Source organism: Lissotriton vulgaris, chromosome 10 (assembly GCF_964263255.1).
Source record: "Lissotriton vulgaris chromosome 10, aLisVul1.2, whole genome shotgun sequence".
In the NCBI taxonomy this organism is placed as follows: Eukaryota; Metazoa; Chordata; class Amphibia; order Caudata; family Salamandridae; genus Lissotriton; species Lissotriton vulgaris.
The window spans coordinates 1,049,840,676-1,049,984,854 of NC_141698.1; positions in this window are offsets into that span (position 1 = coordinate 1,049,840,676).

Sequence of the window (144,179 nt, forward strand, 5' to 3'; positions counted from 1 at the left end):
ATGATACGGACGTTCTGGCGCCTGGCCCGTCCTTCGAAGTCATCGAGCCTGCGGGCAAACAACATGTTCGAGGCTTTCAGGTCCCGAATCTCCGACTGTAGGTCAGTCACGTCAGAAGTTAGACTCAACGCCTTTATGTCGAGCGACTTGACCCTGTCATTAGTTTTACCGAGATCGGCTCTGATGAGATTGACCTCAATCGCCAGCGTGTCGACTTTGTGCGTTAACACTTCATGCTGTTTATGCATTTCGGCCTTGATGCCAGCAATGGCTCCCATGACATCTCGGAGGGTGGGTTCCGAATCATCTGGAGACACATCTCGCTGCGTGTCTTTAGTGCGGCCTGAGGCACCAGGCGATCCCTTCGGGAGGGTGAAGCGCTCGGAGATAGTGGGCTGCGAAAGTGAGGGTTTCTTGCTGACCCTAGGCTTCCCTTTGTCCGGATCTCCCCTGCCCGCCATGTTGGGTGAAGGGGGTCGCTCGGTAAGGAGAGGGACCCGGTCGGCCCTGCAGCCCCTCATCGATAGAGGTCAACACTCGCCTTCACCGCTCCTTCAGCACTTCAATCCGCTCAGTGGTCTGGTCCGGCCGCTGTTGTAGAACGGGGCAGTCTCCACCAAATCAAGCTACCAGCATGTAGCAGCACCGCCGTCGCCCACGTAATGCCAGACTATTATGGCGTCGCCATCCCCAATCCTCAACACGGTGTAACTCTGCGTAGGAAACTCGGATCTCCGATCAGAGAACGGGTCCCGCGTCAGCAACAGTTCAGCGACTGATTCCCACTAGTGTGGGACAGGAGAGATAGCAGGATTAATTCGGAGGATCGGAGGGTCTTCGGAGCTCCGAGCTCACGCGGCCATCTTGGTTGCCCGCGAAGCTCCTCCCAGACACTTCACTCTTAAGTCATTATAGAATTTATTTTTCCACAAAAGGCATCCTTTTTTCCCCCACATGTTGAGGATTCAAAAGGTATCTAGGGTTTGTGAAGTCCCCTAGTGGAAAAAGAGGAATCTATGAGAAAATATCGACTACAAAAATATCTACCTACCAAAATATTACAACAAAAATATCGATTACATTAATATCGAGATCCTATCTCTAATAAGGTAAGTACAAAAATATCGAAAAAATAATATTGATGTCAAAAATATCGTTTAAAAAAAATATTGTTTTTTTAATTAAAAAACATTGAATAGTAACAAAATAATACTCATAATTTAATAAACATAGTTAAATATATATTATAATATTTAAAATGAATAAATAATGTAATAAAAACTAATAATAAAGATATAATACATAGTATATACTTCATTAATAATACTTCTAATACATTATTTTAATAACTTATAAATAAATGAAAATATAATAAATTACAAATAAATTTATATACATCAAATAATAATATAAATAACAATTAATAAAAATGTAAAAAATGTAAAAAAAAATACATTTAGGATAGCGTACGGGTACAACTTACTATTCCCACTCCAGAGAGTGCAACAGTATGGAAAGTGTTGGATAGTGTAGGGGTAACAATTACTATTCCAACTCCAGAGAGTGGAACAGTAGGGAAAGTGTTGGATAGCGTAGGGGTAACAATTACTATTCCGACTCCAGAGAGTGCAACAGTAGGGAAAGTGTTGGATAGCGTAGGGGTAACAATTACTATTCCCACTCCAGAGAGTGCAACAGTAGGGAAAGTGTTGGAGAGCGTAGGGGTAGAAATTACTATTCCAACTCCAGTGAGTGCAACAGTAGGGAAAGTGTTGGATAGTGTAGGGGTAAAAATTACTATTCCAACTCCAGAGAGTGCAACAGTAGGGAAAGTGTTGGATAGCGTAGGGGTAACCATTACTATTCCAACTCCAGAGTGTGCACAGTAGGGAAAGTGTTGGATAGCGTAGTGGAAAAATTTACTATTCCAACTCCAGAGAGTGCAACAGTAGGGAAAGTGTTGGATAGCGTAGGGGTAACAATTACTATTCCCACTCCAGAGAGTGCAACAGTAGGGAAAGTGTTGGATAGCGTAGGGGTAACCATTACTATTCCAACTCCAGAGAGTGCAACAGTAGGGAAAGTGTTGGATAGCGTAAGAGTAACAATTATTATTCCCACTCCAGAGAGTGCAACAGTAGGGAAAGTGTTGGATAGCATAGGGGTAACAATTACTATCCCCACTCCAGGGAGTGCAACAGTAGGGAAAGTGTTGGATAGCATGGGGGTAAAAATTACTATTCCAACTCCAGAGAGTGCAACAGTAGGGAAAGTATTGGATAGCGTAGGGGTAAAAATAACATACTTATAAATAAATGTACTTTTTTAAATAATAAAAAACGTAACTATTAAATAAATATAAACCATTTACAAATACCAATACATAAATATTAAAAACATGATTAGCAAAATATATTTAAATAATAAAATATTAAAAATACCATTTTATAATATTTAATTACCAATTAATAATTCATTAACAATTATATAATTAACAGAACAATTAATTAAAAATTGTTTTTCCTTAATTACATTTAAATTACTTCCCACCCTATTCCCCTAAAAACCCACAACCCGCTACAGAACATAATTATCAATTAATCAATTAATTAAAATACATTACCAATTAATTAAAAATAATTATCAATTAGTTTAAATTAAGTTATAATTTCTACTAATTAATAATTAATTTAACATAATTAAAATACTTCCCACACTATTCACCTATAAACCCACAACCCACTACAGAACATAATTATCAATTAATCAATTAATTAAAATTAATTACCAATTAATTAAAAATAATTTCTAAATAATTAAAATTAATTTATAATTCCTACTAATTAATAATTAATTTAACATAATTAAATTACTTCCCACCCTATTCCCCTATAAACCCACAACCCGCTACAGAACATAATTATCAATTAATCAATTACTTAAAATGAATTACCAATTAATTAAAATTAATTTATAATTCCTACTAATTAATCATTATTTTGACATAATTAAATTACTTCCCACCCTATTCCCCTATAAACCCACAACCCGCTACAGTACTAAAATACAAAATTACATTAAAATAAATTAAAAACATTATAAATACATAATAATATACACAAAAATAATATAAAAATCGATATTAGTAACATCGAAATTATTAACATCAATAATACTTACATCGATATTTAACACTTCGCTATTACTAATATCGATATTAAATCTATCGATATTACTTACCTTCTATATTAAGTCCCTTCGATATTTAAACTTTGATATTATTGTATATCGATATTTAAATATCGATATTTTGTCTGCATACGGAAAAAGAGGAAGTAGCAAAATTATATTAAAATCATGTTTTTTTTTAAAAGAAAACCAGAGAAAAGGTGCTGTGCAATAAAGGGCCTCATTACGATGTCGGTCGGAAAGGCTCCAAATGGCATTCCGATTTTCCTAACCCATGTTGGAACTCATGTTTCCGACCGGCTCTGAAACATTTCCGACCGTCCGATTACGATAGAAGGAAACTGGTCGGTTATTCTGACTCGATTCCGACCAGCATTCGGAGAATCAAAGTCGGTCGGAGACGATTCGTACAGCTCTAAGGACAATGTTTCCGACCGACCGATTAAGATGTTGGATTCCGACAGCCTTTCCGACTCGATCTGTCTGATATGAAAAGGCTGTCGGACTCTGACTTTGGGGGCCCGTAGCAGGCCCTCTTTCACCCGAGGCCTCCGACTGGGACCCGTGGTTGTACCCATGGGGCTCCTCTATCAAACCATGCACAGTGTGACAGGCACCTTTAGGTGCCTGCCACAGGGTGCAGGGTTTTCCGCAACCACCCTTTTTTGCAATGGGAGCCTTTGTTGTTGGTCGGGACACAGGCTCCGTGCTTTCCGACCAACATCGTAATGAGGCCCAAAGTGTATATTTTCTTTTCTAAAAATAGCATTAACAAAAGGCTTGTGGGAAGCTGCCGTATTTTTACCCAGGCTTGGTGGCTACCCAGCGAAACCTAACAAACCCAGGCATTTTTGAAAACTAGACACCAATGGGAGTTCACAGGGGGTGTACCTTGCGTTGATCTGCAGCATGCCACCCAGTCTACTCCCTGGTTGGCAAAGACTGTTGAGCCCGTTAGAGGTAGTGGTAATGCCCAAAGGCTGGATGGGGTACTCCCACACCATTCTGGCACTATTGAACTTTTTTCCACACCCTCTTTTCCCTGCAGAGGGCAGATTGGAGTAAGGCCACCAGTCTGCAACCCAGAGAGGCTAAAAGACTGTAGGCCCTTTAAGTGGCGTGGCTAAGGCCGGAGGCCTGGATAGGCCACCTACAGGCCATTCATTATTTTTTTAAACAATCCCTGGTACTTGTTAGCTTACTGACACACCCAGCTTCCCCTGGGATGGGGCAGATTGTAGGTAAACCCACTAGTATGCCCAAAATAGGGCAGTGGTATAACGAAACTTGAGCCCCACCCTGCAAAGTACATGGGGGGACCCAGTCAGGTGCTCTTGAGCCACGGGCAACCACTTGTGCACAGTGCCGGTCTGGACCCCCTGGTGCTCGGGGGGTCCCAGCACTGCAGGAGCTATTGTTAATCAACGGAAATAGAGGTCAGAAATACTGTTAGGGGCCTGTACGGGGTAAGCCCTGAGACATGGGTGGACAAGCCAACCCATTCTTTTTTTTAAAACAATCTCTAATGCTGGTGGGGTTTGTGCGCCCCTGGGGTGGAGCATATTGGAGTTAAATCCCACAATCACCCTCTCCAGTGGGCTGAAAGGCAAACATTTATTTTGGGGTGGGGGAATACCCCCCCTGGTGTCCTGCAGATGAATTCCATGTGGCGGGGATCCACTGGGGAGTTGTACTGTTTGAAAGAGGACATTCTTCCCTTTGAATTTTACCACTCCCTCATTGGTCGGGGCTCGGTGGGCTGAGATATGCCCCTGAGGAATGATCAAATTGAAAGTATTCTGCGACAAAAGGTGCTGACTGCTTTCAGTTTTATTGTGTGACGTCAGCGGGGTGTGTGCAGTGATCCTCACTCAATTAAACACTAATAATAACCCGAGGACGCAAGGGCAGCTTTTCCCTCATACTCCAGTGTTATGTAACACAAAGAAAATTATTCTGGTGCAAGCAATAGAAGAATTGCTGCTCCTGTGTGGAGGATGAGAAGTTCAAGTCCTTTGCACTGTGCAAGTAAGGTGAAGTATGTGAATGTCTCATCCTTCATATGTAAAAGGTGAAAGTGTATGTATTTATTTATTTATTCATTTTGTATTGCGCACACTGCATAACTGAATTGCTTTTAGGTGATGGCGAGAGAATGACACCAAAAGTGGTCAGAGAATAAAAGATAAAGGGTTTCACTTGGTTGGTGGAGTTACATAGGCACTGAAAAATGTTGTGGTGTTTCGACAAAATATTGAAAAAAAATATTGTGTCAGGAATAAGCATGGGCGAATTTTGCGAATCTGGCGTTCGCGAATTTTGCGTATTTGCAAACTCGCAATCCGCAAAATCCGCGAATTCTCACGAATTTGCGGATTTTTTTTTTGTGTTCGCAAGGATTTCTGCCAGTTCGCGAGGGTTTTGTACCAGTTCGCAATTGCGAACTTACATGTCGGCTCGCAACGGTCGCGATTATGTTGTTTCTATGTCTGGTTCATCATCACAGGTTCCCAGCACCCTCTGTTTCACCCCTGCCACCCTCTGTTTCACCCATGCCACCCTCTGGTACATCAATGCCACCCTCTGGTTCATCATCACTGTAGATTATGGGGGGGAAAAGCAAGCACACCTGCCCTGCTTCAACTGACATGAATTAATTTGGGGTTGATTTATTAATGTGTCACTGTTTTAAAATTCCAGTCTGGCACCTGCTTCCTTATCTGTAATTTGCTCTCTGTTGCAGTGCAATTTTTTTTTCCAGGACCTTTGTGGCCTACTTGTAGCTATTCTATGAGCCTGCTGTGAGGGTCAGAGCAGGGTCATACAATTGTTGCAACTAGCAACTGAACTCTGGAGGGGCCCCAGTCAGGAAGCACTACAGTGAATTGTTACTTATGATGAGTTTGAACTCTTGCACCTGCCGAGTGCTTTCAGTTTTGCAAAACTCGTTTTTCTGCAATTTCGCGGGATTCGTGGGGCGCGAACACGCGCGAGATCGGATTCGGAAGCCGCGAATCTGTGCGAATATGCGATTCCTTTTTTTTGTGGCGTGTTAGTTCGCAAGGTTTTGTGCGTTTTCGCGAGCCGCTTGTAGCGCAAGGCGCGAAGTTACCCTCGCGGTCGTTCAAGGGCGCGGCCATCTTGTTTGCATGACGTATTTCCGTTTCCGGGCGCGAAGTGTAATCTCGCAAAGTGTGCGGCTCGCAAGTACAATTTCGCGAGTGTTCGCGAGGAACATCTCGCGCGCACTTACCCGCGCGGTCGTGAACGGGCGCGGCCATCTTGTTTCTCATTCATTGCTATGGCTCTGGGCATGCTTCTTGTATCCTCTCTAAATCTGTGCCATCCTTTGCTTGTTTGAAGTTTTTTTTTATCTATTTTACTTATTATCTATCCCTCTATTTTTCTATCCCTATATTTTTGTGTTTACTGCTACTTTTGGTTAATTTTAAAAACTACTTTTTTAAACTCTTTTCTTTTCTTCTCTTCCCTATTCTATTTTCTTTATTCCTTTCCGCCCAGACCATGGTGAAGGAGCCGGGAAGCATCCCGAGAAGGGGAAGGGTCCCGCACCCCGTGCCCGGCTCCCGTGCGGGCGTTTGAGGGGGGAGACAGTCGCACCCCGGGAGATTTTCAGCCCGGAGGAGGTGGGCGCACTAGTGTTCTATGTACAGCACCACCTCCCCAGGACCATAATGGCAGGCGGCAAGATCGGAGGCGGGTACGGGATGCGGGATCGCCGGAAGCGGTGGGATAAGGTGTGCCGGGCCATGTACCACCACTCTCGGGTCCGGCGCACCTACAACCAGGCCACCCACCGCTGGACGGATGTCCTGACCCGTGAACGAGATCTGCTCGACCTGCTTGGCCTCGAGATCCCCGGGCTTGGTGAGTAGTAGTAGTAGCTATTTCTTTACTACTCTGTTTTCTCCTGCTGTGTTATTATATTGCAATTTTTTTTTTTTACCAAGAGCAATAATGCTGCTCATTACATTGTAGGTATATTATATTTCAAAATCTTCTGTGCATTTCAGTTGCACTGCTCTCTTTCTCAGTAGTGTTGCTACTATGCTTATTTGTTTCCGATTTTGTGTTCATTTCATTGGCCTGTGAAATTATGTATGAGTGTAGTTTAAAGAACTGCGTAATGCTACACACTAAGGTTCAGATGTTTAATTACCGGCGCATCCCTGCAAAGTAGCAGGGATGCGCCAGTAATTGTGCGCCACTCCACTATCACCCGTGGTGCGCCGTATTTACAATGCGGCTTTCCATGGGCCCAAAACGTCACCAAAGCCTTACGCATCTGTGCCGTAAGGGCGGCACATTGCTGGAGTTGCGTCGCAACGATGGCGCAGCTCCATCAATGCTCTGGGGTGCCCTATCTCCCCAAAGCTGCGTCAAGCCGTACGTCTGCTTCAAGCAGGCGCAGGGTTTGAGTCACGCATCATTGTCGTTAAAGTGAGTGATTGAAATCTTGTAGATTTCCCTCAGCCACTTTTAGGATGCGTTCCTGGGCAGGAAAGCCCTCCCTTGCGCCGGAACGCCCCCTGATGGCGCAGGGCTTTACAACGTGATGCATCTCCCATATGCGTCACGTTGTTAATATACGCCGCATCATTGCGCCTCTTTTGTGCTGCCGCTGCGTCACAAAAGTCACGCAACAATGGAGCAAAAGAGCCACAAGGGGCTTCTAAATCAGCCCCTACAGACTCAAGTCCAGTCCTTCCTTTGTACACATGGCGATAAGAAGAAATAGTGGTGGTGGATTGATAGTTTGAGTATTTTAATGACTGGTTAATGTAGTAGGAAACTTTAGTGTTGTCGCTGATTTGCAATCACGGTGGACTTTGGCTGTCACTTCGCGTGCTGCGGACTGCTGCCTGCCAATCCTAGGCAAACCTTTTTAGTACTTTGTGTAGTGAGTTACATAAGAAGTTTACAATTCGACGGTCCGCAAATCAAGCAATACTAATAACGTAGTAGACCACATGAGATTGGTCAATAATATATCCCGTTGAATAGTTGTCTATTTGCTATTTCACCAAAATATTTTGTTAGTTCTTTTGAAATGTTTGATTTGGTTGACAAATATCATCCATGTTTTCTGTTTTTCTTTCTTTCATGTTGTACATCAGCTTCCCCCAGGGGCAAGAGGAGGACACAGGAGGAGGAGGAGGAGGAGGGTGCTGTTGAGGATGCAGGCCAGGATCGGGCAGGCGAGGGCTCCTTTGCTGGCCCCAGTAAGTTTTAATTTTAATATAGAGTACTTATTTTTTCCCAGCGTTCCTCATTCGATTTTTTCTAAATCGTCTTTGATATTCTTGTAGACTGGATCTAAATTCTTATCCTGCCTCGACTATGACTCCGTGTGGTATTACTAGATTCTTATTAGTCTGTCTGTGTAGCTAACTAAGATTGCACATTTGGCAATTCCATTGGACTCCCATTCTAGTCAGCAATAGCTCTATGCACAGAGTGCAGTCCTCTGGGATTGTCCTTAATGTCTTTTCAAGTCTTCTAAATGTTTATGCTTTGACAATTGCCAACAATAAAAAGGTGAATGACCACCAAGAAAGAATAAGATACTACTTTACTTTTGGTTTGGATAGGAGGACAATCCATTCTACTACTATTGCAGGGACAAATCTGCACAAACAGAACTATGGACACTAAATAATGCATTGCTTAGCTTATCAATTATAATAGGTGCTGTTAGACTTTCCATATACCTCAGTGATAACAGACTTTGTAGTTGAACCCCCAATCTCCTTACTGACTAGATAGTGTGGCAGAGTCATTTAGCTCCCAAAGTCACCGATGATTATGATTATTCCCCAATGATGTCAGAGGCACGGACTCATGCTTGCAAAAATTGCAAAACCTTTAGCTCATCCACTCTAGTCTGGAGGACCAAAAACCACAGAGTCTATTTAAGTTTAAAAGCTTTATTAAAAGTAAACACATTTATTAAAATCAAGTTTGTCATAAAAGTAAACGTTTAACTGAAAATGGAAAAGTGCTTAGTGCTGACGATTAATTGGACACATTTCTTGTGGTCGAGCCGAGCTTTCACCTGGTTTGAACTTGATCCTGCTCGTGTTCTTAGAAGTCAAGCTTCTGTCTGTAAGGAGAAAAAGTGGTTTGTGTTAAAAATAAAAAGCAAGCATTCATCAGTTGTGCCAAAAAGTGCAGCAAGACAACAGCCTTCCCTGGAAAAAGGGACATTTTTACTTTATAGTAGACAGTCACAAATTATTACATTGTATACTGTTTTTTTCACATTTCTTTCTTCCTCCTAGACCAAATATTATATAGTAGTGAGTGGTGTATTCTAACATTATTAAATGTACTATGTAGGTGGAACATCTGGAGGCGGGGCCAGCGCGGAGGTGACGGTGGCATTGGACGAGGACAACTCTGGGGAGGAGGCGGTGGAAGTGCCGGACAATTCTGTGGGGGATGACACGGTGGTGGCGGGCAGAGGTAAGCTATATATTCCTTACTTATTGAGATTGAAGACTGCAGAGTGTGCTTTCTGCACGGGTGTATTATAAATAAACCAGGTAGTAGCCTCCCTCCTCTAAATGTACTTCGACTTAGCTTCGAAGTTTTTGGCGAGAAGAATCCCAATCAGATCTGAGATGAACTTGATGGATGGGATGAACGAAAAGCGAAAGAAGGGTGTAAGTAAGTGTGGAAGGACGAGAAATGTAATGATGACTGGCAAAGAAGAATGATATGTGTTTGCTTGGTCCCCGAGGTGGCTGGGAAGGAAAGAATATGGTATGGTGCATGGCTGGGTGAATGATGAAGCAAGGATGGGTGGAAGGAGAACAGCCTGGGTGGGTGAAACAGAAACAGAAACTGTATGTGTGCATATACTTTGAATGGATGGATGCCTGGATCATTCATGGTACTATCTGACTCTTAGATAGCATATGCGTATCTAGAGAGAGTAGACGGTCACTGGATGAACTAAGTGTTACTTTGAAGAGCATGTAACACCGCACCCGCACGTCCGTTCCAGTGTAGGAAAGGCAAGGAAAAGAAGTTGTAATTTTGTCCAAATACTACCATGAATAGTAGCAGTAGTTTGTATTGCAACTGCAAGCACAGCATATATCCGGTTATTATGGTGGACACTCCCTACCTCTCTTAATAACTTTAGTTTAGTAGTAGTACATCATTCATGTGTGGGTGTATCACTGATCACTCAATAATAAGCAAAGCACCTAAAGTCATCCCATATGTCATCAAATACATCCCATGTGAAGTGATAGATAATCAGATTATTTAGCTTCTTCATTTTCCTTTTCTAATACTCATTTGCACTGTAGGGTGAAAGCTAAATTAATTAAGCAGTAGCCCTTTTAACAGAGTATTCTCAGTGCCACCCGTTATAGAAAAGTAAGAGCTTAACCACCTGCATGTACTGGACCGGTACAGTAACGCAAGTCTGTCTCACTCACCATGGTGTGCGTCTGTTTTTCTCGGGTGCAAGTTCACTGCGCTGGCATTATGCCGGCTTGCATAAGATAACGTACCAATTTTCCTAAACAAGAGAGAAGAAGAAGAAAAAGACTGGTGTACTGTCATAGTCGACTGTAATGGAAGTCCATAGTGCTCGTAGAATTTGTTCCTTAAACTCCCACTAATGTTAGAGCAAGGATGAAGAAGTCGGAGGTTACATAGATACTGTCCGAAATAGTTATGTACTGTGCTTTCAATTTGCTACTTGTACTGTGACAACTTTCTGCTCAATCATTTTGTGTTAATCTTAAGGAGCATTGGTTACAGACTATGTCTTTCTTTCTTCATGTAGTTGCTCCTTCCAAATCCAAGAGACCATCAAGGAGGAAGGAGCTGGCTCGAATGGCCCGGCAACGGAGGCTGGATGCCACTGTCGCTGAATATCGGCGGCTGGTGGCCCTGGAGGAGGAGGAGACGCAGTCTGGTAATACAACAACGTCCACTGGGACAGCTGCATCCTCCTCCGTGCGGGCTGCCAGCCAGCGCAGTGCTCCAGCGGTACGGAGCCGGGCTACCAAAGCCAAATGCCACCGCCGAGCAGCAAAGACAGTAGCTGACCCCCACAGTATTTGCAAGGCACGCCGGCGCCGCTTATCCCTCAGACTGTCCTACCTGGAGCAGGAGGTCCTGAACTATAAGAACTTGGTGGAGGGCCTCCGCTTCGAACATGCCACCCTCCGCAAGGAGCATGATGCCCTGGCTGCTAAAGTCAACAGCACCCTGCCATAGTGTCCCTTGCCCCTTTTTTAGAGACTTTTGGGGGGTGGGAATTGGGAGTTGGGTTTTTGGGGACTTTTGAAGGACAATCGTTGGGATTAGGGAAGGTCTTGCGGGAGATTATTTTGTTAGGGCTATAAAGATATACTTTTTGAAACTTTATCTGACCATACCTGTTTTTTACTGCTTTGGAGTCTGGTGGGTGGGGGTTTAACAGTAAGTTTGTTTTCCTGAATAGTCCTAGGACTTTAGTAGTACTACCGTCAATCTCTCGTCTCTCCTAATACTCCATTATACTACCTCCAACCAAACGCTTATCTTACCTGTAATTTCTGTTTGAAAGTAGGGCTAGGCCCAGGGCTGGCTCCAAGGGAAATGGCGATTAAGGTTGCAATCCAGGGCGGCTGAAATTTCCTCCTCCTTGTGGTGGTACTAGTGGTGTGGTGTGACACAATGGCAGTTGCATGGCTATGGAAAAAAAGAAAATGAAACCTGGTTTGTACTTACTGTAGCATTACAACGGTACGATAGAGAATATAGCAGGTGACAGTACACTAGACTACAACAGTGCCACAATGTAGCCTAACAAATGGTAAAGTATTTATAGTATAACTTGTACTTGCGTAGGATTTCTTTGACATTGGCTAATACTACAAGAAATAGTACTGAAGCTGAGTAAGTCTAGAATATATCCTCGGATTCCTTCACCAGCCTGCTGCTATGACCTTATCCTCCCCAGCAAGTGTGTGGAATTATTGATGTCAGTTAGTCACACATCAAGCAAAACCACACAACCCGGGGAAGAGGGTCAGGGTTCGTAAAATGGATTGGAATGGGGGTTTCTTTTTGGGTAGGTTTTGTTGAGAGAAAAAAAAAAAGCACAGCATGGACAAACAATAATTGAACATAAAGAAATTTTTGGGTACAAAGCTAACCATAAATCTTTTACGTGACATAAAGGAAGTGCATGCACTACTGAATGCATTGTTACAGAAAAGTAAGTAGTACTTTCGACAACCGTGAATGCCAGAATGCGACAGTACAGGGCTACATTAAATTAGGTTAAAAAATAGCCGAAGTAAAACCTATAGAATGGCTGTAGGGATCAATTTAGAAGCAGAGAGAGATCCAAGAAATGCAGTCACACACACTCATTGAATAAAATAATGGATACTGTATCTGTATTGTTGTAGTTGCCCTATTGAATTTGGTAAGTAAGTTGCATGCAGCAAACAATTCCTCTTATTAGCGGCACTCCTCCATTCCAGCTGACGCTTCGTCCATCAATGTTGGTGACCAGAAGACACCCTGTACACTGCCTGCCTGGCGGATGCTGAATTGCGGCTCGCTAATGTGAAGCCTGACTCCATCCTTTTTTCCCCATTGCAGACTGAAACCCGGCCTGTAATTATTGAACGAAAAACAGCACTGATAAATAAATATAAGGTATGTACGCTTTGTAGTGCAAAAAGTCACACTTTGATTTTCCTAATAGACAGTACAACATTTTTGAAAGTGCGTACTCTGTCTGAGTCACCTTTTCAAGGATAAATAAGTATGGGCGAATTAATTTAGCGGATCTTTCCCCTCAAGCTAGGTGTACTGTAAACTGTGTTTTAGAGCAAAATTAGACCTTCCCAGCAGTGCTTCCACCCAGACCCTTACTAAAGCCAGTTGCAAAAATGTAGAAGACCCCCAATCAGATCTCAAAAAACGAGGCCTAGCAGAAAACTGGTGACAAAACGTACTTCGAAAGTAAAAGTAGGCCCAAATACCCCCTTACCCACCGTGGATTGTATTCAAACCACTTGCAAGCAAGCAAAAGTATCCATAGCCAGCATCGCTCCAAGACTCGAAAACCCCCCCACCCAAACACATGCAATAGAAATACTGCTAACCCTAACGAGCCATAAGTTAAGAATAGTGGCAGAGGCTTTCTTTAACTATGCCAAATCCCCCCTTTCCCACCATGGATTTTCTTCAAATGACTTGCAACCAAAATTACACATTCTCACGAGCGCTCTAAGACCCCAGAACTCAGTTGCAAAAATCTAGAACACCCCAAAACACATGCAATCCTGCTGCTAGGGCTAACCCTAACGAACCCTAAGTTACAAAAAGTGCCAAAAGGCTTTTCCTTATGGATTTTGTCCCAACCACTTCTATCCGGTATTAGACCTTCCCAGGAATGCCCCAAGACCCGCCAAAAAGCACAACACCCCCAAACAGCCCAAAAGCAAAATCTCATACTTACAATATTTCTCGGCCTTCGGTCCAAACGCGCTGTGCAGCTAGGCCATAACTCCAGTTTACCACCACGGATTTCCTGAAAAGCAAATGCAATCAAGATTATAGTGTCCCAGCAGTGCTCCCAGACCCCGAAACCCACCCACAAACACCAGGAAGCCCCCCAAAGAGCACCTCAAAGGCAAGCAAGTCAGCAAAAACACAAAAAAAATTCTGCCTCCGATTTGGTCCAAACCACTTTTATCCGGTATTAGAGCTTCCCAGCAATGGCCCCAGAGCCGTCAACCCAGGAGAAAACGAGTAGAAGACCCCCAAACAGCCAAAGAGCAAAAGTACAAAAATGGGGACTTAGTCATTTTTTTGCCAATTTCCCAAATCACTCAGCGCGCGCTCTGCAGCTAGGCCCTAACTCCCCTCTGCCACCATGGATTTGCTTCAAACCTCTTGCAAAGTAAAGTATCCATAGCCAGCAGTGCTCCAGACCCCGAAACCCACCCACAAACACCAGGAAGCCGCCCAAACAGGCCCCCAAAAATGCTACATTGAGCAAAATGTCAGAAATAGCAACAAAAAAAATCAGCGTGGATTGTTATCCCAACCACTTCTATCCGGTATTAGACCTTCCCAGGAATGCCCCAAGACCCGCCAACCCACCCGCCAAAAAGCACAACACCCCCAAACAGCCCAAAAGCAAAATCTCATACTTACAATATTTCTCGGCCTTCGGTCCAAACGCGCTGTGTAGCTAGGCCATAACTCCAGTTTACCACCACGGATTTCCTGAAAAGCAAATGCAATCAAGATTAGAGTGTCCCAGCAGTGCTCCCAGACCCCGAAACCCACCCACAAACACCAGGAAGTCCCCCAAACAGGCCCCCGAAAACGCTACATTGAGCAAAATGTCAGAAATAGCAAAAAAAACAATCAGCGTGGATTTTGTCCCAACCACTTCTATCCGGTATTAGACCTTCCCAGGAATGCCCCAAGACCCGCCAACCCACCCGCCAAAAAGCACAACACCCCCAAACAGCCCAAAAGCAAAATCTCATATTACAATATTTCTCGGCCTTCGGTCCAAACGCGCTGTGTAGCTAGGCCATAACTCCAGTTTACCACCCCGGATTTCCTGAAAAGCAAATGCAATCAATATTAGATTGTCCCAGCAGTGCTCCCAGACCCCGAAACCCACCCACAAACACCAGGAAGCCCCCCAAACAGGCCCCCGAAAACGCTACATTGAGCAAAATGTCAGAAATAGCATAAAAAAAATCAGCGTGGATTTTGTCCCAACCACTTCTATCCGGTATTAGACCTTCCCAGGAATGCCCAAAGATCCGCCAACCCACCCGCCAAAAAGCACAACACCCCCAAACAGCCCAAAAGCAAAATCTCATACTTACAATATTTCTCGGCATTCGGTCCAAACGCGCTGTGTAGCTAGGCCATAACTCCGGTTTACCAACCACGGATTTCCTGAAAAGCAAATGCAATCAAGATTAGACTGTCCCAGCAGTGCTCCCAGACCCCGAAACTCACCCACAAACAGCCGGAACCCCCCCAAAGAGCTCCTCAAAGGCAAGCAAGTCAGCAAAAACACAAAAAAAATTCCGCCTCCGATTTGGTCCAAACCACTTTCATCCGTATTAGAGCTTCCCAGCAATGGCCCCAGAGCCGTCAACCCAGGAGAAAACGAGTAGAAGACCCCCAAACAGCCAAAGAGCAAAAGTACAAAAATGGGGACTTAGTCATTTTTTTGCCAATTTCCCAAATCACTCCGCGCGCGCTCTGCAGCTAGGCCCTAACTCCCCTCTGCTACCATGGATTTGCTTCAAACCTCTTGCAAAGTAAAGTATCCATAGCCAGCAGTGCTCCCAGACTCCGAAACCCACCCACAAACACCAGGAAGCCCCCCAAACAGGCCTCCGAAAACGCTACATTGAGCAAAATGTCAGAAAGAGCAAAAAAAAAATAATCAGTGTGAATTTTGTCCCAACCACTTCTATCCGGTATTAGACCTTCCCAGGAATGCCCCAAAGACCCGCCAACCCACCCGCCAAAAAGCACAACACCCCCAAACAGCCCAAAAGGAAAATCTCATACTTACACTATATCTCGGCCTTCGGTCCAAACGCGCTGTGTAGCTAGGCCATAACTCCAGTTTACCATCACGGATTTCCTGAAAAGCAAATGCAATCAAGATTAGAGTGTCCCAGCAGTGCTCCCAGACCCCGAAACCCACCCACAAACACCAGGAAGCCCCCCAAACAGGCCCCCGAAAACGCTACATTGAGCAAAATGTCAAAAATAGCAACAAAAAAATCAGTGTGGATTTTGTCCCAACCACTACTATCCGGTATTAGACCTTCCCAGGAATGCCCCAAGACCTGCCAAAAAGCACAACACCCCCAAACAGCCCAAAAGCAAAATCTCATACTTACAATATTTCTCGGCCTTAGGTCCAAAACGTGCTGTGTAGCTAAGCCATAACTCCGGTTTACCACAACGGATTTCATGAAAAGCAAATGCAATCAAGATTAGACTGTCCCAGCAGTACTCCCAGACCCCGAAACTCACCCACAAACAGCCGGAACCCCCCCAAAGAGCACCTCAAAGGCAAGCAAGTCAGCAAAAACACAACAAAAATTCCGCCTCCGATTAGGTCCAAACCACTTTTATCCGGTATTGGAGCTTCCCAGCAATGGCCCCAGAGCCGTCAACTCACCCGCAAAGAAGTAGAACACCCCCACAAGTGCTGAGTCTTTCTTCATTGGGCATAATCCAGCACTCTGAGGAGCATGTTCTTCTGAACTTGTGAACCTGAGGAATGCAGACTGCGGCACCTTCAAATCAATAAGCAAACAAGTGAAGACAGTTCTGCTGATGGGCTTGTTTTTGTGATTAGGTGATTAAAGTTTGAATTATATAAACTGTGCATAACAAAGAAAGACAGACACACAGAAATGAAAGTGAATAAGGACGAAAAAGAAAGTTATTGATTCATTGTCTCATTTTCAGGGCTCGGTGTTAAGGTCCAGGAATAAGAATAAGGCTTCGTCTTCATACTCTGCGAATTCAGGCAGGGTGAGCTCAGTGTCACCTGACAGAGTAGAAATTCCCTCATCTACGTTGCTGTCCACCTCGTCTTCATCCGGCGCGCTTTCTCGTACTCTGTAATCTGATGGTATGAGGTGCTGATTCATCTTGATCATTGTTAACCTCTCCACATTTTTGGGCGAGAGGCGGCTTCGTTTGGGAGTTACAATGGCACCAGCAGCACTGAAAACACGTTCAGAAGACACGCTTGCGAGTGGGCAAGACAAGTAGTTTAAAGCCAGGTTGGAGAGTTGTGGCCACAATTCTTTTTCCCATGCCAATACGCCAATGGGTCAGCATTAACATAGACCTATGTTGAGTCATTCAGATAGTCCTTCACCATCGACTCAAGGTCCTCATCCAAGGTTCCTCCACTTTGCTTAGCTGTTGCTGTGCCTGTGACCTTTTGAGAACCAAACCCAAGCCGAGCTAGCCAATCCTCTTCAGCCTCCAATGTTTCTGTTGTGTCTGGTGCAGATGATCCGGTTGCCGGTGTCTTTAACGGCTGAGAGGTCACTTGTGCCACAGCCACAGGTGCAGAAGTGGATTGTTTTGACTGGGGATGGCCTGCTGATGCTGATGTACTGCCTTTTCCTTCAAATTTCTGCCGTTCTCTTTCAAACCTCTTGGCTGACAAGGCTAGCCAACGTTTGTACTTTGGAACATGTTCATCATCAAAAGGAAAGAATGCTTGGCCTGCCAGCGCCTTTTTGTAGCGTGGATCCAGAATAGTAGCACAAATGTAATGCTGTTCTGAGTGGATCATTTTAAGACGTTCATCACCACGTAGGCGCTCTAATAATTTCTCCGCCAAAACAAAAGGGTCTTTGTTTTTTTCATCTTTTTGAAACACAGAACACACCTCCTTCAGTTGATGCTCCAGCATGTACAACAATGGGATAGCTTTTCCCAAATTACAGTCCTCCTTGCTGACTGCACGCGTGAAGACCTCAAAAGGACGAAGCATGCGCATCAGGCTTTTAACTATGTGCCATTGCTCCGCACCCATCCTCAGGTCCTTCTGAGCTGTACCCTGTGTTAAGAAATATTGATCGAGTACCGTATACTACTCATACAGACGCTCAAGCATGTAGAAGGTTGAGTTCCAACGTGTTGCCACCTCCAGGATGAGTGCTTTCACTGGCATTCGACGGTCATGTAGCAGGCTCCTCAGATGCTTCCGGGCCTTAAAAGAATGGCTGAAATGGTTGCACATTTTTCGGCAGGTCTTCACTACCTCGTACGCTGGACTCTCTTTATCACTCAAGAATTTTTTGACAACCAGGTTTATACAGTGTGCCAAACACGGCACTCTGAAATACTGACCCAGCTCCATGGCCTTAACTACATTGGCGCCATTATCCGTGGAAACATAACCAATCTGGCGTTTTTTTGGGGACAGCCAGTCAAGGACCTTTGTGTTAAACTCATCCAAAATGTTTTGTGCTGTGTGACGTTTCTCCAAACCAAACATGGCTAGTGTTGCATGTTTCCGAGCAGCTTTGAAAACTTGGTCCGGGTCAACACCTGCGTTTAGCTTTGCTTTAACCCCTGAAAAAGAGACCCAGTGTGCAGTGATGCACATGTAATCAGCACCAGCGCCACTGGTCCACATGTCTGTTGTCAGATGTATAGTGTGAACAGCACTCTTCTGCAAAGCTGCCCCAATCACTCCAGCACATCTTCATGCAGTGCTGGAACCGCAACTCTGGCAAAATAGAACCAGCTAGGAACCTTCCATTTAGGGCAGAGCGCTGCCACTAATTCTAGAAAACCAACCCCTTCTACAAAAGAAAAAGGGAGAAGGTCCAGAGCTAGCATTTTAGCCAGCTTAGTGTTATACAGACGTGTCAGTGGGTGGTTGCGTTCATATTGCGCTTCTGTAAACAACATCTTTTTAATGTTGCCCTAGACCAAGCATTTCTAGGATGATGATGATATCTTCGACCCAGTTACGCTCGCTGATGAACTTTTGCGCACTGGTGTCTCACTCTCTCCCACACTCTTAGTGTGGCTCACATGGGGTGTGCTGCTGACAGGGGTACTGGGTGTAAGTGAAGTGTTTGACACGTCTTCTTCCTCCTCGTCATCATCAGATGAAACATCATTACGTGCAATTCGGGCTTCCTTGATCGCCTGTAGGTGCGCAAACCATTGGACAGCGTGCTTTCTTTCAAGATGACCTCTCTGGCCTCCGGTACCATAGTTGGAACCAAACTTACCACGACTAACTGCCAATTTACAAATGCTACAAATGGCGAGGTTTTCCTTTTTTGTGGAAACACTAAAAAAGTCCCAAACTGCGGACTTGAAATGTCTTTGGGGGCCGGAGGAGGCGGCGATACTGGTGGTGGGGGTCCTGCTGCTAATGCAAGATGAAGTGGAGGATGTGGATTGCCGAACTGAAGTACGTTTTGCATTTTCACCACCACTAATTGAGGTCGAGGTGGATGGAGGTCCCTTCTGGCGAGTAAGAAATATGGAAGCGGTAGGTGTTGGTGTACTAGTTAACTCCAATGATTGTGGTGTTTCTTCCATTGCCTCCTCGTCGACAACATCATCACGCTCAGCAGCTTCTCGGGCTAGGGTCAAAATGTCTTTTTGCTGCATGCCCGCTGGAGCTGCAGTGACCTTTATGATGACTGCGTCGTCGTCGTGAAAGTCTTCATTAGCAGGAGTATCCGCCACTTCTTGTTGAGCCTCATCACACTCCATAAGTATGAGACTTGGGACGCGCTTCCTTTTACGCTTATGTACCTTTGTCAGATCATGGTGTGCCTCACTCTCAGACGGCCGTGATGGTTCCCAATCTTCATCCAGATCATCAGAAGGAGGTGGGCTTGAAGAAGATGTAGACACCAACCTTGATCTTTTCCTTGCTAGGGATGTGGAAGACAATGAATGATCATCAGGAGGAGTGGCTTCCAATGATACCTCGGCTTGATTGTCGATTTCCTGATGTGCCCCTACTTCGGGAGGAACAACTATTGTGGGCACTTGTTGTGACCCTCCATGCACCTCTGCTTGCGCATCTCCTTGCGCTGCCTCTCCTTCCACATGTACTTGGGCTTGTACTTGCACATGTGGTTGTTGTTGCGGCTGTGTTGATTCAGGGACATTGCTGCTACTTTCTTGCGATGAGCCAACATCACTGGTCGATGGTGATTGAAGAAGTACACTGACTGCCTCTGCAGCACTCAAGGGATTGGACTTAAGTTGGCGTGTGGTGGTGGTGGAGGCACTGAGCCCAATGGAGCGGGGGTGCTGCTCCCAGCTTGGTCCCCAGCAGATCCCGCTGCTGCTGCAGGCGTACTTTTTTTTTTACTCCCCAAAAACGCGGCGGCTGGCACACCAGCCTCCTTGGTAACTTGCTTCTTCTGCTCCATACTGGCAACTTTCTTGCTAGAGGAGCTACGGAGAACTTTTCTTGGGGCCATCTTCTTCAGAGCAGGTCAGAACAGCAGGCCGCAGTTGCACGAGTTGCAGAGTTGTCTGTGGCCAGACGTGACGTCGCGTGACGTTATGCTGCACACACACACACCGCTGCAGAACTTCTTCCTGGCACTGGTAGTTCTCTTGAGTCTTGTGCACCTAAAAGCAATGGAAGACAGAGGAACATCAGTTAAGTTATACACCCCAAAAAAATCGAAAAAAAACCAGAAAAATCAGCACAATCCCAAGCCATCCAGCCCCTTCATGATGTTTAAATTCAAGACAACCCACAGAAAGACTAGGCACATGCACCACTCACTACCCCTGGTTGAAAGGCCACAACAGGCCCAAAAAACGAAAATCACAGAAAAATCAGCACAATCCCAAGCCATCCAGCCCCTCCATGATGTTTAAATTCAAGACAACCCACAGAAAGACTAGGCACATGCACCACTCACTACCCCTGGTGAAAAGGCCACAACAGGCCAAAAAAACGAAAATCACAGAAAAATCAGCACAATCCCAAGCCATCCAGCCCCTCCATGATGTTTAAATTCAAGACAACCCACAGAAAGACTAGGCACATGCACCACTCACTACCCCTGGTGAAAAGGCCACAACAGGCCAAAAAAACGAAAATCACAGAAAAATCAGCACAATCCCAAGCCATCCAGCCCCTCCATGATGTTTAAATTCAAGACAACCCACAGAAAGACTAGGCACATGCACCACTCACTACCCCTAGTGAAAAGGCCACAACAGGCCAAAAAAACGAAAATCACAGAAAAATCAGCACAATTCCAAGCCATCCAGCCCCTCCATGATGTTTAAATTCAAGACAACCCACAGAAAGACTAGGCACATGCACTACTCACTACCCCTGGGCATAATGGATGAAAGCTAGGCAAAATGGGTGCAGGCCTGAGAACACTGCCTGCATTCAAAATGGCCCCTCCCTCCCAGCACATGGCCAGGGCCTGTAGCAGCACTCAAAATGGCCCCCACCCACATGGCCTGTCCCCATGAACACCCCAAAAAATCGGAAAAACACAGAAAAATCAGCACAATCCCAAGCCATCCAGCCCCTCCATAATGTTTAAATTCAAGACAACCCACAGAAAGACTAGGCACATGCACCACTCACTACCCCTGGTGAAAAGGCCACAACAGGCCAAAAAAACGAAAATCACAGAAAAATCAGCACAATCCCAAGCCATCCAGCCCCTCCATGATGTTTAAATTCAAGACAACCCACAGAAAGACTAGGCACATGCACTACTCACTACCCCTGGGCATAATGGATGAAAGCTAGACAAAATGGGTGCAGGCCTGAGAACACTGCCTGCATTCAAAATGGCCCCTCCCTCCCAGCACATGGCCAGGGCCTGTAGCAGCATTCAAAATGGCCCCCACCCACATGGCCCGTCCCCATGAACACCCCAAAAAATCGAAAAACACAGAAAAATCAGCACAATCCCAAGCCATCCAGCCCCTCCATGATGTTTAAATTCAAGACAACCCACAGAAAGACTGGGCACATGCACCACTCACTACCCCTGGGCATAATGGATGAAAGCTAGGCAAAATGGGTGCAGGCCTGAGAACATTGCCTGCATTCAAAATGGCCCCTCCGTCCCAGCACATGGCCAGGGCCTGTAGCAGCATTCAAAATGGCCCCCACCCACATGGCCTGTCCCCATGAACACCCCAAAAAATCGAAAAACACAGAAAAATCAGCACAATCCCAAGCCATCCAGCCCCTCCATGATGTTTAAATTCAAGAAAACCCATAGAAAGACTAGGCCCATGCAACACTCACTACCCCTGGTGAAAAGGCCACAACATGCCAAAAAAACGAAAATCACAGAAAAATCAGCACAATCCCAAGCCATCCAGCCCCTCCATGATGTTTAAATTCAAGACAACCCACAGAAAGACTAGGCCCATGCACCACTCACTACCCCTGGTGAAAAGGCCACAACAGGCCAAAAAAACGAAAATCACAGAAAAATCAGCACAATCCCAAGCCATCCAGCCCCTCCATGATGTTTAAATTCAAAACTCCCCACAGAAAGACTCAGTGCACCCACCACTGAGTACCCCTGGGCAAAAGGCCCCAAAACAGCCCAAAAATCGAAAATTCCAAAATTGTAGTTGCAGCAACTGTAATGCCCCAAACAAACTTACTTGTGAAATTTCTAATCCTAAAGTGATCCAAAGAAAGTCAAAAAGGCCTCAAATCCAAATATCCAGCAGCATCCACAAAAAGTAATCCTTCCAGCTCCAGATCCAAATGAAAAGTGACCAGGGGATGGACAAAGCACTGGGAGGAGCCTGCTGGACAGGAACAGGGAATTGAAGACTGTGGGGCACTTCCTTCCTCTCACCCCCCCCTCCCCAAAATGGACTCCTCGCAAAAAAAGTGCAGGCAAATGTCAACCTGAGGAGTTATTCAGATTAAAATCATCATTTCCAGAAGGTTTATGCTGCTTGCTGGTGGATTTCTTGTGCGGAATTGCAAATTTTGTATTTTCGCGAGTGCGAGATTGTTGCTGCTCGCCGCATCTACAAGCTCGCAATTGCGAAGTACCGCGATACGTGATCACGGCGTACTCGCGTTGACAAACTCTCGCTGTGCAAGTTGGCAAGACGCGATGACGTAATCGCGCTCGCCAAATTCCCGCGGGATCTCGCAGCAAGATCCAAAATGGCGCAGCACTCGCAAAATATCGAGAAAAACAACTTGGCAAACGCTGAATGACGGTAAGTAAACGCCGCGCGCCGCAAAATTGTATCACCAAGAAAAAAAAATCCGCTGCGTGCGAATTTGCGGATTTTCTGTAAATTCGCGAGCCTTCGCGGATTGCAAATTTACAGAAAATCCGCAAAATCCGCGAGCGTTACGGATTTTCCGCCCATGCTTAGTCAGGAATATCAAAGGCAAAAATATAGGGCCTTCTTATGACTACAGCGGTCGGAGGCTTTCCGACCGACATTGTATTTAGGCCCCATATTGTTTATGCCAAAATTATGTGATTTTTATGTGGAATTGTTTGGGTTATGTATTGTAGGTATTTTATGTGATGGATTGAGTTTGTTTTTAACTATCTTGATTGGTGATGGTTACATATTTTTGAAGATACTTTATGTGGAGTTTTGTTATATTAGACTTGGGATTTTAAGTAACTCTTTGACTGATCTTATAGAAATATTTCAAAAATAAGGTTTGGTACTTTGGTTTATAGTTTGTCATAGTTTTTGAGGCGTTTGGTAGGTTACAATTTTTTTTAAATCTGCTTTTGGCTATGATTTCTAAGTAATCTATTTCTTTGATATTTATGAACAGTTTGACTTTAAATTGTAGCATGTCAGACATTCTTTTGGTTTTTTTGCTAAGTTTTGGGGCAATTTGGCTAACAGATTGAGCCATTGGTATTTGTCGGTAACGTTGCTCTTTTGGGGGCTTTTCTATGCCCGCATCCATTCTGCCCATATCTCCTGCTGTTGGTGAGGCCCTGCTGGGGTGGTACTTGGGCCCCCAGCATTCCCCTGGGAGAAAGAGGGGCCTCTAACTGTCACCAACGGATGCGCTTGAAAGGCGCTGCTCAACTTCTTCAACGCGGGATTCAAACTTTGGCTGTTTCTCTGCCGGCATCCATTCGCCCGAATTTCCTGCAGCTGGTGAGGCCCTGCTGGGGTCAGGCTATGTCCCCCAGCATTACCCTGAGAGAAGGAGGAGCCTCTGACTGGCACCGACAGGTATGCTTGAAAAGCTTCCTCAGCTGGTTAGGGTCTGCTGGGCAGGAGTTTGTCCCCCAACATTTCCCTGAGAGAATGGGGGCCTCTACTGTCACTGGCGATCGTGTTTGAAAAGCAATGCGCAAGGGCGGGCCCGTCTGCACCGAACGAGGCCAGTTCAGGCTGCCCGTCTTGGCTTTGTGATATCTCCAAGGTGCATTGCGACCTTGTTTGGAGAGCCACCATCTCCAGTGAAAATTTCTATTCTCTCCTCAAGGTAAGGCAAATGGTGAAAAGGAAATCCATAACACCATCCACGAAAGAGTGCCCATTAACCACCACGATCACCAGTTTTCTTGCAATTGCTGTGGGGGGCGCTTAATAGCAAGATTGAGTGGGTTTACAAGAGGCTGGCGGTTACGAAGAAAGCTTTGCAAACGAGTCTCCCTGCTGGTGCTATTGCAGAGTCTCAAATACCATGTTTAGCAAGCAATGATAAGGGCAGTTTGGAAACTCCGATCTTGTGCTTGTTTAAAGGCGGTTTGGTGATTGACTCTAACATCACTCAGCGTGGTCGTAATGAAAACACAAGTTCCTCTCCTCCAAAAAAGGCCAAAAGTAGTAATAGATCCACTACCACGTGCTCAGAAAAGTCACCTGTCAGCAAAAAAGGAATCTTGTGGTCTCTCCTTTGGCTGACTGTGGGAAAGAGGTCTTGGGGGAGGAGCCCGCATATGCCACGCTTGCCAAAACTCTTGAGAAAACCCTGAGAAAAGTTTTTGAACCTTTGATGGCCACCCTCAACAGCATTGATTCCTTGCTGAAAATTCTGAACGCCCTGGGAATAATTAGCAGGACTGATTAGAGCATTGGGTTTAATTTGGGCACACAAACGCAAAATACTGGTCTCTCTCTCTCACGATAAGTCACATCTGGCACCTGTGAGTAGTCAGTGGGACAACGAACCGAACTCTAGTCCTCCCAACTTGGCTCAACCACATGAAGCAGTTGACAATTCAAACACCATTGGCTGGAGGCTCCTGAATGCAGACTGATCATCATTCAGGAAAGACAAAAACAAGCCCCATAACCCGAAAATAGAATCCTACAGCTACAGCCAGAAGCTACTCCACTGGTAATAATTTAGGAAAACGTCCCACCACTAAATCATGATCAGGGTGAGGACAATCACAAATTAAAAAATAAAGTAGTTCACTGGCTAGCAAAATCCACAGATTGGTACAATTGTGAAGTTTGGTTCAGGAATATAAACAACGTGCAGAGAGGGATATATGACGTTACCACGTGTACTTTTAGCACGCATACCATTAGCACGGATTTTTTACAACGCAGGTCATGTTACAACGGATACCCTTACAACGCAATACACTACAACGCACATACTATTACAACGCATACCATTACAACGTAAGCATAAGTAAGTATATATGTATTTTAAAAAAATATTTTTGTAATATTTAATTTAATTATTCATTAATTTATTTTAAATAATTATTTTTTAAATATTTAATTTAATTATGCATTATTTAATCATTAAATAATTAGATTAATGAAATAATTTTTAATTGTAATTTTTTTAAATATATATTAAAAATACCCCTGTACCCCAAAACCCAAACCCAGCCCTAAAACCTAAAAATACCCCTGTACCCCAAAACCCAAACCCTGCCCTAAAACCTAAAAATACCCCTGTACCCCAAAACCCATACCCAGCCCTAAAACCTAAAAATACCCCTGTACCCTAAAACCCATACCCAGCCCTAAAACCTAAAAATACCCCTGTACCCCAAAACCCAAACCCAGCCCTTAAACCTAAAAATACCCCTGTACCCCAAAACCCAAACCCAGCCCTAAAACCTAAAAATACCCCTGTACCCCAAAACCCAAACCCAGCCCTAAAACCTAAAAATACCCCTGTACCCCAAAACCCAAACTCAGCCCTAAAACCTAAAAATACCCCTGTACCCCAAAAACCAAACCCAGCCCTGAAACCTAAAAATACCCCTGTACCCCAAAACCCAAACCCAGCCCTGAAACCTAAAAATACCCCTGTACCCCAAAACCCAAACCCAGCCCTGAAACCTAAAAATACCCCTGTACCCCAAAACCCAAACACAGCCCTGAAACCTAAAAATACCCCTGTACTCCAAAACCCAAACCCAGCCCTAAAACCTAAAAATACCCCTGTACCCCAAAACCCAAACCCATCCCTAAAACCTAAAAATACCCCTGTAGCCCAAAACCCAAACCCAGCCCTAAAACCTAAAAATACCCCTGTACCCCAAACCCAGCCCTAAAACCTAAAAATACCCCTGTACCCCAAAACCCAAACTCAGCCCTAAAACCTAAAAATACCCCTGTACCCCAAAAACCAAACCCAGCCCTGAAACCTAAAAATACCCCTGTACCCCAAAACCCAAACCCAGCCCTAAAACCTAAAAATACCCTTGTACCCCAAAACCCAAACCCAGCCCTGAAACCTAAAAATACCCCTGTACCCCAAAACCCAAACCCAGCCCTAAAACCTAAAAATACCCCTGTACCCCAAAACCCAAACCCAGCCCTAAAACCTAAAAATACCCCTGTACCCCAAAACCCAAACCCAGCCCTAAAACCTAAAAATACCCCTGTACCCCAAAACCCATACTCAGCCCTAAAACCTAAAAATACCCCTGTACCCCAAAACCCATACCCAGCCCTAAAACCTAAAAATACCCCTGTACCCCAAAACCCATACCCAGCCCTAAAACCTAAAAATACCCCTGTACCCCAAAACCCAAACCCAGCCCTAAAACCCAATAACCCAATACTTACCTATAAACTTACCTAAACTTACGATGTAATGGTATGCGTTGTAATAGTACCTGCGTTGTAAAAAAATGCGTGGTAAAGGTATCCGTGGTAATGGATCCTGCGTTGTAATGGATCCGTGGTAACGGTACTGCGTGCTAAAATCTGTGGTAACAGTTACATACCTGCAGAGAGTATACTTGGTGGGGTCGCAACCAAAAGATGGTATCGGAGACTTTGTCGTCATCAACTTTAGGAATACTTTTATGGTTCGGTCCCTTTTGGAAAGTCTTTCCATGATTATCAGGCAAGAGGCATGGGAAAATTACATGATGCCAGTGCAAGGAAGAACTCTCATCTGTTTTGGGAAACCGTCAATGCCCCTTATTTTGGAGATAGCCAGAATACGTGCATTGATACCACAGTTCCACCAGATAAATGGGTTGAGCATTTCACAGGGGTATTTGGGAGGAATTCATAGACTAACAGCTATTCTGAAATAACAGAAAGTTACCCAGATGGGGCGGTTTGGAGCTAGCACTGCCCACTTACCAGGAGCTCAAACAAGCATTACAATAGACTGTTAAGAACAAAACCCCTAGCCCTGATGGGGTTCCTGCGGACCTCTTCCTGGAGAACCCCGATCTATGGGCACCATTACTCACAACCATCATGAGGTGTGTGCAGGGTCGGCTTTAGCACTGGTGGTGCCCTGTGCGACAATGTTTGTCGGCGCCTCCTCCCCAATGACCACCTCCACCATAGATTCCCTCACTACCACCATTTGACAGTGCCCCTCAAGTCTCCATAACCACTGTCTCTTAGATTCATTTCATTTTATAGTGCCACTCATACCAGTTTAAGATATCAGAAAATGTTACATCAGACACGCATTGCAGAGACAACCATCCCTGTGAAAATCTGTATATAGGAAATGTTACATAAGATAGAGGCCCACAAGGGGTAGGGGTCACATTTCATCCACACTGGCAGGCAGTGTAGTTTAAGAGTCCTTGGACTGGAAAAGCACAAATTCAGAGTTTAAAACGTAACACCATTGTTAGGGGTTTTCTTTAATAAAAAGAATTGATTTCAACCCAAATGAACCCCTTTTTCAATAGGACAATGAAAGTCTGGGCAAAAGATATATAGCTCTAATATTTTCCTTGCAGTTTGCATGCAACTCTTTGATGGCAGTTAATATTTCATTGCTCTACATTAAGATTTTAACTTATAAACTGCAAGTAAGAAAAGGATCTCTGACAAAATCAGTAACCTATTGACCTATTTATATTATATGCACTTTGTGATGTTAATGGGACACGTTCTTTACAGCATGCATGTTAACCCTCTGCCCTATGATTAGTCAAAACTTTCAGAAGACAAAGCTCCAGACTCTCTCCAGGAAGAACATTAATCACTGCAGCTGTCATTTTTATTGTGGGGATAAAGTACGCGGCATCAAGTGTTTTTAAAGTGATGAACATGGCCCCCCAGCTCAAGTCAGCGCCCGGTGCGGTGGCACCGATCGCACCGCCCTAGAGCCGGCCCTGGGTGTGCGGCTATCGCAGGCCCAAAAAATCGTGGTCTAACACAATCAAATTTCCCATCTTTAAAGAGGGTGACAGGGCAAATCCTAAATGCTACCCACGATGTCCTTAATTGATTCTACAAGTAAACTTATGGGGAGAATACTACTCGAATGATTGGAGGCAGGGGTAGCAGAAAGAGGGAATTTCTCTGATGTACAGTACGGCTTCAGAAGAGGTCTGGGTATTGTCGTACAATGTCTCAACCTCCACCTGGTAATAAGTAAATGTGGCGCGGTGGAGAATCAAGACAGAGACTGTATTTAGTAATTAGGTGGTTTATTTTAACAACACAAAGTAGGCTTCACCTTTTTCAGGGGGTCAGAGGGAAGTGACGGAGCAAGGGAAATACAATTTTTTTTTTACCCCCTTCGAAGTTAATGACCTCATAACTTTAATAATATTAACTGTGTGAAGCACGTAAACTAATCAACAAATGCACCTTTTATTTAGACACTACACGAGGGAACCTAACTGCTATTTGAAAAACAAAATGTATTAATAAAATGTGAATTAAATTAACATAGGTTTGAGAATGCGTAGAAAACAAGAGTAAATTGTATGTATTTTTTGTCTGTAGTAAATTTATGTTGTGGCATAGAATGCAGATGGTAAGTAAAATGGCTTTGAATGTTGCGTTTGTTAGGTAATATCCAACACTGGACATTATAATGGTGGGCGGTAAACAAAATGGCTTAAATTTCTGTATCTAATTTCTGTTATGTTTGCTCTCGTATTAGTTTTGATTCGGGTCTGCTAGGCCTTGTCTGAAAAATGGCTGCTGTGGAGTACGATGGCGCAAAAGAAAAATTAAGATGGCCCCCGCGCATGTGCAGAATGGAATGGAATGAGGATTTGTAGAGCGCGATGGCTACCCAGGGGCGTCCCAGCGCTGTAGGGAACTTGAGCTAATCCGGAGGGGTAGGAAGAGGGAGGCTAGGTTTTGGTTTTAAACAGAGGTTTTGCTGAATAACCAGGTTTTGAGAGTTTTTCGGAAGGTGAGGAGGTTGGGTTCGGATCTGAGATTGAGAGGGAGGGAGTTCCAGATCTTGGCCAGGTTGTAGGAGAGCGAACGACCACCACATCTGGCCTTCCTGATGCGTGGTACTGAGGCGAGGTAGGAGGTCGCAGATCTGGGAGAACGAGTGGGCTGGTAAATGTAAATGTGTTTCGATTTATGTAGCGCACTTTAACCCAGGGGTCCCAAGGCGCTTGCTTAGGGAGCCCGTCCTGTTATTCCCCTGTGAGATATCCCGGCCGGGTATCCACAAGGTGAAAGCCAGGCATCCCGCCGCGAGGGGCCGTAGTGGAGATTAAGCAAGCCATTGCCCAGAGTCGCAGAGTGTGACCCCGTGAGTCGAGTAGGCACCGGAGCGAGAATTGTCGACTCCGTGGAATTTTTGAGCCCGAGACCCGCCAAGGCGGGGAATCATACCCTGGTCCACGGCCGATCTCAGCTTCCGGGTCTGCCGCCTCTAACCACTGAGCCACGCTTCTCCACAAGGGGAGAGTTAATGGGGGGGCCTGTTCCCCAGTAAGAGCGGTGTGCAATGACTACTCACAGGCAACAGGAAATTCGACCACATCTTTCCACATATGAAAGCACTAAACTGGCTCCCTCTGGAGGCCAGAATACAGCTGGAGGAAGCAGGAACTCCCGTCCGCTAGAAACCTCCTGCTCCAACCTGCCTGTTTTCAGAAAAAAAAGAACCTACAATAGCGCGTTCTCCAGGGCAGCACCAAGAATGTGGAACTCTTTCCCACCTGACATCAAAAAAATCCCTTCTCTACCACGTTTCAAGAAGGAGGCCAAATCTCTCCTCATGGGTAAATTCCTGGTCTAAAGCCTGCCCTCATCCACCACAGTGTGCCTGACAAATCTAAACCTATTGCTTGTCCCTCAGATCAGCAACTCACCCAACAAGAAAATGTGGAGCTTCTATTTTTACTGATCCTAATTATAACCGTAACCATACATTTATGTCCCCTTTTGTTTCTATGCTCTCAGCAACCCCACCCCTCGCCAAACTTTGTATATTTCTGTACTTGAGACTGTTTGTTTGTTTACTGTGTAACCGTGTAAAGCGCTCTGATACCCTCACGGGTCAAGTTTGCGCCTTATAACACATTAAAATAAATAAAAATAAAGAGTGTATGGCCTATGCCTGGAGTGAGAGATGTCAAGGCCAGCCTGACCTGCAACAGGAGTTATGCCAAAGAGACTATTCTAAAGGCCTGGGAAACGATGGGACAACTGAGCTCCAGAGGATGTGCAAATTCATGACTGTTTCAAGAATGTTGCAAATAATTTATAAATGAAAATATTCTATGAAGTCATGTGAACCCGGAATGAATCAGGACTTTTGCGAACTAGTTTGAGCTAGGAGGACAATGAGGTGATCATCACCACCCCTCCAACAGACCAATCAAAAGTGGATGTAGCCCCTAAAAGTTTCAATTTTGGGTATAGAAAGTTAGTGAAACGGGTATAAAAGAAGCCTGTGCTTATGATGAGGTGTGGCTTATTTTTTGCACCTTTGCTCAGCACGACATGCTGTGAGTTGAGAGGATTTCTTCTTCTTTATGGTGCAAAGACTTTGAACATTTTGGACTTTGAAATTGGATGGGGTAAAGGAACGAGACCATCGCAGAAAATCTATCTCGGGAGGGATACATCCGAGGAGGTTAGAGTGACAGACAATCAGCTTGGGAACCTATCCTGTGATCTGCGGTTCATTTTCTGGTGAACCATTCTCATCATCGCCTTATGGCCAAGGGGTAATGAGTATTTTCTGTTCTCTATTTTCTTTGCTTAAATGTATTTAAATAACGTTTAAATGTATGTGCCTAATAACATTTACTTAATTTCAATTTCTCGTTAACTGAATTTAGATAAAATCTTATGAAAATATAAACTTGAGTCTGTGGTTTTTAAAATAAAAGTCATGACAAAAAAATATTGAAGGTTTTAAATTGTTATTGAGCTGGACTTAATCGCCACTGATTCCTACTAGTTGGTCCATCGACCAAATAGCAGAGTACCTTGATATTTTAGAACTGACAACTATTAAAATTAAATGTATATAATGTATATGGTTATTGTACAGGTTAATAATGTACCCCCCATGTCTTGCAGCCCGTCTACTTATCACTGATCTAGAGAAAATTGAATGAGTGAGTGTTTTCAGTGTTATGGGCCCCGCCGATCAGTAAATGATAAGAGTTGTTCCTGGGTTAGTGACAAAAGGTAAGGGTAATATGTTAGACTCGCTGCATCAGATTTCTTGGTAGCAGAGTTATGGTTTCTATAGGTCAGTTCGGAGATTATTGATTATTAATGTTCTATGTTTAACACTACATGTTGAGTTTGTATTACGTTATATGTAGTTGGAATTTTGAAGCTTCCGGGAAGTAGGAAGTGGATATATGTGACAAGAGAAGTCACATGGAATTGTGCATTGTCTGATTTCAATTTGGTGATAACACAGGACTGTGTTATGATAGGGAATTCATGTATGCATGGAGTTGAGTGAGATAGCAACAGGTATTCTTGTGAAACTCTGGCCTTAATTCTCAGGAGCAGTATAGTCTCCGCATGTGTTTTATCCCCAGAGAAACGGATTTACTTCTTGCTTAAAATAAGGGTAAGGTAGAGGGAAGTGCTACACTTATCGAACAAACGGTAAACTTGGATGTTTGGACAAACTATCTCTTTGATTTAGAGAAACAGACAATGGAAATATGTTTTGTGTTGTAACTAACCGATTTTGTCGAAGAAAAAGTTATAAAAACCAGTGCAGATAATTTTGTAAAGGAGGGCACAGCAGAGGCAGGAGTAGAGCTGATATCAACAAGAACCGCGCCGGGATTGGACAGTTGCGGAAGAACGTAAGGTGTTCTGATTGGTGCGTTAGTGTGATTCGCGCTGGGATAGGTCAGTGTGAGTGCAACGTAGGAGCATTTGATTGGTGCGTTAGCATGGTCCGCGCTGAGATAGGACAGAATACTCGAGCGGATTAGAGAAAAATGTACGACTTTGTTTCAGCAAATAATTGTGAAATATGGCTTATTACTATGGACAAGAAAAAGAGAAACCTTCATGGTTTACAAAAGTCAAGAACCTTTTTAAGAAAGACACAGATCTTGTAACAGGAGAGGGAAAAGTACTTCCTCCGCCGAAAACACCAGCATCTTATATGATAACGAAATATGGTTATCACACTTGTATTTGGTTGGAGAATTGGGTGAAATATACTAAAAATGGTGGAGTATTGACATTTCCAGAAACAGGTTAGTTTAGCACAGCTATATTACGGAATTTAAGAGATAAAATGATGCAACTTGCAACCAAGACCTAGACCGACACAATTTGAAGCTTCAAATGAATGGGAAGATGAGATGCATGAGAGAGAGAGAGAGAGGGTGAGAGAGAGAAAGAGAGAGACCCACAGAGATATAAAAGAGGACAGTTATACTCGAGGAAGAGAGTGGGTTTCAAATCATGAAAATAGGATGAGATGATGGAGATACGCTGATATGTGGGATGGCATGTTTCCTGTTAGAACGGTTGATGAAATGGTGGGAAGAAAGTGTACTGAGAAAAAGAAATATGTATAGCCAGAAAGGAGTGTATATGGAGTTAGTGATACAGAGGACGAAGTATTGGAAGACATATTAAATAAAAGATCTCCTCCGTATCAACAGGCTTCTGCAGTGGTGAGACCAAATGCACCGCCAATGGAGACTGAAATGAATGAAACCCCAAAAGGATTTTCTGAAATAAATAGTACTTCAACTAAACAGAAGATACCACAGACTATAGAACCTAATACTTCAGAATTAGCAAGATCAACTAAAGAATTAGCGGAAAAGATAAAAGAATTGACCAGGGATGTAGAAGCTGTAACTGTGCCAGTAACTATACGTCCGGTGAGACCAGTATTTGAAAATAAAAAAATAGATGAACATTCATTAACGATTCCTTTAAATTCCAGTAAGCAGAAAGTACGAGAAAAGATTTATTCTGAGCTTAGTGAGACAAAAGATTTGGTTAGATCAACTCCACCTACATATTTAACGATAAATCAGAGTCCAATAAATAGAATTCCTTTGGGAACAGAATCAGCAATAGAAACAACAGAGAAAAGTGTGGATAGGATAGATTTAACTAAGACCCCTGTAGGTCCAACGGCAGAAGAATTAAATGAGTGGGTTAGAACTTTGCAAAAGAAAGATAAAGAACCACAACTTTTGGATGTGGTTAGATTAAAAATAGATATGGAAGAACTGATTATTGGAACAATTGGTACAGATAGACTAAAAACATATCAGGATGACAAATTAATTTTTATGTGCAAAAGTATTATTTGGAAAGCCAAAGATTTGCATGACAAATTGGAAGAAACAGCAAATGAGTTAGGAGTAGATTTTGCAAAGCTTAGAGGATTACAGAAACCCTACAGAGTGGACTTCACCGAGAAAGATATAGAAAATCTGAACACATCAGGACAGTTAACTCAGATAAAAGAATTAATTGTATTTTTGAGAAAATGGGGAGACGTGGACCAATGGAGAAATAGGTGGATAAAGAAAAAAGACGAAACAACTGATAAAGCAACGTTAGCTTTCCCTGTAACAGAAAAAGAACCAGTGGTAGTAGAATGTCCGGAAGGAGGTTATGTACATGTCCCATGGTCCAGACAAAATATATTGTCATTTACAAATGATTTCCCAAGATTGCAAGAAAAACCTGTAGAATGGTACAGAAAAGTAGAAAAGTTTGTAAAGGTTTCAAAGGTTTTGTGGGACGATTTGGATGGATTGTTCGAGATTGTCGTACCTGCTGATTTATGACAGAATGTAAAATTACAATTGACTGGCCAAAGGAAGAATACCCTAGAGATGTAAAAACAGGAGCCCCAGGTCCGGAAGTAATGAGGAAATATGAGCAGGCCATAACATTTTTGAAAAATAAGATTCCTCCAAAAGAGACAGATTGGGTAAAGATCGATAGAACGACTCAGGAACCCAAAGAATCTGTGCACGCTTATTATGAAAGGCTACTTCTAGTTTCCAAACAGTATAGTGGATATGAGACCTTGAGTGAAAAGGATATGAGTTATTTTGTATATAGATTTGTGTATGGGCTGAGGCCCCAGATAAGTGAAATGATTAAGCAGCATATTTTGTGTTGGCAATCCAGTACGGTAGATGAGGTTTTGAGATATGCAAAATATTGCAGTGATGACATTGACACTAGGCAACTTAAGCTCAAAGAAAAAGCAATGTGGGCACAGGTGAAAGTTGCAGAACAGCAAGAAGCTCATATCATTAATCAGATTAATGAAGCAGGGCAGATAAAATTGAAACCTAATATTGGTAAAGGAAATGGGCAGATAAACATAGAGGAAGCTAAAAAGAAATGGCCATGTCATAATTGCGGAAAATTAGGGCATTGGAAGAACGAGCGAAATTACTTCCAAAAATTAATACCAAAAATAAATCATTGAATCCACAGGTGCAGAATGAGGTGAGTTACCAATCACCGCCACAGCACCAGGTAGTTACTCACAAGAGTCAGGTGCCACAGCCACCTCTCCCACAGAGTGTAAACTCTCAAAGGTACAGTGCAGAGACAGGATTCTATGGCGGAGAGCAGGTAAGAAAGTGCCACGCGCAACTGCTGTTTCGCAGTATTGGCTACGACCGGATGGAAATGAATCGGATGAAAGTTTATTACGGTGCCTAGGAGAGGAAGAGGAGTGCATGCTTGGCGCAACTCTAGAGGTAGATCGGTCAGGTCCCTTTGTGGATGGAAAAGTGAACGGTGTAAGTGTTACTTTCCTTGTGGACACTTATGCTACCCGTTCTACTGTTAGATCAGTGGAAAATTCAAACCTTCCTCTCTCAGGAGAATACCTCCAAGTTATAGGTGTGGCAAACACAAATTAAAGCCCCTCTCACACAACCAGTAGAGGTGGAAATCGGTCCCTTTAAAGAGATGCACCGTTTTGTGGTGTGTGATAGCAGTCCTGTAAATCTGCTTGGACACAATATATTATGAAAGATGAATTGTGCCATTTATTGTACCCCAGATGGCATTGCTTTCCAGACATCAGAGGATGATGTTTTGTATGAAAATAACCATGTCAGAAATTGAATCAGGAAAAAGTGACACGTTCCCTGTATTTGATAAAGAGAAAATTCCTATTGAATTGAAAGGAACAGTTAAGAATGAGGTGTGTGATTTTACAAGTGAAGATAGAGGTTTAATGAAAGGAGTAAATCCTGTAAAAATTACTATAAAAGAACAGGCAGTTTACCCGAATACCCCACAATACAAATTGACCCCAGAAATTATTGAAGGAATAACGCCAGTAATTGATAAAATTATTGAGCAAGGAATTCTAAAAGAAATAATGAGTAGCCCATGTAATTCACCTATAATGGGACTGAAAAAGCCTAATGGAACCTTTAGAATAGAGCAAGACTTGAGAAAGGTTAATAAAATTGTTGTCCCCTGTTGTCCAATTTGGCCAAATCCTGCTATAATTTTGTATCAAATTCCGCACGATGCAGAATGGTGCACAGTCATTGATTTGTGCAATGCATTCTTTTCAATTCCATAACACCCTGATAGCCAACCAATATTTGCTTTCAGGTTTGGCAAGCGTATTTTGGCATGGTGCCGAATTCCTCTGGGGTATACTGAAAGTCCTTCCATTTTCAATCAGATACCGAAGAAATCCCTAGAAAGCTTGAAAATGCCTGAGAACTCTGTATTGGTTCAATACATTGATGACCTATTAGTAGCATCAAGAACAAAAGAAGCTTGCATTTCTGACACAATTGCATTATTGAATAACCTGGCAAAAGGAGGACATAAGGTGTCCCCATCAAAACTACAGTTCTGTCAACAAGAAGTACAGTATCTAGGTCATAAGATTGAAAAAGGGATGAGAAAAGTCACAATAGAAAGAATCAGGATTATCAAAGGAATGAGACCCCCAACGACACAGAAGGAGGTGAGAAATAAATGTTCCATGGAATGGTTGGTTATTGCAAAAGCGGATCAGTGGATTCTCATTGATTGCAAAACATTTGCCGCGATTAACAAAAGGTGATGTAAAGGACCCAATATTGTTGAATGAGAAAGAGATGGAAGCTTTTGAGCAATTGAGAAATAGTGTGAGTGAAGCTCCAGCGTTAGGAATGCCTGATTATGAGAAAGAATTCGAACTGTATTGCAGTGAAAGAGATGGGTGTGCACTTTCAGTACTAGTACAAAGGCATGGAAGAATGAGACGACCTATAGCCTATTTTTTCAGCTGTTTTGGATCCAGTGGCAAAAGCATTGCCTGGATGTCTGAAAGCTGTAGCAGCTACTTGTATGAGTCTGGAACAGAGTGAAGGCATTGTGATGGGATACCCTATAAAGGCATATGTCCCACATTCAGTTGAAATCCTTCTAACTAGAACAAAGACCCAATTGATGACCCACAGTCGATTGACCAGATATGAGAAGGTGATTCTGGGTGCAGACAATGTAACGATTGAATGCAGAAGTCAAAGATGACGTTGATCACAATTGTTTGGATGTACTTCAATTTTGTATAAAGCCCCAACCTGACATTAGAGATGAACCTCTAGAAGAATCATATTATGTGATGTTTGTGGATGGATCCTGTTTGAGGACAAACAAAGGAGTTTTGAGTGCAGCTTATGCTGTATGTAGAGTGTCAGCTATAATGGAAGCATCTTGTTTGAGAGGAATACATTCAGCCCAAGTTGCTGAGCTGATTGCTCTGATTCGAACTTGCAAACTGGGAAGAAATTTCCGAATCACTGTGATCACAGATAGCCAGTATGGCTTTGGAGTGGTACATTATTTTGGCCAAATTTGGTCCCAATGGGGATTCATGACCTCTTCGGTATCTCAAATCAGGAATGGTGAGTTTGTGAGAAACTCACCATGTTGCTTGAGGCGATACAGCTGCCTAAAATGATTGCAGTTGTGAAGTGTACAGCCCACAAGAATGGAGATGATTACATCACAGAGGGAAATAAATTTGTGGATGCAATAGCTCAATATTGTGCTAGACATATGAGCTCAATGAATCGGAAAAGGGAAAAAGATCATGTTTCATGTCCTTTAATGCTTACTAAGTTAGTTGAAACTTGGGAAGAAGTGAAACAATTGCAAGAAGAAGCAAGTGATTAGGAAAAAGATAGGTGGATAAAATCAGGTTGCAGACAAAGAGAGGAGGATGACGTTTGGGTTTACAGGGATGAAAGACCAGTTATGCCTGATAGCATGATCTCTAACATGGCGCAGATGTACCATGGACAGGCACACATCGGTAGGGATGCAATGATCAGACTTTTCAAACCGACTTAGTATAACCCAAAGTTTAGAATCATAGCTGGAAGTCTTTGTCAAAGATGTATTGTATGTCAACAGTTGAATCCAGGAAGGAAGACAGTTCTGAGTCTAGGAACAATAGGACGAGAAGGAGGCCCTTTTACCAGAATGCAACTTGATTTCATTGAAATGCCACCGGGTAACAAATTGAGGTATGTTTTGGTGACTGTCTGTTTGTTCTCTCGTTGGGTGAAAGCATATCCGACAAGAAGGAATGATGGAGTTACAGTAGCCAAACTCCTGCTGAGAGAATTCATTCCTAGGTATGGTTTCCCAGTAACGATAGAAACAGATAGAGGAAGTCACTTCCAAAATAAAATTATTCAAATGATTTGTGAGGCATTGGCCATTCAACAGACGTTGCATTGTGCCTACAGACCAGAGGCTTCTGGGGTGGTTGAACAAGTGAATGTCACAATCAAAAACAGACTGGGAAAAATGTGTTTAGCCACAGGGCTCAAATGGCAGATGCCTTGCCACTGGTACTCATGAGCCTAAGGAGTGTACCTGACAGAAAAACAGGTTTGAGTCCTCACAAAATAATAATGGGACGAGTGATGAGACAAGCATTCGTACTGATGGAGCAAGGATTCGCACGAGAAGCGACTTGCTCGTATTCATGAACCTCGAATAACGCTAATTATGTATCCAACCTGTTTGTCTTACTAATTTTACACCTTTTACATTGACATCGGGTGTCCGAGTGAAGCTTGCTTATGTGTTTTACTAACCATAATACGCTTGCAATTAATATGGCTGCTGCTATGCGGGATTTTCTACTGCGCATGCGTCTGTCATACTCACGTGACATGGCGTACTCTCAGCTTTGGTGGGAAACTGTCGCTTCTGCGCACTAGTGCTAATATGGCTGCTCTGTGTTCTCACATGCGAGAAGCTTGCACTGCTGCTTTTGCTAAGCTGTTCGTTCTGCCTAATCCTAATGCTAAAGTTTATTATAAAGTAATGGGTATAGATTAGAAATTTATGGTATACAGTGTATTCATTTATTCTGTGTTCTAAAACTGTTTCTTTTCCATTTCATGTTACACTTTGAAACAACGCTCCGTCCATCACCACCTTTGGTTTTTCTTTGTTCGCCCTAAGTTGGCAGGATATGCTCAGACGTGAGTCCCTTGCTCACTTTGCCACTGGAGTCAAGCAAGCCCGGCTGAAGACAGCTGCAATGCCAGAAACCGGTCCTGGGAAGCTTGATTCCGGTCCAGGGAAGACATGGCTTGGCAGTTCGGGCTGGACTGTTCCCATGAGGCACAGGGTCAGACTGATTTGCATATGGCCATGTCTGAACTGGGGCGGCGGAGTGAGGTAAAGAACGTTGATGGATTAAACCCAGATCAGTTGACTGGGGGTGAGTGTTTGTATTGTCAACGCTCCGTCCATGTCAAGATTTGCAGGGCATCAAGAGCGGGGATCCAGCTACCGCGACACGGAACCATTAGGAAGGACATTGAACTACAAATCCCAGCAGGCTGAGGAAACGTCACGCAAGTGACGCATGGTGCGCGCGCATTCGCGGAAACAAAGAGCCTCCGATGGATCCAAGCGGTGCCGATAATTCCTCCTGTACGTTGGTGACGGTTGGTTTCTTCAGAAGTGCGGTAAGAAAGCGGATCTTATCCGCGGAGCCCTGATACTCGTTTAATTACTTTTGGAACCAATACGAGCCACGTAGTCAGCGTGGTTCTTCATTCGACTATTGTATTTTCCTCTCGGCTGAGGGGGAGCTTGGTAAGCCGCTATAGTAGCGGACAAGGAGGTTGAAGTGTTATTGACTTTGGAGACTCCCAGAGAACCTCCACGTTTGCTCTCTCCTTGTAGCAGACCTCGGTGATTATCCCGGGAGTCACATTGATGGTGTTGGAGGTCAGGGGTGTGTTGTTAACACCCATAAGAAGAGATCCGTTAATACTTTTGCCTGAACTAAGAGTCGTCAACTCTGTTTGTTGTGATACTCTTTGATTTCCCTTCCACAACATTATTTATCCTTTATCCTACACAGGAGACACAGGAGGGGCACCATTACCGAAGGATTGTTATTATCCATTGATGTGTGTTCATTGCTGGTTTTAGGTAGGTGTGTAGTCCTCCTTAAGCATAGTGTAGCCCTCATTAGGTTAGGGTTTTCATAAGTTGCATCTCTGTTTGTTTCCCTACAGCTGGGTAGCGTCGCTGGTACTGCCTCACTCCGTGTCTCCGAAAGAAACAGTCTTTTATGTATTTTCTTTTACAGGTATGCATGTAGCATTTAAGGAGGCTGTTTGATTTAAGGGGATACAGAGAAGAGGGTGGGTTAGAATTGCATACACGGGAGGGTTTTCTAAATCGCGTGTTCTTTGTCGTTACAGATCTCCCTCCCTGCTGTTCCCTTCCTTTCCCTCCCCAGTTGGACTCACTTAGTAGTCTGTGTTATAACTTCAGACTCTATGGTCGTTCATAGGGGAGGTTATAGGCATTTCAATGCAGCCCTGAAGAGGCCAGAAAGCAGAGCCTGACAGTCCATCACCACCTTTGGTTTTTCTTTGTTCACCCTAAGTTGGCAGGGTATGCTCAGACGTGAGTCCCTTGCTCACTTTGCCACTGGAGTCAAGCAAGCCCGGCTGAAGATGGCTGCAATGCTAGAAACCGGTCCTGGGAAGCTTGATTCCAGTCCAGGGAAGACATGGCTTGGCAGTTCGGGCAGGACTGTTCCCATGAGGCACAGGGTCAGACTGATTTGCATATGGCCATGTCTGAACTGGGGTGGCGGAGTGAGCTAAAGAACGGTGATGGATTAAACCCAGATCAGTTGACTGGGAGTGGGTGTTTGTATTGTCATAGCTCCGTCCACCACCACCTTTGGTTTTTCTTTGTTCGCCCAAAGTTGGCAGGGTATGCTCAGACGTGAGTCCCTTGCTCACTTTGTCACTGGAGTCAAGCAAGCCCGGCTGAAGACGGCTGCAATGCCAGAAACCGGTCCTGGGAAGCTTGATTCCGGTCCAGGGAAGACATGGCTTGGAAGTTCGGGCCAGCCATACGATCCAAGTTCCAGAACCTGAAGATCGACATGTGAGTCGACATCTGGGGATAACAGACACCAGTTCAGAATCGGATACAGAAAATGAAACAAACAGAATTCCAGATTCGAAAGCTCGACTAATAAGTCGACATCTGGAAATATCAGACACCAGTTCGGCATCTGAAGCAGAGACTGAAATAATCAGAGTTCCAGATCTTGAAGATCGACCTGTAAGTCGACATCTGGAAAAATCGAACACCAGTTTGGCATCTGGAAAAGAACAATTTGAAACTAGTGAAGGACAATTTGAGGACTTTGCAAACCAAACAGAGAATATTGAAAGACAAACTATTGATATTGAAACTGGTGAGACAGAACTAACTCACAGTGATGATGCGCAACCAAGTACAAGCTTTGGTGAAATTCCTCCAGAAAGAACTGAAATAACAAAAGAGGATCAAAATTCAGATGGAGAATCTGAGATCATAAGGTTTAAAGTAAAAGGAAGTGAAATAAGGTCTGAAACAGATTCAGAAGAGAGTGGAGGAGAAATAGAACAGCGGAGAAGTCCAAGAAAGAGAGCTTGGAAAGTGGACCCAGAGATAACAGAGACTGAAGTAAAAAGGCCAGCAAAATTAAAGGACTGAAATCTAAAATAATAAATGTGAATAAAAATAAGGAGGAACAAGTGAATGAAATAACAAGCCAAGATAGTCAGATAAAAGAGAATAAAGGACATTTGCAAAGACCGAAAAGAGTAAAAAGATCTAATCTGAAATACAAATCACCTGAATGGACTTATGTTGCACTGCCTGATATTGAGGAAGTGGAGAACAGTCAAGAGAACCAAATGAAAAACTGTGAGCAAAAGGACTAATTGTGAACTGTGCTCATACTGTAGAGACTGGAGAAACCAGAATAAAGATAATTTGATAAGATTAAAAGCTGGAAAAATTAAAGATATTTTGAAGGATAAATAGTAGGCTAAGAGCCGTTGACACAAAGAACATACTTTCAAGTGTGGAAATATACATATATATATATATATTTTTTAATATTTTTATTCAGCAATTTTTTTACAAGATTTATTCCCCCCTTCCTCCCCCCCCATAGGACATTTTAACATGTATACAAATATTTGGACATGATATATGGATACAATTACTGTGTATAACCACAACAAAAATGAGTTTCGACAAACCAACCCGAACTAACAAAACAACCAGAGCTACATGTGTTATATCTTGTAACATTATTTTTCATTTCCCCTTTTATTGTGTTGCCCTTTTTTAACTAGAATGATTCAGGTTCTCCATGAACTATTATAACTGAAGTATATTTCAATGAAAAGTATGGTAATGTCTTATCCTTGAGTGATTTGAATTCTCCGGATATTTTAGCGAAAAGTTTTAACGGAACTGAAATTGACTTTATAGGATATGTTGCTTCAGAGATTGAGTTTAAGGGAAGGACAGCCTTTATAAAATTATATGTTGCTAGGAAGGGTGTGAATGTGTTGGGATGGCGTGATCAGTGGAAACTAGGAATAAATTTACAAACTTATACACCGTATTACCTTCCACCATAATCTCTTCAGCAATCTTCCAAAATGGTTGCAGATCTTCCATAAGCTCATCCTTTTGTGGCCAACCCACCAAGGTAAATTTGGTGGGTTGGCCACAAAAGGATGAGTTTATGGAAGATCTGCAACCATTTTGGAAGATTGCTGAAGAGATTATGGTGGAAGGTAATATGGTGTATAAGGATGGAAAATGTATTCCTCCCAGCTCTTTACGTGAAACAATTTTATCTTTGTGTCATGAGACACATTTGGGTATGCCATCCATGAAAAAACTTATCAGATCCACATTTTGGTGGCCTGGCATGGATAGATTTGTGGATAGAATTGTGAGAGAATGTACAGAGTGTGTTAATAGTGAGAAATCTCATAAATGTCATCCTGCTCCTCTAGTTCCTATAAAGTGGCCCAGTTTCCTTTGGCAAAAATTAGGATTGGACATTGCTGGTCCATTCAATTTTTTGCCACAGGATTGTAGATTTGCTATGGTCATGGTGGATTACCATACTAAATGGCCTGAAGTTAAGTTGGTTCCACGTGTGGATACCAAAAGTGTCATTTTATTTTTAAAGGAGGTTTTTCCTCGTGAAGGAACACCAGAAGTCATTATTTCAGATCATCGTGCACAACTAAAGTCTTATGAGATGGAAGAATTCTTAAAATATCATAATATCAGTCATGTTACTACTCTCCTTTATGAACCTCAAGGAAATGGCCAGGTGGAGAGGTTTAACAGGGTCTTAAAGCAAGATATTATGTGGGCTAGAGGTTTTGGAGCTGATTGGAAAGATAAATTGAGGGAAAGTTTATGGATGTACCATATCACTCCTCATTCAACAACAGAAGTTTCGCCTTTCCGTTTACTAAAGGGGCGGGATCCAATTTCTAAACTATGCCCTTGGTGGCTAAAGAAAAATGTGAAGTGTTATTCTTCTGATGTTAATAATGAAATGTTAACCCGAAATATTGAAAAGAAACAACAGAAGAGTAAAGATTTGTATGATCTCCGCATGAAAGTTAAAGTTGCTGATTTTAGAGTTGGAGAATTGGTTAGAATTAAAAAACTGGGCATTATTCTTAAAGGGAATAGTAAATTTGGTAAACCGGTTAGAGTTGTCAAAGTAAATCGTAATAGTATTGTAACACAAGATGGACATGTTTGGAATGTTAGACGTGTTTCCAAATGCAGAAATGTGTTATCTTAATTTTTCTGAGGGAGGAAATGTGTTATCTTGTAACATTATTTTTCATTTCCCCTTTTATTGTGTTGCCCTTTTTAAACTAATATGTGTATTCTTTTGATCTGTGGCACTGACTCTGCAGTTTGTATGACATCACGGTCAGAATGTGCTGATGGTCATACAGAACTGCATTTCAGCCTGGACAGATGTACTGTGCTTTTCTTCAATAAACTGAATCCTGTTCTACAGATTTATCTGGATTTATTTGGACTTTTACAACACGCCAGAGGTAAAAAGGCTAAAAATAAAAGAGTGAACTTATGTCCTCTCGTTCCTATTTTTCCACTCTGCTATCGGTTTCCATACACGCAAACCTAAAGTTCTTCCCCTTTTTCCCTTTCTGGCACATATCGCTTTTTCCAAATTATGAATGTATAGCAACCTTGCCATCCATTGCTGCATAGTCGGTGTGAGTCTGTCCCGCCAAGCAGAGGCTATACATAAACGGAGCACAGCCATAGCCACAAAGACGAAGTATTCGAATTGCTGCTGTATTATGCCCTGCCCCAATCCTAATAGTATCACATCCGGCGTTAGTCTTAGTTTGCAGCCCAGGGATCTATCAAAGAAAACTTCAATATCTCCTACAAGGGGAGCAGGTTCGGGCACTCAGCAAAAATGTGTGATATATCTCCTTCTGTACTATCACACCTTGGGCAGTTAATCCCCTGTGTGCCACCCCACTGCGCAATTCTAGCTGGCGTATAATATAACTTATAGAGGGTTTTATAGTGTTGAGCTTGTAAAGCTGACAAACAAAGAACCTCCTGCCCTAGCTGTAAAGACTTAGTAAACACCCCGTGTGGTACCCCTAGTTTATCCATCCATTTTAATTAGAATTTTCCTAAATTATCCCCTCTATTCGCTATGAGCTCTGCATACAATCTTTTTACCGTACACCCGTGTCCCCCCTCAATAACTCAAAGTATTACATTATCCTCAAATCCTCGTGGTCCTTCTTTCTTACTAACTAGGAAGCTTCTCGTCTGCAGGTACTTGAAGAAGCTCCTTGTGCTAATACCAAATTCCTGTTGTATTTCCGAGAATTGCCGCACCCCTGTCGATTGTATCAAATCTCTCATTTTTTTCACTCCAAGACGACCCCATTCCTTAAATATCGAATCCGCAAAGATCTCATGCGGTATTGTAGGATTATTACCTAGTCTAGTGTATGCATTCCATCTTCCCAGGCCGAAGCTTTTTGTAAACGCCTTCCAGACCCGATACGCCGCCTCTATTGTTTTAAATCTGGTTCTCTTGAAGTAGCTTGGTTCCGTATATCTCAAAAATACATTCTCAGCTTCCACTCCTAGAACCAATCCGTATATCTCTGTTGAACCTGTATGCAATTCTGTTTCCATCTCTGCTCCACCCATGAGACCTGTCATTTGCTGTATTGCTGCTGCCAAATAATATAGTCTCAGATCAGGTAGCGCCCAACCCCCCCCTATCTCTTGGTAATGACATATATCTTATTGCTCTTCTTGTTTTACCTTGTGACCAAACAAAACGATTAATCATGTGCTCTATCGTGCTAAACCATGTGGAACTAAAAAACAGGGGAATCGTTCTAAACAGATACAGGAATTTTGGCAATAGATTCATTTTAACACAATATTTACCCTAACTACTATTGACATATGCAAGTTATGCACCCTATCCAAATCTTTCTTTACTTTCCTAATAATTGGGCTTATGTTTATTTCGACCAACTTATCTAGATCCGGCGTAATAACCACACCCAAATAAACCCCCTCCAGCACCACCCGTGAATCTGTGCATACTGCATGGGTATTCTTTATTGTTTGCGTCTTTGCTTTGTTCAATACGTAACCTGCCACCCGTACAAACTGCTCAGCCTCCTGTTCTATTGCTCTAATTGCTTCTGAGGGTGAAGGTGTAATGACTGCGATGTTATCGGCGTACGCAAGAACCTTTATGAAGCCCATTTTGGTGTCTATTGGCAGAATTTTATTATTTTGCTCTAGTTTATAAATCAGTGGGTCTATATACATCGCAAATAGTAGGGGGGAACAAGGACATCCTTGCCGTGTACCACGCGTGATTGCAAAGGCAACAGTACGCCCTGTATTCACCCTGACACAAGCGGTAGGACTTTTATATAATGTTTGAATCGCCTTCACAAATCCTGCCCCAAAGCCTCCTCTCTTTAGTACGGCCAAGAGAAACTCCCACGACACGCGATTGAAGGCCTTTTCGGCGTCCAGTAACATTGCTGCCATTGGCTTCCCCTCTACCCCTTGTGCGTCAAATAAAGTAATCATCTTCCTAACATGTAGTGTGGTACCTCTTTGTGGAATAAAACCATGTTGGTTTACACTCACCAACTTCCCTATTACCTTGGAGAATCTAGCGGCCAATGCTTTTGAGAACATTTTTAAGTCAGCATTTATAAGAGTTATCGGGCGATATTGTTGTTGTACTACTTTATTCAATATTTACATATCATAAAAGTACAAACAATACAAACATAAAAACATATATTAAAAATCTACTATAGGATACATTTCATACCATGATCTAAAAATATAAAATCAGAATATTTACATTTAAAACAAAAGGATTCAATAAAACATTAGCAGGGGACGATATATACATCAGTTATACAGCTCATCCTTTCTCTTGTCTTAAGCCAACAGTCTGGTGCGGATGAACCACGCACTGGCTAAATATTTAGCGACCCCGCATACAACTAGCATAGATGTGACGTCTGACACGAGCATACGCAAGGCCTTCCCGTGGTTTTGGAAGTTGAAAAGAGTGCGAGCCCGCGCATGAATAATAATAAAGTTGCATGCCTTTTATATGCTGATGATCTAGTGATCGTGGACCAAACTGAAATGGGCCTCCAAAAGAAATTAAATGCTTTTAAAATATATTGTGACAAAAAGTTTCTATCGGTGAATATGGAGAAAACAAAGATCCTATGTTTCGGGAAGAGGGTAAAAAATTTTAAATGGTTTTTAGGTTTAGACAAATTAGAGGTAGTAAATGAATACAAATATCTAGGCCTGTGGTTTGACAGTGCATTAAAGTGGAATACCCATGTGGCGGCACAAACTTCAAAGGCGTCCTCATCGGTCTGTGGATTGAAAAAATTTAATAAGGACTATGGTGACATGTCTCACAGACCGTTACTAAAGGCATTTGAAGCTATGATACCCCCACAAGTTCTCTACGGCGCTGAAGTGCTCTATCTGAGTGGTAAAAGAGGTTGGGACCGAGAGGAAGGGAAGATAATTAAAATGCTGTTGTCCCTACCTAACGGATCCATGTTGCAAGCTATTAGATTGGAGGTAGGCTTGACGGCATGGGAGGTAAAGGCACAAATGTCATTGCTAAGATTTTGGAACCGCCAGACGCCCGGTGGTGATCAGAAGGTGTCAATTTGGTGCAGAAAGGAAATACAAGCAAGCAGTTTACATTGGGCACGGGAAGTGAGGAAAACCCTTCAGCTAGTAACTGCGCAATTAAAGTTGACCCTCGAACAACCCTTATTGGACCTAGTTTTTACTAAGAAAATGCTTAGGGACCGAGGGCAAGAATATTCCAGATCACAAGATCTGGAGTACCTGAAGTTGAAAAAATCAGTAAACTGGGTAAGGAATGAATGGGAAAAGGATGTCCGGTTCCCTTATTTGGATGTGTTACCCAGTAAATGGTTAAGGTACGAAATCATGAAGGTTCGGGTAGGCTTAAATCCATGGAAGATCGACAGTAAATTAAAAGTAGCCCTGATCCAACCTGATGGTATTTGTAAATGTGGCCTAGGTGTGAAGAATGATATTTTACATATATTACTGGACTGTACATGGATTTTAACAGTGCGTAAAATGTTTTTGCGTCCAATATTTTTAAAGTATAAGGTAAACACACGATCAGAGGCTGTTGTTCTCCTTACTGAAATGTCGTTTTTAGATATCACAATTGCGTTGGGGAAATTTTTGAAAGCAATAAGAGAAGCTGTAAAGGAGACAACCAAGGAAGTTGGGAAATTTTAAGATATTAAGATTTAAAAAAATGGAAAATATCAATTTAGTGCTTTTATGGTTTTAAATGTGTGCTGAGTGTTAAAATGAACTATGATGAAAAATTTCTATTGCTAAGTGGATCCATGGTCTTGTGTATGGTTTATAGACTATTGTCTAAATAAACTTTGATTTTACTACTACACCACCCGTGAATCTGTGCATACTGCATGGGTATTCTTTATTGTTTGCGTCTTTGCTTTGTTCAATACGTAACCTGCCACCCGTCCAAACTGCTCAGCCTCCTGTTCTATTGCTCTAATTGCTTCTGAGGGTGAAGGTGTAATGACTGCGATGTTATCGGCGTACGCAAGAACCTTTATGAAGCCCATTTTGGTGTCTATTGGCAGAATTTTATTATTTTGCTCTAGTTTATAAATCAGTGGGTCTATATACATCGCAAATAGTAGGGGGGAACAAGGACATCCTTGCCGTGTACCACGCGTGATTGCAAAGGCAACAGTACGCCCTGTATTCACCCTGACACAAGCGGTAGGACTTTTATATAATGTTTGAATCGCCTTCACAAATCCTGCCCCAAAGCCTCCTCTCTTTAGTACGGCCAAGAGAAACTCCCACGACACGCGATTGAAGGCATTTTCGGCGTCCAGTAACATTGCTGCCATTGGCTTCCCCTCTACCCCTTGTGCGTCAAATAAAGTAATCATCTTCCTAACATGTAGTGTGGTACCTCTTTGTGGAATAAAACCATGTTGGTTTACACTCACCAACTTCCCTATTACCTTGGAGAATCTAGCGGCCAATGCTTTTGAGAACATTTTTAAGTCAGCATTTATAAGAGTTATCGGGCGATATTGTTGTTGTACTACTTTATTCAATATTTACATATCATAAAAGTACAAACAATACAAACATAAAAACATATATTAAAAATCTACTATAGGATACATTTCATACCATGATCTAAAAATATAAAATCAGAATATTTACATTTAAAACAAAAGGATTCAATAAAACATTAGCAGGGGACGATATATACATCAGTTATACAGCTCATCCTTTCTCTTGTCTTAAGCCAACAGTCTGGTGCGGATGAACCACGCACTGGCTAAATATTTAGCGACCCCGCATACAACTAGCATAGATGTGACGTCTGACACGAGCATACGCAAGGCAGTTCTGGTCTCTCTCACACCCAGCTCTCTGCATACCAGTTTTAACCATTTTGTTCTAGGTCTTTTATAGGCCCTACAAGCGAATAGAAAGTGTGGAAGAGTTTCGCTTGTACATGGGCAACCTGGGCAGCTGGGAGAATGGGCATGTGCCCCCCTTCCTTTCCATTCCTCAGTAAAGTTTTTCAGGGGTAGGGTCCCGTATCTCATTTTCAGGAAGAGAGACCTGTCCCTAGGGTTTTGGATCAAATTTAGGAAGGGATCAAGTTTTTTACTGGGTTTGAATTCCATGAAGGCAGTTGTTAATGCCCCCCGGTTAGCATATTTTATTTCCTCCTCCTGAACCCAATCCTAATATATTTTTTTGATGATATGCTTGTGGGGAGGGGACTGGGTGGTCCAGAATTCTTCCAAGCCTAGCTTCAAAACCAGCTGCTTAAGTTTGGTCAACCACGGTATCTTGCTCGCACTGTTCAGTGTGATCAGTTCATCCAAGATCAACGCATAATTTGCCAGTTCTGGCGTCCTTCGCAGGCGCACCCAGAACAGCAAAGGACGAAGGTGCAACACATCGGCAATGGAATGTTTCCCCATATCTAAATAGAGAGGTTTTAGGGGTGTGGAGAGGGGGAGAGCGACCAGATCCCTCACAAACTTGTTCTCTGCCCATACCAGGTCAGTGGTGTTCTCACCTCCCCACAGCTCTGAACCATAGACAGCAGAGGTAACAGCCTTGCCCTCATATGCTACCAGAGCTGGGGCTACAGGTCTGCTGGTGGATAGGCGCTGGTTTCTTAGGATCGCTCCTGAGGCTCTTTTGAGGTTTAGGGGCATCTTGGTCACATGGGAGTCCCATTTCATTTGGTTGTTGATCCTAACGCCCAAGTATTCAAACTCCTCCACCACCTCAAATGGGTGCCCATTTAGTGTTATGTGCACTTTCCTTGCCTTCTTTTGGGCTGACAACACCATCAATTTCGTTTTAGATGTGTTGACAGTGAGCCCCCTCTCATCGCAAAACAGGGTAAATCTATCCAGTAGCTTCTGCAATCCCGAGGGGGTTTGGACAAGAAGAGGGTGTCATCTGCAAACAGTAGGGTTGGTGTTTTCCCCCCCGCCAGGACTGCGGCATCCGCATGGTCCTCCCTCAAATGGTCCACCACCCCATTAATAAAGAGGGAGAACAGTGTCGGAGCCATCACACAACCCTGGCGGACCCCCTTCTGCACAGGCACCCTCCCTGTTAATTGCCCTTGGTCCCCCCATCTGATCCTGGAAAAATTTCCCTGGTGCATCCTTACAATCAGCTCCAAAAGGTAGGTGGGGAACCCCATGTCAACAAGCACCTTCCACAGCTTTTCACGTGGGACTAGGTCGAATGCCATTTTTAAATCGATGAAAGCCAGGTATAGGCTGCCCTTGGCAACAGACAACGTCTTCCAATATACAGCACAAAACCTAAAGACCTGGTTGATTGTTCCCATATTCTGTCTAAAACCGGCCTGAAAATGGGAGAGTATCCTACCTTCCTCAGCCCAGGCTCCTATTATGGTGACAATGACCCTGCCAACTACTTTCTGAATGACGTCGATTAGACTTATTGGTCTGTAGTTGGCAGGGTCCTCCCTGTTGCCTTTCTTGAATATGGTCACTACCTCAGCGCCCTTCCACCACTCTGGGATAGGGTATCCCTGGAGTAACAAATTCATTAGGAGGGCGATGAAGTCCGACCATAATTCGGGTGCATGCAGGAGTAGGTCGCCAGGTAGCCCATCCGGGCCAGCTGCTTTGCCCGGGAAATGTTTAAGATAGCCTCTTGTACTTCCCTAGCGAGAAAAGGTTCAGATATACCAGAGGGCTCTAATGTGAGGGAGTTTGTTGGCGCTGTGCCTTGCCCTAAGGGTTCTGCCTCACAATATAATTTTGCGAAGTGCAAGTACCATTGGTCTTCAGTGATGTGGATTGGCATAGGTCCTGTACCTCCTTTCTCATAACTATTTATTAGATTCCAAAACATGGTGGAATCTTTCAAGCATGCCGCTTTTTTAAGTTCTTGCCAGTAATCTTCCTCCCACTCCTTTTTTGCCAGTTTGATGATGTTCTGGTAGTCTTTTCAGCCTTCTCTTTCAGCTAGTGGGTCTTTCTTCCTAATTGCAAATGCAATCGCTTTTCTCTTAGCCCTGCAAACTGCAGTGTACCACGGGGTTCCCTTCTTACCAAAATTGCGCTTGGGGAGCCCTCTCTTCGCACCCGTCATAAAGAAGGCCCCGATCTTCTCTGTTAGATTTTTATAGGGGTCAACTGGTTTGCAACCTGGAACGGTTGTCATCATAGTTTCGGAGGCCGCTAGATCGATTGTTCCTGCTTGTACTAACTCCTTAATGCTTGAGAGTGTATATTCATTACACCGTACTTTATTCCATTTTAGCTTTCGATTACAGTGCGTGACGGTTACTTCTTTAGAGAGCATTGGTGGGACAATCGCCGATACCACTCTGCTTAGCCCTTTGATTTTCATACAAAGTGGATTGTGGTCACTATCCTGCGTTTCCAAAACCTCCATATCTATTAGGTTCCCCCAAGATCTAATGTCGAGCATGATATAATCAATGCGCGACGGGCAAGATAGTCTGTTATAAGTCATTGCCCCATTGGGGTCTGAGGGTGTCCTCCCATTTAGAGCACCTAATTTATGTTCTAACGTTAAGGCATTCAGTTGTATGGCTCTAGCAGACCATTTCTTAATGGGGGCCAGGTTTAGTGGAGTGATGGAATGCCTTATGTCCTCGTCGCTGGGCGATATGATCCTGGCTCCGTTGGGGGTTTTCCTTTTTTCAGAATTATTATAATGTCCGCCCCTGCCCAACTGGCTGGGATGGATGACCCTGTCTGTGCCTCCCTGATTGTTCTAACTAGGTCCAGATTAATAGATGTGAAGAAGACTTTATAAAATTCCCCCGGAATCAAATCTGGCCCCGCCGCTTTGCCCGATGGTAAACTTAGCATAGCCTCCTTGATCTCCTCTACCCCTAGATAGGCATCCAGTGAATCTCTATCCTCCTCCTCTAGTACTTTACTTTGAGTATCCTGTAAATACCTCTGTATTTCTTCTTGATCTCTATCCTGCTCCTCCTCATACAGCTTGCAATAAAACTCCCTGAAGACTTCCATAATTCCCTCCCTATCTGTAATCAAATTTCCGTTACTATCCTGTATTTCTTTAATTTCCCCTTTGGCTTCCTTCTGTCTTGATCGTACTGCTAACGTGCGACCCACCCTTTCATTATATTCATAGCATTTCTCCCTCTGAGCCGTAAAGATTTTTGCCGCTTTTGTTGCTATACTTTCCTCTGCATCTGCTTTGGCCACCATAAGCTCCAACAGTCGCTGTTCCACATCAACACCCCCTAGAGTGGCTAACCTCCTCTCCCCATCCAGCAGAGCGGTGCTTAGCTGATCAGTCCTACTCTTCTCTTTTTTCTGTTTGGCTAGGCTGTAAATAAGAGTCTCACAACGCACCCCGGCCTTAAAAGTGTCCCAATCATTCCCTGTGCTGGTGCTCCCCCTATTAATATCCCAGAAATCCTTTATTCGTGAGTGCATATGGGTAACATATTCCGCATCCGACAACAACTCCCTTTCAAACGTCCAAGACCTTGTCTGCCTTTTAAGCCCACTGCCCGTAATTGTTAAAATCAGAGGGTTGTGGTCTGACACAATTCTTGCAAGTCTTTCCACCTTAAGGTTAGCTAGCAGTGATCTAGATGTAAAAAAGTAATCTAACCAAACACATTTTTTATGTGGGGCTGAGTAATAGGTAAAACCAGCCTCATCTGGCTTCAGTTCCCCCCAAACATCCACCAGTGTATTGTTGCCAGCTATGCTCAGGATTGCTCTGCATACCCTCTTTTTCCTTCCCTGATATTGGCCCTTAGATTCCAAACCTAGGCCTGAAGCCCCATTGATATTAAAATCACCAGCTAAAATAACCCTTGGTGCCCATGTGACCAGTTTTATATCTAAAAAATCAAATAGCTCAGGGTCGTCCCCCGAAGAACCATAGACCGAGCCAAGTGTGATCCACTCTTCTCCAATCAGACATTCAATCAGGGCCCATTTCCCCCACTGGTCCACCAGCTTTTTCCTTGTACTAATGGTATACATTTTCGTTAGAATGGCCACCCCCCTAGTTTTTTCCCCTTGTTTTGAATATGCTAATAGACGCAACCCTAGTTGTTCTAACAAAAAGGGTTTATTGCCCTCTATGTGAGTCTCCTGGAGACATATAAAGTCTGCATGCGAGTTCTTCAATACTAGCGCTACCCTTTGTCTTTTCAGTATGTCATTGAGCCCGCAGACATTCATCGTCAATATCTTAATGTTCGTACTCATACTGGGGCTTTTTTATTTTCCTCAACTGGGCCCCCCGGGATCACCCCTACCTTTTCCTGGCTACCCTGCAGTTGTTTATCATTGTTCCTGTCCCCAATTTTTGTCTGACCCTGGTTAACTTCATTTCCTCTTTTACTTCCCTTATTTGCAACCTCCGACTTTTCCCGTTTTATCTCTCCGCCCTGTGTTATCTTTGTCCTTACTCCCAGTCCTGTGCTTCCCCCCCTCCCTCCCCCTGCAACCCCCCCAACCCCCTTCACAGGCAAATAGGTCAATTGTGACCTATGTGTGACTGTTTCCTAGCCCCTAGAGTGTCGCATCTGTCCCCCTCCCTCCTTATCTAAACCAAAAACCTACTAGCCTGTGCATTTTAATCTTACTGGTGCAGAATAAACAATATTTAGTAATACATTTAGAAATACTTTTAACACAATAAATGATAAATGATAAATATTAAGTCATTGGCTATGCAACAATACGTATATTGATTTAACGTGAGGTTGGTTGTGCATCAATGCGTATTCTGCATTTAGGATGGGCTTTGCACACCAAGCCTGGTTTTTCCCCGACTCCTTTTTTCTTTCAGGTCTTCCAGGAAGCCCTGCGCCTTAACCTCTGAAAAGAACATTTGTGTATGCCTGTTTAGTATTACTTTTAATCTAGCAGGAAACAAAAGATATGCCTCGCATCCTATCTTCTGGAAAGGGTCAATCAACTGTCTTAACCTCCACCTCCTCTCAACGGTGACGTGGCAGAAGTCCGGGCGTGCGAAAAATGATATTCCTTTAAAAGTCCGACGATCCTGAGGTTTCGCTTTGTCCATGATCTCCTGCCTAGCCAAATAATTTCCCACAAACTCCAACATTGCTCTGGGTCTAACATTTTGGGAGGCACCATAAGTTTTCTTTTGAGTCAGGGGGAACCTATGTGCCCGTTGGACCTCTATCTCCCAGTTCCATTTCACAACCTCCGGAAATGCCTCTTTCAAGAGCGTGACCACAAAAGATCTGGGGTCCTGCTCTTCAACCCCCTCTGGGATGCCCAATAGCCTGATGTTATTGCGCCTCTGCCTGTTCTCGAAATCCTCGAGTTTCCACTGTAGATCTTCAGTGGTCTTCTCCTGAGCTGTTCTGAACTCCTGCCAACGAGTCACCTCGTCTTCTAGTTTCCCTGTTCTCTCTTCGACTTCTGTTACTCGGCCTGCCATCTCAGCATACAGCTTGTTTATTTTACTTAGTGACCCTTGAATTTTCTTATTAGCTTCTTTGGTTCTTTTACTCTCTGTCCTGGCTTCCCTCTGCATTTGTTTCAGAGTGGTATAGAGTAGATCCATTGTGGGAGCTTGTGCCTGAGCGTGAACTTAAGGTTGTGCGGTATATGAGCAACCCTGCTGGTCTCTCATTGCCCCTTCTTCTTGATATCAATTAGATGTGGCTTAGTAATCCCATGTCAACTTTTTGGCCGTTTCTAATTATGTTGGGCTGACCGGGGTTTGCTGCTTATGTTGCTTATGTCTCTGGAGGCTTCTCTGCTGCTTACTCGTTTGATTTGAGGAGGGCCGTTGGATTGTATCCTCTGAGGTAGACTGAGCTGGATCTGTATCTGAGGTGTAGCTTTCTATTGAGCTCTCATCAGAAACCACATCTGACCCACCGCTCCCAGATGATAATCCTGTTTCATCATTCACAGAAAAAAAGTGCTCGTCATTGGGGGAGCCTGGCACTGGTTGCCCCTTTTCTGACATAGAAAAGGGGGTGGTGATGGACAGAGTATCTGAATTAAGCAGAACACTCGTACCCAGTCAACAGATAAGGGCTTGATCCATCACCGTTTTTTAGCTCACTGCACCATCCCAGCTCAGAACCTGGCTACATGCAAATTAGTCTGTCCCTGGCCCAGTGCATCATGGGAACAGGGCAGACCAAACTACCAAGTCAATTCTTTTACTGGGAAGGAAACAAGCTTCCGGGGACCGGTTTCTGGAATTACAGCCGTCTTCGGCCCGGCTTGCTTGAATCCTGATGGTGCAATGAGCAAGGGACTCATGTCTGAGCATACCCTTCCACGCTTATGGTGGACAAAACGATTCAGAAAAGGGGGTGGTGATGGACAGAGTATCTGAATTAAGCAGAACACTCGTACCCAGTCAACAGATCAGGGCTTGATCCATCACCGTTTTTTAGCTCACTGCACCATCCCAGCTCAGAACCTGGCTACATGAAAATTAGTCTGTCCCTGGCCCAGTGCATCATGGGAACAGGGCAGACCAAACTACCAAGCCAATTCTTTTACTGGGAAGGAAACAAGCTTCCGGGGACCGGTTTCTGGCATTACAGCCGTCTTCGGCCCGGCTTGCTTGAATCCTGATGGTGCAATGAGCAAGGGACTCATGTCTGAGCATACCCTTCCACGCTTATGGTGGACAAAACGATTCAGAAAAGGGGGTGGTGATGGACAGAGTATCTGAATTAAGCAGAACACTCGTACCCATTCAACAGATCAGGGCTTGATCCATCACCGTTTATTAGCTCACTGCACCATCCCAGCTCAGAACTTGGCTACATGCAAAACCATCAGGATTCAAGCAAGCCGGGCCGAAGACGGCTGTAATGCCAGAAACCGGTCCCCGGAAGCTTGTTTCCTTTCCAGTAAAAGAATTAGCTTGGTAGTTTGGTCTGCCCTGTTCCATGATGCACTGGGCCAGGGACAGACTAATTTGCATGTAGCCAGGTTCTGAGCTGGGATGGTGCTGTGAGCTAAAAAACGGTGATGGATCAAGCCCTGATCTGTTGACTGGGTAGGAGTGTTCTGCTTAATTCAGAGACTCTGTCCATCACCACCCCCTTTTCTGAATCGTTTTGTCCACCATAAGCGTGGAAGGGTATGCTCAGATGTGAGTCCCTTGCTCACTGCACCATCAGGATTCAAGCAAGCCGGGCCGAAGACGGCTGTAATGCCAGAAACCGGTCCCCGGAAGCCTATTTCCTTTCCAGTAAAAGAATTGGCTTGGTAGTTTGGTCTGCCCTGTTCCCATGATGCACTGGGCCAGGGACAGACTAATTTGCATGTAGCCAGGTTCTGAGCTGGGATGGTGCAGTGAGCTAAAAACGGTGATGGATCAAGCCTTGATCTGTTGACTGGGTAGGAGTGTTCTGCTTAATTCAGAGACTCTGTCCATCACCACCCCCTTTTCTGAATCGTTTTGTCCACCATAAGCATGGAAGGGTATGCTCAGATGTGAGTCCCTTGCTCACTGCACCATCAGGATTCAAGCAAGCCGGGCCGAAGACGGCTGTAATGCCAGAAACCGGTCCCCGGAAGCTTGTTTCCTTTCCAGTAAAAGAATTGGCTTGGTAGTTTGGTCTGCCCTGTTCCCATGATGTACTGGGCCAGGGACAGACTAATTTGCATGTAGCCAGGTTCTGAGCTGGGATGGTGCAGTGAGCTAAAAAACGGTGATGGATCAAGCCCTGGTCTGTTGACTGGGTAGGAGTGTTCTGCTTAATTCAGAGACTCTGTCCATCACCACCCCCTTTTCTGAATCCTTTTCTGACATAATCTGCGATTCCTGGGTGCTTAAAATCTCTTGTGGGCCTCTCCCTTCTCCATTCTCCTCCAGGGCCGGATCTCTCCTACATTCTTGGTTTGAATCAGTTCTTAGCATGATCTGAGGCCCTCAAGGTGTACTGGGCCGTGGGGAGAGTTGTCCACCTCCATGTTGCCTGTTATCGCTGCAATCAGAAAAGCCCGCCATGTCTTTAAGCATATCTTGCCCTTCTGCTAAATTTTCCGCTATGTAAGCGTCATGTTTAACCAGGCTTCTGGTTTCCTCTTCGCTTTCCGCCCGGCTTACCTTGCTGCGCGCATCTGTGTCCCCATTAGAAGCTGCCGCTGCTCTGCCTCTCCGGTATACTGCTGCACTATCGACTGCTCTTTCTCAGGTGCATCCCCTGGATCTGTCAAGTCTGCCGTCTGCCCATCGAGGATCGCCCTGTGCGCGCGCCTCCACCGCTGGTGGCAGTGCAGCTGCCGGAGATGAGAGTGCCAGTGTGTCAGAGGTGCGGCTATTCTGCTCCAGACTGTTTGAGCTACCGTTTTGGCTGACAAGACTTGCGGCACTGCCGGGCCCCCCTGAGAATACCTCTGTCAAGGTGGGTTGCCTCATATAGTTCCCCCTTGATGCCTTAGGGTTTGGATCTCTCGGTGTAAGTGCTGTGGTTTTTACGGTTCTCCTTTCCGCTGCTGCTGCCGCCATTGCCTTTTTTTCCACCCTTTGTTCAGCTTTCAGTTTGGCATCCCTTTCCTTTTCTTTTTTCTTTAGCTCTCTCCTTTTAGACACTGAATCAATGGCTGAATCAATGGCTATGTCTGTGCCTTTCGCTGTTGTCTGTTTTCTGGTCATGGCGTGTGTATCAAGTGATCTCAGGGGCTCATCTACCCCCTTTGAATCCTTTGCATCCTTCGTATCCTTCTGTCTCGCACCACGTGGAGGCATCTCGGGTCTGGTACCTCTGGCGTGTCTGTGCTTCCGAGCGCCTTTTGTGGAAGACCACGCAGTCTGTAGGGCCTTGCGAAGAGTCTTATGTTGCAGCAGTGCTAGGGCTTTAAAGAGTATATTTCTTATCCAAACGATTTTCTGCATTGTCCCTGCAGGCTGTAGTAATTTTCCTTCATGTCGGGAGAGGGAGCTTGTTGCGACTTACTCCTGCGACTGGTCCGCGGCCATCTTGCCTCCCCTGTAGAGACTGGAGAAACCAGAATAAAGATAATTTGATAAGATTAAAAGCTGGAAAAATCAAAGAAATGTTGAAGGATAAATAGTAAGCTAAGAGCCGTTGACACAAAGGACATACTTTCAAGTGCGGAAATATACATATTTTTCTATATATATTTCTAAATCAAATAGTTTACTATGGCGGAGAATGAAAATAGAAGATCTAGATGTAGGTTTTTGCGCAAATGGTGTAGAATGTTTTTTTATTGTACAGGTTTACTGATGCCTATTTGGTTCATTTTAGCAATAATTATTCCATTTAGACTAAATGCAGAGAATGTCTCTGGAATGAACAATAACACTAAAAGTAATAAGGCACATAACATGAAGAATATTGTAACACTAACAGATAATACTGAAATTCACAAGAATAGGTAAATTAACGATTTTTCGAAGAATGTTTTTACAAAGCTTTTGTATGAATATGTAGAAACAATGGATGTGAGAGATTGTTATGTATGTATGCAGTTACCTGCATCTGTGTCAGAAGGTGTAACATATCATCACCTTACCTTGACGTATGGAATAACTTGCAGTGTATTGGCTAGTTTATTTTATAAAACAAGCAAATTAGAATACTATTATTCAGATATAGATGATGTTTTTGCAAAAATCTCTATAGTTCCTGAACTAAACAAAGTGAAATCTGGTAAAGTTTTTGGAGAATTTTTCTTAGAAACAAAAGAACTAACTCTACAATATTATTATTATTATTAGGGAGATTTGTAAAGCGCCTGGTGTACGCCTACAGGCGTGTCCCCGCGCTATAAAAGTGGGGTAAGCAGTCAAACAGCTAGCACAACCGTCTACAGTCTGAATAAGTGGGTCTTAAGTTTTGTTCTAAACAAAAGTTCTGATGACTCCAAGCGGATCTCTGACGGAAGGTCATTCCATTGCTTCGGTACCAAATATCTGAACGACCTTCCCCCCATACGCGCTTTCCTAATTTTAGGAATTTTCAGAAGACCTGTACAGGAGGAGCGCAGAGTCCTTGTGGGCTCATACCTGGTCACCAGGCTCTGTAGCGGGGCAGGGGCTTTGCCACCCAGAATGCGGTGACACATGGCAAGGGCTATGAATTCCACCCTGCTCCTGACAGGCAGCCAGTGCAGAGCCTGAAGTGCTGCCCTAGAGGAAGATCTTCTGGGAAGCCTCAAGATAAGGCGAGCAGCAGCATTTTGCAGCACCTGTAGGCAATTGAGAGCCTTTCCCGTGGCCCCCAGATACAGCAAATTGCCGTAGTCCAGGCGTGAGGTGACTAAAGCATGCACCAGCGTCCGACGAGCAGAAGTGGGCAGGAAATCCAAGACCTTTCTCAGAGTTCTTAGGACTCCGAAGCATGTCCCCACCACACGGCCAATCTGGGGGAATATGCATTTAGATATAATCTTACTTGTAAATTAAGTGAAGAAGAAAAAGTATTTCTAGATATAGTGGAAGATAGAAGGGTTAAATTCCAAAGAAAAGCAAATGGAGAAAAGATAAAAACACCACCTTGCTCTTTTGAGGAAGGAAATTATGAGAAGAGTGATACTAATACAGCAATAGGATTAGACTTGCCACAGCAAGGAAAATTGTGTATTCATAGAGATAACACTATGTATGACAACTATTTTGTGGGTGCCAGTGAATGTAAAGACACATACAGAAATATAGGGGGATGTGGATTCAAAGGAGAAAAAGATCCAGTATTTCCAGGGGTCTATTTTATATGTGGGAACAAAGCTAATTACAGGTTTCCGAACCATTGGTATGGCACATGCTACCTAGGCTTGGTCTTTCCAAAGATATTTCATGTAGATAGAGGGACTAAAGGAACTCACAAGATAGGTAAACCACTAACAGGTAGAAGAAGAGAAAGTTTCTCAGAGATAATAGGTGACATTTTTGGAGCACTGATACCAGCAGTGGGTATATCATTAAATGCAAATAAGATTCAGAAACTGTTAACAATAGTAGATCGTTTATCAACAGATACTGCAGGAGGGTTTTTAATGATAAATACCGAGATGGTTGCCATGAGAGCTATGGTGATGCAAAATCGACTTGCACTTGCCATTCTTTTGGCAAAAGAAGGAGGAGTCTGTGGAGTGTTGAAGTGCATTTTTGTACTTACATTCCTGACAAAAGTCAAAATGTACAAAGATTTATTAAGAATATTACTGAATTGCATGCAGAAATTACTTTACTGGAGGTTGATAGTGTCCTGGAGAAACTTGGTAAGAGTTTTTTCGCGGTGAGGAAATGGTTTGCAGAAATAGATAGTTCATTAGTGGGAAAGATACTAATACCCGTAACAATGGTAATATTAATGACATTGATGCTGAGATTAGCCTGTATATGTATGAGGTAAAGAAAAACAGAAAACAAAACAAAAATGCAACTGGAGAGAAACAAACAAAGAGAACGAAAAACAGGAGAAATTGAACTAGAAGAGCTTAAAGAGAAAATGTACAACAAATCCAAGAGGCACAATGTTAAAGATACTATTGTTTGAGCTAAACAAAATGAAAAAAGACAAGAAACATGTTTCTGATAAATTGGTAGAGATGGTTTTGTGGTGATTTTAAAAAATCACCAAAGAGCGGAAATGATGGAGCAGGGGAAATACAAAAAATGTTTGTACCCCTTCGAAGTTAATGACCTCATAACTTTAATCATATTAACTGTGTGAAGCATGTAAACTAATCAACAAATGCACCTTTTATTTAGACACTAGCAGCCCGTCCCGACGTTGTCCGGGGATGAAATGTTATGTGTGTAATGTTTGTAATGGTAAATTGCAAATTATTGTAAAATTTGACGGTATACGGCGTGATCCCATGGTTGCGAGGGCTGTTTTGAGGCCCCGTGTGAGCCCCAGAGTAAAACTAAATTGTGAAGTCTGTTTGATCATCTTTTTGTCAGACTGCCTTTAGTTCCCGCTGGAGCTGTTGGAGCATGAATGTCGCGGTCAGTGAATGTTGCGCTTCTGCGCCCCTTTATTCTATTTCTTCATGCAGCCACTTGTCACAAATGTAACGTAAGTAAATAAGTGAATGTGAATTTAGTTATTCAAGAATTGGTGTTTGTATGTGAAGGATCAGTCAATGTGGCGCAGTTTCTTTGTAGAGGTACGTGTGAGAAGTGATCCCAACGGCGTCGGCGAAAGCCGCACCCCTTTTTTTTCGTAATTGTAGCGCATCCCCCTGTGAGTATGCCACAAAGTTATCGGCGCACAAAGTTATCGGCGCACTATATATAAGTAATGTGTCATCATGAGAAGGGCAAGGTGGAGTGTGAATGTGTGCGCACATTGCTTGCGTCAGCCGCGCCCCTTTTTATTGTAAATGTGTTTTATCCCCGGTTGAGATCGGTAACGCTTATGCCCACAAAGGTTGCTTCGCAACATATATTATTAACGCCGACTAAATGGCAATGTGCGTGAATGCGGCGTACCGTGTGGCTTCTATACGGACGTGTGAGAAGTGATTACAACTCGTGAATAGAAAGGCGCGCTACTGAATGATGCAGCCATTTTTTTGTTACGCCCCTCTGAGAACGCTGTTGTGGTAGGCCCCTCTGAGTGTGTACTTTGACACGCCCACGCCCCTCTGATAACGTTTACGCCCACAAAGTCTAATGTGTGTACTTTAAAACGCCAACGACCACGCCCCCGACACACCCACGGCCCTCTGAGTGTGTAGTTTGACACGCCCACGACCATGCCCCTGACACGCCCACACCAACGCCCACAAGGGACTACTTTACCCCTAAGGTTCTATGACGTTTCTAATGTATATGGTGGCCACCTGTATAGCCTATGCCCATCTGCTGCAACTCCCCTTTACAATGCTGTAGCGGGTGTTGTGTTTGGTGCTGTACTTCTTGAGTTTACCTGCCTCAAAGGTTTCAGCTCTCTCTTTATAATAGTAGTATAGATAGATATAGACTACACAGGGGAACCTAACTGCTACTTGAAAAAAATGTATTTATTAATAAAATGTGAATTAATTTAGCATAGGTTTGAGATTGCGTAGAAAATAAGAGTAAATTGCACGTATTTTTTTGTCTGTAGTAAATTTATATTATGGCATAGAATGCAGATGGTAAGTAAAATGGCTTTGAATGTCGGTTTTGCTAGGTAATATCTAACACAGGACATTAGAATGGTGGGCGGTAAACAGAAGGGCTTAAATTTCTATATCTAATTTCTGTTATGTTTGCTTTCGTATTTGTTCCGATTCAGGTCTGCTAGGCCTTGTCTGAAAAAATGGCTGCTGTGAAGTGCGACGGCGCAAAAGAAAAATTAAGATGGCCTCCGCACATGTGCAGAATGGAAGTTCAGTCACAAGTGTATGGCCTATGCCCGGAGTCAGAGATGTCAAGGCCAGCCTGACCTGCAACAGGAGTTATGCCAAAGAGACTGTTCTAAAAGCCTGGGAAACGATGGGAGAACTGAGCTCCAGAGGATGTGCAAATTCATGACTGTGGAAGAATGTTGCAAATAATTTAACAAAGTATAAATGAAAATATTCTATGAAGTCAAGTGAACCCGGAATGAATCAGGACTTTTGCAGACTAGTTTGAGCTAGGAGGACAAAGAGATGATCATCACCACCCCTCCAATAGACCAATCAAAAGTGGATGTAGGCCCTAAAAGGTCAAATTTTGGGTACAGAAAGTTAGTGCAACGGGTATAAAAGGAGCCTGTGCTTATGATGAGGTGTGGCTTATTTTTTGCACCTTTGCTCAGCACGACATGCTGTCAGTTGAGATTTCTTCTTCTTTATGGTGCAAAGAATTCTATCTCAGGAGGGATACGTCCGAGGAGGTTAGAGGGACAGACAGTCAGCTTGGGAACCTATCCTGTGATCCGCGGTTCATTTTCTGGTGAACAATTCTCATCATCGCCCTATGGCCAAGGGGTAATGAGTATTTTCCGTTCTCTATTTTCTTTGCTTAAATGTATTGAAATAATGTTTAAATGTATTTGCCTAATAAAATGTACTTAATTTCAATTTCTCGTTAACTGAATTTAGATAAAATCTTATGAAAATATAAACTCGAGTCTGTGGTTATTAAAATACAAGTCGAGACAAATAAATATTGAAGGTTTTAAATTGTGATTGAGCTTGACTTAATCGCCATCAACTGATTTCTACTAGTTGGTCCATCGACCAAATAGCGGAATACCTTGATGTTTTAGAACTGACAACTATTAAAATTAAATGTATATAATGTACATGGTTATTGTATAGGTTAATAAGGTACCCCGCATGTCTCGTAGCCCGTCTACTTATCACCGATCCAGAGAAAATTGAATGAGATAGTGTTTTCGGTGTTATGGGCCCCGCCGATGAGTAAATGATAAGAGTTGTTCCTGGGTTAGTGACAAAAGGCAAGGGTAATATGTTAGACCCTCTGCATCAGAAGTATCTTCTTTCTGTCTCTTCTATTCAGAGATCTGGTTAGCTTCTTCACTCTGTCCCATAGGTCACCGCAATGCTCCAGACGATTTCATATAAAAGGAAACAAAGGAACAAAAAATAACTATATAAGGACATTGTCCAAAGGTCCTTACTATAATAAGGGGAAGGGTGTGTAGGGAGACTGCACCCGAGATCCACCACCAATGTTGTCTTTGCTTTTACCACGATCTACATTACGCGCAGCCTACCACGCCACACACAGTGCGAGAACCTCACTTGCCTCCCTTTTCCTCCCAACCCGGCATTAAGGCTCGGGTTTCCTTTCCCCAGGCAGCTCTCAAACGCTGTCATACTTCCTATAGCCCCGTCCCTCCTGGAACGTGGCTGGCCTGCTCACAGCGCCGAATAAGTCCGGCTCCCTCTCTTCAGTGGTTCCGGTAATAGTCGTCCGTCTCTCCGTTTCCTCCTGGGTCTCTCCTTCTCGTAGCAGGTTTCCATCCTTCTTCTCTTCCGGCGGAAGGTTGTTAGGACTCTCGCTGCGACTCTGATCTCCGGCTGGAACTCTTCTGCGCCCCCTCGGAGGGGAGGTCTCCATTTCTCTTCTTCCGGATTGTCAGGCTCCGCGCTGATTGGGGCATGTGACCATGTCACGTGAGCGGGGGACGGGTCCCAGAGATCAAGGTCATTAAAGGCATAGTCTAGGTTTTGTAACATGGATGCTGACTCCAAATAGAGGAGAGGAGATGGAGATAAATACGGTGGAATGAAATCTACATCGGTCTCCTGCTCCATTACTTCTTGGTTTGGCACCTTGTGACAGTAAATACACAATGACAAAGAATGGTACGCTCCACTTAGGATTTATGGACCTAACACTGGCTTTTGACTGGGTGGACAGAGGGAAATTGTGGCAAAAAAAATGCTGGGAATGGGTATAGATACATATTTAGTCCCTTTTTAAACACAGATGCATGGGGATGTGACAGGGAGTATAAGGTATTGGGCAGACAGAGAAATCACTGCTCCAATTAAAATGAAGTGTGAAGTTAGGCAAGGGTGTGCATTGGCCCCTGTTTTTATTCTGCCTATATATTAAGGATCTTGAGGGCTACCTCAATCAGGGGGAGGAAGACACACCAAAGGTGGGTTCCAGAAACTTACCAGCTCTGCTTTATGCAGATGACAGGGTTTTGATATCAAGAACCACTGTCGGTCTCCAAAACCTCCTAAGCAGAGTTGCCTCATTTATGAGCGATTTGGATTTAAATACAAACACTCCCAAAGAGCACATCATGGTAGTGGGGAACTTCCCCCCCCCCCTCCCCGAAACCTTGTTACATCAATAGTGATGAGTTGCTCCATGTCCCAACCTTCACCTATCTAGGTGTACCATTTGATCAAAAAGGTACCTGGCTCCACCTCATTAAGGTTAGGAAGCTGCGAGTTGGTCTAACAATTGAGGCCCTCTTCAGATTTGCAAGGAATCTAGGCTATAACCACTAGATGCAATGATTAACATGTATGTTGGATGCTGTTGCTTTGTCATTATATACGGGGCAGGAGTCAGGAAATTTTGCGATGTCGCATCTTTACAAACAGATGAAATCTTATTTCTTTGAAGACTCCTGGCAGTACCAAACGGTCTCCCCATACTTTTATGCCAATCCAAATTAGGCTCGGTCACCATAAAAGATTGTATTAAAGTGCACCCTTAATGTTATGTTGTGCTATTTGGGCTGAGGACAAAATCGTACTTAACCCAGCAATAATACATGATTGTTTGTGCCTTGACCACGCACATAAAATCCCATGGTTCAGATATGTAAGGAAGCTGCTTGAATTTCTATGGAGCGCTGACTGCTTTCATGACCCACAACGTATTACCGCCATCCCTAAGCATCAGTAAAGCATGATCTTCTAACTGCATTTAAAGACCAAAGAAGGTGTAGAGGCGGGCAAGAAGAGAGTGGCAGAATACCTTTCCCTAGTAACAACTAAGTGCATGGAATTTTACCTTCTGTTCCCCTTATGCCACTCGCAAAAGGTACTACCTGACAAAGTACAGGCTTAGTATTGCCCACTTCCTGGTTTCCTATCCCAGTAATATACAACATGACTCCCTTCTTGAACCCTGCCCAGGGGACTCAGGGCCATATTATCAAGCAGGACGTTAAAATTATCGCCGTTTTAGCGGCAGAAAACTGCTGCTAAAGCGGCGATAATGGGCTTGATAATATGCCCTGAAGAATTCCAATAGAAGCCTATGTTCACACCAGAACATGGGTTTCTATTGGAATTCACAAGGCCATATTATCAAGCCCAATATTGCTGCTTTAGCTGCAGTTTTCTGCCTCTAAAACGGCGATAATTTTTAACGCCCTGCTTGATAATATGCCCCTGAATTTCCACCCATGCTGCACTTTTTCTTTTTCAATCGTTTATACTACGAACTATGGAAATAATTTATAATACCCTTATTAAAGACCTTAAACATCAGAACATGTAGGCCGGCATTGCACTATCTTCAGTTTTTACAATCAGAATACATTTGTTTAATGATTTATAAAGTTATCTCTGCAGCCCTATGCCTAAGGAATCAAGTAGAGAAATGAGTATTTCAGTCCACACAGTAGTGTTTTAACGTTAAATTGAATTGTTTACATTTATGAATGGAATTTTATGTTTTTAACTAAATCATTGGTTTAATTGCCAGATGTAACATGCACAGTCCGTGGTAATCTTTGAATTTTTAGGGACAGTGAAGTAAAAGATTGCCTAAATCACTTGCAAATGGCACTTTATAGCATTTCTCCATATGATTTTGATCACTTCATGCGCTTCAAACATGTTTTTCTTTGAGAGTATAATGTGGCTGAAAATTAAGTATTATTTGGCAATTGGAATTGCAAAAACCAGCACATGTCATCCTAGGATGTTATTTTATGATTATAAACTCAGGAAGTGGTCATCCAAAGGAACACTGTGAATGTCAGTCCATGTGTGTGATCACCCCGGGCCTAAATAATTCACCTTTTTAGGATGTAAATACGCACTTTATATTTTAATATGGAGGATTGGGGCATGTGGTTACTGTTAAGCTATCAAATAATGTGTACCGTTTGACAACATTATTTGATAATATAACATAACACAATGTGGTTTTTACTGTTTTTTAATTTTTATATTTTATGACTGTTTTTATAATGTGTAAATATCTTTTATGGTTGCATGAACTGAAGGAAGACAGATTTGATGATGCTTTTTTAAAATTTCTACAGTGTAGGTTGAGTTCTGCCTAGTGTGGATTGGAAGGCGTTGTGCCATCCTTCCACTGTGTTCTTTGTTTTGGCTTCCTGTGCCAAGATGGCATCATAGACATTCCACATTGGTATTTGGAATGTGGGTTGGCGTCTGTGTAAGGAGTGATGTTGTCTGCCAACCCAAGTGTCTTCGAAATAGTCCATTAGGTGACTAAGTGTGTCTTCATTTTGTTGGTAGAAAGGGCTTTCTATTAGTAAATTGTAATGGTTGATTACTTTTGTGACAGGGAGATAGACTAGTGCTACCATTTTTTATTTCCAAAGGAAAATCGGCCATTTGTAGCATATTCTACTCGTAGTGCAGATTGATTTTTAGAGGTGTCCCCATATACTTTGATTGAAATGATAGTAACAGCCTTGTGTGGCTGTGTCGGTACATTTTTAGAATGGTTTGTATCATGGCTTGCTCAAAGTCTATGATTATGTTTGGGGGGGTCGTAGTTATTTTTTTAATGTTTTATATGGTTTAAGAGGCCATAGTAAGTGCTGCTTTGTTTATTTGGTAGTAGGGCATACATAAAAGGGATATTTGTGTTTTGATATTCACCATTTTTGGTGTATATCTGAGTGAATGGTTTGGGATACATTTTGAAGGTTCCATCCTTCATCAAAGTTTGACAATTGGTTTATTAAGTTGTCTGCTGTTGAGAATATTGGAATCTGTTTCTAATTATTTATTTTGTCATGTAAAAGGAAATGTTCCTCATTATGTGTTTTGTTAAATTTTGAGGTATGTATATGTCTTGGTATCTTCTAAGGGCAGGTGTTATATCACTAATGCCTTTTTTTAGTTTGTGCTATTAAACGTTTTAAAGTGGGTATATGTGGTAGTTGCCCTGTTATATGTTTGGGGATTTTAAGTAGTATACCTTTAAAGATTTTGCTTGTGGTTTCCTGGGAGCTAGTGCTTGCTTCTCATATATCCTGCAATATTTCTCTTACTTCTATTTCCATCACATTTGGGGGGTGGTTGTGCTCTCTCACATGAATTACATCATCTTTTGTAGTTGCGCTCTCTTAGCATGCATTAGAATAATATTTAGTACATTTCCAGTTCATTGTTTCTGATGCATGTTCTTGGCTATAGGTGTAGCCTATGTGATTTAGTTAAAGCTTTCCTTTCTCTGAAGTGATACATTTGGCGGCTTCAATCATTGTATCTGAAAATAGTGTGATAGTATAAATATATATCATATTTTAATTTGAGCACATTTGTTATTAACATATAAAATAATGCAACTACTTCTATTTAGTATACGTATGCATACGTCCTGTTTAGATATTTTACACAGATTGCAGCTTTTTTGTTGATGGTGTTCTAATGTGGCGCAGGTGCATACTTTTCTGTTGGATGAAAAAGAAATGGAAGTTTAATTTTAAATGGAAATTTGTTGGTAGCTTGTAGAGGTTGTGGTTATTATATTTATTTTTTATTGTTATTTTGGTGAGTTTATACTTTTTAATCAATGTATGTATACTTACTGTTTTATATCTTTTTGCTGTTTTTTTATAGTTGTAATATTTTGGCAGTTTGTCATTTTTTTCATCATAGATTTTTCCTTTTTGGAAGTCTATGTAAAGAGATAGAAGTTGGAGAGTGTGCTAGTATATATTTGCAAATTTACATTTTTGAGATCAATAACAGTTACGTTTTCGTTTAAGTATAAGCTTTACTTACGTAGTTAGGTAGTTGTTGTGATGTATATATTTTTCTTTAATGGTCTGGTGAGAGAAACTTGTAGAGTTTCCTTGTCTTGCAGCGTTTGTCGTTTTTGAAGTATTTTGTTCTTTAAATTAGTGTGACTTTGATAATGTATATGTAATTGCTTGTTTAATTGCATTGGTTAAAGTTGTTAATAATTCTATTTTATTGTTTGGTTTAGTTTAGTTTAGTTTACATTTAGTTTTATAAGTTTAGTCCTTCTATAGTAAATGCTAATTTAGGTTTTATATATATATATATATATATTTTTTTTTTCTTTCATTTATTAATATTTAGGTTGCTGTTTAAATGTTTACAGTTAATGCTATTTTTGGGGGGTTGTATCGTTAATATTTTAGATATATAATTTTTTGGGGTGAAGGATAAGCATTTTGTTTGCAATTGTTGTATGTAAAAAGTGTTATTTTCTCAACTTATAAATGATTAATTATCTTGATGATAATATTGTAATCGATATTGTTTGAATCAATATGTTTTATATATCATATGTTTATTTAAAGGTAACAATATTTTTGTGTCTGATATTTTTGTTTTCAATATAGGTGAAAATCGATATTTTTGACAATGATACTTGTGTTCTCGATATTTGTGCCTTTGATAGTTAAGTATAGGAAGTCAATATTTTTGTAATCAATATTGAATTTCCAATATTTTTGTGTTTCCATATTATATGCATCAATATTATGTCATTGATCCGAATGCTATAATGCAAGTGGTGCCAAATACTAGGGAGACCTCTCTTTGCAAATATTGCAGTTCATTTTAGGGATCACAAGAAGGTTGCGGTTGTTAGAGTGGAGTTGTCTGGGCTGCGTGTATATCTTAATTTTGGTCTAAAGGCATGTAGGTGCTGAGCCAGTGTTTTTGAAGGTGTGTCCTGTACAGCCACTCATTGTAGGTTTCTATGATGCTAGGTGATGCTTTGTGATATGCACGGGCCATTGATAAAGCATACAGCAGTATTTTGAACCTTTGAATTCTGATAATTTGGTAGAAAGGCATTCTAGTGCCAATGAAGAGGGAGTGTCATGGTTCCCCTCGACCTCCAGATTAGGAAAGTCAGAGGTTGATAATTACGAGAAAACCCACCCCTGTCCCGTGCACCGGCACCTCATAGGTAATGTGTTGTGTTTATGTGATCACAGTTTCATATTGAATGTTGTTATAACAGTTAGCATGTTTTCTGGGACACGAAGGTTTTGCGTGTAAATTATCATGTAAGAGACATTGTTTAAATGAACCTTCCTTCTTTTGAGCCTTGTTTTACATAGAGCCACTTTCGGCTTGTAGCGGAGGAAGAAGGAAGCTTTGGTTTCCGAGAGCCGCGTTCGGCTCTCGGTGTTGCGGACGCATGAGTGCGCACAAGAGAAGAAGCTTGGTTTGCTGAGAGCCGCGTTCGGCTTTCAGCGCTGCAGATGCGTGCGTGCGCACGTAATTTTGGGTGCGGTTGACTATTTAAACCGCACCCAAGCTTTCCGAAGCGCTTTGCCTTCTGCTGGAGTAGCTGAAGGATCGCGCTGGCATTCTCCTCGCGCCTGAAGGAATTTCAACGCTCGCCACACCCTGCGCCATCGGACATCTGCAATCTGATCAAGGAGCAAAACCTGAAAGAAAAGAAAGACACAAGTTAAGTGCAACTTCAGATACTTCTATGTTAAGGCGCCCATCGCAAGAAAGATCGGTCAAGGACTTTGCTCACATGGTTTCTTGATACTTGTTTTTAAGACCGCTTTCTTTCAGACTTTCAGTCATTGTAAGAGACTAATCTTATTTTCTTTGAATGGCCTATTTAGTTCACTTAATACCGGATTAAGTCAGTAAGCATTGCAAGACATATTTATTGTAATGTGAGATGTAAAGACTATGTGGTATTGAAAAGTCATTTCATATTTTATGTACTCAAAATCTTTTGGGAAAGTTGTTTAGAAGAGAGTAGGTGTATCTTTTAATGTGTTGCAACAGGCTTGAACACAAGGGAGTAAGAGAACCACTTCTTCAACAACAGTCTTTCTACTACTCAAGTAAGTTCGAATGAAGAGAGGGAATTTAGGAGAGACTCAATAATAGAACACTAGTAAATTCCCCTCTTGTTTTCTCTAGTTCCCTGGAGCGTGACTTCAACGTATCTTCAAGGGACTTCTTCTACTTCACGTCACAACTCCACGACTTCCCCTCTCATCCACGACAAGAAATACTGGACGAAGGACTGTTTAAAACTGATCGCAGGTAGGATTCTAGAACTTGGGGGTTCAAGGGGTCTAAGCGCTTCAGGGCAAAGGGGGGGTAACAAGGGGCCTAGGTAGCTCATTAAGAAACCGTAGTAAAATATCACTTGCTTGTTGTTCTGCAGGTCGACAGCAAAACCCCTCCTTCATCTCATCACGTCCAGTACCGGCCCTCCTCCCAAAGGTCTAGTTCTATTCTTTGCTGTGTATTTAGTAGACGGCAAGTTTATAGTTAGATTTCTGGGAAGTTGGTCCCTTGCGTCTCTGCGAAAACTTCTACGTCGTCCAAGATCTTCAGTGTCTGCTCAAGGTAAGGGACGACGTAGTTTTGGCTTTTGACAGAAGGCAAAGCCCACGAATACATTTTCGCCCAGACGCAATGGACCAAATAACTTTGCAGGACATAGCAGCCATTTTGAAGGATCTGAGAGATGAGAATACTTCTTTACGTAGGGATATGTCAGCGTTACAGGATTCCATTCAGCGGAAGCCTGTTTTGTCACCTGCAACCTTTCTGAGCTCAACTTCTGAGTCCGGAGTTCCAACTCAAATTCAGGTGGTTACTCCTGTCCCCACTCCTTTAGCGCCACCAGAAAGGTTTTCTGGAGATTGTAATAAGTTTTCGATATTTTTGCAACAGTGTCATCTTCATTTCATGGCCAAGAAAACTGCCTTTCCTGATGATTCTTCCAAGATAGCCTTTATGTTATCGTATTTTGCAGGTGATGCAGCCCTTTGGTCTATTCCTTTTGTGGAGAGTGATGACCCGATTCTCTATAATTTGACTAACTTTGAACGTGCTTTGAAAAAGATTTTCGCGAAGCATGTTTTTGTTCAATCTGCTGATAACGAGTTGTTAGGTCTGAAACAAGGTACTTCTGATCTACTCCACTATATTTCACAGTTTAATCGCTTAGTTCTAGAGGCCAGATGGCCCTATGATAAGAGAATTTCCATCTTTTATAGAGGTTTGAGAGACGATTTAAAAGATATGGTGACTCAAATTCTGGAACCCCCTGATGATATCACTGACTTCATTGATTTAGTGGTAAAACTGAATAACCGATTAAACGAAAGAAAGGGAGAAAAAGGTAAGAGTGATAACAAATTGTTATTTGTAAAGGAAAGAGGTACTACGCCTCGTGAGGTCTCTTCTAGAGTAGAGGCGGTAGAACCTATGCAAATAGGAACAGTTCGGGGTCCTCTATCAAAAGAGGAAAAAGATAAGAGGCGAAAGATGAATCAATGCCTGTACTGCGGGAAGACAGGTCATTTTGTTAAGGATTGCCCTACTCGTCCTGTTAAAAATAAGACAAAAGCTTCTGATATTGCGACTGTTCAACAGCCATCGGAAAACTAGAAAGCTCGGCTAATGATGAGGTCAGTTTGTCGAGTGCTGTTTCTAATTTGGCCTCTATTGCTCCACCGTCTAGTTGCAAACACTTTTGTATCATAGTAGAGTTAAGGAGTTTGCTTTCCACCTCTCCAGTAAAAAGAGTTGAAGCAGTCATTGATTCGGGAGCTACAGGAAATTTTATTGACTCACATTTTTTCTCTCAATTAGGGTTTAAATCCATCCTAAAAGATCATCCGGAAATAGTGAGAGCAGTAGATGGGAAAGAGCTAACTTCCGGGCCCATCAGTAGACAATCTGAGAGTTTAGAAATGGACAGTTCGCCTATTCATAGGGAAAGAATTACTTTTGATTTAATCGATGCACCCCAATTCAGACTAATTTTGGGAATTCCTTGGTTGATTTCACACAACCCCCAGATAGATTGGGAGTCCAAGACTTTGACTTTCAAGTCCTCTCGTTGCATAGATCAATGCTTTCTTTTAAAAAGAAAAGAGGATGTTATTCAAGGACTTGACTTTAGTACTGCATCTACTAGTGTTTTGATGTTGGAAGGGGTTCCTTCTGTTTATTCTGACCTCTCCGACGTCTTTGATAAAAAGAAAGCTAACACACTATTGCAGGATAGACCTAGTTCCCGGAGCAACCTTGCCCTGTAGCAGAATTTACGCGTTAACAGAGAAAGAAAATCTACACCTTAGGGAGTACCTAGATGAATTCTTGGCTAACGGGTTCATCCGACATTCCAAGTCGCCTGTGTCATCAGCTCTCTTTTTTATTCCTAAAAAAGGGGGGGAATTGCGCACGTGCATCGATTACAGGGCTCTGAATAACGTGACCATTAAGAACAGGTACCCTTTACCTCTGATTCCAACATTACTAGATCAAGTTAAAAAGGCCACTATTTATACTAAATTGGACTTACGCGGGGCTTATCACCTTGTTAGAGTCAGAAAAGGCGACGAATGGAAAACTGCATTCAGAACCAAATTCGGCCTTTTCGAATACCAAGTGATGCCTTTCGGACTTTGTAATGCCCCTGCTGCCTTCCAATTTTTTATAAACGAAGTCTTACATGAGTTCTTAGATGTATGTTGTGTTGTCTACATAGATGACATCTTGATTTTTTCCAACTCAGAAGAAGAACATGTGCAGCAGGTTCCGGCTATTCTTCAAAAATTGCTTTCCAACTCTTTATTCGTAAAATTGGAGAAAAGTCTGTTTCACGTTTCTAGAGTGGATTTTTTAGGATATATCATCAGCCCTAACGGTATTGAAATGGACCCCAAGAAGGTGGAAGCAGTAAATTCTTGGCCTAGCCCTTCTTCAGTGAAACAGGTTCAGAGCTTTTTGGGCTTTGCAAATTTCTACCGCCGTTTCATCCAAGATTTCTCCCAGATCATTACACCCATCACCAAATTGTTGCGTAAAGGAGCAAGATTCGTCTGGACAGACCAGGCAGAATTGGCCTTCTTAGAATTAAAGAAAAGATTTACCACTGCTCCCATCTTAAGTCACCCAGACCCCAGTCAGCCTTTCATTGTTGAAGCTGATGCCTCGCAGTTGGCGCTTGGGGGGATCCTATCTCAAAGAAATACTGACACAGGCCAAATGCATCCCATAGCCTTCTACTCCAGGAAGCTCTCTGAAGCTGAATTGAACTATGCCATAGCCGATAAAGAACTTTTAGCAATAAAAGCAGTTTTTGAAGAATGGCGTCATTACCTGCTCGGTGCTCGACACCCAGTCACTATATACACGGATCATAGGAATCTTCAAGCATTAAGATCTGTAAAGGCTTTATCCGCTAGACAGTTGAGGTGGTCAATGTTCTTTAATGATTATGATTTCGTGATCACGTATCGTCCAGGAAAAGAAAATTTGAAGGCTGATGCCTTATCTAGAATTGGGTACAATTTAACTGAACAAACTGAATCTTCTCATGAAAGTCAACCAGTAATTCCAAACTCTCGCTTTCAAGCTAGTATATCCTGTTGTCCAGTGATTTCTGATATCAAAAGAGAACTAACTTCTAAAGGACTTGATGAGTGGAAAAAGAAGTACCCTCTTCTTCAGCAAAGAGATGATTTGATTTTTATGCAAGATCTCGTTTTTGTTCCCACTGTAAAGATCAGGGAAGAGATATTTCATTTTCATCATGATACTTCTTTGACTGCTCATCCTAGTGCGATGAAAACATACGAGTTGATCAAAAGAACCTTTTGGTGGCCTTCCATGTTTAAGGATGTACAAGATTTTGTGGAAACTTGTAGTGTTTGTATTCAAAACAAACCCTTACATCAAGCTCCTAGTGGTCTGTTAACTCCACTCCCAATTCCACCTCAACCTTGGCACACTATTTCTTTGGATTTTATTGTGGAACTTCCTATCACCAAAAAGGGTTTTTCTACTATCCTGACCATTGTTGACCAGTTTTCACGTATGGCTCATTTTGTTCCCTTAAAGAAATTACCTACTGCTTTGGAATTAGCTCATCTGGTAATGACAAATGTGATTCGATTACATGGTATTCCTTCGGTGGTCATTTCCGATAGAGGGTCTCAGTTTGTTTCCCGAGTTTGGCAGAATTTGAGTACTCTTTTAAACATGGAAGTCCGCCTATCTTCTAGTTACCATCCTCAAACGGATGGTTTAACCGAACGCACTAATCAGACCATAGAACAGTTTATTCGCTGTATGTTAACTAGTGCAGAGGAAGAATGGTCAGATCTAATCAGTCAGTTGGAGTTTGCTTACAATAACGTAGATCATACTTCTCTTGGGATGTCTCCATTCTTCTGTAATTACAGTTATCATCCAAAAAATTTCCCTGAGGAAATAAAAAAGCTAGATACTGTACCAGCTATTACAAGTTATGTTTCCAATCTATCGTCTATCCAGGAACAAGCTGCCTTCAAACTAGCACAAGCGAAGGAATCTCAGAAAACATCTGCAGACAAACATAGGACTTTGCAACCACCTTATTCTTCTGGAGATAAAGTTTGGCTAAGCACCAAACATCTGAGAATAAAGGGAAATCGCAAATTTAACCCAAGATTTATTGGCCCTTTTGTGATAGAAAAGGTTATAAATCCGGTATGTGTCAAATTAGCTCTTCCCTCTAAATACAGAATCCATCCTGTATTTCATGTGTCCTTGATCAAACCCTTCCTTCCAAACACTCGAATAATCCAGCCCCCGTCTTCTTTAACGATAGATGGAGACTCCGAATTCGAGGTAAAATCTATCTTAGATTCCAAGAGAAGTCGAGGGAAATTATTTTATCTGGTGGATTGGAGGGGATACGGTCCTGAGGAAAGATCGTGGGAACCTTTGGAGAACCTAAAGAATGCTCCTAAGTTAGTAAAATCGTTTCATGCTCGTCATCCAGATAAACCAAGACCCATCCTGCCCGTTTTGGGGGGGATCTTGAGGAGGGAGTACTGTCATGGTTCCCCTCGACCTCCAGATTAGGAAAGTCAGAGGTTGATAATTATGAGAAAACCCACCCCTGTCCCGTGCACCGGCACCTCATAGGTAATGTGTTGTGTTTATGTGATCACAGTTTCATATTGAATGTTGTTATAACAGTTAGCATGTTTTCTGGGACACGAAGGTTTTGCGTGTAAATTATCATGTAAGAGACATTGTTTAAATGAACCTTCCTTCTTTTGAGCCTTGTTTTACATAGAGCCACTTTCGGTTGTAGCGGAGGAAGAAGGAAGCTTTGGTTTCCGAGAGCCGCGTTCGGCTCTCGGTGTTGCGGACGCATGAGTGCGCACAAGAGAAGAAGCTTGGTTTGCTGAGAGCCGCGTTCGGCTTTCAGCGCTGCAGATGCGTGCGTGCGCACGTAATTTTGGGTGCGGTTGACTATTTAAACCGCACCCAAGCTTTCCGAAGCGCTTTGCCTTCTGCTGGAGTAGCTGAAGGATCGCGCTGGCATTCTCCTCGCGCCTGAAGGAATTTCAACGCTCGCCACACCCTGCGCCATCGGACATCTGCAATCTGATCAAGGAGCAAAACCTGAAAGAAAAGAAAGACACAAGTTAAGTGCAACTTCAGATACTTCTATGTTAAGGCGCCCATCGCAAGAAAGATCGGTCAAGGACTTTGCTCACATGGTTTCTTGATACTTGTTTTTAAGACCGCTTTCTTTCAGACTTTCAGTCATTGTAAGAGACTAATCTTATTTTCTTTGAACGGCCTATTTAGTTCACTTAATACCGGATTAAGTCAGTAAGCATTGCAAGACATATTTATTGTAATGTGAGATGTAAAGACTATGTGGTATTGAAAAGTCATTTCATATTTTATGTACTCAAAATCTTTTGGGAAAGTTGTTTAGAAGAGAGTAGGTGTATCTTTTAATGTGTTGCAACAGGCTTGAACACAAGGGAGTAAGAGAACCACTTCTTCAACAACAGTCTTTCTACTACTCAAGTAAGTTCGAATGAAGAGAGGGAATTTAGGAGAGACTCAATAATAGAACACTAGTAAATTCCCCTCTTGTTTTCTCTAGTTCCCTGGAGCGTGACTTCAACGTATCTTCAAGGGACTTCTTCTACTTCACGTCACAACTCCACGACTTCCCCTCTCATCCACGACAAGAAATACTGGACGAAGGACTGTTTAAAACTGATCGCAGGTAGGATTCTAGAACTTGGGGATTCAAGGGGTCTAAGCGCTTCAGGGCAAAGGGGGGGTAACAAGGGGCCTAGGTAGCTCATTAAGAAACCGTAGTAAAATATCACTTGCTTGTTGTTCTGCAGGTCGACAGCAAAACCCCTCCTTCATCTCATCACGTCCAGTACCGGCCCTCCTCCCAAAGGTCTAGTTCTATTCTTTGCTGTGTATTTAGTAGACGGCAAGTTTATAGTTAGATTTCTGGGAAGTTGGTCCCTTGCGTCTCTGCGAAAACTTCTACGTCGTCCAAGATCTTCAGTGTCTGCTCAAGGTAAGGGACGACGTAGTTTTGGCTTTTGACAGGGAGTTGCAGTAGTCTGAACATCAGTTTACTGGAGCTCCAACTATCAAGGTGTGGTGTTCTTTGTTAGTTGGTGAAATGAGGACTTGATCACTGCTCTGATTTGTGAGTTGAGATTTAGGTCAATGTCCAGTGTGATTCTTCGATTTTTTTTAGTGTTAGTTTTGAGAGGCACAATTTTTTATCAAGAGTTTTGGAGGCAGCAGATGAGGCAGCAGATGGTCTGTTATCTTTCTGAGGTGAGGAGAAACTAGTGCTAGGATTTTCACTATAGCCCAATTGAGCTTTAGGCTGTTTTGATTCATCCAGGTTCCAAGTGGCCAGCCCAGTTCGGACATCTCAGAACCTCCGACTGGGGTCAAAAGAGCTCCATTAGAGGCTTTACATAAATGTTGAAGAGCAAACGTGGCAGTGGGGAACTATGCGTACTCCGCAGATAACCGGTGTAAGAAACTGTCTCTGTATATACTATTCCAAAGTGAGGTATAGTGTGCACAGAGTCCAGTGGAACCCAAAAGGTAGGCAGAGGTAAAGTAGATAGCACCTCAGTCTCTATTTGCGGTAGTGTGGTCGAGCAGAAAGGCTTTTTCAGAGGACAGTGTTATGCATTTGTTGTACATACTCAGTTAGCAAATGAACTCACACACTCAAAGTCTGAACTTCAGACCAATTGTTTTGGTATAAACATATTCTTTTAGTTATTTCATTTCTTAGAACCAAGCAAACCTGGCAAAGGTAAGTGATATATACTTTGCAGTAAATCTACAGTTGTAACACAGTTTGGATTGCAAATGTACATGTACTTTGATTTGATTACAGTAGTGTTACTGATAATGCAATGCTTTTCAGAATTCAGCACACATACTTAGTATAGGATTTGTAGTAAAATTACAGGTAAGTTACTTTTGAGATTACTTTTCTTACACACTTTAGTATACCTGGATACTACACTGCGGCATTTCCTGTAAACAGGGACCTAGACACTGTAGGGGTACAGGGCTCAAGCACCTGTATCCTCATCACTGGTCTAATGCACCCAGCTAGAGGGGTGACTGATCCATGCCAGGGCAGTAGGTTTTAGGTATGGCACACAGGGATGTGTGCCATGTCGACTCTTCAATTTGTTCTGCACCAAAACATACAACCTGCAAATGCAGTGTTTGAGTGCAAAGGTACAGGACCTCTAAGGGCGGCACAATAAGTGCTGCAGCTTTTAGAGGCCTTCCCTGGTCACAGTGCCCTGGGTACCTGTGGCACCATTTACCAGGGGCAGGCCTGTGGCCAGAGTGCCAATTGGGTGTACAAGGAACAGTTTTGGGGAAATAACACAAGCCCTGGGAACCGGATGGACAGGGACCCAGGGCACTTCAAGTCAAAGTGCATCAGTAGTCAGGCAAAAAGTGGGGGGGTTACTGCTACAGAAACCCAGCTTCTCACAACCGGGAATGTAGGGGAGGTAAACTCCCCAAGCCTGATTTCATGTTTCCTGAATTTGAGGAAGAAACTGAACCATTAAAGTAATCTGTCACTAATAGTCACTAACTGACCTCTTTGCAGAACAGTATGTGGCTCAAAAGCAGTGGGCAGGCTATGGAGGATCAGTATGCAAAGTGATCTTTGGTCATTCACTTCTATTGTGTTGTCCGAGGCATTTAAAAGTCGAACTTGGGCCCCATTTTTTGGGTGAAAGCCAGATTGGATGGAGTCCAGTATGCTGTTAGTGTTGAGGTGAGACTAAAGCTGAGAGGTGACTGCTTACTCCATAGTTTTGAAAATCCATGGGAGGTATGCAATGGGGTAGTGTTTTTAGATCAGCAGGTATTTGACTGTCTTTTGAGAGTGGGGTGACAACAAACGTATATTGAAATAGGGGGAGTTCATGCCTTAGAGCAGAGGTATTCAAACTTTTCCATGTTGAGTCCCCCCAGCTGAATTCTCCCAGATGTTGGGCCCCCCACCACCCGACCGAAACCTCGGGAATCCGGCACACCACATGATTGACTGCAACGCGCACCCCACGGGCCATATCCGGCAAACAATGCTCAACACAACAAGAGTGCCTAGCAAACTGCAGGCCTGTGAGTGCGTGTGGCGAAACGTCAGAGGCGTACCACACAACTCAAAACACAATCCTCCAAGGCAAAGGAAGTCATCACAACCCTCCCCATCCATCATGTACACCTTGTCATCCACCAACTCCCCCACCATTCATTCCTTCCCTCCATCTGTGCCCCATCCACATCCAAACCCCTTCAACCACTTGCAAACCCATCCACCATCCATCCCTCCATCCATCATCTCACCCATCCATCCCTCCATCCACCCCCTCACCCATCCATCCATCATCCATCCATCCCTTCACCCAATCCATCCCCTCACCAATCAATCCACTCTTCCACCCATCCATCCACCCACTCATCCATCCAACCACTCACCTCTTCACCCAAGCTATCCTCCACTCATCCATCCACTCCTCCATTCATCCATCCACTCCTCCATTCATCCATCCACTCTTCCACCCATCCATCCACTCCTCCACCCATCCATCCACTCACTCATCCATCCAACCACCCACCCTCTCACCCATCCAGCCATCCCCCCACCCACTCATCCATCCACCCAGTCACTCATCCGTCCACCCACTCAACCCCCCACTCATCCATCCACCCACCCATCCATCCCTCCCGCTCTCCACCCTCCCCCCACTCATGCATGCACTCTCTGACCCATCCATCTCCATGCTCCTCTCCTCACCCATCTATGCACACACCTGCCCATCCACTCTGCCAATCATTCATCCATGTCCTCACTCATCCATCCATCCATCCATCCTCGCCCTCTCTCTCCATTCCCTCCTCACCCAGCCGCCCATCCCTCCATCCACCCTTCACCCATCCACCCACTCATCCACTCATGAATCCATCAATTGACCTCTCACCCACCCCTTCACTCCTCCATCCATCCACCCGTCCATCCACCCTCCTCAATCACCCATCCATCCCCACATCCACCCCTTCACTCATCCATCCATCCATTCATTCATTCACCCCTTCACCCATCAATACATCAATCCATCCATCCATCACCTCTCTCATCCATCCACCCATCGATCCATCCACATTTCACTGATCCATCCATCCCTCCACCCATCCATCTAGCCTTCCAACCATACACACATCCATCCACTCCCATCCATCCCTCCACTCATGCATCCATCCTCTCTCCCGCCATCCATCCACCCCTTCACCCATCCATCCATCCCCTCACTCATCCATCCACCCCCCACCCATACATCCACCATGTCACCCACACATCCACCATTCCACCCATCACTCCACCCATACATCCACCACTCCACCCATACATCTATTCACCCACATGGCAACATAACGGACGCCTGGTGGCCGGCTCCACCCGACATCCCTCACACATTTGATGATTCAAATTCGAATCTGCAGACCAACATCCCTGAACACAGACACTTCGGTGCCCCACACAAAGATCCTCATGAGTTGATGACCGCAGACCAGAGCCCACCGTCCCGATTCATGGCCCAAACCCGGATTGCAACCTCTCCCTCCCTTCCCAAAATAACTCAAGGACTCCCGCCCCACCCCCTCTCCCTCACTCCCACCCCCCTTGAAAGGCTGGGGCCCTGGGCCAGAGCCCACCCCGCCCGTGCCTCAAACCCTCTAGGGAAACCTTCTCTCCCTTCTGGGAAGAGCTAACTCTCCCAGGAGGGGGCCAATTCACGGAGTCAACAGCTTCAGCTGCAGTGGGAGGCAAGGGGTCTCCTCTGCTAAAGCTGAAAGCGTGTCTGTTTGTTTGCTTTCGTTTTTAGCATAGGATACTCTTTGCCTGCACTGCAGCAGCTGTTTGTGGTAAATAAAGTATTACCCTGTCATAATTTCTATACTTAAACAAAGGGTCATGCATATAATGAGAGGCAGAGTCCGTGGTGTCCGATTCAAAAGGGCTTTATTTCAGTAACTCGAGTTAAGGGAGAATCGGTTCCATCACCACTAAGGTTCAGGAAGGGTCTTCTGAACTTTATTCACAGAGTACAATATTTATACATTAAATTGCATAGAGAAGGAGGAGCGCTCCAGGCAGAGCAAGAGGAAGAAAGAGATAAGAGCTTGTGGGTGTGCATGAGGGCGTTCACTTGGGGAGTCATAGGTGAGTCATAGATGGGTGGATACATGGAGGGGGTCTGCATGGCCAGCTGGAACCTTTACCCTACTTGTGTGCGCAACTTGGTCATAATGTGCAATTGACGTGTAACTGGGGGAAGCTGGGAGGAGCTGACTTTCGATCTAGTAGAGAGGCCTTCAGTGTCAGGGCGACCTGCACGTCTGGTATTATCTGATATCTTAGGTTTGGAGGATGTATTATCTGAAGTAAAGGTCGCTCAAGCAAAGGTTGCTCATCACCAAGAGCCAGTGTGGGCATATATTTCTTCGTTCATTGCGTGGGGGCTTTGGGCTTTCTATGGATGCGAGCTCTGCAAATCACTTAAACGGAGACAGAAAGGCTAGGCCCTATCTCTGCAGACGGGTTCTGTTTACCTTCTTCACTAGGCAGGAATGTGATTCTGTGGAGCAAGCAGATAACTGTGTGCAAAATACTGTCTTGGCACCCCGGGCTGGGCCCCTCTCGGCTGAGCCAAAAGTATGCGAGGTCAGGGATACGTAGCTGCAGCTTTCAGAATGTCTGGAGGCATGAAAATTCAATTTCGGGTCCTGGCTCAGGCTGAGCCACAAAATGGGTTCATCTCGATATTTAAACGTGCACAATACAAAAACATGGGCAACATAGGCCTCAGTGCAATATTAACGTTTCTTTCATGGAAGGCTTGGTAACTGACATCCTAAAGTGGGACGGAAATGCAGAGGCATTATTATTCAGGCCACAGAGGGAAAATGCATGGGTGACATGCACATACACTAAACGTGGGGTACACGAAGGGGACACATTGGCCATGTAAAATTTCATTTTCCTCATTCCTTCCTTGTCCCCTACTGTACCCTTCAGGACATATCTATATACATGAGACCGTATATCTGATCATACAGCATCATTTGTTCATCTTTTATCTTTTGTATACGTGGATGTGGAACACAGGCAGTGGCACACAGGCCGCAAATCGCCGGGCCACACTGCAGACAGAGACAGCAGCTGAATATCATAAGCAGTATCATTCCTAGGAACGACAACACTTTCCATCCCCATGCTGATATTACACCCCAGAGCCAACCGGACCAAGTCCATGTGCCTGGGTCTTGATGTATATCATGAGCAATCTTGTGGAGCCTTGTTATTGCTGCGTACACAGATGGCGCGTTATTTGGAATAAACACGCAGCAACTGGAGCCGATCACTCTACAAGCCCCGCCCCTATCTGCCAGGATGACGTCAAGAACAAGGCGGTTCTGAAGAACAACAAGTCGCATGGCAGACTGCTCCTGGGTCAAGTTAGCCAGGGCAGATGCAGTCTCATTTACAACTGCTTCCAGAGTTCTTGTTAACCTGCGTATGAGTTTACTGTTTTGGACGGGACCTATGAAGAAAAAGAATCCTCTATTGAAATCTGTATATTGCTCCCAAGCTGTCTCAGTCTGATCAATGACTGGGGAATCGGTCTCCCTCCTGTGTCTAACATGCTCTAGTCGTGAATCTCGATGATAATGGGATGGGGCTAGAAAGACAGATGGCAGCAGGAACGCTATATAGCATGTTCCACCCCAGTCTAAGGGCAGATGTACATAGGCTGTCTGACCGCAAATGAAATAGGTATGTCGTGATGCTTTGAAAGAAGACTTTCCTTTATCATTAAACTCGACTACAGCATTACACTCGCTGTGTCCCATATGTACTGATCCTTTCTTTCTAACGCACAGATCACCTTTTGCTGGTAGGACTGTAATAGTCGGTGGACCTGTATTTTGCTTGGGATGAACATTCAGAATCATAAAACTAAAGGAAGCATTTCCTTGCGCGTACTCTTCATTTTCTAGATCGGTCCCCTTCCTTTGAGGGAGACCGTCATCGTCTGGAAAACATGCCTCATTCATTACTTTATTCAAGTTTCCCCATATCCAATCGCCCTGGTAAACTATGGACTTTCTGTCTAGTGATGACATTAAGGCAAACCATGCTCCGCACGAACCATTGTGGGAGAACGGAAAAAGAAAGAAGGGCAGGATTCCCTTCGTCTTTTGAAAAGGGGGGAGTTGGCCACATACCCAGCAATCTGTGGCATTGCTGGTCTGATGAGAACGGTGCAACATTCGAATAAAAGTATTGTTGCGCAGGGCTAGTCGATATGACAGTTCATGGGGTGGCAGATCACTAAATGTATGCTCTACGGTGTCATTAATGGAAATGTGTATATGAGAGGCAATAGGAGGAAAGAAAACATGTAGTGTCAAGCTGATACATATTATAGTGATGCACAGAAGAGACATAAAAATCAGAGTTACTATACATCTACTGCGTAATATCTTGCAGTATTTCTCTTTCATTTTGCTCTTTTTACTATTCTGGTCTACGATCTTATACATGTCAGGAACCTGTCTAACCGATTCACCACCTAGTGGACTTAAACAATTAAACGCTGTCTGACTTTCTAGATCGTAACTTGGACCTGTATTCTTGTTGCAGAGTCTTTTCTAGCAAAGGGGGCTCAAAGTCTGTACTGTCTTTTGTCTTTATCAAAGTTCCAGAGTCTCCAAAGTACTTTTTACAATGATGGGCATGAAGCCATCCTTTTCTTCCTTCGACTTTGATGGCTGTCCTCGTGGTCAGTAGCACTAATTTCGGTGTCTTCCAGCGCGGCTCAAGGGGGCTTGATCGATCAAAATTCCGCACGAAAACAAAATCTCCAGGGACTATGGCATGCTCCTTGACCTGGGTGTTGTCAGGGAAGGCGGCGGCAACCTGTGAACGACAAGAGAGTAGTGCAGACATCAAGGAAGCCAGGTAATCTGTCAGCATGTTACTGTCAACATCAGTTATTTTCTTAGGCATAGGCGTACCCCACAGATTCGGTGGTCTACCGAAAACCACTTCATACGGAGATAGGCCAGTTCTGGAATGAGCTACCATACGCATGTAAAAGAGGGCAACCGGCAAGGCTACCATCCAATCCACGCCTTTTTCTGCACAGATCTTTGCAAGTTTCGTCTTTATTGTCTGATTATGGCGCTCGACAAGTCCTGCTGCTTCACGGTGTCGTACACAATGAAACTTTCACTGATATCCTAACAGAAGGGACACTTGTTTCATTAATTCAGAAGAAAAAGGCTGACCATTATCTGAGTACACGACACGGGGCAATCCGTATCTCGGGAAGAACTCACGCACCAATTGCCTGGCGGTTGTTACAGCAGTATAATCTGGGACTGGATACGCTTCTGTCCATCTAGATAGTGCACACACAACTACCAAGACATACTTGTAACCTCTACATCTGTCCATTTGGATATAATCCATCTGGAGGACCTCAAAAGGATGGTCAGGAGGATGAAATCCGCCTTGTTCCACCGGAATGCCTTTACCTGGATTGAACTGGCAACAGATCATACATGTACGTACTTTCTGTTTCGCTGCTGCACGCAGGTGCTTGTTAAACCAGATATTCTGTAAGCTGTCTAGCATTGCCTTCTCTCCCAAGTGTGCTGGACTATGTGCTGTGTTTATGATCACTTGTACCATGGAGTCAGGGAGAAACCATGTGGCTTTGCCTTTAGTCATCCAACCTTGATCAGTCTGGACCCCTCCTTGTTCAGTCCATTTCTTTATTTCGTCTGAAGTGGCATGTGTCTGTATGTCGAGTACATCTTGTGAAGGATCCCTGACTGTCATACTTTTTGTCAGTAATGGTACTTCTGTCTTTGTCGTGTCTGTTGGTGTCTGGGCTGTCAGTTTAGCTGTTCGGTCTGCCAGGTCATTACCCTGGGAAATGGTGTCTGTAACTTTGGTGTGTGCTTTGCATTTCAGGATAGCTATGGTTGCAGGTAAATATATTGCTTCTAACAGAGCCTGAATAAGTGGACCATGCTGAATTTTAGCCCCATGAGAGGTCAAGAAACCTCTCTCCCTCCACAGGACTCAGAAATCATGAACTACGCCGAATGCATATTGTGAATCTGTATAAATGTTCACTTTCAAGTTCTTAGCTCTTATGCAGGCTTGTGTCAGAGCGATGAGCTCTGCTGCTTGTGCTGACAGTGTGTCTATCTTTTGTGTCTCTATGACTTCAGTAGCAGTGGTCACGGCATATGCTGCCACTAACTCTCCCGTGCTCGTTCTCATGCATGAACCATCTACATAGAGTGTCAGGTCAGGGTCTGGCAGTGCAATGTCTGTCAGGTCTTGTCTTGGTTTCGTCACTGTATTCATTACTTCCACACAGTCATGTGGTGCGGTGTCTACTGTACTTGAGGGCAAAAGTGTAGCAGGGTTAAGAATATTGCATCGTCTGATCTCTATGTGTGGCTGAAATAACGTCAGTTCATATCCTGTCAGTCTTGCTACAGTCAAGTGCTGTGTCTGTGTCCTGTTCAAGAGAACTTCCACTGCGTGCGGTACCTGTACTATCAGGGGGTGTCCCAACACTATCGAGTCACTTTGTCTTATGGCTAGGGCTGTTGCTGCAACTGATTTCAGTAGGCATGGGCGGATTTTGCGGATTGGCAATCCGCGAATTTGCGGATTTGCGAATTTGCGGATTGCGAAAATCCGCAAAATCTGCGAATTTCCGCGGATTTTTTTTTTTGTGTTCGCACGGGTTTCTGCAAGTTCGCGAGGGTTTTTTTTTTAAACCTTTATTCGCAACAAGTAGTGGAAGACAAGCTTGAGATCATCAATGACGTACATACAAAGCATACAAAAAGATTCAGGTGTAGTGTAGTGCAGCGGCATACATATAATGTCCAGGCGCCATATCCAGATGGGGAAGCACAGTGGGTAGAAATGAAGTTATGGCAACAGCAGAGGCTCGGGACGAAACACATCATTACAGAGCATATAAACACATCAATAATACGAATAACAAGTATATAGCTGTCCAAAGAGGAGAACAGCGGCGGGGCCGCCGGTACCTAGTCACAGTGCAGTAGTTCCTGAGGCAAGGCATCGTGAGTAGCACCACAGGAGAGAGGGCCGTAAACCCCCACTCCCCCGCCGGTGAACATAGCGTACTCCCTATATTGAAAGAAGCAGAAGTGCAAATAGAGGGGCACTCAGATCGTGTAGACTGGACCAGTGGCAGAGAAGCGTGTAATTCCAGCAAATGATGCCCCATTAACCCACCCCAACCCGGTCAGCACTGTCCGAGTCAGAATCCTGCACAGCCCTGGTAAGGAGGTACACCTGCAGTGGGCTCCAAAAGTCTCTGGGCCTACAGCGCATAGGCATCATCTCTGCGTAAACATTATATTGGTCCTGACAATAAACGACATCTTTCAACCAGTCCTCGAACTGCGGTATCCTGCCCCTTCCCCAGCAACAGGCCACGCGCCTTTTAGCCAGCAGCAGAGTGACATCCACAAACCTACGATACAACGCCGGCACGGCCTTGGTATAGCCCAACAACAGGACCATAGGGTCAAGTGACACTCCATTGTCGGTCATAACCTGGAGAGCATCATGGACTCGCACCCAGTACTCCGAAACTACCCCACACTCCCACGCCAAATGAAGAAAATCAGCACCTGGCATATGACAACGAGCACACCTATCATCCTCCGCTAGCCGGAACCTGAGCTTCCTAGCCGGGGTGTAGTAAAAACGCTGTAGGAACTTGTAGTGTATGATCTTTAGGCGGCAGCTAGAGGAGATGTTGGCGGTCACACCACAACAATATTTCCATTGGTCATCAGAAATGGAAATGCCAAGCTCAGCATCCCACTGGGCTCGCGCCCGTCCAGGCGAGACAGCACGTTGTTTCCTGATGGCACCATACAATCTAGACACCAAGTGACGTCCATCAGAAAGTAACAGCCCATGAAGCGGTAGGGTCACACCCGGCTCCTCAGGGAACTCAGGTAACAGCGATCTCAGGCCTTGTCGCAGCCGGACATAATAAAACATTTCTAGCGGGGAGTACGCACCATCCCCGAAGAACTGCTCCGGGGTACGGAAGGTGCCCTCACGAAACAGGTCACCCCAGGTATGTATCGCTAGGCGACTGCACAGGCGTTGGAACCCAGTTTCCTGCAGAAGAGACAGAGCAGGGTGATATATCAGAGGCAACGCAGGCGAGTAGAGAAAAACAACATCCAGCGCCTTTGTGATACGCTTCCATGCATCAACAGTGCAGGTGACCGTCGTTTGGTGTGTGTCAATGTCCCCAGCATTACCCAGGACCATGCCCTCCAATGGGAGAGGATGAGCAACCCACTGTTCAGCGGCCACCTGAGGCATAAACGGCGTAGGGCGCATCCAGTGGTAGGCGTAGTGCGCTGATATAATACAGTTCAAACTCTGGGACATCGAAGCCCCCGTCAACATAAGGCAGCGTCAGTGTAGTCCACGCTACTCGTGGCTGTTTGCCCCCCCAGAACAGCCGAAGCAACTCTGAGCGGAGACGTGAGAAAAAATAAGCCCGAGGGTAATACGGAATGTTTTGAAACAAATATAAGAAGCGGGGTAATACCACCATTTTAATGAGAGATGCTCTACCCGCCATAGACAATGGTAAAGACATCCACCTCGTGATGCTATCTGCCAACTTAGTTATAGCCACACCGTAATTAAGCCGTAGCGTCTCCTCCTTGAGCAATGACACCACAATACCCAGATACCGCAGTTCCGTGTCACACCACTCAAGGGGATAGTCTAGTGGGAAACGATGAACTGCTGCAGTGAGTGGAAAGAGTTGGGATTTTTGCCAATTGATATGAACACCAGATATACCGCCAAAGACTACAAACTCACGCAGCAACGCATTAAGATTCGACTGCGGGTCCTTCACATAAAGGGTAACATCATCAGCATACAGGGATATGCCAATCTGTCGCTGAAGACAATTAAATGCGCTCTGTTGATGCAATTGTCGAATTCTACATGCAAGAGGCTCTATAGCAATGGCGAACAAGAGGGGAGAGAGTGGACACCCCTGCCTGGTTCCTCTCGTGATCGGGAGGGGGGAAGACAACACACCATTTACAACCACTCGGGCCATAGGGTCCGTGTAGAGTAATTTAACCCAGGAGATAAATATTCTGGGAAAGCCCATTCTGCACAAAACGTCTATTAAATAACCCCATTCCACCGAGTCAAACGCTTTTGTCGCGTCTAGAAAAACAGCAGCCACTGGGAGCTCCGGGGATATGGTTGGAATCAAGGAGAATAAAGTGCGAAGATTATGGGACGTCGCCCGTCCAGGCACAAAACCTGACTGGTCAGGCAGCACTATGACGGGCATAAGTTCAGAGAGACGCATTGCCAACACCTTGGCCAGAATTTTAACATCGCAGTTGAGTAATGAAAGAGGCCTATAGGAACCCACGTCCAGGGGATCCTTTCCGGGTTTGAGCAAAGAGGTGATAGCAACTTCCCTCATAGACCCTGGCAGGCGCCCCACCTCAAGGGAGTCCTCCCGCAACACCGGAGCCATAATATCTATGTAACATTTATAAAATTCGGCAGGGAGACCATCAAGGCCTGTAGCCTTGCCATTATTAAGAGACATGATGGCGCTCCTGACCTCATCGACCTCCAGGGGCCTACCCAGAAAAGCCCTATGATCGTCAGAGAGCCAGCAAAGCGACAACTCATCCAAAAATCCCCCATATCTCACATCTCCTGAGTGCTGGGAAGTGTACAAGTGTGTGTAGTGTTGCAGAAACGTGTCCCTAATAGTCGTCGTGTCCGTACAGCGCGTACCATCAGCCAAGACCAGTTCCAAGACATCCGAGCTATGCCTCTGGTGCCTCGTGAGAGCAGCCAGTACCTTCCCCGGTCTCTCACCTTCACAATACCGTCTAGCCACCCAGTATTTTCCTCTATGCTTCGCTTCCCTGGCCGCTTCCTCCTCGTATTCCGAAAGTTTACCTCTAAACTGGTGCATGAGATCAGGGTCAGAGCCAGCAAGTAGTCCACACTCTAGGCGTCGTAGGTCGGCTTCTAAGTAAGCAAGTGTACGAACAATAGTCCTGAGTACCCCACAACTCTTGGAAATTGTGACCCCCCGGATCGTAACCTTGAATGCCTCCCATATCACCTCCACACTGTCCACAGACCCCCTATTCCTTGGAAAGAAAGCCTCTATTTCCTCGCCCAGCTCCGCCTTAAAGATGGGGTCCAGGAGGGCCGATGGGAAGAGCCTCCAGGGTGGGCGCGGTCGGTGCAATCCAGGCACCGATACCACAACCCGCACCGGACAGTGGTCAGAGTATGTCCTGGGGAGGTGTGTCACCCCATGCAATCCAGCCACTAGTCCTCTGGAAAGGAAGATATAATCCAGCCTCGCCCAGGTACGGGCCTGCGTCGTGAAATGAGTGCCCTCACGAGCAGTGGGGTGTACATATCGCCAGCTGTCTACCAACCCTGCCTCCTCCACAATGCCCCGCATGACATCCCTGGCATGCATGTTGTACTGATGGCTCCCCTCCGATCTGTCCTCAAGAGCCCCCATTGCCAGATTAAAATCCCCTCCCCACACAATATGGGAAGCATCCACAGCAAGAACATGACCCCACAGTGCAAGAAAAAAAGCAGGAGTATCAACATTCGGTGCATAACAGTTCACAAAGAGCACAGTGATCTGCCCAATCCTCCCCCACAACAGTACATATCTCCCATCAGAGTCTAAGTGTGATCCCAGCTCCTGGAAGGCAAGTGATTTTTTAATCAATATTGCAACCCCCCTTGCATAAGAGGAGTACGATGAGAATTTCCTCACAGTGGCCCACCTCCCTCCAAACGCATGTGCCGGCGACCGGCGCAGATGCGTTTCCTGTAGAAGCGCCACCTGTATGGCATGTCGGTCAAGATACTGCAACACATTACGACATTTCCTGGCATCATTGAGCCCACGCACATTCCAAGAGAGAATCGATATCTTATCCAACATTTCGACCGACATTACTCATAAGGAATAAGTGCCAAGGAACCCCGAAACCCCGTAACAGGCACACCACACGAGCCAAAACAGTAGGCCGTAACCGCCACACAGTCACTCCACCTAGTAACACGAAAAGCACAACCATCCATGTCGTCCTCCAAACCCAGAACCAACCCCCCGCTCCCAGAACCAAACAGAGCACAACCGTGCAACAGGCATGCAGCGCCACTCGAGAACATTCCGACCGCAGCACAACCAGCAAGAGAAAGTAAAAATACCAAAGTGTCCCCACCCCTCACCACCCACCTGACCAACCCCAACCAGTCAGGACCCCCTACCACCCCCCCTCCCCTCACCCCAGGCATCCATCCATTCGTCCAAAAAAGCAGTGGCACAACAAAGTAAAGTGTAAACATAGAAGGGGAATTCCCGTTGGGGGTGCCCACCAGAGGTGCACTTCACCACCCTCTCACACTCTGCCGCCCTTCCAGCCGAGTAGGCAAAGATACGAGGCAGGCACAGTGCTGGGGTGGGTGCCCGGAGCAAAGAATAGAAAAAACCAACCATCGCCATCCCAATAGACACACCATACAGCCTCTCGGAGAGGTCCGGAGGATCATCCATCCGCCCACAATAGCATATGTCTGTGGAAAGACAGCCGTCAGCGGCAGGTGTAGCAATATCAACATGAAGTGTTCAACATCGTCATCATGCCATCAAAAACCTGGTCAGGAGTCCTCCTCCTCTCCCGCCGATTGGCGATCATTCTGTCCCAGTCCATCCTGGCGGCCAGCAGCAGCTCGTTCCCTCTTCAGCCGCTTCACAAAGTCTTCCGCCTGCTGCGGATTCGTGAAAAAAGTCTGCTTCGCCTGATGAGTGATCCTTAGTTTTGCAGGGTAGAGCAAGGCGTAGTCCACCTGGAGGTCCCTAAGCTTCTTCTTAACTGCCAAAAATTTGCGCCGCTGTTCCTGCACCATCGGAGTGAAGTCTGGGTATACGGTGAAGTCCACCCCCTCGAAGGAGAGTGAGCGGGAAGTGCGAGCAGCACGCAGAGCAGCATCACGATCCCGATAGTTCAGGAGACGAGCAATGATAGGGCGCGGGGGCGCACCGGGGGCCGGTCGCGGTCCGAGCGAACGGTGTGCCCGTTCCACAATAAACTGGGTAGAAAAGGCCTCCGCTCCAACTGCCCCAACCAAGAGCCTTTCCACATACGTTTCCATCTTTCCAACATTCGTCGTCTCCGGCACGCCCACTACGCGAATGTTGTTGCGCCGACTTCTCGCCTCCAACTGCTCATTCTTGGCGGCTATCACTCGCAGGATATTGTCCATCCTCGCCAATTGAGTGGTATGAGTGGCCGCAGTGTCATCGTGATCCGAAATGCGCTGTTCCGCCGTGGTCAGGCGTTCCTCATGGACATCAAGTTTTTGCACCACTGCGTCCATGCGCGAGGATAGTTTGTCCACTTTGTCCACAATGGTAGCGAACCCTTGCCGCATCTCTAGCATCAGCTGTTGAAAATCCGGGGCAGTGGGCTGCGTATTGGCATCAGCAGTGGGTGGGGGGGGGGAGCGGGAGCTCCCAGCCTCCTGCGCTAAGCGAGCGCCTCTCCTAGAGGCCGCAGAGTCAAATGAGAGCTTAGGCTGCTTATTGTCCGGCTTGCCCATGGTCAACCACACACAGTCAATCGTGGTCACCTCAATAAGAACAGACGAGGGGACCCCTGGGTACAAGTCCCCGTATACAAATCAATGGGGCAGGTGGCAGCGCAAAAAATCAGGAGCGGAGCGCAGTAGTAGTGCGGGTATGCAGTCTCACCAGTAGATTCCAATGGTCACACCACGCAGCTGCATCCAGGAAGGCAGGGGGCAAATACAGTAATATCAAGCAAGGGGGGGGTTGAGAGGAGATGGTCGTGGTCTGTCACAGCACAGCAGAGACAAGTGAAGGCAGCGCTGCTTACCGGGTGCAACAGGATCAATGCGCAGGCCACAGCAGCTATGCCGGTCAACAAGGATCAGTGCTGTACAATCCGAGACTGGCCGGTCCAGATGAATCACCACAGGGGGTACTGGTGTGTAGAGCAGGTAGATGGGACCGGCCCCACAACGGCCAGCACAGCGCTCCGTCGCAGGCCCTCGCACAACAGGCTCTGCCACACAGCAGCCTCCGCGTCGGTTATGGCGCCAAATGAGGGAAAAAAGAGGGCCCTCCAGCAACGCGACCTCCTCCAGATCATACCTTCAGCCACGATCCGCCTCCGGTCGCAGCACGCAGTGCCCAAATGTCCAGGGATGTAATATCGACGGGGGCACGAGCAGGCAGATATGCCCCGCCACTCCCTTTCGTGCAGCAGCAATGTCCCAGCCCCGGGGGTGAGATCGGCGCCCCCGCCGCAGCTCCGCCACCGCTGCACAGGGTGGTCACAGTAACGACGCTGTGCTCTCTCCGCCAGCGAGCACGGGCCTCCGGCACAGCAGCCGAATAGGTCCGCAAAATCCCTGAGGGGGGAGGGGAACAGGCCTCCACCCACGTGTGAAGCAGCGGCCCACAGTGCTCAGAGTCGCCGGGTCGCGGAGCGCCTGTCCCCCAGAGCGCCTGCCGGTGAACACTCCGGACCTCCTATCTCCGGCCAGGAACCATCGATCGGGCCAGGAGTTGGACCGAGTGTAGCATGTAGCCCTCCAAGGAAAATTCCGGTGTCAGACTAGGGATCGGCGACGGCCAAAAAGGATAAATTACCGGATGAAAGCTCCGGGCTGCAGGAGCCTCACGGCAGTGCGGCCATGCTGCAGTGCGCCCTCTAGCGCCCCTCCAAGTTCGCGAGGGTTTTGTACAATTTCGCAAATTGCGAAATTGTACAAAACCCTCGCGAACTTGCAGAAACCCGTGCGAACACAATGTCTTGATTTATTGAATTTGGCTTGAAAATTAAACCTGTTTAATTTTCAAGCCAAATTCAATAAATCAAGAATTAAGGGAAATATAAACTGTATATATATATTTTAGGCTTCTGAAATGTTGGCATGTATGATGTAACTATTTTACAATGGCGCCAGCAAGCTGCCAGCGCCGTTGTAAAATAGTTACAAAGTTAGCTTGCACAGGAAGCACTTAGATAAAATAAAGCAGCACCTGCTTCGTTTTATCTAGTGGTTCCTGTACAAGCTAACTTTGTAACTATTTTACAACGGCGCTGGCAGCTTGCTGGCGCCATTGTAAAATAGTTACATGAGTGGGGGTTCAACTTTTGAACCCGTTACGTCCGCGGATTTTTTTTTGCGGATTTTGCGGGAAATCCGCAAAATTCGCGGATTGCGGATTTCCCAAAAATCCGCAAAATCCGCGGGCGTAACGGATTTCCCGCTCATGCCTAGATTTCAGGCACGGAGGCAGAGCCTGGGCCACTGGATCCAGTGTACTAGAAAAATAAGCACATGGCTTGTGTCTACCTGCTTGATCTTGTGTTAGGACAGATAATGCTGTTCCATCTCGTTCAGTTACGAAAAGCATAAAAGGTTTGCTGTAACAAGGAGTCGCTAAAACTGGCGCTTGACATAAGGCTCTTTTTAATTCTTCAAATGCCAAGGTATGTTCTTGTGTCCAAGGGAGGACAGTCGAAGACGCTGCCTCCTGTGTTGTCAACTGTATGAGTGGTTTAGCTAGATAGGCATACTGGGGAATCCGTTGTCTGCAGTATGAAGTGAGGCCAATAATGGCCCGTACTTCCTTTTGTGTCTTGGGCTGTGAAAGGTTAGCAATTAACTGAATACGTTCTTGGTATATATTTTAGGCTTCTGAAATGTTGGCATGTATGATGTAACTATTTTACAATGGCGCCAGCAAGCTGCCAGCGCCGTTGTAAAATAGTTACAAAGTTAGCTTGCACAGGAAGCACTTAGATAAAATAAAGCAGCACCTGCTTCGTTTTATCTAGTGGTTCCTGTACAAGCTAACTTTGTAACTATTTTACAACGGCGCTGGCAGCTTGCTGGCGCCATTGTAAAATAGTTACATGAGTGGGGGTTCAACTTTTGAACCCGTTACGTCCGCGGATTTTTTTTTGCGGATTTTGCGGGAAATCCGCAAAATTCGCGGATTGCGGATTTCCCAAAAATCCGCAAAATCCGCGGGCGTAACGGATTTCCCGCTCATGCCTAGATTTCAGGCACGGAGGCAGAGCCTGGGCCACTGGATCCAGTGTACTAGAAAAATAAGCACATGGCTTGTGTCTACCTGCTTGATCTTGTATGAGGACAGATAATGCTGTTCCATCTCGTTCAGTTACGAAAAGCATAAAAGGTTTGCTGTAACAAGGAGTCGCTAAAACTGGCGCTTGACATAAGGCTCTTTTTAATTCTTCAAATGCCAAGGTATGTTCTTGTGTCCAAGGGAGGACAGTCGAAGACGCTGCCTCCTGTGTTGTCAACTGTATGAGTGGTTTAGCTAGATAGGCATACTGGGGAATCCGTTGTCTGCAGTATGAAGTGAGGCCAATAATGGCCCGTACTTCCTTTTGTGTCTTGGGCTGTGAAAGGTTAGCAATTAACTGAATACGTTCTTGAGTCAGCTGTCTACCCCTCTTGGACAGCAAGTGTCCAAGGTACACCACTTGCTGTGCACAGAATTGCAACTTGGAAGGGGACACTTTGTGCCCCTTGTCTGCCAGAAAGTGTAAAACTGTCAGTGATGCATTTTCGCAGTCTGGTTCTGATCGTGCTGTAATTAGGATGTCGTCTACGTACTGGAGCAGTGCAGTGTTGGTAGGCATATTAATACTGTCCAGCTGTCTTTTTAATGCTTGACTGTAAATGCTAGGACTCTCTGTAAAACCTTGGGGAGCTCTCGTAAATTTAAAGCTGCGTCCATTTAAACTGAATCCGAAGAGATACTGGCTGTCTGGATGAATTGGAACACTAAACAAAGCATTCTTCAAGTCAATGACAGTAAAGAACGTTGCCTCAGAATCAATGGCAGTCAGTAATGAGGAAATGTCTGGGACCACTGGGTATTGAGGGACTACACATTTATTCAATTCTCGAAGGTCAACAACTAGTCTGTAAACTGGTGGTGCATTAGTGTCTGTTCGTTTAAGGATAGGGATAACAGGCGAGTTACATACATTCGAGTCAGTCTCCACTACCACCCCTTGTGCAATGAGTTTGTCAACAATTTTCAATAAGGCCACTACGGCATCAGGTGGTAACTTGTACTGTCGTATACGTGGTAATACTACTCCTGCTTTGAGAGTGACACGGTGTGATGTTATGTCCATGTAACCTACGTCAGTCGGACCTTGTGCCCATAGATGCTGTGGTACATTCTGGAGTCTGTGGTCAAATTCTTTCAACACATAATGTCCCTTAAAATCACGTAAGAGCAATCATACTCCTTCCGGAGAACAACAGATAACTGCTCCTAGTTCTTTTAATGTCTTTATACCAAGTACGTTTTCTGGACATGATTTAGTAAGTAGCAAGTCTGTGGTACGTGACAATGGACCAACTCCTAGGGAAACTGCTTTCGATACTTCATTAACAATAGGCTTTCCTGAAAATCCCAGGGAAACATTCTGTGAGCCCGAGAGGGGTGCCCCTGGAACCTCGTCATGGCTGATGGTAGTTCTGCTCGCCCCTGTGTCAATCAGAAACTTTCTGTCTTTTCCCAATACACGACTATGTACATAGGGACCCTCTTGATCTACAGGAACCTCAATAAGGGGCAAGCCAACTTCCCTCTCAAGGCTGTTTCATGAGAACTGTTGGTATTCTGGATAGTCTGACTGTGTGTACTGATACATTTGCTGTGTGGCATGAACAGGTGGTGGTGGGGGTGGAAAATTCGCTACTGTCTGTTGTGCGTTCTGTGGGGTGCTATTCTGCCTAGGAGGGTGTGGTCGTTCTTTTGTCTTGCCTGTAGCTATATTGTGTTTCAGGACAGCACAATCTTTTACAAAGTGACCTGGTTGTTTGCAATAATTACAGTTCCCTTTAACAGGTATTGTGCCATTTTTGTTCATATTTGCCGGTACCGATTGGGCAACCAGCACTTTCATTTTTGCCTCTTTCATGCGTCTCTTTTCATGATCCTGCTCTTCTCTAATCCTATTCTGGTGATAGTGTAGCATTTGCAACATTTGTGAAGGGCTATTTGCTTGCCAAGTACTCTCAACCTTCAGTACTCTATTCTTGATCTGGGGTAAGGAATTCTCTACTAATTTGCTCACGAAAAGATGAGGATATGACTCGCTACTGGGCTTAAGGCCACTATTAATAGAAAAGCATTTCTCGAATCTAGAATAGAAATCACTTGTATCCTCGTCTTGTTTCTGTTTGCAGGCTGAAATAGCATCCCAGTCTTCCTTTTTAGTAGTCAATAATCTCTGCAAAACATGTATTAGGAGTTTAGGCAGTTCTCTAGCTTTGTCCCCAAGACCAACACCCGGGAGCCTGGCTTTATCCTCTGTTTCCAATTCTGCCCAACGTAACTTTTTCTCTCCCACCTCCCAGTCTTTTTCCTTAAGCTTTTCATAAATACCAGCAGGCAACAGTACTTTCAATAGTTTCAGAATGTCAGCGTACGTGTAATCTCCGATGCGGAGAATGTCTTTTAATTCTCGGTGAAACCCCCCCCGGGTCTTTATCATGGCAGGGCAACATCTTTTTCATTTCTAGTATTTCTAATTTCGTCAAGGGGGTGTAAACATACACTCGTTGAAGCTCACCGGTTGCATTTTTGACGGGATGTACCTCTCGTAGGGGTTTCTGTCTGTCTATGTATAGGTGCTTTCTGTCATGGTGTGGGGCGGGAAGCATGCATGTGGTCAGAGAATTCAGGTACTTATGTTGTTGATCCAGAATAACATTAATTAAGTCAGTACCCAGGCCTGTCCATCTCTCTAGAAGTATATCGTCCAGTAATTTATACAATGGACCGGGATCAGAATATTGACTTTCATACAACGTTATCAAATGTTGGACCATGTAAATACCAGCCAAACGCTGTTCGTTCGGCGGAAGGCTCAAGAAAGTCTGGGCCACTATATCATTGCTATATATATTAGAATTGGACACCCACTGGACGGCTGACCGGGCCAATTCCTTTTCGTGTGGGGTGTGGGATCGTTCGCTTCCTATCCGTCGTTTCAGTGCTTTTTCAGTAGCTTGGAACAGATTTTCAAGGGAATATCTTTCTTTTATAGCCTGTCCCTGTTTGCGGTAGTCGAGGCACTTGGGCCTGTCAAACTGTCGTGCTTTGCCTACATAATTCATTTTGTCCTTTGCCTCGTTTTCTGACTCTTCCGATGATGACTCACCCTTCTCGTCAGACCACATTCTGTGTATTGCTAATATTTCCTTTCGTATTTTCATCGTCGTGCTATCTGTCTGTCCCTGTTTATCATGCCGACCGGCATCTATGTTGTCACTCCATTCCATCAAACCATGCTCTACATCCCCTTCTCCTTGGTCTTGTTCCCTGATTAGGCAGTTAATCATAAAACGTAGGATGTAATTCTTAACCTCCACCTTTCTGTGGTCCATGGCCTCTTCTATACACTCGGGTCCCTCCCCCGTCCTACTGAAACGGTATATTTTATCTAGGTGTTCTTTCATGTCTGGTAGTGTGGCCAAATAGTCGACGGCTTTTCTTAATCTTAGTGAAAACACGAGCATTGAACCCTTTCCTGGTACTGGATCGTAAATACAACGTGCTATTGTTACATCTACAGTAAACTTATATGGCGTTGACGTTTGCGTTGGCGTTGGTGGTGGCCCCCCACCCCCTACGGCCCCTGGCCCTACGTCGTCTTTCACGGTCTGCTGGAGCTGTTGGAGCTGAGCCGCTGATGGGGGCGGAGGGAAATCTGCGTTTACGTAGTCCGGTGCGGGCTCTTCTAGATAGGAGGAAATAAAAGCCTCTGATGCTGTTGGCTTTATTCTACGTACTCTAAAGGGTACAGGTGGTGGAGTTCGCGACCTACGGGGTATTTCTGAGGAGGTCACTCTAGCTAGTTCTTCTGAGAGGACGGGATAGATACCAGCAACGATGGCATTTCTTTCTCTATCAGCCTGTTCTGCCTTGACCCGTTCCCTCTCCTCCCGCAGTTCTTTTTCTTTGGCTTTTTCCGCTGCTTGTTTACTTCTCTCTGCTTGGTGGAATTCTTTCTCTGATCTCCTATGTGCTTCTTTACGCCATAACTCAATGGCATCTTTCTGAGAGGGTCTTGCTTTCCTTTTCCATAACGCTTCCTCTACTTGCATAATGCATTCAGAATCCCATGTTCCTGAGGCAGGCCATCTGCACTTCTCCTCTAAATCCTTGGTGTAATCTACCCATAGCTCTAAATACAATACGGCATCTAGCCCGTGCTTATTATACATGTAATGACCAGGTGTGTCTCTAGGCGGGATGTTAACTGGCTCTTCTAATATTCCTTCCCTGGTCCCTATCTGACGTAATTTCGAAAACAGTGGCATGTTGAAACCCACTCAATGAAAACACAATACACACAAAAATACTCTGACTGAAACAATCATTCACACTACAGCACTAAAACACTAAACAGATACAGTCTAACTGATACATGGAATTAAACATGTACTTGAAAACAGTTAACTTTATGCACTGGAATACAGTACAACCATACCGGTCTCATAAAGAGACACGTCTTTACCGTACCCACCGAAATGGACCCGTCTTTACCGTGCCCGTATGAACGAGACACGTCTTTACCGAGTTCAAATAAATGAACCCGTCTTGAACTTTATACGTTCCCAATAGCGGTACTCACCGGGAAGCAGAACTTGAAGGCCTCGGAAACTTGATACTGCGTGAACTTGATACTGCGTGAACTTGATACTGCGCAAACTTGATACTGCGCAAACTTGATACTGCGCATGCGCCGCGGAACAGGTGGACCTTCAGAAACCTCGGACCTTGCTCTCTCATGGCTTGGGCTCTGGTTGGGATGATCCGCGATCCTCACTGCCTCGTGTGGATGCCTGGTCGCAGTCCGTCTCCTCCGTGGGCCTGAGGGAGTAAGCAGGAAGTCCCGCTGGCGTGTACACTTTGAAGGCCGTCACGGCTGTAGAAGGGGGCGTGGGGAAGGGGATTTGTACCTGTTCGGGCGCCAGATTTATGTGGTAAATAAAGTATTACCCTGTCATAATTTCTATACTTAAACAAAGGGTCATGCATATAATGAGAGGCAGAGTCCGTGGTGTCCGATTCAAAAGGGCTTTATTTCAGTAACTCGAGTTAAGGGAGAATCGGTTCCATCACCACTAAGGTTCAGGAAGGGTCTTCTGAACTTTATTCACAGAGTACAATATTTATACATTAAATTGCATAGAGAAGGAGGAGCGCTCCAGGCAGAGCAAGAGGAAGAAAGAGATAAGAGCTTGTGGGCGTGCATGAGGGCGTTCACTTGGGGAGTCATAGGTGAGTCATAGGTGGGTGGATACATGGAGGGGGTCTGCATGGCCAGCTGGAACCTTTACCCTACTTGTGTGCGCAACTGGGTCATGACGTGCAATTGACGTGTAACTGGGGGAAGCTGTGGGGAGCTGACTTTCGATCTAGTAGAGAGGCCTTCAGTGTCAGGGCAATATATACCAACAATAGTACCTCTGACACCATAAATGCAAAATCAGTATTTTCACAGAAGTCCCTTTTATTGACTCTGCGTTATTGTTCATTAAATTCTCTTTATATTATTTAACATTGGTATCTGCATTCCTTTCAAAAGCTCTCCTTTTGTACACAGAAAAATTATAAACGGTTGTTACCACGACAGGACGTGTTTATATCACAAAAAACATATATGACTTAACACAAAAACATATATACATTCGCAAAACGATCAAAAGAAAGGGGTTAGACTGTACACTTCAGTATATTATGGTTATTTCTAATCATCCTACTATACTTAAACCAACTGTGAATCTGGGGTAGAAGTATATATCCCTCAGATTTTAGATAGAAACAATAGTCCCAGATAGTGCAGGAGAATGTTACTGTCCGAAATTATGCTCTTCAGGGTGTAAGTCCTTTTTCTTATATATACGTGTGAGTTTAGTGGTTGAGCATAAAGGTCTCCAGTTCACTAGATAATGCCAACGCGTTTCGACCGTCTTGTTGTTGGGACTAGAACTACTGGTGTAGTGCGGTCTTCATCAGGGCTGAGGTAGGGTTGTAGGGCATCACCTGTAGGAGGTAATGATACCATTTCAGTATTAGTGTACAGGTATTCTGAACATGAGTGTTTTTCGGGAGGTTGTGATCACGTACCATTGGTCTTTGCAGTCCATGTATTGGGGTGCTGTTGTTTCTTTTTCTTGGTTCTAGGGTTGTCTAGAATCGGGGTCTTTGTTTTCTCTGTCGAGAGAAACATGGCGTTATTAGTTTTTTCTAGCCTGCTCTTTTATCATGACACATTTTGCATTAGTGCTCTCGGCAGGGCATAAGTCTCGAGGCGCTGGTTTAAAGGGAAGCGCGGGTTGGCAGGTTCTGGATTCCTGTTTTTATTATTTTTTTTATATTATTTTTTTCGTGTGTTGCTCTCGGTGGAGCTAGAGGTTAAGGGAGTTCACTTGGTTGGGCGCGCGAAGCCCTGTTTTAAATATTTGTTTCCCCGGGAGCACTCTTCGCCACATTTTTACTAGCATTAAGCTTAAGAAGGCTCGGGTTAGCGCAGAGTGGTTGGCGCGGGGGATCTCCTTCCGTACCTGTTATTATTTCGCTGGATCCCGTGGGTTCTTCGTCCTTGCTCTTGCGGCTATCGCAGGCAGTGTCTGAAGTTTCTCGCTCGTACCTTAGGTCGCCAGTGATAGGATTGACTTAGCCTTGTTCCTATTGGGCGAGAGTCGCCTTGGTTGTCACGTGGGGTTTGCTTCCAAACGGTTGCTTGGCAACTCGTGTGCGCTTTGTTTTTGTGAATTTCGAGTCTTACTCAGTGTAAATTATTTCGTGCAGACTGTTACATGTGCTCACCACGCTTCGTTTGTGTTGGTTTTAAAACCTAACTATAATGAGGAAGGTTCAATGTTCATTAGTTAGATCTGGTTTTAAAACCTAATTTTAATGAGAGAGGTTCAGTGTTCATTAGTTAGAGCAGACTGTTGAATGTGCTCAACTGGTTTAAGGGGTGTCCATGATTTTTGTTACACATTGGTCACTTCTGACATCTCGTTTAGTCCGTTGTTTGTTGTGCCCAGGTACAAGATTGTCTTTGCTTCCAACAAAGAAAAAAGACACAGACCAGAGGAAATGCGCTGGACGGTCCTAAGACATATCAAAGGCAAAAACAGGGATCACATCCTGTCAAAGTTGGAAGCAAAGACAATCTTGTACCTGGGCACAACAAACAACGGACTAAACGAGATGTCAGAAGTGACCAATGTGTAACAAAAATCATGGACACCCCTTAAACCAGTTGAGCACATTCAACAGTCTGCTCTAACTAATGAACACTGAACCTCTCTCATTAAAATTAGGTTTTAAAACCAGATCTAACTAATGAACATTGAACCTTCCTCATTATAGTTAGGTTTTAAAACCAACACAAACGAAGCGTGGTGAGCACATGTAACAGTCTGCACGAAATAATTTACACTGAGTAAGACTCGAAATTCACAAAAACAAAGCGCACACGAGTTGCCAAGCAACCGTTTGGAAGCAAACCCCACGTGACAACCAAGGCGACTCTCGCCCAATAGGAACAAGGCTAAGTCAATCCTATCACTGGCGACCTAAGGTACGAGCGAGAAACTTCAGACACTGCCTGCGATAGCCGCAAGAGCAAGGACGAAGAACCCACGGGATCCAGCGAAATAATAACAGGTACGGAAGGAGATCCCCCGCGCCAACCACTCTGCGCTAACCCGAGCCTTCTTAAGCTTAATGCTAGTAAAAATGTGGCGAAGAGTGCTCCCGGGGAAACAAATATTTAAAACAGGGCTTCGCGCGCCCAACCAAGTGAACTCCCTTAACCTCTAGCTCCACCGAGAGCAACACACGAAAAAAATAATATAAAAAAAATAATAAAAACAGGAATCCAGAACCTGCCAACCCACGCTTCCCTTTAAACCAGCGCCTCGAGACTTATGCCCTGCCGAGAGCACTAATGCAAAATGTGTCATGATAAAAGAGCAGACTAGAAAAAACTAATAACGCCATGTTTCTCTCGACAGAGAAAACAAAGACCCCGATTCTAGACAACCCTAGAACCAAGAAAAAGAAACAACAGCACCCCAATACATGGACTGCAAAGACCAATGGTACGTGATCACAACCTCCCGAAAAACACTCATGTTCAGAATACCTGTACACTAATACTGAAATGGTATCATTACCTCCTACAGGTGATGCCCTACAACCCTACCTCAGCCCTGATGAAGACCGCACTACACCAGTAGTTCTAGTCCCAACAACAAGACGGTCGAAACGCGTTGGCATTATCTAGTGAACTGGAGACCTTTATGCTCAACCACTAAACTCACACGTATATATAAGAAAAAGGACTTACACCCTGAAGAGCATAATTTCGGACAGTAACATTCTCCTGCACTATCTGGGACTATTGTTTCTATCTAAAATCTGAGGGATATATACTTCTACCCCAGATTCACAGTTGGTTTAAGTATAGTAGGATGATTAGAAATAACCATAATATACTGAAGTGTACAGTCTAACCCCTTTCTTTTGATCGTTTTGCGAATGTATATATGTTTTTGTGTTAAGTCATATATGTTTTTTGTGATATAAACACGTCCTGTCGTGGTAACAACCGTTTATAATTTTTCTGTGTACAAAAGGAGAGCTTTTGAAAGGAATGCAGATACCAATGTTAAATAATATAAAGAGAATTTATTGAACAATAACGCAGAGTCAATAAAAGGGACTTCTGTGAAAATACTGATTTTGCATTTATGGTGTCAGAGGTACTATTGTTGGTATATATTGTTTAGAGATTCCACCTCTGATCCCCTTAACTGAATCAACCCCCCTGTATTTCTAAAACTTCAATGTCAGGGCGACCTGCACGTCTGGTATTATCTGATATCTTAGGTTTGGAGGATGTATTATCTGAAGTAAAGGTCGCTCAAGCAAAGGTTGCTCATCACCAAGAGCCAGTGTGGGCATATATTTCTTCGTTCATTGCGTGGGGGCTTTGGGCTTTCTATGGATGCGAGCTCTGCAAATCACTTAAACGGAGACAGAAAGGCTAGGCCCTATCTCTGCAGACGGGTTCTGTTTACCTTCTTCACTAGGCAGGAATGTGATTCTGTGGAGCAAGCAGATAACTGTGTGCAAAATACTGTCTTGGCACCCCGGGCTGGGCCCCTCTCGGCTGAGCCAAAAGTATGCGAGGTCAGGGATACGTAGATGCAGCTTTCAGAATGTCTGGAGGCATGAAAATTCAATTTCGGGTCCTGGCTCAGGCTGAGCCACAAAATGGGTTCATCTCGATATTTAAACGTGCACAATACAAAAACATGGGCAACATAGGCCTCAGTGCAATATTAACGTTTCTTTCATGGAAGGCTTGGTAACTGACATCCTAAAGTGGGACGGAAATGCAGAGGCATTATTATTCAGGCCACAGAGGGAAAATGCATGGGTGACATGCACATACACTAAACGTGGGGTACACGAAGGGGACACATTGGCCATGTAAAATTTCATTTTCCTCATGTTGACTCCATGAATTGGCCCCCTCCTGGGAGAATCACCCAGACAAAGGAACGGGCACAAAGGGAAGATCGGAGTGGAGCGCGTGCCCCCCCTGGGATGGTGCCGCGCCCCCCCCCCCAGGGGGGCGCGCCCCACAGTTTGAAGAACCCTGCCTTAGAGGCATCTGTTTATGAATGTGGTTATGGTGGGAGCATGTGATTCTGGATGTTTGGAGGCAGTGTCACAAGGGTAAGGGTCACCTGCATTCTGGCTGGGTTGGAGACATTGGGGCAATGAGGTGTTGTAGGTCTTACATGTTTCTGTGAAGCTGAATCTTTGAGGTGTTGTTTATTTCTTTGATATCAGAGGAACTGTGGGTGTCGGTGCACTGGAGGCAAAGGTAGACCTAATATGTTGTGCTTTTTCCATGAAGAGTGACATTACAAAGCTTTGGGGAAATCGACCATGGTGCATTTTAAGACCACATTGAAGAGTTCACATTGGCTGTTGCTTGCTTCAAGTACTTACCCTGAGTAGTGGTCATTTTTGCCACTAACATTAGATCTGTGGAAGGTGGGTCTGCCATGTTTAAATGCAGACATGAGCTTTATAAAGGTGGTCTGCGACAGGAAGATTGTAGTTTGCGGCATTGCTATTTGAGTAGTGTAATGGTTTCTGAGAACCGAGGATTGTGTCTGTTCCTGTTTATACCTTGTTGTATGGTGTGCATGGGCCCCTGCTAACTAGTAATAAAGCACCCTTGCTCCCCCTTTAAATATGGTTGAATTGGCATACTTCTAGTTCACAGATTTAACATGCTTATAAGTCCGTAATATATGGTACAAGGCATACCTTGGGCCAGTAAGTTAAATGTCACTAGTGGACTGCAGCTCCTATTGTGCCATCCACGACAGTGGCAGTGTAAACATGGCTTCAGGCCTACCATTGTAGCCTGACTGCAACAGCGTAAAAACTGCAGTTCGACAAGTCAAAGATAACTTGTTTGATTGGTCAAAACCTCCTTTTTAAATATTAATAAATTACCCCTGTGTAGGACTTGTTGCCCTCAAAGAAGGGTGCTTGGTATTTAAAAGTAGGAAATGAGGACATTTTATGTAAACATGTCCTTAAAGTGACTAGCACCCCAAAGTTATTTCATTGTAGGAAGGCAGGTTGGCCCATAGAAAACACTAGGAAGCTATATTAAATTCTAATACTGTATCTCGAAAATGGGACCACCTAGAAAAATGATTAAACAATTATTTTTAATAGTTATTAAAAAATGTAATTCAATTGTAACATAAGATTTTTGATAAATATTATGGAAAAGTAAACTTTAGAAAGTTACCTTTTTCCTGCCTGAGTTTACTTGGGGCTAATTTGTATTGGCTTTGCAGCTTCTCCTGTTGTAAGGTTCATACTTTCTCAGTAAGTCTTTGCGTTTTGAACAACATAAATGTCAAAACTGTGCAAGACTGAATCCACACACAGCATCAGGATATGTTGGCCTTATTCCTGGCTAGCTCACAGTGCACCATCTTAACCTTGCAAAGTAAAAGGTGGTATGTACAACCTAAGAACATGACAACCCTGACTCCCCAAGGTAATTGTGGAAATGTATCTAAACCCTTTTGTTTAGTGACTCATGCATGCCCAAAGGGAGAGTCAATGTAAAATATATGTGTTGCATGATTAATAGTAGGAAACAAAACAGAGTAATCAGCATTATGAGAATGGTAAAGAAAATTACCAGTTCAACCATTGTGTGGTTACTTTGATTACATGTTTGCATGTAATTGTAGCTACGCTCCTACCTACCACTCCCTATCCTAGTATGCTTAGGGTGGGTGAATTTACCAGAGTCCCTTATGGTGATATAACTCCCCAGTTACCTATGGCAGTGGCTCCCAAACCTTTTTGACCCTGGCCTCCCTTGGCACATTGGTCATTACCCATGGCTCCCCACTTGTACTTTTTTCGGAGGGTGGGGGGATATAAGCCCGGCCTCGGGAGTACTTACATTTTTCTCCCTGAAAATAATTGGGATGAAGCTGATGAAGGTATTATAATCATAAACGCAAGGTGTTCCGTATTACAATATTCATAGTTAAACTTTGCCCATGGCTTTTTTAGAGTACCCTCTCAAATGTTGTTGTCCTACTTACAGTGCTAGATAGCATCCCTATGCAAGTAGGCCCCAGTGCCAAAGTGTTTCTGCGCTTGAAAAATACATGCATGCACTTCTATTTCTACCCATGTCTTACGTGCCATCACACCTGTCTCAGCAGGATGACTCGTGATTTTTTAAACCACATACAGCTTTATTTTTCTCCCTAAAATTGCCTCCAAATCAATGCAAGCCAAATAAATTCCTCAGATTTTTTTATTTTTTTTAAAAGTCCCACTTTCTTGCTTCCAAATGTTGGCATTGATGGTGTTTTACTTCCCTGTGCTCAAAGAGAGAGCAGGCTTGTCTGGAAATGTGTGTGTAGTGAACGAAATATGTACTGAAAGTACCTATGGTTCAAGTACAAGTGTCATTACTTAATGTGTTTAATAGACAGTACAACTGGGCTTTCCTGATAACTTGCATTGGTGAAAAATGCATTTGGAAAAAAACAAAACTATTAACGAGTCTAACAAAATTAATCAGGTATCTTCTGCTTACTTTGGGAGTGTTGGAACATGGGGATCCAGTGAAATGTGGAGGTCATCTCCCTCAACATGCCATAAATTAAGCACTAAATTTACAGCTTTAGGCATGTCACTTACAAATCATTGAAATCATGCGTTTATATCTAATTAGTTTAACTGAAGCCGACAGACACTTCAACATTAAATGCAAAAAAGGGCTTGGTGCACTGCCCCCTGGCTAGGTTTGGGAATCACTGACCTATGTGTATGTTTCATTTGGGAGCCCGTCTTTGTGTAGAGCTGGGCACTATCCTTCTCAGTAGGTAAACAAAATTGAGCTGGGCTGGGAATCAGATATTGGGTGACCGCAACAGTGTCTGCAAAATGCTCCTCTGTCTAAACAAAGGAGTGATGTTGTTTATATAATAAACTTCACCGATATTACCATGTCGTAGCTCCAGTCAGAAAGTCATTACTGATACTTATAGACCTGTCACCGAGCAGACAACAGACATCAGCATTTTGTGCACTGAACTTGGCCCTCATACAGAATGTTCAAGTCTCTGATAATATGCCTACAAGGAAATGTAAATGTAAGCAAATCCATTTCAGAGAATATTATCCCATACGGGAACGCAAGCAAATGTGTGTCAAGTGTCAACGTTCAAGAAAGATGACAAATTTAAACGTGTGCATTTAAAATGGCAGTGTTCTTGTCCGTGCCCTAGGTAACCACATAACATTTCCATGCACTGATTATCCTTGAATAGGTGGAGAAAGGTGTGAAATGCTTTCCAGGAGCAAATAATAGACTGACTTGAATGGGCAGAGAGGACTCCTTTGAGTTCAGCAGAATATGCAGGGTGGGGGCTGTGGACTTCTTTTGACAGCACAGTGTCAAATCCTGCTTGACTGGTCTGTTAAGCCACATGTAACACTGGGAGCGCTGTCAAATCCTGCTTGACAGGTCTGTTAAGTCACATGTAACACTGGAAGCGCTCTTGAAAGGGATAGAAAAGGATGAGAAATCAATGCTTGTGTATTTCATGTCTGGTTGTTGAAGGACCCTGCTTTTGTCCTGCCAGACTTCTGTGTCTGAATTTGTTGTGGGAACTGTGCCTGTTGCAAACTGGATTTTAGTGTTAGATATTGAAGGACACAAGGATTAACATCCCCACTCATACCTCCCAGTCCTGAAAGATCAGACCTTCTCCCTCTTGTATCCTGGACAAAGACGTGGGCTCCAAGGGTTTGAAATCTGACCTGCTGTATGGCAACAGGAATATGACAAGCAGTAAGATGCCATTTCCTGTGAGTACTAAAAAGATGAGTGTAACTGCACACCTCACTTACGCAATGTAAACCAAATGTAATTCAAGTTTTACTTAATCTTGGGCTTGTGCGGGTGCTGCCGTTATGGTGAGAGAGATCAGACCCCTGTCACTTCCTGTGTGCTAAATAGAAAGAAGGCTCTGGATCACCACAGCCTGAAAACAGAGCACAGCATTAAAGACGACGCTAATCGTCTCAAAGAAATTATTCTTACGAAATTAATATTCTTGACTCAAGAAGCTCAAAAGGCTCTTATATTTAAACGCATCATTATACATATCATATTCGAAACATTTTCACCTGAGACATGATACATGATTTATGTTGCAATACTAAACAATCTGTTGCATAACACTTTGCATTACAGTGTCACTAAATATATTTTGAAAAACAATAGTAATCAGTGTCACATAATTGTTGAATATACAATTTCAAAACAAAATGAAATCAAGAAAGATCCCAATGCATTTTGGGTTCCAACAAATGAACCCTTCTTCAGGGGTTGTATCAATTGTTTGTCCAATCCGATTAATTTCCAAAAATTCTGTCCACAGGAACCTACAACACAATTTGTTTCAATTGGTAACAAGTGAAATATTGATGGTCAAGAGACTATACATGCATGAGCATACAGATCAATAATAACATTTGAATTTGCACTCTCAAAAATTAATTAAGTTAAAAAAGAAGAAATTGAAAAAGAAAAAATAGGGCGTGAGTATTACGACGTGAAGACTGTCGGGGGTAGTTAGAAACCAAAGCTCCCAGCCTTTCTATAATGTTCCCACGAGGTGAGATGGACCCCAACTTTATGTGCCTTAGGTGGAGATTTAGATATTTAGGATCTATCCTTACTAATCTGTGGTAAATTAATTCAATATTACCTCATCTCAGAATTTCTATACTTAATAATCATAATTTCAGTCAAAACAAGGAGAGGAGTCTGTGGTGCTCGAGTACAAAAAAAAGGGTCCAGTAACTCGAGTTAAGGGGAGAGCTCCAGCACCAAGCGGGTACAGGAGTGGTCTGCAGCTTTATTCACACATCAGAATATTTATACAGTTTTCAGTCAATAGGCAAAAGAAGAAAAGAGAAGTGACAAGAAAAAGGGAAGTGACAAGCAGTAATTTCCAACAGATGTGTCAAGGTAGGGGCGTGTCTTGTGTCTCGTGAGAGGGCATGTGATGTGTGGAAATGTGTTCTCTTTCAGTTGAAGGCCCTTGCTCATTCGGGGGTTTATCTCTGGCTTAGAGTCAAGAACAGGAACCATCTTGTGTAAAACAGGAACTATCTTGCTGGTTCTGGGAATTGGCTGAACCACAAGAGTCAAAAAGAGGAACTATCTTGTGTAAAACAGAGACCATCTGCTCTCTGTCTTGCAGTCAAGGACAGGAACTATTTCTTAAGACAGGAACTGTCTGCTGGTTCTGGGAATTGTCTGAAGCACAGGAAGGGGTGGTCAATGAACTAAGAAGCCAGGTGCAGGGTGTCTTACAGTTAAGAAAACAGGAACTATCTGCTGCTTGTTCCCAGAATTGGCAGAACCACAGAAATGTGTGGTCAATGAACGGGGGTGCCAGAGTCAGGGTGTCTTGCTTGTGGGTCTGAAGACAAAATGGATGTCACACAAAATGGGTGCTTGTCTGAATAAACAAAATGGCTGTCAGGCAGAAACAGGGAAATGATGGGGCACAATTGTCAATTTTATTTCCACATTCCCTCCTTGCCCCAGAGTGTACCTACATTATATCTCAATTTGCATGAGATCATCTATACATTCTTGTAGCATAATTCTTTCCCTTTCTCTCTGCTGGACAAGTGGTTTAGGAATGCAGTTTGCAGCGCATAGACTGCACAGGGCAGGACCACATTGGATACAAAGGCAGCATCCAGTTATTATCAGGAATATTATACTTGCTGCTGACAGCAGTTGCCATCCCCAGGACGATATTATCTTCCAGAACCAATCAGACCACGTCCAAGTGCCAGGTTCTTGATGTAAACTTACGGCTATCTTGTGTAATTTTGTTATGGCCGTATATACAGATGGGGGAATTATCAGGAATACATATACAGCAGCTAGAGCCTATAATTTTACAGGCTCCGCCTCTGTCAGCCAGGATGATGTCAAGGACAAGGCGATTTTGGAGAGTAACCAATCGTATGGCGGACTGCTCCTGGGTTAAGCTCCCCAGGGCAGACGCCGTCTGGTTTACAACAGCCTCTAAGGTCCTTGTCAACCTGTGTATAAGCTTGCTGTTCTGTACAGGGCCAACAAAGAAGAAGAGCCCTTTGTTAAAATCGGTATACTGTTCCCATGAGGTTTCTGTTTGGTCAACCAAGGAGGTATCGATCGTACTTTTGTGTCTGACATGGGGCACCAGGAGGTCTCGGTGGTAAGTGGATGGGGCCACAAAGACAGGGGGTAACAGGAATGCTATATAGCAAGTTCCCCCCCAGTTCAAGGGCAGCTGCACATAGGCCGTTTGGCCACAGACGAAATAAGTATGACGAGATGCTAGAAATGAGGACTTTCCTCTGTCTTCAAAACTTATAGTGGTATGACAGTCACTGTGCCCTAATGGAACAGAGCCATTTTTCTGGATGCACAGGTGTCCTTTTACTGGTGAGACCGAGATGGAAGGGGGACCAGCATTCTGTTTAGGTTTGGTATTTAACATCTTGTAGGACATGGTCATGTTCCCTTGCTTGTATTCTTCACTTTCTAGGACTGTACCTGTCGCCTGAGGATTTCCATCCTTATTTGGTTAACAGGCAACATTAAGTACCTTGTTTAAGTCCCCCCAAGGCCACCCATTCTTGCATGAATTATTTCCGTCAGGGCAGGAGGTGGGGGTAGTATCGTCAGCTGTTATTAGGGCGAACCAGGCTTCAGAAGTCCCATTATAGGAAAATGGAAAGGGGAAAAGAGGCATCCCTCCCTTTTTCTGATGAGGTGGGAGGCGGCCACATATCCAGCAATTTGTGCTATTGCTGGCCTGATGAGTGTAGTGTAACATCTGCATAAAGGTATTGTTTTGCAAGGCTAGTCTATGGGCTTGTTCATGCGGGGGTAGGTCATGATATGTGTGTTCCTGAGTGCTGTTGGGTGTATGAGAGGTGTGTGGTGTTGGAGGAAAAACAGTGTGGAGGATCCAACCAAGACACGTCATAATGGTTATGAAGAAAAACAATAGCATTAAACATATGATAGAACCACTACGCAAGTTCTTAAAGTTCTTGTTTCTGTGTTTCATTCTATCTTTTTCCCACATAGTCAAGATGTTTAAATCCATCCCCATGCTCCAACCGCTTCACCACTGGACCTGCGCCCAGTGGACTTAATTAGCCAGAGTCCGGATGGCAGACCTCAACTTTGATTTATATTCTTGTTGTGGGGTCAGTTCCAAGGGCACAAAAGATTGTTCTGTTACAATGTCACTAGGGTTGGCAGCGTCGCCGGCAACAGTGTCTCTTTGTCCAAAATATTTCCGGCAGTGGCTCGCGTGTAGCCAGCTCTTCCTGCCTTCGACCTTCACCACCGTCCGCGTGGTTAGGAGCACGAGCTTCGTAGTCTTCCACCTGGGCTGAAGAGGACTGGTCCTGTCGAAGTTTCTTATCATCACCCAGTCGCCGGGTTAGATGGTGTGTTCTCTAGGGGCGGTTTTGTCAGGGAAGGCTGCAGCGACCTGTGAACGACAAGATTGGAGTGCAGACATCAAAGAAGCCAGGTAATCAGTCAATATTCTGCTGTCTACATCAGTAATTCTTTAGGCATTGGCGTACCCCACATATTTGGTGGTCTGCCAAAGACCACCTCATACGGAGATAGACCAGTTCTGGAATGTGCTACCATACGCATGTAGAAAAGGGCAACCGGTAAGGCTACCATCCAGTCCACGCCTTTGTCTGTACATATCTTGGCCAATTTTGTCTTCAAAGTCTGGTTGTGTCTCTCTACTAGACCTGCTGCTTGAGGATGTCTTACACAGTGAAATTTCCAAGTGTACCCTAACAAAAGAGACACTTGCTTCATGAGTTCAGAGGAGAAGGGCTGGCCGTTGTCTGAGTAGATGACGCGGGGCAACCCATATCTCGGGAAATATTCTCTTACTAGTTGCTTAGCAGTTGTCGTTGCAGTGTAATCTTGGACGGGATAGGCTTCTGTCCATCTGGTCAGAGCACATACTACAACTAGCACATACTTGTGACCTCTACATCTCTCCATCTGGATATATTCCATTTGGAGAACTTCAAATGGATGGTCAGGGGGTTGGAATCCACCCTGCTCCACCTTTGTGCCTTTACCTGGGTTGAGCTGATTACAAATCATGCACATTTTAACTTTTTATTTGGCTGCTGCTCTCAAATGTTTGTTGTGCCATATGTTCTGTATGCTGTCTAACATTGCTTTTTCTCCCAGATGCACTGGTCCATGTATGGTGTTTATTATAACCTGTACCATTGCATCCGGCAGAAACCATACTGCTCTTTCAGGTGTCATCCAACCCTGATCTGTAAGGACCCCTCCTTTTTCCTTCCATTCTAGCAGTTCCTGTGGTGTGGTGTGACTTTGGACATCCTGGATGTCAGAAAAGGGGTCTCGTATTGCGTATTGGCGGTGTAGTATATTCAATTCTGTGTTTGCTGCTAATTTGGCTGCACTGTCTGCAGAATCATTTCCTTTTCATATTTCATTGGTTCCTTTTGTGTGTGCTTTACACTTTAATACTGCAACTTTCGCTGGTAACTGACTGGCCTCTAAGAGGGCAGTGATGAGTGTAGCATGCTGTATTTTAGACCCATGTGATGTGAGGAATCCTCTCTCTTTCCACAATGTGCCGAAGTTGTGTACAACCCCGAAAGCGTACTGTGAATCAGTGTAAATGTTAACTGATTTTCCTTTTGCTAAGTGACATGCTCGTGTTAGTGCTATGAGTTTGGCTGCTTGTGCGGACAGTATCTCTCTCTTGTGTGCTTCAAAGGTGTTTGTACCATTTGTGACGGCATAGGCTGCTGCTAGTTCTCCAGTGGGCAGTCTCATGCAAGAACCATCAACAAAAAGTGTAATTTCTGCCTTAGAAAGGGGAGTATCTTGTAAATCTGGTCTGGGTTTGGTCACTTAATCAATTATGTCAATACAATCGTGAAGTTGTTCATTAGGAGAGGTCAGTGGCAACAGTGTTGCTGGGTTTAAAATGTTGCATCGTCTAATCTCAATATGTGGCTGAAAAAGCGTCATCTCATATCCGGTGAGTCTGGCTATTGTCAGATGCTGTGGTTGCGTTCTGTTTACCAGAAGTTCTACAGCGTGTGGGACCTGGACTATCAGATGATGTGCCAATACAATAGCATCGCTTTGTCTAATAGCTTGTGCAGTAGCTGCTACTGATTTTAGACATGCAGGTAATGCTTGTGCTACTGGATCTAATGTACTTGAAAAATAACCACATGGTGTATGTCTGTCTGCTTGAAGTTGGGTCAGGACTGATAGTGCTGTACCTGAGTTTTCTGTTACAAACAAGGTGAAATCTTTGGTGTAATCAGGTGTTGCTAACACTGGGGCTTGACACATAGCCTTTTTAAGAGACTGAAAAGCTTGCGTGTGTTCATCTGTCCAGGGTAATTGTGGAGTAGCGCCAGCTTCGAGTGTTGTCAGCTGCACTAATGGTTTAGAAATGAGTGCAAATTGCGGGATCCACTGTCTACAATATGAGGTGAGACCAACAAAAGCTCGAACTTGTTTCTGTGTTGTTGGTTGTGGTATTTGTTGTATGAGCTGGATGCGTTCCTGTGTAAGCTGCCTACCCTCCTTTTAGAGCAAGTGCCCTAAGTATGCCACTTACTGTAAACAAAATTGGAGCTTACCAGGGGAAACTTTATGGCCATTTGCAGCTAGGAATTCTAGTACTAGTAGTGATGCTTCAGCACATGCTGCGTCAGATCTGGCCGTAATGAGGATATCGTCAACATATTGTAGTATGGCTGTATCCGTGGGCATTTGAATAGTGCCCAATTGTCTTTTCAGCGCTTGGCTATATACACTTGGACTTTCGGTGAAACCTTGAGGAGCTCTTGTGAATTGGAAACTTCGTCCTTGTAAGGAGAAGCCGAAAAGGTATTGACTGTCTGGGTGAATGGGTATACTGAAGAATGCGTTTTTTAAGTCAATGACAGAAAAATGCGTTGCTTCTGCATCTATGGCTGTGAGTAAAGTGGAGATGTCTGGGACCACAGGGTGTTGTGGAATGACACATTTATTGAGCTCTCTCAAATCCACCACTAGTCTGTAGACAGGTGGTGTTCCTGGTTCCACTTTTGTATGAACTGGTAAAACAGGGGAATTGCAAATGTTCGAAGTTGTTTCTTTAATCACACCTGACTGTATTAGGTCCTGAATAATTAACATTAATGCTTGTTCAGCTTGAGGTGGAATTTTGTATTGTCTTATACGTGGTAGTTGGGCTCCCTCTTTCAGTGTAACCTTGTGAGGTGTTATTGCCATACATCCTACTGTGGTGGTGTATGTGCTTGCCAGGTACTTTCTACTTTTAGTACTCTTTCCTTAATAGCTGGCAAGGCGTTGTCTACTAATTTGGAAACAAACAGATGCGGGTAAGCTTCGCTTGTCGGCGTAAGGCCGCTATTTACCGCAAAACATTTTTCAAGTCTGGTGTAATAATCTCCTATGTCTTCACCATGTTTCTGTTTGCAGGAGGAAATGGTATCACAGTCCTCCTTTTTCACTGTCAGTAACTGTGGTAGCACCTTTAAAATAGTGCCAGGAAGTGCTTTTAGTCTGTCTCCTATACCTTGACCTGTAACTCTAGTATTTTCATCATTCTGGTCCATCTAATGTGTTCACCTGCTACTTCCCAATCTTTTTCTCTTAGTTTGTCATATATACCCGATGGCAACAATAATTTCAGAATTGCTGTGAAATCAGAAAGAGTATATGTTTCCATCATTAATACATCTCCTAATTCTTTAAAGAATCCAGCAGGATCCTTTGAGTGGGAGGGAACCATCTATTTTATCCTTAGTAACTCAAGTTTTGTCAAGGGTACATAAATAAAAACGCGTTTTAGCACGCCATTCGGGCAGCTCTGGGGTGGACCTCTCTCATGGGGAACTGGCGTGTTTGAGGAAGTCCAATAATTGGTCCACAAGTATTATTGAAAGATTTATATTCAGTCGTTTTCTGGTATTTCTGTCTAAAATCTATAAATGTGTTGAGAAAAACTGAACTATTGTGGAGGAGCATGTTATCAGCGCAGTCAGACAGAAAATCTTCGAGTCTTGGATCATGTTTAAAATGAGTGTCATTGAGTGTGATGAGATGTTGTACCATGTAGAGACTTGCTAATCTTTGATGTGAGCGTGGTAATGCTAGAAAAAGTTGGGCTATGAGATCATTGTCATATATCTTATATTGAGAGACCCATAGGGTCGCAGTTCTGGCTATTTTCTCCTCCTCCGGTGTAAGCGGAGGTTCCTGGTCTAACCAGTAGTCTAATGCATTGGATGTATTTTCAAATAACTCATCTGGAGATGACCTTTCAGAGTGACCTTGGAGGAATGTAGGCGGGGGTGTTCGTGAATTAGGGGCGGAAGAACGAATGGGTAGGACTTTTTCAGTAGGTTCAGTAATTTCCTCCTCAAGTTTCTTATTCTCTTCATTTGTTTGCAAGTTTTGCAGAATACGGGTCACCTTACGGGTGAACCTGTCTAGTGCATCATTTATAAGTTCTAGACTAATGTGGTCGGATGCGGAATCTAATAAGTCAAAAAGTGAAACTGGTACATTTCTTTCCTCTGCTTGTATGTGTTTTATGAAACAGCAAAGGAGGAACCTATACATGTGCATTTTTACAGGGTGTGATCTTCTTGTAGTCATAGCGTTAATGGCTCGTGAGTTCTCTCCAATACGAAGAAACTCAGAGGCCGCTTGAAGAAACGTGTCAATTGCTGGTAGATGTCTTATTTCTTCCCAGGAGTCATGAAGTATTTTACTTATTCAGCCCGCCTCCCCTGTGTTGCTCGGAGTCGGGTCATAGGGGCAGTCGGGAATTGTTTTACCTGGGTCTGGACCTACGGCACCCCCTTCTGGAGTGAGAGGTGGTGTGTTATGTTGTAAAAGGGTTGGCGGAGGCAGAGGGTGTTGAATTACTGGAACCTCATATGGAGGTGGAGTATCTAAGAGGAAATTGGTGAAAGTATCCTCTGGTGATGGATCGGTAGGTTGTGTCTTAGGTGGTGCAATGTTAAAGTTTTCAGGTGTATATGGCAATACAGGATAAAAACCAGTAGAAATTGCAGATTGTTCCCTTTTATTCCTTTCACTAACTACTTCTTTCCCTATTTCTTGTAACTGTTTTTTCTTGGCCTGCTCTGACATTCTCTTACCCTTTTCAACTTTATGCAATTCCTTCTGTTGCCTCCTATGGGCTTCTTTTCTCCATAATTCCACCGAGGCACTTTGTGACTGGCGGACTCCCTTTTTCTTCCACAACTGTTCCTCTAATTTTATAATACATTCCATGTCAAAAGTACCATTTTCAGGCCATATATATCTGTGTTCTAGGTCTTTAGTATAATCCACCCATAAATCACAATAAATAATTGCACCAACACCATGTTTTGCATACATGAAGTGTCCTGGAGTATCCCGAGGAGGAAGGGGAATTTCCTTCTCAAGAATACTCCTTTTGGTTGCTATCTTACGTATTTTCGAAAAAATAGGCATGATGGCAAGACTTTTCAAAGATTTAGAATTGAGAGAAAAAGAAAAACAAACAGAACATATACCTTTACATACTACTTTAGCAGTCCTCACAAAATAAGTGAGAAACCAACAAAAACATGTATCTTTACCGCACCCACAAAGTGGTGAGTCCGTCTTTTATACTAGTTTAGCAGTCCTCACCAAAGATAGGTGAGAAACCAACAAAAACATGTATCTTTACCGCACCCACAAAAGCTGTGGGTTCGTCTTTATACTTTTCAGCAGTACTCACCGAAAAAATAACTGGAAGGCCTCTTGAAGATCTTGAAATGCGCGCAGCTTCTAAGGTGGGGCTCGCAGAACCTTGGACTCGTCTCTTCACAGGTTGGGCTATGGTTCAGGACGTTCCGCAATTTTCCTCACTGCCTCGTGTGGATGCCGGGCCGCAGTTGGTTCCCCTCTTTGCTTCGAGGGAGTTAGCGGGAATTCCCCACGTTGTGCACTTTGAAGTACGTCAAAGGCCAGGAGGGGACAGTACCGGGTCCAATATCACTGGCGCGTGGGGAAAAGGGAACGTCACTATTCGGGCGCCAATTAATGTGGTAAATTAATTCAATATTACCTCATCTCAGAATTTCTATACTTAATAATCATAATTGCAGTCAAAGCAAGGAGAGGAGTCCGTGGTGCTCGAGTACAAAAAAAAGGGTCCAGTAACTCAAGTTAAGGGGAGAGCTCCAGCACCAAGCGGGTACAGGAGTGGTCTGCAGCTTTATTCACACATAAGAATATTTATACGGGGGAGGAGCCACGCCAGCGACCGTGATGGCCGCATAGACGCTCGGCTCCGTGAGCCCTCTCACCCCTGCACATACATCCTGGCATTTATCCTGAGCCGTAACGGCATATTTAAGTAGGCGACGGAGAACTCTCACTTACCGTCTGCTCCTGAGGCTTCTACGTACGGCAGACCCGGAGAAATGTCCCCAACTGCTCTGAGGCCCTCGCGGTGCTGGGACCGGGGCGTCGATTGAGAGGAGCAGCCGGCGGCGACTGCCACAACAGCGGCCACTGGTTGAGGTGAGGAGTCGGCCGGGGGGCACCGGTGAATTGATGGGCCGATGGCGACAGTGACGACCCAGTCCACCTAGCGGAGTGCCTCCTGGGGCTACGTGGCACGGCAGGGTCGAGGGGAGCGACCGATATTTGGCCCCCCCTCCCACTTCTTTGTCCGGGCATGATCAAGGATTGCCCCCGGAATTGGCGGGCGGCTCCCGGGGAGCGGCGGAGATTTTGTTTAGCCCTTTGGTGACTCTTCTCCGGGGAGCCTGCCTTGCATTTTTGAGCCCGGCTGTGAAGCCTGGAGCGCCCTGGTTTGGGGCCCGGTCCCTGCGGTGAGGTGAAGAAGGACGAGGCGGGATCGGCTAAGATGGCGGCTGGTGCCCTCCTCTGCGGACCGCAACCAGTTCAAACAGCTGCCGTGCGGATGAGATCGGGGGACTGGCGGCACGGGAGGGAGCCCACGTCCAGGGATATACTGGCTGCTTTGGCGACCCTACACGAGACCCTGCTCTGTAATGCCCATGACTTGGGAAGAAGGATGGCCGCCATTGTTACCCCGCAGTTCCACACGGGCACAGTTCGTTCTCACCGGAGTGCTGATGTGCCCGCCTCTCAGTTCATGAAGGGTGCTCCGGCTGTGCCTAGGTTCCTGGAGCCGTTGAAAGACCCGGCTCCTGTGATCGCCCTGGACAGCCCTGTTGTACATGCGACTGTCTCTTTGGGGCACATGTCTAATCGGCAGCTGGGGAGACAACGTCGATCTACTCTTTGGGCTGCCCCGGCGACGTCTCGGCGCTTGCCGGATTGTGTAACTTTCCCTCTTTGGATGGTGAGACTGTATTTGGACCTGGGGATGCTTTCGGGGTCGATGTCGACACAGACGGACTCCCGCCATGCATGTTCGGATGGGTTTGGGTTGCTGAAGTCCTATGACGCGATAGCTCGGCCTGGCCCGCCCGTATCACTTGGACCCTCCACGCCGCTCTGTACGCCGATGGATAAGTGGACGTATGATGGTTCCATTGATAGACAAGGCCAGGGATGATACTGTCCAGAGTCTAGTGGACTTATTGTTGGCTTACGGTGCTTGGGGGACATTTGGCCGGGATTGTATTGCTGGTGTGGTCGGTGATTGATGTTCTCCATGGCTGTTCTGATCTTGCTTTTAGGATGTCTCTTGGACGCAGGGGTGAGGGGTGGGGCCGGGTTGCAAGATCGAGGGCCCTCCTCCACTCTTTATCTTCTCTTCTTTTTTCTCCTCTTTTCCTATATTTCGGGTCTCCATTAGGGCAACAGGCACGCTGCTGGGGGTGGGGGGGGGTAGGCCATGGCCTTCTGCAGGGGTGCAGGGTGGGGGGTAGGGGGTTGGGGTTTATTAACTTGACCGTTATTTGTTTCTATGGCCCTTTAGTCTTTTCTCCTTTTTCTAGTGTCGCCGTTCTTCATGTCTCCTACAGTATGTTTCGTTTTGAGGGGTGGGGTTCAGATTTGCTACGGAACGGGTTTGTGCCTGCATTTATCCTGACTTGTGTACCTTACCCCCATTACTTCATCTGTATTGTGCTATGTGCGGATATCCTGATTCATGCTCGTTATTGTGGGACCATGTATGACCGTGTGGCACTTATTTTTAGTTTTTCCTTATTATAAAATGAACCTTCATAATCCTGAATTCAGTCTTGTATGCCTGAATACAAGTTATATCCTGGACATTTGTAGGGCCCCGGTTTTGAACTGTTATGACTTTCCACATTGCTTTGCTGTATTTCTGCTTTGACTAGCGGCCGGCCGGGGTGGTTGTAGGCCCATACTTGTAATTGTTTGAAGTAATAATAAAGGTTCCCAAAAAAAAAAAAATGTTATACAGTTTTCAGTCAATAGGCAAAAGAAGAAAAGAGAAGTGACAAGAAAAAGGGAAGTGACAAGCAGTAATTTCCAACAGATGTGTCAAGGTAGGGGCGTGTCTTGTGTCTCGTGAGAGGGCATCTGATGTGTGGAAATGTGTTCTCTTTCAGTTGAAGGCCCTTACTCATTCGGGGGTTTATCTCTGGCTTAGAGTCAAGAACAGGAACCATCTTGTGTAAAACAGGAACTATCTTGCTGGTTCTGGGAATTGGCTGAACCACACACACAGGAGTCAAAAAGAGGAACTATCTTGTGTAAAACAGAGACCATCTGCTCTCTGGCTTGCAGTCAAGGACAGGAACTATTTCTTAAGACAGGAACTGTCTGCTGGTTCTGGGAATTGGCTGAAGCACAGGAAGGGGTGGTCAATGAACTAAGATGTCAGGTGCAGGGTGTCTTACAGTTAAGAAAACAGGAACTATCTGCTGCTGGTTCCCAGAATTGGCAGAACCACAGAAATGTGTGGTCAATGAACGGGGGTGCCAGAGGCAGGGTGTCTTGCTTGTGGGTCTGAAGACAAAATGGATGTCACACAAAATGGGTGCTTGTCTGAATAAAAAAAATGGCTGTCAGGCAGAAACAGGGAAATGATGGGGCACAATTGTCAATTTTATTTCCACAGATCTAAGCGGTTGAATGCCAGTCAACTACGGAACTGAAAACTGTTAGTCTGGCATCATGCTGGCCTGCTAACAGGGGAACCGCCTCTGCGTGTAGACTGTAACGAGTGAAAAAGAAAACACTCGATCATGCTGCTTTGAAGCTAATCTATGGTTAAGAAATGTTAAAAAACCGCTTACCGCTAACCTTGTCTGAATTGTCAGCGGGCACGTCTTGAACAAGATGCGGAGCGCCAAGTATAATCCACTTTGCTTCTGTCAACAAAACATAGGAAACATGCTAGAAATCTATGTTTCCGCCTTGGTCTAAAAAAGTATTCAGTTGTCCGCTGTTTACGTTAGAAACTCACCAGAGCGCCTGTGTTCCTGTGTTCGGAGAAAGCCTTCGTGTATTGCTATGCTGCGATACGCTACAAGCTATCCCTGCATGCTTTGCTTTTTTAAAGGCATAGAGTGCCATTTAGAACTTTCTCAAATGCTGGGTTCGAAACCCGACCTGGTCTTTACGAACCTGTACAGTTAGAGATGGTGCAGTACACTAGTTCTCAAAAATGAAAATAAAATAAAATAAAAATGAAACTAAACATAAACATAAACAAAACTGATTGTGCTCTTCTGACGTTCTACCAAATATTGTCGTATGTAAACGGAAGGCGTATTACAGGTTTAGGCATGCCTCCATGAAAAACTTTATTGTTCACACACTGTGCTGCATCCGTGTGCTAGAAACTTTATCTATAACACTAATGAAGCGGCTTGAAATGTATATGATGAGCCACTTAATGTAGGGGTTAAACCTAATAAATGTGCAGCTAGACTGAGTTAAGTAAAGCTTGGTGCATTATTGCAAAAAACAGTCTCAACGTGCTGAATGTGCCTAAGTTGTCGATTACTATGTGTGCAATGCGAAAAAATATATAGAGAAAGCTGCACGGAGTAAGATAGAGGATTCATAAAGCAGTGTGGAGAAAATGAGTTATGAGAAGTTTCCGAAGATATTTTATATGGAAGAGTGCAAATTCTAAACAACACATTAAAGATATCAACAGTCATTTCACAGAAAACAAATCATTTTATAATGGTTATTCAAGCCCCCTGGTGCTACCGTACCTAGGGTTTTGATCCAGTGTGTTTCTCTGCGTGCTAGTGATGGAGCAAGGATTCGCACGTTATGCGACTTGCTTGGATTCAAACCCCTCGCCTAACCTATAAAAAAAGTAACCAACACGTTTCGTGTATTAATATTGCACTTTCACACTACACGCGGGTGTCCCAGAGACGCTTGCTTATGTGTTTTCTAATCCTAACAACGCTTGCACACTGACTGGTCGCTGCTATGCGGGATTTCAGTCTGCGCATGCGTCTGTCATACCCATGTGATGTGACGCACTTGTAGTTCTGGAGGGATTTTTCGCACATGCGCATTATTGCAAATATGGCCGCTTTGTTTTTAACATGCATCTTGCTTGCTGCCGCTGCTTTGGCACAGCTGTCTATTTCTGCCTAAATCCTAATGCTGTAGACATTATGAAGTAAGGGATATAGTATAGCCAATCACGGTATACAGAGTAATCATTTCTTCTGTGTTTCTAATTTGTTTTCGCTTACTTTTCATGTACCGCGTATTTGTGGGCCTGGGAGTGGGGAGCCTCTCCATCTTAGAAGTCTGTGTGGAACTGACCACGTGATGAGAGAACCTAGCCTTACAGCACAGGAACAAAGCCAGCTGGCTGCCGAAGCTGAGATGTTCATGAGAAACTGAACTATGACCCAGCGAGACGAGCCGAGCTGCACCTGAACTCGAAACAAATTGATACTCCAGTGTGTGTCCTATTGTATTACTTGCTGCCTATGCCATGAGAACTGGAATGTAAGGGGTGGGTACTGAAATATAAATATTAATTGTGGGAACCCTAAATTCGAGGTGGTGACAATGACCTAACCACCTCTTTTGTCCAATCCAAAGTTGGGGATCCTGTCACTTGCAACATTTGTGGGTGGTCCATTGACCCGAAAACAGTATAACTAGCCTAGTTTTAGATAGAGAAATTGTCCGACTTGTCCGAGTAGCTGACCTGTCACCGACCCTACGAACTCTATGGGTGATTGATACAGAGAGCTGCGGAGCACTCTGTCCGTAATTTCCACAAGCTCCAAGGGGTGGAATAGTTTTAAGTGCTGGCGAAGCATTTTGCTGGGAGATTCGAAAACCCAATCGGGGTTATTGGCAGATTCCGTGCAGAGAGAGGGAGTAGCGCAGGCGTTGCATTTGAAGCTGCAGGTGTTGGTCGTACCCTTTGATGAGCTCAGTCCTGATCCAAATCCTGAGGGGTATCCTGTCCTGACTGTCCATGAGCTGTACCTGCTCGCCTACTGGCATCCTAAGTCCTTGAGGGTCCTTCTCCTCGTTTTCCCAGACTGACCCGTGGCCAGGGTTAGTCCTCATTCCCGTCCTAGGTAAATATATATCTGTGGGTGTTCGTCTATCTATACTTTTTCCTCTCCTCCTTTAATAAAGCATCATTGCCTATGTTATTTTCCCTGTCTTTCTCTAAAGGATTTTTACATGAAAAACTGTTTATTAGTTATGTTCCACTTTTACCCTCACCTGTAGGAATATAATGAAATTGTCTGTTTATTCAGTGTGTTCCATTCTTACCCTTCCTTTAGAATCTAAGCCTTCATATTTAGAAAAGAGCATAAGTTCCATCTCATATAAATCACGGATGTATGGCGTTACAACGCACAATTTTACATCGCATTCCATTACAACACGATTTTTACAACGCAGGATCCATTACAATGCATGCCTTTACAACGCATGTTATTACATAGCAGATGCTATTACAACGCATGCCATTACAACGTAAGAATAGGTAAGTATAGCTTTTTTTTAAAAATGTAATTAAGTTAATTAATTAATTAATTTAATTAATTTAATTTAATTAATTTTAAAATTGAAATTAATTTAATTTAATAAATTTAATACTATTAATTTAATTTAATTAATATAAAAATTGTAATTAATGTAATTTCATTAATTTAATTTAATTAATGTAATGTAATTAATTTTAAAATTGTAATTAATTTATTTTAATTAATTTAATTTAATTAATTTAATTTAATTAAAATAAAAATTGTAATTAATATAATTTAATTAACTTAATTTAATTTAATTAATTTAATTAATTTAGTTTATTTAAAGTCGTTTTTTTAAAAAAAACTGAACGCTAAAAATACCCCTGTACCCCAAAACCCAAACCCAGCCCTAAAACCTAAAAATACCCCTGTACCCCAAAACCCAAACCCAGCCCATAAAACTAAAAATACCCCTGTACCCCAAAACCCAAACCCAGCCCTGAAACCTAAAAATACCCCTGTACCCCAAAACCCAAACCTAGCCCTGAACCCTAAAAATACCGCTGTACCCCAAAACCCAAACCCCGCCCTGAAACCTAAAAATACCCCTGTACCCCAAAACCCAAACCCAGCCCTGAAACCTACAAATACCCCTGTACCCCAAAACCCAAACCCAGCCCTGAAACCTACAAATACCCCTGTACCCCAAAACCCAAACCCAGCCCTGAAACCTAAAAATACCCCTGTATCCCAAAACCCAAACCCAGCCCTAAAACCTAAAAATACCCCTGTACCCCAAAACCCAAACCCAGCCCTAAAACCTAAAAATACCCCTGTACCCCAAAACCCAACCCAGCCCGAAACCTAAAAATACCCCTGTACCCCAAAACCCAAACCCAGCCCTAAAACCTCAAAATACCCCTGTACCCCAAAAAACAAACCCAACCCTGAAACCTAAAAATACCTCTGTACCCCAAAACCCAAACACAGCCCTAAAACCTAAAAATACCCCTGTACCCCAAAACCCAAACCCAGCCCTGAAACCTAAAAATACCCAAAAACCCCAAAACATATACCTCAGTACCCCAAAACATATACTCCTATACTCATACTTATTTTTAAAATTACTTAAATTAATATATTTAATTTATAATATAAAAAAACATAAATTAATATATTTATTTATAATTAATATTAATTAAATTAATTAAATAATATTAAATAAAATTTAAAAAAATGATATACTTACCTATACTTACGTTGTAATGGCATGCGTTGTAATAGCATCTGCTATGTAATGACATGCGTTGTAAAGGCATGCATTGTAATGGATCCTGCGTTGTAAAAGTTGCGTTGTAATAGAAGTGCGTTGTAAAAGTTGCGATGTAACGGTTGTTTCCCATAAATCACTGATGAATTCTAGAGTTCTGCTTTTATAGTAGGTCTTTTCCACTATACCTGCCTTAGTATAAGCCTGAAATGGAATAGCATGTTCCCTGTTACCCTACTCCTTTAGTTTTCTGACATTCAATGGTGCTCACTCTCATTCATAGTTACATTATAGTCCTGATCCTAGTTATAGATGTTCTAATTTGTGTAAACTTTATTCTCATGGCATCTGGAATATAATTCTTTTACTATATAAAGTCTTGAAAACCCTTCAGGTGTCTGTGGTTATTACAATAGTATAAATCGTTATTCAAATGTACAAGGTATTTTTGGTTAGCCTTATCTCCTACCCCTGCTAGCTCCTGATTCATCAGGAACATAGGTACCGGCAACAAGGATTGGTAAGTCAGGTACACTGGAATCAATAGTAAGAAAACACAAGAATTACTGATGGGGATGTGTAAGCTCGTCCGACTCACAAGAGTATAGTGCTAAACACGTTATGGGCCCAAGAGCGTACAATTTGGTGAAATAAAGAGTCGGGCGACCTGCGCGCTCTATCAGTAATTTTCTGGTAGCAGAATGATGGTTAGGACTAGTTAAGATAGGCAGATAAGATGTTTTGTGAATAAAACCGTGAAAAATAAAATGTGCTGCTAAAAATAATTTTTTCTTTACAGTTATCGCTCGATTTTGAATGCAAATGTTTTGAAATGTTATAAAAGTATTATTTTTTGAAATGCTGCTATTTTACTTAATGTGATTAACAAATTGTTAGTGATTGTTTTATGTTGTCTGGAATCCCCGGGGAATAGTATAGCGGGTGGTGAGCAGAATCCACTTAGCTGTGAGGTCACTGGCAGTGAGGAAGATTAGTGCATGGTTAGGTGGAACCGGAAGCGCTAATTAGGATCTTTTTTCGAATAAATAGTTGAATAATTGACAGCAACAAGACTGCTAATAGAAACTTCGGTTGTGATATTACCTAGTAAGGGTCACACAGGGAAGGAGTAATAGAGTCATCGGAGCTTGAGTGATAGCAAAGGAGTGCGCTGGTGAAACTTTTGACTTAATATATATCCCGGAAAGAGTGGATGAGTCAAAGAAGTAGCAGGTTCTCTAATGCTTGTGTGAAAGGGTAGGCAGAAGGATCTATCCGTAGTGAATGAAAAGTAGACAGAAATGGTTTACTTGCAGTAAGACAAAAACCTTTTTCCTTTTTAAAACACTCGAGCACAGTGGCGAAAGTTATACGTTGTTAACTAAATTAAGCACTTGCACTTTAAGAAAAATTCAAAGTTTCCGCTACCTTGTGAAGGAGGGAGTCGGTCGCGAAGCCGCGCTGACGTCACTCCGTGCCGCGCTGGTATTGGTTGAAAAATTGAAAGACGCGCTAGTATTGGAAGTACATTTGTAAACAAAAATTTCGCAATCCGAGCTTGAAGATAGTTTGGAGAGGTGTATGTGGTATCCCGAATTCTTACCTGATCTGAAAAATCTAGGTTTTCATAAGGAGCAGATGCTAAGAGGTAGACCTTACAATATGTACGGAAGCAAGAGGAAAATGTTGTTTGCCGAAAAGATCAAGAATTATTTCAAGAAAGACAAGCCCATCAGAACTAGGGAGGGTGTGATCATTCCACCACCTAATACTCCCGCATCCTTTATGATGTTTGACAAAGGGTATCATACCTGTGTGTGGTTGGAAAATTGGGTAAAATATACCCAAGACGATGGAGTCCTAGCATTTCCCTTAGATGGTACCTTTAATGGTAGAATTTTGTTTAATTTGAGGACCCGAATGAATGACTTACATCCCCGACCCAGATTGACACAATATGAGGCTCTAGAGGAGTGGGAGATTGAGGCTCTAGAGCGAGATAGACCCAGGATGGATAAGGGAGTGAGTAAATGGTATCCAAAATTGCAGCGAGAAACCAAAGAGAAAAAGATGAAACAGTGGAGACAGAGTATGATGGTTGAGGGACTATTTCCAGTATTTGGGGTAGAGGAACCCGTGGGAGAAAAATGCACAGAGAAAACCCGACACCTGATGGCTGCAGGTGATTCAGAAGATGAGTATCTGGAGGATTTATTTATGAAAAATCCACCACCATATGATGAGGAGTCTAGATCCCTGAGTACCAAAAACCCATTTTTCAGACGTCCGAGAAGTAGAAGGGCCAGTGAGACAGATACGACTGGTATAGGTAATAGACAAATTAGTAGGGACGGGTTTTGTAGACCTGATACCACTGTCCCAAATTATAAACCATTCGGTGATGAAAGACCAGTTATGACAGTCCCGACTGCCCCGAGTCTGTATCCACCTTTAGTTCCGCAGGTATTACATGACACATCCATTGAAAGGGTTTTGCACGAACAGGAAAAGGAAGCATTAATCAAACAGCGAAATGCACTCATTCAGACAATAGCACAGATAAATCTCAGTCCTGAAGCCCTGACAATTCCAGTAACTATTGGTCCCGTTGTTCCTCTATATGGGGATAGACAGGCTGGTACAAGAACTCCAGTCATTTCCCCTGCGGTAGCGCAGCCTAGGAAGGAGCCTCTCATCATTGATGATCAGGCAAGTGAAAGTGAATCTGTGATTTCCCTAATGGATCTGCCCATAAGGGAACCAGAAAGCAGTATACCACGGACGAGACCTCAGACTAGGGCAAAGGAAGTCTTGATTGAAACAGCTTCAGGTACCCGGAGCGCTACAGTAGTGACTCCAGAGGAACTAGATCGATGGACCCGAGAATTAGAAAAGGAAACTCCACAGCCCAAACCATTAGATATTTACAAGCTAAGAATAGAAATAGAAGAACTAATGGCTGGGAATGTGGGACTAGATCGGTTGAATACCTTTGATGAGGATGAACTTTTGTTCATCTGTAAGAGCCTGACTAAGAATACCAGAGTGTTTCATGAAAAACTAGTGGACACAGCTGCTAATATGGGAGTAGACATCAGTAAATCTAAGGTGTTACAGAAGCCCTACAGAGCAGAATTTTCCGTCAAAGACTTAGAACACATGAATGTGTCTGGGAGAAAGGTACAGATAAGGGAATTGTTAAACCTGTTGAGGTAATTGAAATTTTTATGGTCAAATGTGTCCCCCACGTGTACCCCAACGGCTCCATGTACGAGTTTCAAGTACATGTAATTTCCCTCCACAACCGAATCTGAAGACGCAAATACATTTGCGTCCAACGTTAACATGTCCTCTATCAGATCCACCATGAATGGATCGATAATTCAGTTCCTAAGTATGCCGTGCCACCGTCTTTATATGGTGTACTTTCATGTTTTTTCCTGGCTCTGCCGAGCTAGGCCCTGAATTCTGTCTTCAAGCCACTTCTGTCTCTGCCTCTGAAAGCTGCAGCATGGAGATGCATCCCTGACCTCTGCCTTACTTCCTGCCAAGCGAGCGGTGCCCGGCTCGGCCTGGTCTGCCTGCCAAAAACAGTATTTTACCTTCAAGTTATCAGCGTAGCCAGCTCAGCTCCTCGAAAACACATTCCTGTCTAGTGATTTAGGTAAACATATCCCCGGCTGCAGAGCAAAGAGCAAGTCTTCCTGTCTCTGTGCAAGTAATTTACAGTTCCCGTTACCAGAGTAGGCCCATGGCCCCGCACGTAGACACACAGGCACCTATACACGCACTAGCATTCAGTATAGAGTAGCCTCTGCCCAAGTGACCTTTTTCTCCAGATTAAACATCCTCCAAATACTAGATATCAGATATGTTATAGGGACAGGTCGATCTGACATGCCAGACTTCTGTCTTCTCTACTAGTGCTAAATGTCAGACCCTTTGCTTCCTCAAGATGTACGTCAATCACACGTCATATTAGCTGCGCGCGCATTCAGGCTACAGGTTTCAGCTGACTCTGCAAGAATTCTCTATGCATCCACCCACTTATGACACTTTTCTGTGACGTTTCTAGAACACACCTCTGTACACACCCCTATTCACGCCTTTTTGCTACGCACATGTGTTCTTATCATATACATTTCACTTGTCACGCCTACTGTATTCGCTGCTACTGTGTCATTTTACTATATATGTCATGTACTGTTAATAAATCGTTGACATCTTTCCTGCCATCATTGCATACCCGAACCCTTGTATTGATGGAATAGATTTCCATGACTCGAGTCATCATTTATGATTAAAGCCCGTATGACTCTGATGCCACGGACTCTGCCTCTCATTTGATTGAGCTATTTTCTTTACTTAACTGAAATTATCTGGCAAACTCGTATACAGTAAAATATTTACCACATAATTTGGCGCCCGAATAGGGACCCCCTCCCCCACCCCACGCGCCGGCGATGCGTCGCAGGCTTCGCCCCCGACTACAGCTGTGACGGACCCCATGCGCATCTGCAGGTTTTCCTGTATCTCCCTCAGGCCTACGGAGGTGACGGAGACTGCGGTCGACATCCAGACGAGGCGGTGAGGAGTGCGGAGGATCCCGACCAGAGCCCAGCCGAGAGAGCAGTGTCCGAGGTATCGAGAGGCCCACCAGTAGTGTCGAGGCGCATGCGTAGTGCGCAGCAGCAGCAGTGACGTCGTAGCAGTCCAGTCCAGTCGAGTTTCCGAGGCCTTCTGTTCCGTGCTTCCCGGTGAGTACCGTTGCTGGGGACGCATCAAGACGGGTGCATTGATTTGTGTCCGGTCAAGACGGGTTTGGGTACACAAATCCGGTCTGCACTGTTTTAGCAGTGTATCTGTACTGTTTAGCAGTGCATCCAGTATCAGTTATCTAGTTATTTGTTGTTCGTTCCGAAATGTTTCGATGTGTTTTAATGTCGTGGTATGAGTGATTGTTTGCATTTTCTTTTTGTGTTTATAGTGTCTAGATCGAGATAGCTATGCCGTTATTCTCGAAGTTGCGACAAATAGGAACTAGGAAAGGGATACTCGAGGAAGCAGTTCCCATCCCACCCAGGGATACTCCTGGACATTTTATGTACCACAAGCACGGCTTAGATGCCATATTATATCTAGACTTGTGGGTGGATTATACGAAAGACTTAGCAGAGAATCAGAAATGGCCCGTTACAGGGACATGGGATGCCGAGTGCATCATGAGAGTAGAAGAAGCGTTATGGAAAAAGAAAGCCAGACAATCACAGAAAGATGCCATTGAATTATGGCGTAAAGAATCACATAGACGAACAGAGAAAGCACTCAGAAAGGTAGAGAAAAGTAGAGAGGATTCCGAAAAAGCTAAAGAAAAAGAACTACTAGAAGAAGGACAGCGAGTCATAATAAAACAACACGAAAGACAGAGCAATGCCATTATGACCGGACTGTATCCAGTCCTGGCCGAGGGCCTGCCCAAGGCGACCCCGGAAATACCGAAAGATCTGCCCCCTCCATTGGTTCCGACTAAAGTACGTCACAAAACCGCAGCAGACATTTTTCTTTCTTCCTATTTAGACGACGTAGCTCCCGCATATACCAATGTACCTGTACCACCCGTTGATCATCTGCCCCCAGGTCCGCAACAGCGGACCCCTCCCGCACCACTTCCCGCACCTGTTGTCACTTCCCCTATTGTTCACCCTAGTATTCATCCGCTTAATCCCTTTGGGGCTGGCGCTGCTCAGGTCCCAACTCCGTTACAAATACCGACCCTACAGCCAGGTTATGCTCAAGCCTCCGCCTCAGGAGGTGCTACAGGAGGTTATCGCACCCCGCCACAGTTACAACGAATGACAATGAGAGATTTAGCAATGCAGTGGACACCTAAAGCTGCTCCAGCCGAAAAGCTTAAAGAACAGCTTACAGATTGCAGATACGATACAGTGCCTGGTAAAACAGGACCCATGATGTTAGCATCCCTACGTTTAAGACGTGTTACAGATTACTTGGTGTTATTACCAGAAATGCCAGACCATCTAGACAATATATATCATTTTATTAGAACAGGAGAAAGGCCCGAGTGTGTTGGTGAAGCCATGTCCCGCCAGAAAGTCGAGACACAAGGTTTAATAATGCGATTTTTGGTTAATTGTCTGATAAGGGAACAAGATCAGCCTAGCTTTCCACAAGAAGAGATGGATAGATTGTCAAGATGGAGTCAGAATATTGCCGAGGGCAAACACGATAGAGAGAGAAGTATACATGCTATGGTTAGAAAGATCCGTAAAGAAATAATAGCAATACATGCCCGACGAGAATCTGAAAGGCAATCTGAGACAGACGATAAAGAAACCTCAGACGAGGAAGAACCAGAGAATCCAGCAGAAACCTCGCAACAGGCGAGGGGAGACTTGGTGGCGTATGTAGGTAGAGAGAAACTCCCTAGACAGTACCCTCTTGATAGGCCCTTCGACAGACCCATTCGTTTAGAAAACAAGAAACGTTACCTTTGTCCGATACCAGAGAGATGTTCCCTTGAACATATATTCCAGATTACTGATAAAGTACTGAAAGAAAGAGTAGGTTATCACAAACTCAATACCTTACGTGATCAGGAACTAGCCCGGTCCGCGGTACAGTGGGCCGGGGATGACAGCATATATAAAGACGATTCAGTAGTACAGACATTTTTAAGTCTTACTCCAGAAGAGCAGCGACTAGCTGGTATATACATGACCCAACACCTCATTTTACAGTATGAAAACCAAGCATCTGACCCAGGTCCGTTATATAATATATTGCAAGACTTACTCATGAGAAGATGGAGAGGTCTAGGTACCGATCTCATTGAAATCATTCTAGAACAACGTCACAAGTATAGAACCTTCTTAACTCCACATCTTGTTTCCGTTCCACCCCCAGTCAGGCTACCATATCACCTAGACAAACAGAACCCTTTACGAGAAGTACACCCAGTCAGGAAAGCCGATGATACCCTAGAACGCGTGTTTGTATACACGCCTATAACTAAAATGGAATTGTTAGACATGAAGAAAATAGTGCCCAGTCATGATAAAGACCCTGCAGGTTTCCACCGTGAAATAAAAGACATGTTACTTATGGGTGATTATACCTATCCCGACATTATGAAAATATTGAAAGTGTTATTGCCTGCCGGTATTTACGAGAAACTCAAGGAAAAAGAATGGGAGGTGGGAGACAAAAAGATTAATTGGGCTGCATTAGAAGCAGAAGAAACTGGTCGAACCCCAGGTTTAGGTCTTGGGGACCAAACTAAAGCATTACCAGGATTGTTAGTACAGGTTTTGCCACGGTTATTGGCAACTAAAAAGGAGGACTGGGATGCAATCTCAGCCTGCAAACAGAAACACGATGAAGACACTAGTGATTTTTATTCCCGATTCGAGAAATGTTTTATTATTAATAGTGGCCTGAAAACAAGTAGCGAGTCATACCCACACCTCTTTGTGTCAAAGTTAGTCGAGAACTCCCTGCTCCAGGTTAAGAACCGTGTACTGAAAGTCGAGAGCACGTGGCAAGCAAATACGCCTTCCCAAATGTTACAAATGTTACAGTACCACCAGAACAGAATTAGGGAGGAACATGATCACGAACAAAGACGTATGAAAGACACGAAAATGAAAGTACTAGTGGCTCAGTCAGTTCCAGCTGATGGTCATAAAAGGGGTACGACGCAATCCAATAATTCAAATTCAGCAGCTCCTGTTAAAGGGACATGCAACTATTGTAAACAGCCAGGTCACTATGTAAACGATTGTGCAGTTTTGAAACACAATATAGCCACAGGTAAAACTAAAGAGAGACCGCGTCCTCCTAGACAGGACCAGGTCCAACAACACGTTCCACAGAATGTTCAGCCTATGCAGGTTCCACAACAGGCTGTAGCGGTACCACAGCCACAACCCATTGCCGCAACACAACATGTAACACAGCAGATGTACCAGTATGCACAATCTGACTATCCCGATTATCAGCAATACACATGAAACAGCCTAGAGAGGGTGGTTGGCTTGCCCCTTATTGAGGTTCCTGTAGATCAAGAAGGTCCTTATGTACATAGTCAGGTATTAGGGAAAGATAGAAAGTTTTTGATTGACACAGGGGCAAGCAGGACGACCATCAGTCATGACGAGGTTCCAGGGGCACCCCTCTCAGGCTCACAGAATGTTTCCCTTGGATTTTCAGGAAAACCTATAGTCAATGAAGTATTGAAACCTGTTCCCCTAGCAGTTGGTCCATTATCTCGTACTACAGACTTATTGCTCACGAAATCATGTCCAGAAAACTTGCTTGGTATAAAAACCCTGAAAGCTCTAGGAGCTGTAATTTGTTGTTCTCCGGAAGGAGTAAGGTTGTTTCTTCGTGATTTCAAAGGTCATTATGTTTTAAGAGATTTTGACCCCAGGTTACAGAATGTCCCTGCACATTTATGGGCACAAGGCCCCACTGATGTAGGTTGTATGCACATTACTCCATACCGTGTCACACTCAAGCCAGGAGTAGTACTACCACGCATCCGACAATACAAGTTACCCCGAGATGCTGTAGTGGCTTTACTGAAAATCATTGACGAGCTCATTGCACAAGGAGTGGTTGTAGAAACCGACTCAAATGTTTGTAATTCCCCTATCATTCCAATTCTTAAACGTACTGATCCAAATGCACCTCCTGTTTATCGATTAGTCATCGATTTGCGCGAATTGAATAAATGTATTATACCACAATATCCCGTGGTCCCAGACATTTCATCCCTATTGACTGCTATTGATTCTGAGGTGACGTTCTTTACTGTAATCGACCTCAAGAACGCCTTCTTTAGTGTCCCCATTGATCCGGAAAGCCAATATCTTTTCGGATTCTGTTTAAATGGCCGAAGCTTCAAATTTGCACGCGCACCTCAAGGATTCACAGAAAGCCCCAGCATCTACAGCCAAGCATTGAAAAGACAACTTGACAGTATTCTCATGCCTGCCAACACTGCCCTACTCCAATACGTCGATGATCTATTGATCACCGCCCGTAGTGAACCAGAATGTGAACAAGCATCACTGACAGTATTGCATTTCCTGGCGGACAAGGGACACAAGGTGTCTCCTTCGAAGCTACAATTCTGTGCCCAGCAAGTGGTGTACCTTGGGCACTTGCTGTCCAAGTGGGGTAGGCAGCTGACGCCTGAACAAATTCAGTTAATTGCACATCTACCGCAACCCAAGACACAGAAAGAAGTACGAGCCTTTATTGGACTCACTTCCTATTGCAGACAATGGATTCCACAATATGCATTTCTAGCTAAACCACTCATACAGTTGACAACACAGGAGGCAGCGTCTTCGACTGTCCTCCCTTGGACTCAGGAACATACACAAGCTTTTGACGAATTAAAGAAAGCCTTATGTCAAGCACCAGTTTTAGCGACACCATGTTACAATAAACCTTTTACACTTTTTGTCACAGAACGCGATGGCACAGCGTTGTCAGTCCTCACTCAGGTTCAAGCAGACAAACACAGACCGTGTGCTTATTTTTCGAGTACATTGGATCCAGTAGCCCAGGCCTTGCCTGCGTGCTTAAAATCAGTTGCAGCAACAGCTCTAGCAATCAGACAAAGTGATTCCATTGTATTAGGACATCAATTGACAGTACAAGTTCCACATTCTGTAGAGGTTCTCCTAAACAGAACACAGACTCAACACTTGACTATAGCACGACTGACAGGTTATGAATTGACATTATTCCAACCACACATAGAAATCAGACGTTGCAATACACTGAATCCTGCTACACTTTTACCATCGAGCACAACAGACCCTACTCCACATGACTGCGTAGATATAGTTGACACAGTTACGAAACCCAGACAAGACTTGACAGATGTCGCATTATCCGATCCAGACCTGACACTTTATGTGGATGGTTCATGTTTAAGAACAAGTACAGGAGAGTTAGTGGCCGCATATGCAGTGACCACTGAAACTGAAGTCATAGAAACACATCGCATTGACACCCTGTCAGCCCAAGCGGCAGAGCTCATTGCTCTGACCCAAGCTTGTATACGAGCCAAGGACTTGAAAGTAAACATATACACAGATTCCCGTTATGCATTCGGAGTCGTTCACGACTTCGGTGTACTCTGGCAAGAAAGAGGTTTCTTGACCTCTCACGGAGCCAAGATACAGCATGGTCCCCTCATTCAAGCCCTGTTAGATGCAATACATTTGCCTACAGCTATAGCTATCATGAAGTGCAAGGCACATACGAAAGTCACAGACAAGATTTCTCAGGGCAACGATTTTGCAGATCGAATAGCGAAACATACAGCACTGACTCATACTCAAACGACGGACATGACAAAGACAGATGTAAACTCACTGACACACAGTATGACAGTTAGGGACCCCACACAAGATGTCATCGACATACAGACACATGCCACTCCAGATGAAATAAAGAAATGGGCTGAACAAGGAGGGGTCCAGACAGACCAAGGATGGATGACGAAGGAAAAGACTACATGGTTTCTCCCCGACTCTATGGTTCAGGTTATCATCAATACAGCACATAGTCCAGCACATTTAGGAGAAAAAGCCATGTTAGACAGTTTACAGAATCTCTGGTTCAACAAACATTTAAGAGCAGCAGCAAAACAGAAAGTGCGTACCTGCATGATCTGTAGTCAGTTCAACCCAGGAAAAGGTGTTCCCGTAGCGCAAGGTGGATTTCATCCTCCCGACTACCCTTTTGAAGTCCTCCAGATGGATTATATCCAGATGGAAAGATGCCGAGGATTCAAGTATGTCCTCGTAGTTGTCTGTGCTCTATCCCGATGGACAGAAGCATATCCCGTCCCAGATTACACTGCCCCGACCACTGCCAAGCAGTTGGTTCGTGAGTTTTTCCCTCGATACGGTTTGCCCCATGTCGTGTATTCAGATAACGGTCAGCCATTCTCATCCGAGCTTATGAAGCAGGTCTCGCTTCTATTGGGGTACCAGTGGAAGTTTCACTGTGTCCGGCATCCTGAGGCAGCAGGTCTCGTGGAGCGGCACAATCAGACTCTGAAAACTCGCCTTGCAAAAGTGTGTAAAGAGAAGGGAGTAGATTGGATAGTAGCTTTGCCAGTTGCTCTTTTCTATATGAGAATGGTAGCCCACTCCAGGACAGGGCTATCCCTGTATGAGGTGGTCTTCGGTAGACCTCCTAATATGTGGGGGACGCCTCTGCCGCGAAAAATAACTGATGTTGATAGTACTATGTTGACAGATTACCTTGCTTCCTTGATGTCTGCACTACAATCATGTCGTTCACAGGTCGCGGCAGCCTTCCCAGACAACACCGAGGTGAAGCCACATGAACTGGTCCCGGGCGACGTTGTGGTCGTTCGGAATTTTGACAGATCAAGCCCTTTGGAGCCCCGCTGGAAGGAGCCGAAGATCGTTTTGTTAACAACCAGGACTGCCATCAAACTGGAGGGGCGCAAGGGCTGGGTGCACTCCAGTCACGTCAAGAGATTCTTTGGACTTCCGCCAAAATCTGAATCCCAGAACTCCCACGTACCAGTGACTGATACTAAACTCCTCCTTCTAGAGAAAACTCCCCAAGAGGAGTACAGACAGAAGTTGAGGTCTAGTAAGTCAGACAGTTTAATTGTTTAAGTCCCCTCCTGGGTGAAGCGGTTAGGCAGTTTCTGACAATGTACAAGTTAGACCCAAATAGAGAGATAGATAGACAGGAGACCAAGGAACGAAAATATTGTAAAAGTCTCCGGAGCAGATGCGTCTGCACATTACTTATTATGTTTTTTCTGAGTCTTACGGTTATCATTTTGAGTTGGATGCTATACATGTATTTTCCTCTTGCACATTCTTTTTCTAATGACACTGTCGAGCACACGTTTAGTGCTCTTCCTCCACACGAATTGTCTTACAGGCTTGCGCTGCGCAACAATACATTCATTCGTATGTTACACCATTCTCACCAGATCAACAATGCTACTAATTGTTGGATATGTGGCCGACTCCCTCCCTACCAGAACTACAAGGGAGCTCTGCCCCTCTTTCCTTATCCGTTCACACATAATGGTTCCTGTGGTGCATGGTTTAGTTTAATATCCTCTATAAACACCGAGTCTAGAGTTTCCCAAAGCAATTGGATATGGGGAAATCTGAACACAGTCATGAACAAAGCATGTTTTCCAGACAAGGAGGGTTTTCCACAAATGACAGGGACAGATCTAGAAAATGAAGTGTATGGATTAGGCAATTTTACACTTAACCTCATGATTCTAAATGTTCAGTCAGAGACCAGTCCAGATTTGCCATCCATATCAGTTCTACCAGCGAAAGGTGTATTATGTGTCAGAAAGAAAGGTTCAGTACATCTAGGTCACAGTGACTGTACTACTGTGGTCGAATTCAGTGATAAAGGCAAGTCTACATTCAAAGCTTCCCGACATTCCTATTTCATATGTGGTCAGACAGCCTATGTCCGTTTACCCCCAGACTGGGATGGTACCTGTTTCATTGCATTCTTATTGCCACCAGTATTCCTAGCCCCATCTGACTATCACAGGAATTCCCGCCTTAATATTGTTAGACACAAGAGAGACCTCCCTATAGTTGATCAGACTGAAACTACATGGGAACAATACACAGATTTCAATAAAGGATTCTTTCCCTATTTAGGCACTGTCTCTAATAGTAAACTGATTCGCAAATTAACCAGAATACTTGAAGCCGTAGTGAATGAGACTACTTCTGCCTTGGGCAACTTAACAGAGGAGCAGTCTGCTATGAGACTTGTCGTTCTTCAGAACCGCCTTGTCCTTGACGTCATCCTGGCCGATAGGGGCGGGGCTTGTAGAGTCATCGGATCCAGTTGCTGCGTGTTTATTCCAAATAACGCGCCATCAGTCTATAAGGCCATTACCCGACTTCATGAAATTGCCCATCTGATACACCAGAATCCAGGCTCCTGGACTTGGTCCGGTTGGCTCTGGAATACAATCACAGCTTGGGGATGGAAACTATTGTCATTCCTAGGAATCATATTGGCCATAGTATTCAGTTGTTGCCTATGTCTGCAATGTGGGCCAGCGATTTGCGGCCTGTGTGCCACATCTTGTGTTCCCCATCCAAGTTCACGTTCCCATTCCAGAAGAAAGAAAGAAGAGCAAATGATGTTATATGAACAGATTGATGGTCTCATGAACATCGACATATCTTGAAGGGTCCGTAGGGGACAAGGAGGGAATGAGGTAATTGAAATTTTTATGGTCAAATGTGTCCCCCACGTGTACCCCAACGGCTCCATGTACGAGTTTCAAGTACATGTAATTTCCCTCCACAACCGAATCTGAAGACGCAAATACATTTGCGTCCAACGTTAACATGTCCTCTATCAGATCCACCATGAATGGATCGATAATTCAGTTCCTAAGTATGCCGTGCCACCGTCTTTATATGGTGTACTTTCATGTTTTTTCCTGGCTCTGCCGAGCTAGGCCCTGAATTCTGTCTTCAAGCCACTTCTGTCTCTGCCTCTGAAAGCTGCAGCATGGAGATGCATCCCTGGCCTCTGCCTTACTTCCTGCCAAGCGAGCGGTGCCCGGCTCGGCCTGGTCTGCCTGCCAAAAACAGTATTTTACCTTCAAGTTATCAGCGTAGCCAGCTCAGCTCCTCGAAAACACATTCCTGTCTAGTGATTTAGGTAAACATATCCCCGGCTGCAGAGCAAAGAGCAAGTCTTCCTGTCTCTGTGCAAGTAATTTACAGTTCCCGTTACCAGAGTAGGCCCATGGCCCCGCACGTAGACACACAGGCACCTATACACGCACTAGCATTCAGTATAGAGTAGCCTCTGCCCAAGTGACCTTTTTCTCCAGATTAAACATCCTCCAAATACTAGATATCAGATATGTTATAGGGACAGGTCGATCTGACATGCCAGACTTCTGTCTCCTCTACTAGTGCTAAATGTCAGACCCTTAGCTTCCTCCAGATGTACGTCAATCACACGTCATATTAGCTGCGCGCGCATTCAGGCTACAGGTTTCAGCTGACTCTGCAAGAATTCTCTATGCATCCACCCACTTATGACACTTTTCTGTGACGTTTCTAGAACACACCTCTGTACACACCCCTATTCACGCCTTTTTGCTACGCACATGTGTTCTTATCATATACATTTCACTTGTCACGCCTACTGTATTCGCTGCTACTGTGTCATTTTACTATATATGTCATGTACTGTTAATAAATCGTTGACATCTTTCCTGCCATCATTGCATACCCGAACCCTTGTATTGATGGAATAGATTTCCATGACTCGAGTCATCATTTATGATTAAAGCCCGTATGACTCTGATGCCACGGACTCTGCCTCTCATTTGATTGAGCTATTTTCTTTACTTAACTGAAATTATCTGGCAAACTCGTATACGGTAAAATATTTACCACACTGTTACAAAAATGGGGAGATTTGGACAGATGGAAAGCCAGGTGGGCAAAGAAAAAGGAAGACAGTAGATCCAAGTAAACATCCTCTGAGTATGCCCTAAGGGAAGTTGATAAAGCAGAGACTTTGTGCCCTATGAGAGAAGTGCCAGGAGGGAAATATGTACATGTTCCATGGTCCCGACAAGACATAGTATCTTTCACAAATGATTTCCCAAAATTAAGAGAAAAACCTGTGGAGTGGTACCGACAGGTCGAGAGGTTCGTTAAAGTCCAAAAATGCCTCCTAAAAGATCTGTGGACAGACTGTAAAATTGCTGTTGATTGGCACAGTGAGGAATATCCCAGAGACCCCAGAACAGGAGCACCATCTCCTGACGTAATGAGACAGTATGAGAAAGTAATACTGCATTTGAAAGGGAAAGTGCCAGCTAAAGAAACTGATTGGACCCGTATAGATAGAACTACCCAAAATCGTGATGAGACTGTGCATTCCTATTATGAGCGACTGTTGCAAGTATTCAAGACCTACAGTGGAATTGATAACATTGAAATGAAGGATATGACTCATTTCATTTATCGATTCATGTTGGGATTGAGGCCTGAAATCTCACAGTGGATTAGAGACAACAAAATCTGTTGGCAGGGAAAGCCCATAGATGAGGTCCTGAGGTACGCCAAGTACTGCGAGGACGAAATGGAAAATAAGCGAAAGGCCCTAAAGGAGAAAGTGATGTGGGCTCAAGTGAAATTGGCAGAACAACAAGAAAAGCAGTTAAGTAAAATTAATAATAATACCCCGAATGCAGGTACTGGGGGAGGAGGGAAACCCCGCACTAAAATGAGTCGAGAAGAGGCTATGAAAAAGTTCCCCTGTCACGGGTGCGGTCAGATAGGGCACTGGAGAGACGAGTGTCCAATGTTGCAGAATGGTAACAAGAAAAAATAATGATTTAAATCCACAGGTGCAGAATGAGGGGCCACGAAAAACCCAGCAACAGGTAAAACAGAATCAGTTGCCTCGTGCACCTAGGCAAAATTTTAAGCACAGGGCTCAGCAGAATGAAGAGATCGAGGTATGGGAAGGAAGGGAAGATAGAAATGCAGCAACCTCGCAATTCCTGTTGAATGATACATTCCTCTGTGATGAACCATACTGACGGGGCCTGAGGGGGAGGACGAGGAGTGCGTGCTTGGCGCCTCCTTACCGGTAGACCAGACAGGGCCATACATTGAAGGAAAGGTTGAAGGAAATGATGTCACCTTTCTGTTGGACACTGGTGCTATCCGTTCTACTGTGAGAACAGCAGATGTTCCTAACTAACCCTTCTCGGGAGAAGCTATCCAAGTAGTGGGCGTGTCAAACCAGATAATTAGAACTCCTGTAACCGAACCAATGGAGATTTCTACAGGGAACTTTAAAGAGATGCACAGATTTGTCGTCTGTGACTCCAGTCCTGTGAATTTGCTGGGACGTGATTTGCTGTGCAAAATGAACTGTACCATCTTCTGCACACCAAAAGGCGTTGAAATTCAGACCCCAGATGAAGATGGACTATACAAATTGATGTTACTAAGGCCTGACTCAGAAATTAAGAAACTGACAATACAGGACTTACCTGAAGAGCTCCAACAGAGAGTGATACCAGATGTGTGGGATTTCACTGGGAGAGATGTAGGGTTAATGGCAAATGTAGACCCAATTCAAATAGCCATAAAACCAAATGCAGTTTACCCGAATACCAGACAGTATAAAATGAACGCAGAAGTGAAGGCCGGAGTTGCCCTAGAAATAAAAAGATTGCTAGAAGCAAACATCATACAGGAAGTAATGAGCAGTCCTTGTAATTCACCATTAATTGGAATTAAAAAGCCGAGTGGAAAGTACAGGGTAGTGCAGGACCTGCGAAAGGTAAACCAAATTGTTGTACCTTGCTGTCCTATTGTGCCAAACCCTGCAGTGATCTTGTACCAAATTCCATGGAATGCGGAATGGTTTACTGTTATTGACTTATGTCACGCATTCTTTTCCATCCCATTGCATCCAGACAGCAAATTTCTTTTCTCATTTGAATTCGACAGTCATATCTATGTCTGGAATTGTGTTCCTCAAGGGTACACAGAGAGTCCTTCGATTTTCAACCAGATTTTAAAAAGATGCCTTGAATCACTAATCTTGCCTAAAGAATCAGTTTTGGTCCAGTACATAGACGACCTCCTAGTGGCGTCTAAAAGTCGGAATGACTGTGTTACTGATACCATTGCATTGTTGAATCATTTAGGTAAAGGAGGACATAAAGTATCACCTGACAAATTACAGTTCTGTAAAAACTCAGTGAAATATCTGGGGCACCAGGTAGAAAAAGGTATCGGGAAGGTCACTTCAGAAAGAATTAGAATAATTCGAGACATGGAGTTGCCTAGAACCCAGAAAGAAGTTAGAATGTTCCTAGGAGTTGTAGGATACTGCAGATAGTGGATTTTGGGATTTGCGGTTCTAGCAAAGCCATTAATAAAGATGACCAAGAAAGGAGCAAAAGATCCAGTTGAGTGGGATGATGAAAGTATGACATCCTGGATAAAATTACGAAACTGTCTGTGTTCTGCTCCTGCATTAGGAATGCCTGATTATTCTAAAAACTTTGACCTGTTTTGTGACACACGAGACAATTGTGCACTCTCAGTCCTAACGCAAGAACATGGTCTGACCTGACGTCCAGTGGCCTATTTCTCTGCCACTTTAAATCCAGTGGCTGCTGGATTGCCTGGATGCCTGAAAGCAGTAGCTGCAACTTGCACTAGTCTAGAACAAAGTGAATGCATTGTCATGGGACATCCTGTAACTGTATATGTTCCACATTCAGTTGTGATTCTGCTGACCAGGACCAAGACTCAGTATCTCACACCCAGTCGGCTGACTAAGTATGAGAGAATCCTTGTAGGTGCAGAAAATGTGATAATTTCCCGATGTAACATACTGAATCCAGCTACCTTGCTACCAAATACACAGGGTGCGGAAATTGAAGGAGAAATTGAGCATAATTGCATTGACTTAACTGAATTTAGCACTAAACCACGTCCTGATATAAAAGAAACAGCCTTGCCAATAGAAGATCTTGAGATGTTTGTGGATGGCTCTTGTTTAAGACATGAGGATGGAGGTCTGAGTGCTGCCTATGCTGTAGTCACTCTGGAAAAGACACTAGAAGCCTCCTATTTAAGTGAAATAAAATCTGCACAAGTAGCTGAATTGATTGCATTGGCAAGAGCCTGTAAACAAGGGAAAAACAAAAGAGTAACCATATATACTGACAGCCAGTATGGTTACGGGGTTGTGCATGACTTCGGCCAGTTATGGCTGCAAAGAGAATTCATGACTTCCTCAGGTACCCCTATCAGAAATGGAAAAGTGGTACAGAACTTACTGGAAGCAATCCAGTTACCCAAAGAATTGGCAGTGGTCAAATGTGCTGCTCACAAATCTGGAAATGACGATGTGACTGCTGGAAATAGATATGCTGACCAAATAGCCCAATATTGTGCACGACACAAAATGTCATTAAACATCAAATTGTGGGGAGGCAGAAACAGCTGCCAACTTATGGTGTTTGAGAGTGTATCTACTTGGGAGGAACTGAAAGGGTTGCAAATGGCAGCAGAATCAGAAGTATTTGTCAAGCAGAGGGAGAGTGATCAATGGATCAACGGACACTAATTATCACTTGAGCAAGTGAAAGGTCCAGTCACAGCATGTGCCCGTATAAGGTACTAGTAGTTCAACCAAAAAGGGGGGTGCTGCACTGTTCCTCAAAGGAGAGAAAGATTAGGAAAAGCTGACGTGACCGAAGGTGTGGGTAATACACCTTTGGGCATCCATTTTGTTGGATGTATTTGCCTCACACACCCAAAAGGGTGTCATGCTTCATCATTGGCGGTTGCTCCTCGTCGGGGGGGGGGGCGGTGCAATCCCCAACGGGTTCACCTCGAGGAGGGGCTCTTTAGCGGAGATCTTTTTTATCCAACAGCCCTATGGTGAAGTGGGGGTGTGTGGGCAGAGTAGCAGGTAGGCTCGTGTAGTGATTAAAATGCAGCAGGGGATGCCGGAAACAACTTTATTCTGGGGGTCCCCCTACTACAATTAAAACCAGTGAAGAAGGGCAGCTCGCTAGGGGTAACCACGTTAGGTAGAGTAATCCTAGAGAGGCCTTAGAAAACAATGGGTCAACATGTTTCTCGCATTTAGGTTAGTCACCTGCGATTCATCAGGACCTTTTTAAAAGTGAAACGAAAAAAGGAAAAGAACTCATCAACATGCGAGTGTCATGTATGTGGTGTAGGTGTATTTTACCTTAGTGGAAAGTCCTATGCCTAGATAATGAGAAAAAACAGATCGTTATTAATAGTATATTTCTCATCAGAAGCGCAGACTGGGTCAGCGTCAGCATGTAAAAAACAGTGAGGCATGCTGGTGGTGTTGGGGGAAGTACCCAACCTATACATGCCAGGTGAATACAGCGTGCAGTGCAAGGCTCACACACTCACACTGTGTTTGTGAATGTAAAACATTATGGTAAAAACCAGTGGTTAAAAGCAGCAGTATTATCTAAAAACACCATCCATGTTGTTCAGTGGCAAGTCGTTCCATAATTATATGAGTGACATCACATATTTATCTAAGCGGTCAGGTAAAACAAGAATATGCAGGCTAATGGCTCACCTAAAGGTCAAGGTCTAAGAGCCACATGAATGCTCGGCGGGTCAGTTCTACGAGGTTAAGCCTTCAGGTGTGGCTGAAATGCGAAATGAATGTTACACCATGGGGCGAAAAATACAAGGTAAAGTACTAGCTAACAAAGACTGAGGGGTCCAAGTCTTGTCGAGTGGTCCCATCTTACCTTAATCGGCCCGTGACCGCGTGGATGCACCTACCCATCTCCGCCGAGTTCGGATAGATGGGTAGGTCTGGCGGTGTTTGTTATTAGAAGGGCACCGGCGGGGAGGAGCCTCGTCAATGGCGCCCTTCCGTGTGGGTCACATGACCAAAGTAGTTTCTGTAGCGGCCATGACGGAAAGGTGAGGCGTGTATTATGGAAGCTCCAGCATAGGTGGCTCAGTGTTTAGAGTATCAGGTAAAGAGCGGACAGAAAATTAATACAACAAATGCCCATGTTGTTCAATTCGTACTTAATTTTGCGGCCGCTCGGAGTATCTGGTCATACACTTAATTTGAAATGGCTCAATCACTAGAATGAGCGGGCAAAAATTTCTACCAATACCCATTTCGTTCCGTTGGTAAATTAAATGCCACAGCTCGGAGTTTCTAATCTTACATTTCATTTGCAAGGTAGTTCCGACCTCGGAAAAAGTCACGTGGTGTATTCTGTGAACGGGTCGGCCATGATGGGACGGGGAGAAGGTGAAGTGGAACCTGAATGGAACACAGCCAGTGGGGGTCTGTCACGTCATGACCACGAGATTGTGAGCTGCACCCCTGCCAAGGCATGTGTCGAAACTTATTATGTTTATTATTATTTTAATTCATTAGCCCACATAATATGCC